General features: G+C 40.5%; 1 protein-coding gene across 2 annotated transcripts; it reads left to right on the top strand.

The window, feature by feature from the left end:
* Nucleotides 1–34,434: 34,434 nt before the first annotated feature.
* On the top strand, nt 34,435–123,905 carry BMP5 (bone morphogenetic protein 5). 2 transcript variants are annotated; one of them, XM_030555638.1, is made up of 8 exons: nt 34,435–34,693; nt 35,225–35,592; nt 73,396–73,588; nt 82,306–82,454; nt 99,514–99,711; nt 113,738–113,814; nt 117,613–117,723; nt 121,727–123,905. In XM_030555638.1, the coding sequence occupies exons 2-8, from the start codon at nt 35,343–35,345 to the stop codon at nt 121,874–121,876; spliced, it is 1,128 nt and encodes a 375-aa protein (XP_030411498.1). In that variant the 5' UTR covers nt 34,435–34,693; nt 35,225–35,342; the 3' UTR covers nt 121,877–123,905. The 2 variants fall into 2 exon arrangements, with proteins under 2 accessions (XP_030411498.1, XP_030411497.1); XM_030555637.1 differs by having other exon boundaries at nt 34,435–35,592.
* Nucleotides 123,906–144,179: the final 20,274 nt, after the last annotated feature.

Raw genomic sequence — 144,179 nt, 5'->3', positions numbered from 1 at the left:
CATGGCTAAAAGCTATGTTGTCTTCATTTCTGTTTCAACCTCTTTGCTAACTAGTTTTAATCCTCATGCTCTTTGCAACTCTTATGTAGTTCACTTTTGCAGCATGCTAGAAGGCAGTAATATAATAACTTAATGTTACAAATGGAGTAACTGAGGCAGAGAAATTAAGTGACTTGCCTGTGGTGTCATAGGTAACTTGTAGCAGAAATGGAAACAGAACCCAGATCCTTGTAAATATTATCTGAAGTAAACTTACTGCTTAATGCAGTTCAGCACTTTGAAAACAGAAGCACACAATTTTAGGAGCTAATGGAAAATGTCAAGAGGATAAGAAGTAGTGGGCTTAATCTGCAGCAAGTGAGATTTAAGTAAGATATTACACAAAACTTTCTAACTGTAAGGGTAGTTGAGCTCTGTAATAGGCTTCCAAAAGAGGTTGTGGTATCCCTATTGTTGGAAGTTTTTAAGAACAGGTTGGACACATCCCTGCAGGAATGATCTGTGTTTACTTGTTTCTGTCTCAGAGCAGGGGGCTGGACTTGACAACTTCCCAAGGTCCCTTCCCGCCCTACATTTCTATGCTTTTATACATTAGAAATGTATTGACAGCTTTCAAATTAGAAGCATGAATGTAAAAATGCTGTACAGAATTTTTCACTTATTAAAGAACATCCAGATCTCAAAATACTTGAATTTCATTATGTCAGTCTGAGGATACAGCACATGAAAAATGTACTTCTGCATGAGACCTAGTCAAGCATGAAATAATGAAAAAATATACTTAGTACATCTGTGTCCACCTATTTCTGAGAAATAACTTCTGAGATGCTAACATCTGGATGAGCAGCAGGGAGATATTGGCATGCAGGGCACTAGCTGCTAGAGATGGGGTATAAGGAGTTTGGTGGGAGAGAGCACAGGACATTAGCCACTGGGAGGACGGGAATACAGGGGACACCCATCCACCTCTGAGGCTAAGTAGCTCCCCTTATTATCCCCCCATCCTTTCAACTCCCCCCCCAGTTTAGCCACAGAAATATTTGGATTTCAGAAGAGAATCTCTTTTGTTACTGACTCTGGAGAAATTTAGGACTGCTTTCAAATATATACTGATCAGCCTGCGTCCTTTTTTATATTGTACCTATCAAAGCTTCAAAAAATACACATATTAAAAGACTGTCCACTAGGTGGCAGAAGACACTTTGGGCAAGAAGATAACTCATAATCAGGCTTGGCAGAATTAGGGTTGTTCTTTTTTAATAATTTTGACAGGTCTTAATGTTTTGTTTTGAAGTCTTTTTTTATTTTTATTGTTTCAGATTTTCACGGATGAACAATTATGATTTTAAGGTCTTTTAAATTTATAATCTATACTTGAATAGTTGTGAGTAACTATGCGAGGGTATGACAATTATTTAATGACAGACACGGAGATTTAAAAGTTAAAATTTGATAACCATTAAAACACAAACTGTCAATATCACATGTCAAAATATACAGAGTAAATATTCTTAAACTCAAATAAGTTCTCAAACAGGCAAATTAAGAAAAATGCTATCTATACAGTGTGATAATCATTGATGGAAATGTTTGTTTGTTGGTTTGTATTTCTACAGGGAAACTGACATTTACTGATGTAATCCTTCCAAGCCTAATTACAAAGAACTTTATGAAAATGCCAAATATTTTTGGATTTAGATGCTGTTTTCACTCCCACAATTCCAAAGAATTCATGTAGTAAAAGTATTTCAGCCATTAGTTAGTGTAGTGCTTTTGGGTAATTAGGCTTCCACTCCACCACCTAGCTATTGTATATATTGCATATTATGGGCAGGGCCCGTTACAAAGGTTGTCCAACACTTCCTATTCTTAGACCCTGCTTACAGTTGCTTATCACTTTTTGCCAAACTTTAACCATTTGAGCTGAAATTTGACATTGTGGATGTCTATGTCAGACTGAATTATTTTTCTGAAAGTTTTCAGCTGGAACGGTTCAGCCATTTCTGAGAACAAGCCTAAGGAAATATATTTTGCCCTGTGTGTGTGTGTGTGTGTGTGTGTGTGCGCGCGACCAGACAGCAAATGTGAAAAATCAGAATGGGAGTGGAGGGTAATAGGAGCCTATATAAGAAAAAGACCCCAAAATCGGGAGTGTCCCTATAAAATTGGGACATCTGGTCGCCCTAGTGTGTGTGTGTGTGTGTGTGTGTGTGTGTGTGTTAAAATAAACTTTTTTCTTTGAACAATTTTAGTGTCCTCATGTTTTGAAGCAGGGACATGAGATTTGGCATGTGGTAGCCTTTGTGTTAGGGATGTGCTTTTTTGATATCCCTGTGAGAATCCACTCAAATTTGGCCAAATTATAAGCATTTGAAAAATTCCAGTTTGCACATGCTCAGCAGAAACTTCTAGCAGCTAAAATATCTGAAGATTACATCCTGACTGAACATGCTCCAGCCTTTTGCAATGTCTAGTGCTTCCCAGACTGTATGCATCGTTCCCACAGGGCAACTGAGTGTGCTCCATCTGTTTACAGCTCCCACTGCTGACCAGAGCACATGTGCTCTCCCCACTGAGTGACTAAGCTTGCTGCATCCCCTAACAGCTCCATGAGACAAGGTTATGCATATGCTATCCCCACAGAGCACCTGTGCATGCTCCAGCCCAGGACTACAGGGGCACAGCTGGACTTTCCCTTCAGAGGCTACTTCCAGCTGCTCTGGGCTGAGGTGGATCTGAGCACTGGAACTGAAAGCAGGGGCCTATTTCCTCTACTCTCAGTGACCCCCTCCTAGCACCCAGGCAGCATGCAGGAGGAAGCCATTCAATTCAAATGCAGAGGGGACAAAAGTCAAACCAGGGTGGAGGGAAAGGAATTAGGGTGACCAGATGTCCTGATTTTATAGGGACAGTCCCGATATTTGGGGCTTTTTCTTATATAGAAACCTATTTCTCCCCGCCCCACACACACATACACCCCTGTCCCAATTTTTCACACTTGCTATCTGGTCATCCTAAAAGGAGTTGACTGTAACAAGGAATCTAGTGAGAGTGGGTCCATAGGTTCTGGAACTAGGTTTCGATCACATACAGGGTTTACAGTTTGGTTCAGTGGCTCTCAGCACCCCCACAATACAGATTGTTCCAGTGCCCCTGGAAGCAGGGAGGGAAACTGAGATTTTATCTGGTTGGGCAAGGCATCCTGTCCGTGATCCTGCAGGTGACGTATCCTGGTTTCATCATTACTCTATACAAAGATGTGAGTTGCTGTGTACATTTTTGGTCATGGCAGTACCAGACATTCTGAGATGAATTAGAAGATACTCAGATAAAGCAACAAAAATGTGAGTTGGGGGCTATAGGGAAAGATTAATCAAACTAAATATGATTTGTTGATCCATGAATATGCATCTAATTCTCCGATCAACAATAGATCTTTCATCCAAGTGGACAGACTGGGTTGAGAGATACTTGTTGATATTGAAGGTGTTGCATGTGGCTTCAGTAGAATTCCTTTCTGTGAAAGAGGTTACAGTATTGGACCTAAAGATTTTTTTTTTCACTAACAAATTAATTAAGAGTAATTATCTGGGTGAAATCGACTAATGATATTTCTTCCATCCCTGACCATCACAGGAAAGTTTTCAGGATGTTCATGGACCTCCTATGAGAGTTTCTTCTCATGAGATTTTTATTTCATTTGAGATCAGTTGGTGTTCCATGCATCGAGTGGCTACAGAACTGAGTCCTCTATGACTGAAGATAAGGGCACTGGAAGACTCTTCGACAGTGATTTAGTTGTAAGCAGATTTTGGTGCCTTTCACACCACATAAACAGCCTGAGAAGATTTGAGCTAGAAACCAGTGGGGAAAAAAAATTCAGCTTTATCAATTGGGGCTTTATTTGCCTATAGTCTTTTTGTCACTGTTCAGGATAATACAGCCCTCCCTTAAAAATGTTTCCTGCTCCCATAAAAGTGTTGACTCTCAATTTGCTCGTTTGTTAGCAGAAGACATTAGTTCCAACTGTCGTGAAGAATCAAAGAAGCTTAGCAAATATCATATCAAATAAATCAAATGCATACTGGTTGCTTTGGTCTTGATAGATAGAACAAAATAAAAACACCATCCCATCCATGTCTGCTCAAGTTTCAATATATTCCTTGGGTAGAGAACAGAACCCTATTCCATGTGAAAAGGAATCCTGTTACTGGGGTTAGTATCGACCACCTGGGAGAATATAAAACCAAAATGATAGGTGTCCACGGAGACTCAGCAATGCTGCCAATTTAAAGATTTAAATTCAAATAAAACATTACAGTAGTCTCAGGTGGTAGCATTTGTAGACATTTGGACCTCATTAGGGGAATTGGAAACAGCTCTAAGCATTACATTAACAACACTCAATTTAGCTGGCTAAATTAAAACCGAACTAATCTCTTTTCCATGATGTGTTTTATGCAAGTTGCATAAAACTCCTCCATTAGGACTCTTGTAGGAGAGAGAAGCTCAGGTATTATACTTTAGTCAGTCAAAACACAAATTCTGTGCATATAACTTTGAAATCTGGCCATTCCCAGTTAGTTTTGTAAGGGAATTTTCCTATATTTTAGAATGATGCAAGACATGACTGTTTCAAATCTGTATAAAAAAATCAATCATTTGAAGGGTATATGGCTTCAGGTATGTCATCTTTATTTTTGCTGAGGAAGATGAAAGATGTGCAGTGCCACTGAATTGTGTTCTAATCATTGCTACCGTGTAAAAGACGTGGTGTTAAATCTTTCATCCTCATTTCGTGGTGTCCTCCATTTATTCTTCAGCCACAGAAATGGTGTCCTCAACTGCTCAGAAAGATTGTACAGCATCTGACTGGCCAGTTACAATATGCCAGTAACAATGGAGAAAACTACCTCCTAGAATGGAGTCAGCAACCATAGATGTTCAACAAATAACAAGTGGATATAAAGTTTAAAAAAACAACCAAACTTTAAAAACAAAACAAACAAAAACTCCACCTGATTGAAAATGGTTAGGGTAGGGATTCTGGACAATGACCTTTGGAAGTACATGTGAGATTCCACATTCTACAAGCAATAGTCACACACACAAAAATCACTGTAATACTTTCAAATCATTAGTCTAAATATTTATTCATAATTAAGCTTGCTCAATCTTAACAACTATCTGCTTTTTTGGTTTTAAATTGGTGCTATATTTGGCTTTCTCCATTCTTTATATTATTTTGCAGTTTTCATAATTATTGAGAAGTAATTGTCAGTGACACATAAATTAGCCATGCTGATAAACATTTATTGTATGTTCAAATTTACGATGTATTTTCCTGTAGATTTCATTATAATGCTACAGCAAACATGGTGCCTTTTTGTAAAAAGCTGGGTGTTCTGGCCTATGTGCATTCACAATAACTTGCTTTGTGTTTGCAATTGTAGTAATTGCACATACCTAAGTTTAATTAAAACAACCAACCAACAACATCCCTCGACCAAAACAAACCACCCAAGTCCATAGTGCCCTTTTGGTTTTTTTGTGACTTACCGTGTTTCCCCAGCTGGGCCTGGAGTCACAGGACTTCAGGTGCTTGAGTACTTTGCTGATTAGGGACCTTATCTACTCCTTTTGGTTTTGTGTCTTGTCCTTCAATAGGTGTGTGATTTGTACATGGTTTCTATCACACTTTGTAACCCATTTCTTGTGCTTGTCACCTTTGTTCCTCACAGCTTCAAACGGTTTCTGATCTCTGAAAGTACTTTGCGTTGGGTGGGAAGTGTGGCACTGCAAGGAAAGAAGGTGGTTGTCCGTGAAAGCCATGTTACAGCAGAGCCAAGAAGTAAGATGTGCAGGGATTGACTGGAATGGCTGTGTGTGTGGAAGGACTGAAGTGATGGAGCTGCTTTTATGCAGAAGTAAAGAAGCTGTTTACTTCAGACTAGCTTTGCTTTCTCCAACATACTGTTAACTAGGCATCATGTCAGAAGCTCACTTCCTCCAATTTAACCTGTGTGCAGTGCACGGAATCGTATGGAGGGTGAGAGGTCTTTTAAAAAAACGAACGAACAAACCCGCAAAAGCTAAGGGATTGCCTTCCTTAATATTGTCATTAAGGACCCATCTTCATGCAGACTCCACCCCAAGGAGGGGAGGGATAAAGGCTGCATATGTCCAGCTCAGTTCCTCTCTGAGCACTGGCATGAGGATTTGGCACATATTGCACACAGCCTTGAGAAACTTTTGAATGTCTTTTAAATTTTGTTTTTTAAATATGGTTTCAGGGCATGGGAAGTTAAATAGAAGAAATACATTAAATACTGTTAGACATGATTTTTAAAAAATACCATAACCAGAAAGTTCAAAGTCCAAGTTGAAATTTCCTATCAGATCCATCCTGTTTTTCTTACTGTAACAACTGCTACCATTCAGATCCCTAAAATTACTCTCTGTTAAATTAATCTCTGCATTCATTATTAGATACAACAAGATGGATTCAGGACATAGGTGAATCACACCGTACTTAGCATTTTGGTAGATTTTGCCAGTAGACCTGGTGTCAATACAACTTGTATATAACTTAGTAGGAAATTGCTTTGGTTGTTGCTTAGTCCCTGCCTTTTTCTGCCCCCTTTCTGCCTACTAAATTATCTGGCTGTCTGACACAGAAGTTGACCTGTGCGGTTATTGAATAATTCAGTGGTTTTTTTTGTTTGTTTGTTTTTGTAAAGAAAAGCTGTTGCTCCAAGTCTGCTTTAAAGCTGACACTAATTATACTAAATAATAAATGTAACAATGCAATCTATCTTTCTTAAAGATAACCAACTGAAATCAAGGGCCTGAGCTAGCATTTCATGTTCAGGCAAAACTCTCATTGACTGAAGTGGGGGAGTCTTGCCTGATTAAAGGTATGCAGTACCGGGCCCCAAATTATCAAATATACTTTCATTGTAATGAGAGTTTGTAAGACTGTTAATCCAAAAATAAAATTTTATGAACACATCACTTACTGAATGGCTATGTTATATTTTCAAAACTTAATATCTTTTTTTTATGCTTCATTCATATCTTATTGAGGGGCAGGGTTTGTTTGTTTTTTTTTAATAACCATGCATGGTTCTCCTAAATGGCAAGAGTCTTTTTGGAATATATCTGTTTATTTTATTGTACTCTGTTTAGTTATTCTAGGGGAAAAAAAAGTTACAGATGCATAATTGTAGCCATCTGTTGTGTTTTAAGTCCATTCTAGCCCAAAAGTCCAAAAAGTCATGGCAACTACTTACAAAAACAATGGCAATAATATGAACTCACTATGGTTACTGGTGAAACTTTATTTTCTGCCGAAATGAAGTAAGTTTCCTTAGAGAATTATCTTAACACTTTATTTTTTTAATTAAATTTGCCCATAATATGATCAGCATCTCAAGATTGTCATACGGCTGTCTACCAGCATTTCTCTAAGCTGTTGGACTTTGTTGTCACTCAAAACCAAACATCAAGAAAAGCCTCTGTGTTTCAAAGTCCCTCTTTAAAACATATTTTTCTGGAATGAACTGAGAAAAACTTTGTTAAAAATAATCTGTTATGAGCTGGCTGAATAATAGTTTATTTAACCAATTTTATGACAGTTTTCAAATACATTATTTGAATATTTTCCCTATCATTCACCCAAAGTACACAGCTGGCTGAATAATTAATGAACATATTCAGCAAATTTATTAAATGAATTTCATGAATATATTTCAATGAAATATTTGACAGATTAATATTTTTACCCACTTTTAGACCCTCTCCCACATATATCAATTATTGTTATATATTACTCCTGGGGAGATTCTGCACCAAAAAATTAAAAATATTGCAAAATTTTGCACATTTTATTTGTCAGAATAATTCAATATAATCACACCAGTTTCAATTGTTTTAATAAGTTATTTAAACTACAATGCAGAAAAGTCACAATAACTATTCAGCATTTCCTAAACACATGAATGATAAGTTACAAATACTTGGTAACTAATGCCCTGCATTCAGTTATAATCCTGGATTTTCATTTAAATTACATTACAGAACACACACACACACACACACACATAGAGTAGACTGTCATTTTAAATTGCTCAGATTTTCACACATGAAAGTCATACAGTTGTGCTAATCATTATCTTGGACCTAGCTGGTTACTTTGAGAAGTGCTTGGTTCCGATTGTCCTGACATTTTATTTACTGCTTGATAAATGTTTTATTTGCCCTCAAAAGTCTTTTTGTTTGTTTGTTTGTTTTTTGTTAAATGGGTAAGTAAAAATTTAACCCTATTGTGCCACTTTCTCACTTTTTTCCCTGTGCCAAAGTGCATAGATCTTCCTAGCTGATTCCCCTTCTGTCATTTATAAGGCTTTCCATCACTCTGGCAATGTAGGGGCCTTAAAACTTCTACAGGTTTTTATGCTCCTGGAGGAATTGACTGAAAATGGGAACAGTTAACTAACAATAGAATAATTAACAATTGGCACAGAATTCTGTCAGGAATAATATATGGACACATGGCTCAGAAGAGAATTGTTGTTCTTTGAGTGCTTGCACATGTCCATGCCAATGTAGGTGTGTGTACGCATCAAGCACAGTTTGTTATTTTTCCTCTTAGCAGTATCTGTCAGGTCGGCTGTGGGCCATCTGGTTCCACATACTGATAGCGCCACTATAAAGCGCCCTGCCAACCCCACTCCCCTTCAGTTCCTTCTTACCACCAGTAATGGTTGCTGGAACCCCTCAGTGCTCAGGCAATCCTTGTCTTGATGTTTTTTTTTCTCCAATCTTTAGCATAAACCAGGGAACAAGAAGGACCAAGACACTTGCCTGAAGGTCCTCTCATAGAGGCAGCCTTAAAGACCTACCTCAGAGCCCAGGGCCGGCTCCGGGCACCAGCGGAGCAAGCTCCTGCTTGGGGGTGGCAGATTCTATGAGGCACCATTCCGCCCAAACCTAGGGTGGCACGGCTGCTTTTTTTTTGTTCGCTGCTCCTGCCACCCTTTAGAGGGCGGCGGCACAGAGGAGGGGAGCACCCTGCAGCAAACTCAGCAGGGCAACCTACGTCCTTCCCTCCCCACCGATCAGAGTGGAGTGGATCCCTCCCGGCAGGCGGTGCGGTGATCGGGGCTGCGGGGTGAGTGCCCCGCTGAAGCGCTGGCCGCCCCCCTTCTCTCTACCCCGCCGCTCCCTCCCGTTCCCCACCATTAGACCAGGTGCGCACTCTGCAGCACAAGGAGTCCCCTGGCTCTGGTCACCCTGTACGCTTTTTTGTTTTGTTTTTCCCCTGGTTTGCTGGCTGTACAGTTGTTTCTACCCCTGTCCCCCTACTTTGCTGCTCCAGCTGCACCGTGTGCCCCCCCCCGGCTTTGCCGCTTCAGCCGCGCCGTTTTTTCCCCCCTATTTTGCTGCTCCGGTGGCCCACCCCGTTTTTTTTCTTCTTGAGGTGGCAAAAAAGCCAGAGCCAGCCCTGTCAGAGCCACACTCGAACTTGGCACCAAGTACCTCAGCATTGGTGCAGAGTGCTTCTCCATTGACCCAGGACTGTCGGCACTGGGCATCTTCCCTGGTGCTCAGGAAGAAGCACTGCAAACATCAAGACAAGCGGTACCAGTACCAAGGACGAAAGAAGACTGGAAGAGAGCGAGATTTGTGTCAGGCAGCTCTTCCTCCCCGGCACCACATATCATCAGGTGCCTGCAACTCCAGTGCTGCAGCAAACCCCTCATACACCTACAAAAGGGAGAAGCCTCAGAGCAAATGCACCAGCTGTCAACTCCTGAAGCTTTTGCATCTGCCAGGGACCTTCTTATCCTATTGGTATCAGGGTCCTTGGAGGGTCAAGACTTGGTGCCACCGAGTAGCAGGGATCCAGCACCAGAACCACACCTGGTGCCATGCCCAATGTCCAGGGGAATACCTCCCATTATTACCTCGATGACCCTCTCCAGCACCCAGTGGCCCAGCACCACCCTGGTCTCTTCACCAAAGCTAATCATCTTCGTTGGACTCTGAGGTGGGCTTGTATTCCCCTTCTCAGCACAGCCTATCCTAGTGCTCTCTACACCATTCATATTCCACCATGACCCTGACTTACACGATGCCTCCAGGCATTTGGCCACCAGGTCCATGGGGACTGCCAGCTATCCAATGGCTGTTTTGGAACCTTTGATGGTTTATCCCAATATAGAGCGTTCCCTCCAGATGCTCACATTCTGTTGTCTTGGAGGTCCAGGCACCCTGGGACCGTGCAGAGAAGCTATGTATCTGGACTCCGGTACCAAATATGTCACCAAGACTTGAGAGGAAGCCTAGCAGACTCCTGCGGACTTTTAGGAACCAGCAGAGACTCCTCAACCTGTTTTTTAGCTTCCTCATTCTCGTCTCCGGACAAAGCACTAATAACACCAAGGATCTCCCCACCACAGAATGCCTACAAGGATTGCCAGAACTTGTAAAAACGGATAGCCTTGAACTTGGGAGTCCAAGCAGAGGTGGTCAGAGAGGCAGCACATGGTCTTCTGGATATTTTGTCACCAGTAGACCCCTTGAGACTGGCCCTACCACTAAGTGAAGCCATCATGGACCCAATGAAGGTCTTGTGGCAGACTCGTGCCTCCCTCCCTCTGACAGCAAAGTGCACAGAGTGCAAATATTTCATACTGACCAAGGTATACAAATTCCTCTTTTCTCACCCTCCCCCGGGAACCCTGGTTCTAGTGGCTGCCATTGAAAGAGATCACCAGGAACAGACAGCTCCTATGCCCAAGGCAAAGGAAACAAAGAAAGTGGATCTATTTGGATGGGAAGGCTTATTCTACAGGGCCCTTCAGCTCCACATAGTGAACCAGCAAGCCATGCTGGGTCATTAGGATTTTAATATGTGGGAGTTAAAATCCAAGGACCTACTCCCTGAAGACTCCAGACAGGAGTTTTCCTCCCTGATCATGGAGGTGAAAATCATAACTCCTGCCTCCTTTCAGGCTGCCCTAGAGGCAGCTAAGTCTGCAGCCAGATCAATGGCTACAGTGGTATCAGTGTGCCAGAGCTCTTGCTTGCAGTCCTCGGGGCTTCCTCACAAGGTGCAAAAGACTGTTCAACACATCCTATTTTGAGGGATCTTCACTCTTCTCAGAGCAAACAGACACTAATCTGCATGTTCTCAAAGACCTGAAAGCAATCTTGAAATCCCTGGGACTGTGTATATCAGCAGGGTCAAGGAATCAGTACAGTCCACAGCAGACCGGCTGCTACTTCTCTCAGCCACCTAGATAAGACCAAGACATGACAAAGAACAGGAGATTCAGGCACAGACCTCCTCCTCCATCCTCCTCATCAGGTCCCGCTTAACCTAGGCACAGATGCTTGGGATCATTGAAGCACTCGTTTTCATGAGACGCTTGAGGTTGGAATTGCAATCCCCCCTGTATCAGATCCAGAGGGACCCTTCTCATGATCATCTGTTGGAACAAGAAGTCCAGTCCCTCCTTTGGGTGGCAGCCCTGGCAAAAGTTCTGTTTCATGTGAGAGGAAAGGGGTTCTATTCCCATTACTTCCTAATTCTGAAAGCCAAAGGTGGTCTCAGACCCATTTTAGACCTGTGCCATTGTTACCCCAAAATTTGGACACAGCTCTATGGCTGGCAGACCCCTCTGGGAACACAGACTTCAGGGGAATCCTCCCAGCACAGCCCCTAATACCCCTCTCCCTGCACCCTGAGCTACCCCCTGCCCACACACAGCCTCAGCTACCCACCCCTACACTCACAATCACCCCGTGTGCACACAGCCTTAGCTACCCGTGCCTGCACCTTGAGCTACCCTCTGTCTCCACACAGCCTCTAGCTACCCTCTCCCTACACCCTAACCTGGCTTCAAACTTTTTGAGCTAAGCCCCCCACTTTTGAGTTATAAGTTTTGATTGCCCCCTGCCCCACCGCCAACAGGCTGGGTGGCCTACTGAGGTGAGTTGGGGGTGAGGGGGAGGTGGCACTCCCTCCCTGGACCCTGCCATGCAGAGGTGTCTCAAGCCCCACTGGCTCCTGCCCCCACAAATAGAAGTCAAACTATGCCTATTCCCAAGGCTCCACTGGGCCCTGGAGTTTTTACAGCATGTCGAGGAGGGCCTCAGAGAGAGAGAGGTTGAGAACCCCTGCCTTAAAGAACATTAAGCACTAACGTTCTATGAATGATGCTTAATTAGTCATAGAGTTGGTGGGGTACATTGGCTTCCAGCTTTACTTACAATCATACTCATGCATTCCTTATATTTAAAGAGGAATTATATACTTATTTTTCTTCTTTATAGTCTGTCTGTACCATCTTAAGAGTGCTTCTGTTCTGTCAGCAATTTCCGCACTGCAGCTGCCACCTCCCGCCTGCTCACACTTTCTCTTCTCCTGCTGTCTTCTCCCCTTGTTTCTGCTTGCTCTCCTCCATTCACACACCCATACCCAAGCCTGCCAGTTCTATCCCTTATATGTGATTGTTGGCCTTCTCTGATTGGTTGTTTTCTCAATTCCAGTTATTAGCATAGATCCCCAGTGGGGCTATACTGGCTTAGCCAATCAGCTGTACCTGTCATTTAAGCTGGACCTAGCTGAGAACCTCCTCCTCACCGCTTCCTTCAGGTGTTTTGTAGTAAGCTCAGCCCCACCCTGCTGAACTTTATTTCACCCTAATCTCCTATCTGATATTGGTCAGTTTAGTCTGAATCCTCCATTTTGATATCTCTAATATAAAATTGTTGTGGTCACCATTTTGGATTTCTAGCTATAAACTATCAATATTTATTACTTACCAAAAAGCTTTAAATCGCAAACTAACTACATTTCTATGCACGTTTAAGCATTATGGTACTGTCACCACCTTTTGTTATGTTAATTGGGGGAAGTGATTTCTATGATGTTTTCTGCCGCTCTTTGGCTGTTTACAGTTGCATGGCCTGATTGCTTTCCATGGTACTGCTGATTTCCTTATACAGCATAGAGCAGCTAAAAGCCTCTTGTATCACCATCTCAACTGGTATCTCAAGAACTTAAAGTTCTGCATGGTTTCCTTGGCTTCCATCATTCCCATGCTGGATCCCAGGGACTGGTATGCTGCCCTTGATCTAAAAGACGCTTATTCCACATCTTGAACTTTTGTGGCCACAGATGTTTCCTAAGGTTTATAGTGAACTGAAGTCTGCATCAGTTCACAGTGCTCCTGTTCGGCCTCTCAGCCACCCCGTGAGTTTTCACCAAGTGTATGGCAGTGGTGGCAGCATTTGTCAGAAAAAAGGGAGTCCCCATATTTCTGTAGCTTGATGACTGGCTAGTCAAAGGCCTCTCCAGAGTTCAAATGGTAGCCGACATCTGTCTCATCCAATTGGCCTTCAATGCACTGAGCCTCTTACTGAATGTAGAGAAATCCACCCTTATCCTGGTCTGAAGGATAGAGTTTATTGGGGCTGTAACACTATATGGAATCTGGGGGACACTTTAGGATATTATGAATACCAGTATTGTAAAATTGCAATGAGTTATACCATGTAAGGTATCTGCAAAACTGTTATAATTTGCCAGGTATGATAATCTTACTTATGTATTTGTATCACCTTTACACTGTACGTTTATATGTGCTGGATGGGCAGGAATATAGAAAATTTTATAGCGGAGAAGGTATTTTAGACAAGAAGGACTTAGAAATTTTGTGGGTGCGAGAAACAGTGCTGAGAATGAAACAATGTCAAATATTTTCTAAGGGAAACTTTGGTGTTTCTCTCAAAGAAAATTCCCTTTGGAAGGAACTGAACCTATGATTTGCTTATCTCCAGCGATCAACATCCTTTGAATGTGAGGAGGCAAGACATGTGGCACTTTTGCTTACACACAGTGCCTCCAAGTCCCGCCCCTTCCCTGGGATATCAGTTCAGATGCCATATGTTCCTTTCCCTTCCTGTTGCCAGGATCCAGGTTCAGCACTTGAAATGGGCATGAAGTCAGTGCCTGGGGTAAGGTGATCCATTAACAAGTAACCAAGGCAGAGGCGCTGGAATGAGTGGATCTGGGAGACCATTGCCCCATGACTTTTTACCTGCCTTAAGTGCGAACAATGGGGAGATGGCGGAGAGGAGCAAGCTCGGGTGGAGTCTTATAGGAAGAGGCAGAGCTGAGAAGGAGTGGAGCAGGAGGTCAGGCCTGGTGAAAGAGGTGGAGTGGGGGCTTCGTGGGGGATGAGGGCCACAGTTCAGGCATTGGTGGGCCCTCCCCACTTCTATGTAGCTTCCGGTGTCCCTAAACCAAGGTTAGCAAACAATGAGGTGCAATCTGTTTAGACTATTAAGTTTTGCAGTAGCTGCCAGCAGGAAATTGTACAAATGAAACAAAATCTGGTTTAGCTAAGAACAAAAATAATATTCAGATATTATCTCTAAATTATTTTGGCCACCTCAGGGCAAATTTATGTGTGACATAGGAAGAAATTTAAATAATGGCTTTGCCTTGTTTTGCTAGTGATAACATAATTAAAGTGCTAGCTATTTCAAGTTGCTACTAATGGGAAAGAAAATTATAAAAAAAAAGATATTGTATGTGGAAGCCTCACTCAGAGAGTAGCTGTCAGGTGAAAGCCAAACACTGCTTTTTCTACTATCATTTATTAGGTTTATTAAGTTTGTGTGCGGGACTTTAAACTTTGCATTCACCATTATTTTGTTTTGCTTTTGAAAACTGTCTATGGGCACATCTACACTGTCCTGCAGCTCAGACAAGGTGCTGGACTACAACTCCCCTGTATGGATTCTGTGCGTGTGAACTATAAGGTTCCTACTTGATATTAATGTAGTTCTGCTTGAAGAGGACTACATGAAAGCAAACTAGGAACCTGTTAGTTTGTGCCCACACAGCCCATAGAGCCCAGCACTTTGGTGTGCATTGTTCTTCACACGTCCCCATAGTCCGACATGTGGGCAGTGTAGACATGGCCTTAGTCCAGAGACCATGGGAGTGAAATTACTCCAATTCTTAACTGACCTTATACTACCAACAAAATGAACAATGGGATTTCCTTTTACAAGTGATTGCTGATAAGTTTAACTGGATGAAAAAATTGTCAAACAACCTGCAGCAGATGAGGTAATATCTTTTATTGGCCCAGCTTCTGTTAAGACAAGCTTTCAAGCTCTTTTCCTTCACCAAGAGAAGTTGATCCAATGAAAGACATTACCTCACCCACCTTCTCTTTCTAATAGCTCCTGGGACAACACTGCTGGGACAACACTGCAAACAACATAGCAGATGAGTCGTATTTACTAAATGGCAGAAAATTAGTAGAATTTAGACCGCAACATTCACTGAATAAGTTTTCTGTGAGTATTGCATTGAATAGTTCATTTCACCATGAAATTATCATGGACTATGTTCTGGTTCCAAGGTGGGCTTTTTCTTTTGACTTCTCTGTTTCCTCAGAGGGCACCCCTTCCACAGGCTTGAGCTTGTACTTTCCTTGGCGTAGAGTCTTGTGATTTCTCCCTCCTTTTCCCCCCAAACGCACACTCTTTGAGGATGTCACCAAGTTACAGTTCCTCTGTTTACCAACCATGGCCTCAGCAGGGCCCAAATCATTCCCCTTTGTCCCAGACATCCCCCAGCATTAAGCTGCATGAGACAGACTGCAGCTCTACAGCCTCTGCCTCTGACTGGCTGGCCCTCAGTCAGCATCTCCTGCCTCTTCAGATGCTCAGCTTTTGACCGCTTTCCATCTCCTTATGACTTGCTGCCTGAAACTCCCTGAGGTTTGAAACTGTGATCTGTCTTTCCTTGCAGCTGGGGCCACCTACAGCTGTTGTCTAATACAACAGCATAGATTTTGGCCCTGATGCAGCAAGATACTGAAACATATAAACAGTCCATTTAATTGATGTTAAGCATGTGCTGGATTGGGGTCAGAGTGCTGTTACAATGGGTTAGCTAGGAACGTGTTAGCTAAAACATTGTAACAACACACCTTGAAGTCCAAGTCAAATCAAACCCTTTGAAAGTCTCCAGTAGCTCACTACCCAAGACAGAAACAGTGCATTAAGGCAGAGTTATCTTACTAGCCAAGCGGAAAGTGTTTTAAGCACAACTCCAGAGCCATGCAATAAACGATAGGAGATCATTAATCTGTGACTGAATAATGAAACTATTCCAAATTCTACAGTTTATGTAGAGAAAAAACTCCCAACAACTTAATTAAAAGCATTACTTGAGTAAGAACTGCATGATTGGCTCTATTGTTTGTCACCATTCCACTGTATGACCGAAGTCACCAAGCTAATTCCAGCTGAACAGAAACTAAGTTGTCAAGTATCAGAGGGGTAGCCATGTTAGTATTAATCTGTAAAAGCAGCAAAGAGTCCTGTGGCACCTTATAGACTAACAGACGTTTTGGAGCATGAGCTTTTGTGGGTGAATACGAATACGGCATCCGATGAAGTGGGTATTCACCCACGAAAGCTCATGCTCCAAAACGTCTCTTAGTCTATAAGGTGCCACAGGACTCTGCTGCTTCTACAGAAACTATGTTCTGCACTTGCATACAGCTAGGCATGCTTGTGTATTTTTTAAATAAATAAATAAAAAGTTGTCCTTGGAAGTGGATGAGATTGAAGTTTGAAAATGAGAATTGCTGCAGGACCTGAACATAGATTTTATAATAACTAATGATACATAATCTGGCTCCTAACTTCCTGCTGAGTTCTCAGTCATCAACCCTCTTTATTTATGAAGAAATTTTTGGTTGGGCTTTTCAGAAATTCCACGTAATACTTTACAGACTGTGAAACTTTAGTCTAATTCAATCAAAAAAAGCCTTTGTCCTTACCTCCTGTGTATTCTATTGTCAGCGTTTCTGTTATAGACTATTTCATTTTCATTTCAATAGAGGCCTTTAGTCTGTCTTCTCCTGGTGATCTTTACATTTTCATCATCGCCTTCCTTATCTGTCTTCAATCTCTGGTGCATCTCGCTGTTAGCTTCTTGTCTGGACCTCACTCCTGTTAGGATAATAGTTAGTTCAGTATCAGAGGGGTAGCCGTGTTAGTCTGGATCTGTAAAAGCAGCAAAGAATCCTGTGGCACCTTACAGACTAACAGACGTTTTAGAGCATGAGCTTTCGTGGGTGAATACCCACTTCGTCGGATGCATGTAGTGGAAATTTCCAGGGGCAGGTGTGTGTGTATATATATATAATATGCAAGCAAGAGGTAAGCTAGAGATAACGAGATTAGTTCAGTCAGGGAGGATGAGGCCCTGTTCTAGCAGTTGAGGTGTGAAAACCAAGGGAGGAGAAACTGGATGTGCAGGTGAATGAACCGGTGATGGTGTGGCTGATCTGGTTAGGTCCTGTAATGGTGTCGCTGGTGTAGATATGTGGGCAGAGTTGGCATCGAGGTTCGTTGCATGGATTGGTTCCTGAGTTAGAGTTACTATGGTGCGGTGTGCAGTTACTGGCGAGAATATGCTTCAGGTTGTCTGTGGGCGAGGACTGGCCTGCCACCCAAGGCCTGCGAAAGTGTGGGATCATTGTCCAGGATGGGTTGTAGATCCCTGATGATGCATTGGAGGGGTTTTAGCTGGGGACTGTATGTGATGGCCAGTGGAGACCTGTTGGTTCCTTTCTTGGGTTTGTCTTGCAGTAGGAGGCTTCTGGGTACACGTCTGGCTCTGTTGATTTGTTTCCTTATTTCCTTGTGCAGGTATTGTAGTTTTGAAAATGCTTGGTGGAGATTTTGTAGGTGTTGGTCTCTGTCTGAGGGGTTAGAGCAGATGCGATTGTACCTCAGTGCTCGGCTGTAGACAATGGATCATGTGGTGTGCCCGGGATGGAAGCTGGAGGCATGAAGGTAGGCATAGCGGTCGGTAGGTTTTCGGTATAGGGTGGTGGTAATGTGACCATCACTTATTTGCACTGTGGTGTCTAGGAAGTGGACCTCCCGTGTAGATTGGTCTAGGCTGAGGTTGATGGTGGGGTGGAAGCTGTTGAAATCGTGGTGGAATTTTTCCAGAGTCTCCTTCCCACGGGCCCAGATGATGAAGATGTCATCATAGGTAAAGAAGGGATGTGAGGGGACGAGAGCTGAGGAAGGTTGTTCCAGGTCGGCCATAAAAATATTAGCATATTGTGGGGCCATACGGGTGCCCATAGCAGTGCCACTGATCTGGAGATATAGATTGTCATCAAATTTGAAATAGTTGTGTGTGAGGATAAAGGCACAGAGCTCAGCAGCCAGTTGTGCTGTGGCATCATCAGGGATACTGTTCCTGACAGCTTGTATTCCATCTGTGTGTGGGGATGTTTGTGTAGAGAGCCTCTACATCCATGGTGGCTAGGATGGTGTTTTCTGGAAGGTCACCAATGCATTGTAGTTTCCTCAGGAAATCAGTGGTGTCACGGAGATAGCTGGGAGTGCTGGTGGCATAGGATCTAAGTGGAGAGCATATTCTCACCAGTAACTGCACACCGCACCATAGTAACTCTAGCTCAGGAACCAATCCATGCAACGAACCTCGATGCCAACTCTGCCCACATATCTACACCAGCAACACCATTACAGGACCTAACCAGATCAGCCACACCATCACCGGTTCATTCACCTGCACATCCACCAATGTAATATACGCCATCGTATGCCAGCAATGTCCCTCTGCTATGTACATCGGCCAAACTGGACAGTTTCTACGGAAAAGGATAAATGGACACAAATCAGATATTAGGAATGTTAATATACAAAAACCTGTAGGAGAACACTTCAATCACGCTGGCCACACAACAGCAGATCTTAAGGTGGCCATTCTGCAGCAAAAAAACTTCAGGACCAGACTTCAAAGAGAAACTGCTGAGCTTCAGTTCATCTGCAAATTTGACACCATCAGCTCAGGATTAAACAAAGACTGTGAATGGCTTGCCAACTACAGAACCAGTTTCTCCTCCCTTGGTTTTCACACCTCAACTGCCAGAACAGAGCCTCATCCTCCCTGATGGAACTAACCTTGTTATCTCTAGCTTGCTTCTTGCTTGCATATATATATACCTGCCCCTGGAAATTTCCACTACATGCATCCGACGAAGTGGGTATTCACCCACGAAAGCTCATGCTCTAAAACGTCTGTTAGTCTATCAAGCGCCATAGGATTCTTTGCTGCTTTTAATAGTTAGTTCAGTTTCCCTCAATTTACAAATGGATCTTTTCGTTTTCACTCTTCTTTTCTTGTCTGCTAAATCCTGGTTACATTCTAACTTCATAACACTAAATGTTTCAAAGACTGAAGTTTTTGCTTTTGGGTACAAAATGTACTGCTTATTCAACATCTCTGAATCCACTATCATTCTCTCGAACTCAGATGTGAGTTTTTCTCCAAAGGCTAGAAGTTTTGGAATTATCCCGTCTCTTACTTTCTTTTACTTCTACATCTCCTTTTCTGCCAATCTGTCCATTAGCTCTGATTTCCTAAATTTGTCCTAGTGTATAACCAGTAAAGAATCTCAATGAAGGTGAACCTATGGTTGCAGTTATGTTGTCAAAATACTTCTTTATCAGTCTCCAAATCAACTGCATAACTATTCTCCTGGCTTTCAAAAATCTCCATGGACTTACTCCACCCTATTTGCTTGACCTCATATCACTCCATCCTCTGCCTGCTCCTTTCTCTCTCTTGCTCTCAGCCATGGAGTGCTCTTTTGCTTACATTGCATCATCTGTCTGGAACTCTCCAAATAAGTGAGTCACTTCCATACCTTAGATCTCGCCTTAAAACCCTCTCTTCTTCTCATGATTAAGGCCACTGGAAATCTGCATCTCAGGAAAAAAAACCTACAGAATCCTGTGGATTTGCTGCTCTCCACTGAAAAGGCCATAATCTCATACTGGGACTCTTGTGAGATGTTAATTCTCATACTTCTAGCTGAATGTTCCCTGGTATCCACGGCTTATTGCTTGACTTCCAATACTTAGGAGCTGAGCAGAACCCTGTCACCGAAATGAGCTTTCCAGCACTTTCCTCCCTTACTCATGGCAATTGAAATCCATTTTCTCATAGGAGGAACCAGTTGCTACAGATATTTTGCAGAAACCATTTGATAAAATTTCAGTGAGTTTTCTATGGAATTTAAAGCTCAACATATTTTATTGGTATCTGTGGAACTTCAGCTTGCTATTTATATTCTCTTTTCTGCAAATCTGCGCACTGAGGACATATTATAAAAGAGTTGTATTGTACTTCAATCTTCAGTCAGCTGTTTGCCCATAGTAATAACACTATTTTTTTCATAGTAATTTTAAGGACTGCTAAAGGTCTTTGATGGGTTTAAACAATTATAAGTATAAGCCCTGATTAGTATTTGCCTGCAGACATCTTCAGCTATTTTGTTTTTCAAAGATTATAGGGACACATTCTTGTCAGTATTCTGTTTCTTTTGCACCACTCAGAAGGCACAAAGAGTAGAGACTGGCAGTAACCCTCTTGCTGAAGGTTCTCTTGGTATGGGGAACCTCTCAGGTTGGCTCCTTTGCCATTCTCCCTGTACCCGGGAGAATGTTAGAGGGAGTGGCTGGATCATAATGTATCCTGGCTCTCTCCAGCTGGCGGGTGTCTCTTGGGAAACATAGCCAAGTACGTGCTGCATGTTAGAGCAGCCTCACTGTGAGGCCAGGTAGAGAGATCAGAAAGCCAACCAATCATGTCTGGAGTGGCTCACAACTGTGAGTGCCTACCTAAGAGCAGACATCCCAAACTGGTATGTTTTATAATTAGACTTAACGAACCCAGTCCCAAACATTAACTCCTGGGATCATTATAGCAATCTCACCACGGAGTCACAGTCCCCTGAGACTGCAACAGACCCTGGTCATCGGCAGGTGCGATCGAACCTGGCACCTCTGGAGCTAAATGCATGAGCCTCTCCTGAATGAGCTAAAAGTCACACGGCTGTAGAGCAGACTCATTAATCGCTCTAAGTGGTCTTGGTGTCACTATATGAGACAGAACACCACACCCGGGATGTGTGTGGGTTACACTCTCCAGTCTATCTTGCCACCCAGGCAAGTTGGACTTGGTGATAAATGGTCACTTACACCAAAAGTCACAAAATACTCAAGAGAATAGTCACTTACCCCAGATCAATTTGCATCTTAGATCTCACACCAAAGACAAAGCCTGTAGCCAGTTCTGTAATAAACGAACTAAAGATTTATTTATTAAGAAAAAGAGATAAGTTATTTACAGGTTAAAGCAAGCAAACATATACACACCCATGAGTTACCATATATGTTTCCTAAAGATGACAGAGATTTGGTAATATGTCAATTCAAAGTGTCTTTCATGGCAGAAGTAGTGGCAAACCCTGGGAATCTTTGCCTTAGTTTAATGTCTCTGGCCCTCTGAGGGTATGTCTACATCTACAATTTTGCAGCGCTGGTTGTTACAGCTGTATTAGTACAGCTGTATAGGGCCAGCGCTGCAGAGTGGCCACACTTACAGCAACCAGCGCTGCAAGTGGTGTTAGATGTGGCCACACTGCAGCGCTGTTGGGCGGCTTCAAGGGGGGTTCGGGGAACGCGAAAGCAAACCGGGGAAGGAGACCAGCTTCGCCGCGGTTTGCTCTCGCGTTCCCCGAACCCCCCTGCAAACCGCAGGGAAGGAGACCTGCTTGCTCGGGGGTTCGGGGAACGCGAGAGCAAACCGGGGAAGGAGACCAGCTTCGCCGCGGTTTGCTCTCGCGTTCCGCGAACCCCCCTGCAAACCGCAGGGAAGGAGACCTGCTTGCTCGGGGGTTCGGGGAACGCGAGAGCAAACCGGGGAAGGAGACCTGCTTGATTACCAGAGGCTTCCTCAGGTATGCTGGGATACCTGCTTATTCCACGGAGGTCAAGAAAAGCGCTGGTAAATGTCTACACTTGATTACCAGCGCTGGATCACCAGCGCTGGATCCTCTACATCCGAGACAAAACGGGAGTACGGCCAGCGCTGCAAACAGGGAGTTGCAGCGCTGGTGATGCCCTGCAGATGTGTACACCTCCTAAGTTGCAGCGCTGTAACCCCCTCACCAGCGCTGCAACTTTGTGATGTAGACAAGCCAGAGTTCAAACAGCAAAGTGATGAAAAATCTTCCTGTCAACTATTTTTATTTCCCTCTTCCAGTATTTAAACTGATGGGATGAGGCACATAGTTCTCCATGGGTGGATGGGTCAATTAATAGAGCTTTTGTCTTATAATGTGCCACTTAATTTTTGATAGTTCTCCTGGATGGGTGGGGTGGGGACAGGGAACAAGTCCCATGCCTAGGTTCACAAGTGCAGAGCAAACATCTTCAAAGTTTTATAAAGCAAAACTTGCATAGTTCCTTACAGCAGGGAATACAGATATTACAAGTGAGATTAATTCATGCAGCAGTTTACACTCTGAAATGCTTGTAAACACTAAATGCGTTCTTATAAAACATATCTGTTTTGAACAAAAATAATATAGGTGAGCTGTTTTGGTTTCCAGCTATGAGTTCATCAGTTCAGAGCTGGCACTTGATTTACCAGCATCACACCCCAATTCTCTGCTGCACCCAGTGAAAGGGGACCCAGCAGACATTCTGCCCCATAGTTTCTAGTCTGGGATTTTTTTTTAAATGTTAAAGGAACTCCCCCCTCTCTCCCCACCTCATATTCACTATCTGATAGTCTGGTAATGTTAGCAGTAATTACTTCCCCTGCTGTTTCAATCTCTGAAGTGTATTACCCATACACACACACTCTGCTTCTCCCTACAGCGCATTGTCCCCATCCTATGAACATACTCATGCACTTGATTTTAGTTGTCCCAAGCTCCATCTACGAATCTGCTTGTTTATGACAGATTTAAACAAAAAAATTGAGATCATTTGCATGAAAATGTGCTGGAAAAGGCTGGGGATGCGCACTAGTTAGTTGAAAATAAATTGAGGAGCAGGTTTTTAAGTCTGACAAATTACAGTATATAAACACACCAAAAATTACTATTAATGGAAACAAAACCATTGTTATTAAAGCTGAACACAGCCATTCAATTAGCTGTAAAATAATGTTAGTGTCATGCAACTAGTCTGTATAACCAAAAGATGGCAGCATTTCTTTCAACATTCACAGGGAACAGCTCTTTCAATTACTCGTTCTTTTTCAAGCTCATCCTAATAAAACAAATTTTACCCTATTTGAATTGCCATATGCAAAATGACATCAGGTATGAGAAGTAAATATCGTTTAGCACCAGGAACATAAAACATTCAGTGTATCTCAACAATGGACAATACATAGCAGGATGCATAAGGATGCATTTTCCAAAGCAGTGTATAAGAGTTTTATACACCAGTCATGTCATTAGTTAACAGAATTTCTCTAGCCCTTTTGCTCACTACCTCAAAGATGGCCCTCAAATAACAAAGTTAATAACAAAGTTATACATAGTAGTGTATAGTCAAAAATTTATTTTCCCCTTAAAAGATTTGTGTGGTACAAGACAAGGCAAGTAGTTGTGTATTGAAGGATTAAACTATTTAAAAATCTAAACTGCAAACTTTATCTAGTCACAGATGAGTGGAATGAAAATGTTCCCTACAGGAAATATTGGACAATTGAAGTTACCAAAAGACAGCTAATAAGGAGCTATAAAATATACGGAATAATCCAGTCAATAATACTAAATTCTGAAAAAAAATATATATATATAACCAGGAAAGACCACTTGAGGCAAGAGTCTCTTTTACAAGAGTATCCTGGCAAGAGGGGCAGCATTACAGTCAATTATTACAAACAAAATCCAGGTTTCTTAATTAAAGTACAAAATACTGGCTCTGCTGCGTAGCCTGTAATAAGTTATGTCCTGAGAAGACTATAATTATACTGGCGCCTGCTAGTGCCGCCATAGTTGAGTGTGTCACCGTTTCCATTATAAACCCCATTTTTAAGCAATTTATAACTCAGCCATAAAAAATCATTCTGGACTGAAACTTGGCATGGAAGGTTTCAGACCAAGAAGTTTTTAGATTTATTTTTTTTTAACAAAAACAATGCGGTTGGTCATCTTTATATTTTTTTAGGAGCGCACTTAACAAACCAGAAATTTTATGGTTTCAGAAGCTTTCTATCCATCCTATAACATAAACATAGTTGCTTTTTAAAACTGCATCTGTTCGTAAACTGGACTAGTATCCATCACTGCTTCTTACATAGGATTTTACCTCTTCAGAGATCCATCCATACTTGAAAACAGATACACAATACCCCGAGACTGGAGAAGTATGAATATCGCCATTTTACAGATGGTGAAACTAGGACAAAGAGAATATCATTAGTAACTCAAGTCATTGTATGAGCCAGGATTGGAATTCAAGAGTTCCTGTCCCTCAGTCATATGCTCAGTCAATTAAACAGCACTGCCTGACTTAAATTCCAAATTATTATTGATCAAGTGACCTATGACATTCCCCAGCCTGTGTAGAACAATATCCAGGGAAGATAAGATGATTGGTATAACCTCCTACCTCTGTACTCTCTGGGCTCCCACTGGAGACTGGTGTTGGTCAGATACTAGTGGCAGAAAGGTTGCAAACTGGTTGTGCTTCCATTACTGGAGAAGCACCTGTTATGGCTCTCATGGAAACAAAAAGGCTGAGGTTTCTTTGCAGATCACTGGCCTCTGTGTAGTCTCCATGCCCTAGCCCTTCTGCATTGCTGCTGAGCCCATAGAACAGGGAAGGAGAATACTTGCCCAAGGCCACACATTACACTGCTGTGGAATGGCTTCATTAATTTGTTCCTGTGCAGACTTTTACATAGAAAGGGAACGTAGGGCCCACTGAGAGAATATTCTAGTATGGTTGTACTCTGAAAAGAGACTCTGAAAAGATTAGACCTACTTCCTGAGTGTACTCATAATTTCTGCTCACTCTGCTAGCACTCCAAGCCAACATTGCTGTGGGACATGAGCTATACCTGCTTGAGCATTATCAATGGAATCGTTAATTAAGTTTCCATTGCATAACCTGCTCTTCTTGATGAGGCACGAACAGACAAAACCCAGTTTCATTTTCAGATCCAAGGCTCCCTTTGCAGGAAGGCAGTTAATTAACAGGCAAAGATACTTTTCTGGGTCAATTTGATCTGCAATCATTGAGGCAACAGGGAAACCCCTGAAGCCAGACACTTTTCAAAGTAGAAATGCTTTTTAAAATCTCAGTCTAAGATTTTTTTTATATGTACATAGTAGGGCTACAAGCGATTAAAAAATGTATAATTATTAATTTCACAATTAAAAAATTAATCATGAATAATTGCTTTGTTAAACAACAATAGAATATCATTTATTGTAAATATTTTTTGATGTTTACTACATTTTCAAATACATTAATTTCCTTTATAACACAGAATACAAAGTTTAGAGTGCTCACTTCATATTTATTTTTAATTACAAATATTTGCACTGTAAAAAACAACAAAAAATATTTTTCAGTTCACCTCATACAAGTACTGTACTGCAATCCCTTGATTATGAAAGTTGAACTTAAAAATGTAGATTTATGTACAAAAAAGGCTTCATTCAAAAACAAAACAATGTAAAACTTTAGAGCCTACAAAACCAGTCAGTCCTACTTCTTGGTCAGCCAATCACTCAAAGAAAGTTGGCTACAATTTTCAGGAGATAATGCTGCCTGCTTCTAATTTACAATGTCACCTGAAACAGAGAACAGGCATTTGCATGGCACTGTTGTAGATGGCACTGCAAGATATTTACGTGCCAGATGTGCTAAAGATTCATATGTCCCTTCATGCTTCAACCACCATTCCAGAGGACATGCTTCCATGCTGATGACAAGTTCTGCTCGATAATGATCTGATGCATGTAATGGACTGACACATGTTCATTTTCATCATCTGAGTCAGACACCACCAGCCGAAGGTTGTTGGTTTTGTTTTTTTTGTTTGGTTTTTTTTGGTGGCTTGGGTTCTGTAATTTCCACATCAAAGTGTTGCTCTTTTAATACTTCTGAAAGCATGCGCCACACCTTGTCCTTCTTAGATTTTGGATGGCACTTCAGATTCTTAAACCTTGGGTCGAGTGCTATAGCTATTTTTAGAAATCTCACATCAGTACCTTCCTTGCGTTTTGTCAAATCTGTTGTGAAAGTGTTCTTAAAATGAACATGTGCTGGGTCATCATCCGAGACTGCTATAACAGGAAAGATATGCAGAATGTAGGTAAAACAGAGCAGAAGAAATACAATTCTCCCCCAAGGGGTTCAGTCACTAAGTAATAAATGCATTATTTTTTTAAAGAGCATCATCAGCATGGAAGCTTGTCCTCTGGAAAAGTGGCCAAAGCATGAAGGCACATACAAATGTTTAACATATCTGACATGTAAATACCTTGCGATGCCGGCTACAAAAGTGCCATGCGAACACCTGTTCTCATTTTCAGGTGACATTGTAAATAAGAAATGGGCAGCAGTATCTCCCATCGATATAAACAAACTTGTTTGTCTTAGCGATTGTCTGAACAAGAAGTAGGACTGAGTGGACTTGTAGGCTCTAAAGTTTTACATTGTTTTGTTTTTTGACCATAGTTATGTAACCAAAAAAAATCTTCATTTGTAAGGTACACTTTCATGATAAAGAGATTACACTTCAGTACTTGTATGAGGGGAATTGAAAAATACTATTTCTTTTGTTTACAAATATATGCACTGTAAAAATGATAATCAGAAATAATACAAAGTGAGCACTGTGCACTTTGTATTCTGTGTTGTAATTGAAATCAATATTGACAATGTAGAAAAACATCCAAAAATATTCAGTACATTTCAATTGTTGTGTGTGATTAATCACGATTAATTTTTTTGAGTTAATCGTGTGAGTTAACTGCGATTAATTGACAGCCCTAGTACATGGACATGCTGCAGTTCCTCCATAATGCCCAGCTCATTCTCACTAAAATACCAGGTCAACAGCACTGAAGTTTGTGAGTCTACAGAGGTATAAATAAGGGCAGATCTGTGTGATTATGCAGTGTTTAGACTATGGTGTAGTTTCAGATATGGAAGTTGGGATCGTTCTTTGACCATGCAAGGACACAGCCTGTACGTGTAAATAATTAGCCTGTTGCCTAGAGTAACTTGTGCTTTTTTTGCTCTCCTGAGATGGGCCAGTTGTATTAATCTTTATCCTTCCTAAATCTTGTCTGGTACTGGTTTTTATTTTATTTTATTTTTTTTTGGAGGCGGGGAACAGATTACTTTACTGTAGGCCATGAGTTCTTTACCTGGGTGTCTCAGGTAGGTGAAGGATGTTAGATTCTGTGCCATACCCATGCAATGACTCTACAAATCCCAACGTCACAACACCAGCTATGTGAATGGAGGAGCAGCAGCTGCTAATAATTTTCATATTTTCATCTGCGAATATCAAGGCACTTTACAAAAGTGTGTGAATATTTTCTCTATTATTACAAAGGAAGTAAACTGAGGCAACGACAGATCACCCAATGACAGAATAGAGTAAACCCAGACCTTTTGACTTCCTATCCTGTACTTTTAGCAGCCAGACCAGTTAGCTGTGCTGACAAACTTCATCAACTCAAGTTTATTTTAGCAATACTTGCCTAACAATAGTGAAATAAGTTTGATCACATGTGGCAGATGATCCCCATCCTACTGCATGGGAGCACTATGCGCTGGAGAGAGAGTATGATTTAGTGGCTGGGGATTCAGGACCCTTCTGTTCTATTCTCAGCCCTGCCACCTGCTGTGAGACCTGGGCAAGCCACTTCGCCCCTCTGTGTGCCTTGTCAAACTAGACAGTTCCTCCATTGGACAGTTTCTAGTCTGTCCCTATGCGTTTATATAGCTTTTAGCATCATGGAGTCCTGATGTTGGTTGTGTTTTTTAGGTGCTATCATAGTACAAATAATTAATAATAATAATCCCTGGCCTCCTGTGTCAGTATCAGTGCTGTGCCTACAAAAATCCCTTTTCGTGCAGCTCATGGACATTTCACATGATTGCATACTTTTGTTGTGTCTTGGGTGATGCCACTTTTGTCTATTGTCCCAGAGCTGCTATACAGGTATTTTGTACCCTGGTCCCTTCATTGGACATGGTTTACTGTTGTTGATGCCCAGAGAAACCTGTGCACAAGGCTCACTCAGCATAATCCAAAGATTTTAGGGTGTATGTTGTGTCCTGTTAATATTATATACTTTTATGCACACCTTTTCTCTCATAATATTCTTTGCATCACATGGAGCAATCAAGCCTTTAATAATAATTAATAATAAAGCATTTTTCTTCAGTAGGTCTCAAAGTACGTCACAATTTTTAATATAATTATCCTCACAATACTCTTTGAGGTAGGCAAAGTATTATTATCTCCATTTTATGATAGGGAACCGAGGCATAGGGCAGCTGTGTTACTTATGGTAGTACAAACTAATTGAAAGTATTGCAGCTGCAGTTCCTTCTATGCCTCAAGGAATGCTGATCTATTACAAAAAGAGGAGGAAAGTGTTGCTAAACAAGGGAGAAGGGAAATTGTAAAAGAAGAAAAAACAGAAAATTACATCTGTCTCCAGAGATGTTGGAAAGAGTAGAAGAGATGAGGGGGCAGGAAGAGGGAGAAAGGAAACAGTTATGCTGGGAAAGGGTTTAAGTTAAGAAAGTAGAAAACAAATGGACATGTGCATATGGAATTAGAGAGAACATCTCAGTGCAACACTCTGTAAAGGAGAGAAACACACGGTGGGAAAGTGTAAGGCAGCAAAATAAGAGAGGGCACACAAGCAACCTGTAGAAGAAACAATAAGACCAAAAGTTTGTAGGGCAAAAAGAGAGTGGGAAACATATCAAAATTATTTCGAGGAAACGTGCTAAAGACATAGATAGAGTACTCGGGTAGAATACACAATAGGGAAAAAATCCTGGAATCTTAGAATAAAGAATTTCAAGAGAAGATTGATAGTGTGACACAGGCAGTCAAACTAACGAGCTATGATTTATTAAGGCAGTCATTTAATATATTGCACAGTAAAGAATGAAAAAGCAAAGGAAGATGCAGAGCACAATCTGGAGGATGTCCCTAACACAGAAATTAGGGCAGCATTGGTGTAACAGAAAGGATATGGCAGAGGACAATGAGTCTAACAGGTATCAGTTTGGAGCTGGGGCATAAGAATTTTTTTTTAAGGCTAAGCCAAGCATAAACTTTGTAAAAAGAGTTATGCACTGCTACTTACAAATGTTTTCCACATCCAAGTGTTTTGCATTTGCTATTGTGCAATTCTTTTTACTAGTTAGAGCCTTATTGTAAACCAAAGGGGGTTACTGGAAGCTCTTTTGGTTTCTAAAATATGCAAATGACAATGCTTGGATGATGGATCATTTTATTAATTGTATGTTCTGTGGTTCAAGTATTGCAAAGAATATTTGTGAAAGAAAGCTTGCAATTTTTTTTCAATCATCAAACAAAATATGATTAAAAAGGCTCATTTTATACATTGCAAAAAAAAAATTCCTGACTGTTTTGAAACTTTAAAAATATTGTGGTGTTTTTTTATAATAGAGACAATACCATGCTGATGGCTTCTGCATGGAACTCTACATGGAACGACTCTCACAGATGATTGTATTTTAAGCTAGATGTCCTTCTTTGCCTGCAGATTGAAACAAAGATGACTTATTCTGCTACATGCTTTCTATAAACTGCCTGAAGACATACCACCTAGGCAGGGCTGTGAACTTGTCTGAACTTTCTAAGAATTGGATGAGAAACCTATAGAGAAAACATAAGTTCCTCTAGGAAGTTGTGTTGGTGACAGAATTGGTAGCACTCAGCTATGAGTCAGTATTGCACCAATGCCTCTATGCAGTGGGCGCTGTGGTGCGATGTATTCATCTGAATAAAACAAAAAATAGAGGTCCTTTCTACTTGTGGTTCTTATTGATCCCATGATGGTACTCATAACAATACGCATATTAGCAGAAATATCTCCTGGTAAAATTTCAAGGCCAAAGCCTACTCTAAATTTCCCTTGTAGTTAAAATTTAATATGGTATCCTCCTCTTCCTGCTGTGATGTAGTGACAGATAAAATTATCCCTATCCACTATATATAACTCTTAAATGCTTTGGGATCCTCCAGAATGAAAGATGTTTATATGGGTATGCTGCATTTAATCGTATGTTGCTTCACTTGGCTCCAGCAGTTAATTTCAGCAATATCCGAGCAATTTATTCTGACTAATTAAATATAATTAAGAATTCCAACATAGATCATATTCTCTCCTCTGCCAGCAGAATTCCCTATGCATAGCTCAAGTGCAGTCCTATGCAGAGCAGTTGTTTCATTTGTACAGTATGTAAAAATACAACTTAACACACGCTACCTATTTCTGTTGAGTTCCAATTGAAAACAGTTATGTGGATTTTATTCCTGAGTTATCTAACATGTCCAACACAAGGACGTGCAATTCAAGCCTCCTTGCAATTGCAAGCAAGTCCAAGTTTAGCGGTGGTGGTGGTGTAACAAACATGCATTTTTCAGTTTGATGATACGCTATGCACTTTATGGAATGATGTTATTCCAGTAAGAGTGTAGCAGACATGCCATCTCTAAATACGCTTAATATATATGCCAGACTTCCTTCCATGCTGCCTCTTGTTCTTGGAAATCTCACTCTCCTTTCTTGTTCTTCAGATGATTTCCCCCTGGGTAGTGAAATCTTTCCATAAAAGTCTCTTCTTCCTTTTTAAACCCCAACTCATGAGAGAGAACAAGTATACCAACAAAAAGCAAACTTGCACTGTTTTAAGGTTGGACCTTCATTTTATGTATGATACAGATCTGGGTGCTGGATCTATCCCATTGGTCACGTGCATTGAATAAACAGGATGATTGGGTCCTGAGCTTTATTGTCTGTGTCTGTTATAAATTGTAAATATGTGGGAAAGGGACCATGATTTCCTCTATTTTATATCTGGCAAAACAGTTATTTAGAGAGAACCATTGCTATGATCTGTTCCTGTAAGCCAATGTGATATACAGAATCCAGCAGAGTGCTCCTCTTGGCAGCGACTTGCTGCGTATATTTCTGAGCACCAGACAGTGTCCTCACATAAAAACAATGATATATCTAATGACTGCAGTAACTCTCTGCAGAGTTAAGAATTTTCACTTGTTGAAATGCTATGGTCAAGTATCCTGAATCTGTGAATGGCTATTTCCTGAGCACAGGGATTCCCAGGATTTATTATTTTTTCTTAATTTCATCCAAGTTGTAGTGTAATCTAAACACACAGATGATGGTAATGTTGCCATTTGCAAGGAGATTGCTTACGTGCTTTCCTATGTAAATTCCAAGTTGAACCCCTGGGGATGAAAGATGATCAGACTGTGAATCTTTATATTTCAGAATGAGGATTGTTGATTTTAGAAAGAGTCGAAACTGGAACCTCAAATTCAAAGTAATCTGAATTTTGGATTCAAACACACTGCTGCAGTTTTGGTTCTGGATCAGATACAAAACCACCAGGGGCCTAGTTTCCTATTTTGATTTGAACGCAGCTAAAATCTTATGAAACTAGTTGGTTTCATACAGTTTCTATTACTTTTAAACTAAAATCTCATGCAAACAGCTCACAAGATTATGTTGTCATAAAATATGAATTCAAGCTCTAATTTGATGTTGAACCTGAATCCTCACCTCAACCTAATCCACGTCCAAACATTACTTCTTGTTTCATCAGTAGTCAAAACTTTTGGGGGCATGGATCAGCGTTCCCGTCACACTCCCTGTCAGTACCCAGCCTGGGCAAGCTAATAATCCAGCCAGCGGACCAAATTTGGTGACGAATCCTGGGCATGTGTCACTTGAGGCATGTTGTGCATACACTAAGAAGAAGACTTGCCAATAAAAGACATCAGTTACTAGATTTGTGTGCGATGTCTCCATTTGCTAGCCAATCCACCTACAGAAGATATAAGGAAAGGACCTTATCCACCTTAACTGCTACAGGAGATTTCCTTTAGCTCAACTAATAGAGCCTTTAATTTTTGGAGGTGAAGGGTTCTGGCACCCCTTGTGTGAAATATCTGTGGTAAATGTCTGTTGTCGTAGAACATGAACTTGTTATGGAAAGACGTTGTGTGTGTTCTGATAAAAATTAAAGGCTTTTCTTTAAAAGTTCTAGTCAAGTGGACTTGCTGGCTCAGAGTAGGTAACCTTTCATATGTAGGTCGTTTGCTTCTGACTTAGTTTGATGGTGACTGAAATTGTCACCATCAGCTGTATGATTAGTGGTTTATATGATTATTATGATTCCTATAAGACCGTTATTTATGTAATTAAAAAGCACCCTCACCACTGAGAACATTAGTTGGCACTCTCAGGAATGAAACCAAAGATTGACTGACTGACTGGGTTTGTGCTTGAGGCACTTTAGCCTTCAGCTCGTCTAAGGGGCAGCAGGCAACAGCACAAACTTCTTACATTGTCTCACTGAAGTGTCCATGGCAATCCATCCAAGACCTTTTATGAATGCTTAGAGGGGAAAAAATGATGTAGCAATGTTGGTCCCAGGATATTAGACAAGATGAATGAGGTAACATCTTATATTGAATCAACTTCTGTTGGGGAAAGTGGCAAGCTGTTGTGCTTACTCAGAAGAAGAGCTCTGTGTAAACTTGAAAACTTGTGTTTTTCACCAACAGAAGTTGGTCTTATAAAAGATAGTCTCTCTAGAGAAAAATGGGGATATTTTGGTGGAAAAGAGAAATAAGCACGTTTATGAGAGAGATATGATGGGGCTAGGTCTACAGTAACATCCTAGGCACCATTATGCCCCTGTGAATAGGACAAATGGGAGCTCAAACTTAAATGCAAACTGAGATTTACTTTATAGTGGACACAGCAAACGGTTGCTGAGGGAAAATAAACAGAAAAAGACCTCAGCAGGGTCCTGATCATTCTCCCATAAAGGAAAGTTTTGTCATCAACTTCAGTGTTAATTGTAGCAGTCCCATTATGGTATAAATTCTTCCATTGGCAATAAACCCTACTGAATTCAGTGGGGTTGCCGGGCTGTCATCAGTGTGCCTTGAATGGGTCCTTGATTTAATGGAAAGTATTCAATATACTTTAATGGGAGCTGGATTGGGCCCCAAGGGCAGAATATAGATCAGAATGTATGAGAAAAGCTTGTTTGTGCCTACCATACTAGATAAATTCTTCATGAGTGGCTCATTAGGGTGAGAATATCATTTCTGTAGTGCTCGTAAGTTCCCTGAGAACTATTGTTATCTGCTAAGTAGATGCTGGTCATGTGAGTGAAAGCTGCCTGAAGGCAATTGAAGAACCTGTTTTTTCTTTGATGCCTGGCATTTCAGTAACTTTTTTCATTTTTTTTGGTCCTATTTCTTCTTGCCCCCATCTCACTCTCCAGTTGTATCCTCACCAAGGGAAATTTTCCTAATGCTTAAACCAAATTTTAAGAAGCAGGCTACTGGCTGCAAGTAATTTTAAGCAATAGTGACACATAACACTATGATTTTGTGTAAATTATTTGAAAATCCAAGGTGCAGGCCTTAATAAAATCGAGGTGAGAGCCATAATTTCAAGTAAAGCATTTGTGAGTAACTGTTTAGCTATCTAGCCAGTTATACTAAATTGGAGAAATAATTTATTAGTAGCAGGCTGAGTTTAAATCTCAGTTTTGGACTTTTACTAGGAAATGCAGTACAGCAATTTATTACGCAAAATACACTTTAAACAAATGATTACATAGATTGTAATTTGTAATTAGCAATAACGTATAATCACACAATTAACTATGTGCATTTTGAACATATTGCTTGCTGACTTTAATTTAGATTGCCTTCTGCTAATTTTCAGCTAAACAGAGAAATAAATTGAGCTTTAATTGATTAATTATCCTACAGGGGTTTTTTTGTGTTTTTTTTTTAAAGGTAATCTTTATTTATGTAAACATCTTAAAATATAAACACTTCTCAGAATGAGATCCTAGTTTAATATGTTATGTGATTGTTTGTCATGTTCAAATCTACTACTTTGCAGACTCAAAGATCTATATTATAAGAATAAAAACAATTTTAGGACATATAGTTAAAGTAAAGCTAATTTTTAGAGCTGGGGTTTTCTAGAATCTGTTTGTAAATGTCAGAATAGGTATGTAGCCAATTTACATATATTACTGTACATTGGGGTCCTGGGGGAGTGAAGCTTTGTCTGGCAGCAGAAGGGTTAAGAACTTCTTTGCTTTGCCCGTTTCAAATTACAATGAGAAGCCTCTTCTTTCCCAGCAGGGTTGTGCTTACATTAGTCTTTAGATCTCTGTTGAAGAGAGCTGTTATATTTGTGCCTGCTAGAGTTGGAAATAACAGTTAAGAAGCTGACAGGGGTTGAATGGATTTACAGAAGTTTTTTTCAAGTAAATTCAGGGAAACATATGAATTAGATTAGTACATGCTTTAGAATTAGTTTATACTAAGGTGATTCAAAAGATGTTAAAGTTATCACCAGGCTGCTGGACAAATATAAATTATACTACTAAGGTACAGATCAAGACAAATCTGTGACTCAGGATTTTATCTTGGAAAGAGCGCAAGGTGTGAGAAGAATTCAGAATAACAAGAGAAGATAACTCTGGCAATTACAGTGTATCAGAAGATCAGCTCTTGCTAACACAACCCTGAACTAAAGACCTGGTTATCTAAGGTTTATAATAGGAATGCCTAGGTCAGCTGACAAAATACTGGTCTTCTGCTCCATAAATGCAGAAAAAACGATAACAACAGTGGAAAATTGGAAGTCTGAATTTCAGCTTTCTTAGAAATAACTGCAACCTGACACATTCCATAATATTTAAACGGCGGGTGGGGGAGAATCACCAAAGATGTTATGTTTAGAAATGACATTGACATGAAGAATAGGTAAATTTTGTTTTTCAGCCACTAGTAAAGCAGACCTCATAGGAGCTCAGAATAAGCAGAAGAAATATTTTTGTTCATTTTCTTTTCAACAATGAACCTAACGGCACTCAGAGCTTTCCTGGTCTTGCTCTGGAATTGCTGGGTTCTAGTGGGTCATTCACAGGGAGGCTTGGGAGACAATCATGTCCATTCAAGTTTTATTTACAGGAGGCTGCGGAACCATGAGAGAAGGGAGATTCAGAGAGAGATTCTCTCTATCTTGGGTTTACCTCACAGACCCAGACCATTTTCACCTGGAAAGCAGGCTTCTTCTGCACCTCTCTTCATGCTGGACCTGTACAATGCCATGACAAATGAAGAGGATACTGAGGAACTGGAGTATTCACTGAGGGAATCAATGGGAGGAGAGAGCAGAGGGGTAAGAAAAGGATACTCCGCATCTTCAAATGGATATTCACGGAGAATACAATTATCTCGCATGACCCCCCTCACCACACAGAGTCCTCCCTTAGCCAGCCTGCGTGATACCAACTTTCTGAATGACGCCGACATGGTCATGAGCTTTGTCAACTTAGGTATGTCTAAACGTTTTTTTCTGCTCTGTTTGACAAACTAGCACCCTGATCCTGTAGTTTGTACAGAGACAAATCTTCCAGTGGAAGCTTAGCGTGTATATACAAAACAGGATTGGGCCCTGGAAGTTGTACTACTAATAAAATAGAAGTTATACTAATGGTAAAGTAGCTACATTGTAGGTGGCCATGGAAAAAGGTTTTTCTCACTGTTTATATAAAGTCAGTTTCTATAACTCCCCTCTCCTGGCTTCTGTTTTCCTTCTTTCATTGATATAATGAAAGTACTAGCCTTAGGCCAGATCCATTTTTTTTAAACTAAAAAAAAAATCAAACACGTATGTGTATTGGTGGGTTATTTTCCCCTCCGTTTTATGTAGAGCTCAAACATAAACAAACATCAGATAATATTTTAAAGGCTAGAATGTTAAGAGGGTGGGGAATCAAACCATTTCTAATGAGAGAAGGTTTTTTGGTTTGTTTTTTTCTGTTGGTAAATGTCAAATTTTTGTTTTCTTTTCAGCTGGATGGCTGGATTTTGTGGCAACTGCTGATTTTTTGTTATTTTTATTTTATAACAAGGATTACATTTTTAGTGTTTTGTCAGGGTGCCTGGAACCTGGATTAGGTCTTTTGTATGTTTATTTATAATATAAGTAATGGATATAATATTTCATACCAGAAACAAGTAAAAAAGAACAGTTCCAGGACTTTTGAAAGTGTATGTTAATTAAGGTATATGGATGAAACCCAATTATATTTGATCTTGAGTAGCAATGTGTTTACCAGTTATGAAGCATTACATAATTCAATTAAAACATCAGTTGCACATTTCTTAACTAGAATAGGCAATTTAAATTTAATTAAGAATGTTGCAAACAATTCATTTAATTTACTCACTATTTTTACAATATTTAAAAATTAAAAAGGAATATGATGCAAGCCTGACAGCACTATTTATGCAACTTCTAATTTGACTTTAATAGCAAAAGAGTGTAAATGAAAACCTGAAGGTTTTCTACAAGTGCTGTAAAAGATGTGATAAACTCTCTTGCTTTCCAGAGTAATAGTTATTATGGTAACTTTTTAAATATTGGCCTATGTTCTGAAATACACTTTAAAATGTGTGATAGGCTTTTTTGTCTTCCAGGTTACCAAAACCTGCAGCAAGATTAAACATGTCTCTAATCACTAACCTTCTTAGCTACCAGAATTTGTAGGAAAATGACACCCTAGAGTTCAGTTGCCATAATAATAAAATCACATCTCACTAATCAGTTGGCAGGTTAGTGTGCTCAATGTTCAAACCTTTTTTTTTACAAAAACAGCAACATATATCTGCAACTCCAAATACAATTAATAAATTAATTTAATTACATTTTCTGTTCCCAGAAGTCAACAAGTTGAACAGAATAAAACTTATTTTTTTGCAAGGTCAGTTCCTTTCCAGGGTTTTTCTAAATATTTTACTTCTATATTATCTGCTTATTAGTTTAAAAACTATTGGCAATATGATACAACTCACAAAAAGTACTCTACAGCATTTGAAGCTAAATGCTAATATTTAAAAAAAAAAAAAAAAGGAAACTCCATGATCTCCTAAGCAATAGTCAAGTATCCAATCCTACAAAAGTTTACATATGTACTTAACTTAGTACATTGTGGTCACATCCTCAGTTAGTGTAAATTCGTACAGTTCCATTAAAGTCAATTGAGCTACATCCATCTACAGTGTCTGAGGATCTGACCCTTTGAGTAAGCCTGATGATTTTAACAGGACTTCTTACAGGATAAAATATAAGTAGGTGCATAAGTCTTTGCAGGATTGGGATCAAGACTGGACTGGCCAGATTCTGCAGTGCTTATACAGGCAAAACTCCCATTCAGGTAAATGCAAGTCTTGTCTACGTGTCTTAATATTTCTGCTTCTCATTCTGGCCCGAGGTCCATGTTCCTTTTAAAAAAAATACCTTTAAGATAACATTATATGCTTTGTCTTACATTTTCTAACTGAAAACTTGGAGTGAGAGTTTTCTAGTGGTTATAGTAATTAGACATGATTTAAAATCTCAAGAATACTATATAAATTCCAGGTTTTGTTTTGTATCTATAAGCCATTAAAAATGTTTTTTAAACCTAAATTAGGCTTAACCCTAAATCAGTTTGAATGCCCTTCCACCGTGTGCATTCTGTGTAATTGTGGTTTATAGCTTCACTATGTAACATTCATAATAAATATTGATGACTAACATAGATTAGCTCTAACATTTTTATTAAACGAGCCCATGTTTTAGCATAAAAACACATGACTAAATAAGTCACTGAAGCAAGTAACCATTTGGTATGATTTAAGATCCCGACAGATGAGAGCAAGCTATGTTAACATATAATGGGAAAAATATGCATTGATAAATTAATGCTAACACTATACCTTACAATCAATACAAATTGAGGTATTGTTAGTAAAAGAACACAAGTCATTTTAGATTTGAAGCATTGAGCAACATTTATCAAATTAGTAAATCTTTGTAATCTTAGATTGCACTGATAAAATGTATTTAATTAATTATATGCCAGTATTAATATACTGCTTCCAAAGCAGATTAATCATCCTGGCATTTTAAATTTAAACCATTGTATTGCCAATTTATAATTACTTAAAGCACATATGATAAAACAACAAATGTGTAAGTATCCTGCTGGAAAAGTCTTATTAGGTATGAGCTACAAAAATAAAATCATTCTTATGGGAAACACAATAAATTACAAAAGAAACTTGGGGGATATAAAATCAATGAAAGACAAATCACTTTCTACTGAAGAACAAAAACAGCACTTACATGCTAATTTCAATAAAAATCTACCTGTCAGAATGGAGTTCTAAACTTCTCGCCTTCTAAAATACATTTTAAAAATGCAACCAAGGGAACAGAAGTTATACGACGTTCCCGCAAGCAACCAGGAGAAAAAATGAACATATTTATCTTGTCTAAAATTAAAACTGTAAGCAAATGCTGCTTATTACTTATATTATGGCTCCTTCTTTCTCAAAAGATATAGACAGGGCAAGGATTATGTATTCTCCTATGTTTTATACAATGCTGAGCATATTGGCAACTCACCATAAATATTGATGATTGTAACAGAAGCATTAACAGGGTTGGTCCAGAAGACAAAGAATAAAACCTCACCAAAATAAACCATAGAGTTTTTTAATAATATGATCATATAACCTACAACTTCAAAGCTTCTTTGTTATGTTCATGGGTGGTTTTTTCCTGTTACATTTTGACCCAGACTGTTGCAAGTGAGTGACTGCAGCTTAGAGTTCTGGCATCTTCTTTTTGGCTGATCTCCAAAATGACATATATGACACCGTATTCACCAGGGAAGAGCTAAATCCTATAATAATTATACAGTCCTGGCTCACTGTGTCCAGTGGGAATTATGTCAAAGGAAGGACTTAGCTGAAAAAAAAGTATCAGGGTTTGCCCACCCCACACCTTTTAATAATAATATTAATAATTAATAATAATAATAAAGCAAGATTGAATTAAAGAAAAAATTGGGCCAAGTCTGGACCAAAGAAACAGAAAGGATTTCTACAGTTATATTCAAACATTTCCAGTAAAAGGATTAAGTTTTCCATATGCCATCACAATGAGCACTGCTAACACTGTGCTTAAGGGTTTCTCCACATTTCTATTAATATATAGATATATTTTCTGTTGTTTACAAGTCATCTGTAAAACTTGCTGTAAGCAGATATTTGCCTTTAATAAGTTTTTCCATTTTCTGTCTTCCTGTTTTTGGTTTGAAGAGATTTGGCCACTGTTATATTATGGAATACAAAAATAATCAACCTTTGGTTTTCAATTATTATTTTCCTATCTAACATGAAAGTGGTTTTAATTTTTAAAAATGCAGATGGGAAGGTCATTATTATATTTGTCAGCCAGAACTTTGCATGCTATTTTAAAGAAGGAACTGACTGTGATATTTAGCTTTACAAAGCAGCTAATGTCCGTAAACAGAAACTACTCTTTCATAAGGAGTTTTTGGGCTAGATTCTGCACACTTAATTAAGTGTCTCCACACTAGACCCTTTGGAGTCAGTTACTGAATCAAAGGTTGAAATCAAAGAGAGTTTGCTCGTTTAAGGCATATTTAAGCTCCTCTGTAAAATGTGATTCATGTATGGACTCATTACAGCCTATTGTTTATTCTGTATTACAAATATGATAGAAAACAACTTTTCTGAAGTCCTTTTAAGGCTGTACTATGTTTTTAGTCCATACTCAAAGTACTTACAAATCTATTTATTACTGTTTGAGTTATACAAAATAAAACAGGGACTCCCATCCATCTTTAGCCATTGTATCTGTACAGTAGCTAGTTTTTTAAACCAAAATAATTGACTTGCTATAAACTCCAATGCTAAAGTAACCAATCATTAGTGAAGGATATGGCAAACTAAGCAAGAAAATGTCAAGAGTAGCAAAAACTGAGCTAGTTTTGATATATGAATTCAAAGAGCATCAGAAACTATTAGCTTCTGTATTCATTTAGCACTTAGGAATAGCCAAACTTTTTGTATGGTTTAAAAAAAAAAAGGTCAGTTTCTGATCTTGTAGGCTTAATTTTAGCTATGACTGAATTTCTTTGGATGTAGTACAGTATTTTCCTCACAAAAATACAAGTTTCTAATGGAAACATTGAAACAACCTTAATGAAAGTGATGCAAGTGGTGCTCTTATTATCTTGTGTTAAACAGACAGATGCTATTATAGAAATGAATAAAGATTAAATAAAATAGGCCACAGAACTTAACTATTTGTATAGTTGGGCAAATACTGCAAAAAGCTTCATGACGATGTTGAATGGAAACTACAAAAATCACTGTTTTTTTGTTTTGTTTTCTGTGAATTTTCATACAAGTGAAAGTTTTGCAAGTGAGTCTTGCTAATACTATCCAAACAAGAGCCATGCTGGCAACTTGAAATCTCCTTTGATTTCCCTTCACAATAAAATTTTTAGTCATGCAGTTAACGAACAGAAACAATCTAATGTGACTTAGAAGTCCAAACAAACTCCACAAACAATGAGTAACAAGTGAATATGTGAACATATAAAATTAAAGTGGCCAAACAGTTTTGAATAATGAACAAATGAACACATTTGTTACAGGAATAAAAAGACAAATTCATTGAATAACTTATTCACTACCAACCGCTCACCAATCTCTAATCATGTGTTAGACAGGGCTAACCAATTTTTACATTATGACAGAGCAGGTTGTTAGGATTTCAAAACGGAAATATTTGTCCATCTTTGCGTTCTAAAACTATATTGCTTTATCACTTCATATTTATATATTTCCTTGGAAATTTCTCATGTTACATGAATGTTATGAGTTATATAGACATACCTCTAGATAGCTTTGTGTGTTTTGCATGAATATCATCTAACAAAATAATATTTGTATAACTGTCAGTTAATTCTTTGCCAAAGTTAACACTTTAAATTCAAGTAAATTGTTGTAGCAATTCAGCCAAAAATATGTCAAACTCTCCATTAACTGGGGCATAAAACTGTCTGACTTCTCTTGCTGACAGATTTGAAAGAAATTGCAGATAACTGAAGAGTAACTGATTTAGCAGATGTTCAGAAGTGCGTGGTGAAGGGATATCTAATCTGTCTCTCTCTCTCTTTCTCTAAAATTGTACATAAATATATATTTAAAATATTAATAAGTTACCATTGGAAGGATGGCTGACCTGTTCTGCTTCTTTTTCTTTAATATATGTTGCTTTTCCAAACTAAACACAGCTTGGGGTGGGGACATAGGGATTGTGTGTTTTGTACAGTACATATTTTCCTCGGAAAACACCAATTCCTAGTGACTAGCTACAAAAGAGGAGGAGAGAGGCTGGTGAGGACTCACTCTCTGAGAAGGATCTTCAGGGAGTAACAAGTCTCCAGTGGGGATGTGGAGATGCCTTCTTGACTTTCATGCTGTGGCTCCCCTCCTAACTCCCAGCCTTGCTAGAAATTCTGAGATAACAGGCCAACCTTGGTACATATGTGGTCTTTTACATTTACTGCTGCTATTATTACCTTCTCTGAATGTGATATTGTGAGTTTTATCATTGCCACCCACCTACTTCCTGAATAACTGGGATATCTGACATGAGCAGCCCCTTTCTAGCCATGACACTTCCTTTTGTGCTGCTTTTTTTGGGCCTACAGGCTGAGTTTAGCAGAAAATTGATAATCACGCAGTCTTGTATTCTCACATAGCTGAGGCTCTGTCAAGCATTCTTAAAACTACAATACCCACCTGATGAAGTGAAAAAACAGATTGACAGAGCCAGAAGAGTACCCAGAAGTCTACTACTACCGGACAGGCCCAACAAAGAAAATAACAGAACGCCACTAGCCATCACCTACAGCCCCCAACTAAAACCTCTCCAGTGCATCATCAAAGATCTACAACCTATCCTTAAAGATGATCCCTCACTCTCACAGATCTTGGGAGACAGGCTAGTCCTCTCTTATAGACAGCCTCCCAACCTGAAGCAAATACTCACCAGCAACCGCACACCATACAACATAAACACTAACCCAGGAACCTATCCCTGCAACAAAGCCCGATGCCAGCTCTGTCCCCATATGTATTCAAGTGACACTATCATAGGATCTAACCACATCAGCCATGCCATCAGGGGCTCATTCACCTGCACATCTACCAACGTGATATATGCCATCATGTGCCAGCAATGCCCCTCTGCCATGTACATTGGCCAAACAGGACAGTCTCTACGCAAAAGAATAAATGGACATAAATCTGACATCAGGAATCATAACATTCAAAAACCAGTGGGAGAACACTCAGTGACAGACTTGAAGGTGACAATTTGGCAACAAAAAACCTTCAAAAACAGACTCCAAAGAGAGACTGCTGAACTCGAATTAATATGCAAATTAGATACAATTAACTCAGGCCTAAACAGAGACTGGGAATAGTTGGGTCATTACACTAATTGAATCTATTTCTCTATGTTAAGTTCTCCTCACACCTTCTATGGATCATCTCAATTATCACTTCAAAAGTTTTTTTTCTCCTGCTGATGATAGCTCATCTCAATTGATTAGACTCTTCCTGTTGGTATGCATACTTCCACTTTTTCATGTTCTCTGTATGTATAAATATCTCCTGTCTGTGTGTTCCATTCTATGCATCCAAAGAAGTGAGCTGTAGCTCACGAAAGCTCATGCTGAAATAAATTTGTTAGTCTCTAAGGTGCCACAAGTACTCCTGTTCTTTTTCTAGTTTTAGAAGTGTCAATTGCAGCCTCCTGCTAAAGAAAGGCTGCCCCGGGGCTTCAGGAGAACTCTGACTGCTACGAGACTGGTGATTATTTCCCACGCTCTTCTCATTGTCTCCTCCTTGTCCTCCTCCCTTTCAGTGAAGGTGGGTCACAACTTTAATTTGATGGCAGTTTCATTTTGCTGTTGAGACAGTGAATTAGAATAATGCTTTAAGAAAGCATTAAGAAAAATGAATGAGATAAAGATGACAAAGGAGAGAATGAATGAGGACAGTTCAACAGAGTGACCCCATTAGAATCACTGATATGAAATGTGATGTATTCCCTTTGGCGACACTTGTATACCTTGTTATGCCAATAAAATTCTTGCAATTGTAGGTGGTGTTAAAAGAGAGACAGCAGAATGAAAGGTCACAAGATGAAGATGGATAAGGTGTAAATGAGAGGGAGTGAGGAGGTGCTCTTCAAGCCATGCAGGTGGAAGTAGGGAATTGAATACCTCATCCTCCAATTCCTTCCTTATAGCAAAGTAACTTCTTCAATGTCCCCAAATCATTCAGTTCCAGATGCAAATCCTTTCATCCTAGCAAAAGAAAATAAGCCCCTTCTCCCCCAGTATGTGTGTGTAGGGAGCACACAGACTGGCTATGGACACTATAGTCATAAATAACATAGTAGCAAGCTTTTAAAAACCACAGGTTAAAGGATGAGGGCTGCCATGACGCATACAGAGAGGCTGAGATCAGAGGATCAGCTAAAAGGGATCAGGAGGAACAATGAATCCTCTTGTTCTGAGTTATATTTATGAGTACTTCATTGCACCTAAAGTTCATATTTTATTGGCTAGGCCATGGGGTTTCCCCATTTGCTCTTCTCTTAAAATAACACCCCTGGCTAAAATTTCCTGTAAAACACACAAGTCCTACAGCAGGCAGAACTTGTCAACCCTGACAACAGCTCATTTAGTTTGTGGATGGGGTTCATGGGGGCAGGAATTGGTTTGTATTTTGTATTGTATTTTGAGACTCGATTTCTGTGCAAAAATTACTGTAAAATGAGTACAACGGTATTGGTTTTATGGTCCTGTAATTTGGCCAGAGTATTACAGAGAGATCCTTCGGTAGTCAAACCAAGCCAGTTGTTTCCAACCATTTTGAGCAATTGTGCCAGTATACTAGACTATGCTTATGGTGTTATCTAATATCTGTCTTCTCCTATTTAATGATGTGTGTTGTACCCACAATGATAAGAGTAGAACTTGGAGCGACCCATCTTCTTTTGCAGACAGGGGCACGCACAGCTGATAGACAGCAATGACACAGTGGGAGCCAGCACAAAGGCACATTACTAAAGTAATGAGTGGCAGTCTAGAAAGCTAGTCAGGAAAACCTGAACTATCAATGCTAGTACGTGGTACGCATCCATTGTTGGCAACCAACAAACTAGAAAAAAAAAGTTCCTCCAGTGATCCCTTGTACAACATTGAAGGCGGAATCAAACCTTAGCAGGATGACCAATAGTATTTTATGCATATAAATACCTAATATTTAGGGCTGAATTCTCTGCTGGTGTACCTGATGTCACCTATAATGTCTAATATTTTACCCATTCATGTCTGCAGAGAATTTGGCCCATGAAGACCCTTTACACGTAGTTTTTTTTTTTAATGAATTAGATTTCTTCCCCACTGTTGTTGTTTTTAACACTCATGTATTTAAACTGCAGTAAAAAGAATAAAATTAAATGAATACCTATTGCAAAGTCCCAATGGCCTACTTGGTTCCTGCGCATAAAAACATAAGAATGTCCATACTGGGCCAGAGCAATGGACCATCTAGTCTGGTATTCTTTCCTCCAACAGTGGCCAGTGCCAGATGCTTCAGAGGAAATGAATGGAAAAGACAATTATTGAGTGATTCATCTCCTGTTGTCCAGTTCCATCACCTGGCACTCAGAGGCATAGGAATATCTGGAGCATGGGATTGCATCCCTGGCCATCTTGGCTAATAGACATTGATGAACCTATCCTCCATGAATATATCTAATTCTTTTTGACCCAGTCAGACTTTGGCCTTCACAACATCCTCTGACAATAAATTCCACAGGTTGACTGTGCATTGAATGAAGAAGCACTTCTTTTTGTTTGTTTTAAACCTGCTGCTATTAATGTAATTGAGTGACCCCTGGTACTTGTACTATGTGAAAGGGTAAATAACGCTTGTTTAATCATTTTCTCCACACCAGTCATGATTTTATAGACCTCTGTCATATCCCTCCATTATTCCTCACTTTTCCAAGCCTAACAGTCCCAGTCTCTTTAATCTCTCCTCATACGGAAGCTATTCCATACCCTTAATCTTTTTTTGTTGCCCTTCTCTGTACCTTTTCTAGTGCTAATCTTTTTTTTAGAACCAGAACTGCATGCAGCATTTAAGGTGTGGGCATAGTATTATTTTATGATATTTACTGTCTTGATAGTGATAACAGCTCTTAACCATTTTTTTATTTGTGAAGGAAATGGTCTTTCATCTGTGAAGTTTTAAAAGGATGGATGTGCATCTATCTATCTAACCTATTAATCTATCGATCATACAGTACGGCTGTAACATGTAGGAGCCCTAGTCATGGACCTGGAGCCCATTCTGCTAGGTGCTATACAAACACAGAACAAAAATGTATGTATTCAGTTGTAAAATACATTTTCTTAAAATTATTTTATATACAATTTTATATGTGTCAAAAACACATCTGTTAGCCTTCTTGATGTGGAGAGAATGGCTAATTAGTAATTTACTAACAGTATAATTTGCCTGGGGAGAAGGTTGAGCTGACTATTTTGTGCTGTGGTGATATTAATTTCTGTGCTAATAATTTGATAAGGGAAGTCAAGGGACACAATGAGAAATCTTTGGCCTGCAGGTTAAGGACAATAAGAAAGAGTTTTTAAAATGTATTAGGAATAAAAAGAATACTGACAAGGGTATTGGTCCATTACTAGATGGAAATGGTAGAATTATCAATAATAATGCAGAAGAGGCAGAGGTAGTTCAGTACATATTTCTGTTCTATATTTGGGGAAAAAACAAATGATGCAATCTCATGACAGTCTTTCATTCCACTAGTTTCTCTGGAGGATGTTAAACAGAAGCATACAAAAGTTAGACATTTTTAAATCAGCAGTTCCGGATAACTTGCATACAAGAGTTTTAAAAGAACTAGCTGAGGAGCTGGCTGGACCATTAATACTGATTTTCAATAAGTCTTGGAGAACTATGGAAGTTCCAGAAGACTGGAACGAAGCTAATGTGTCAAATTTAAAAAAAGGATAAATGGTATGATCTGGTAATTATAGTCCTGTCAGGCTGACATTGATCCTGGGCAAGAAAATGGCACAGCTGACACAGGATTTGATTAATAATGAAATAAAGGAAGGTAGCGTAATAAATGCAGCTCAACATGAGTTTATGGAAAATAGTTTGACCCTAACTTGATATCTTTTTTTGATGAGATTACAGGTTTGGTTGATAAAGGTAATAGTGTTGATGTAATATACTTTGCCTTCTGTAAGGCATTTGATTTGGTGCCACATGACATTTTGATTAAAAAAACCCAAATTATATAAAATTAACTAGGCATACATTAAATGGATTAAAAACTGGCTTACTCATTGGTCTGAAAAGGTAACTGTAAACAGGAAATTTTCATTGAAGCGGTCTGTTTCCAGTTGGGTCCTGCAGTTGGGTTCTTGTACCTATGCTATTTGGCATCTTTATCAATGACCTGGAAGAAAATATAAAATCATCAGTGACACACAAATTGGTGGAGTAGTAAATAATGATTCAGAGCAATCTAAGTTACTTGGTAAACTTGGTAAGCAAACAGTATGCATTTAATATGGCTAAATGTAAATGTATGCATCTAGAAACAAAGAATATAGGCCATACTTACAGGATGAGGGACTTCGTCCTTTAAAACAGAAACTCTGAAAAAGATTTGGCTGTTATGGTGGATAATCAGCTGAACGTGACCTCCCAGTATGACTTTCTGGCCAAAAGAGCTAATGCATAGACAAGGGAATCTCGAATAGGAGGAGAGAGATTATTTTACCTCTGTGTGTGGCACTGGTGTGAACACTGCTGGAGTACTGTGTCCAGTTCTGGTGCCCACAATTCAAGGAGGATTTTGATAAGTTGGAGAGGGTTCAGAGAAAAGTCCTGAGAATGATTAAAGGATTAGAAAACATGCCTTATAGAGATTCACTGATCTCCTTGTGTCTATTTAGCTTACCAAAGAGAAGGTTAAAGGGTGTCTTGATTAGTGTATAAGAACCTTGATGGGCAAAAATATTTAATGGGCTCATCCGTCTAGCAGAGAAAGGTATAACACAAACCAATGGCGGAATGTTGATGCCAAACAAATTCAGACGGGAAGTAAGGTGTAATTTTTTAGCAGTGAGAGTAACTTATTGTTGGAACAATTTACCAATGGTTGTGGTGGATTCTCCATCACTGACAATTTTTAAATCAAGACTGGATGTTTTTCTAAAAATGTTGGGGAAGTTCTGTGGTGTCTGCTATATAGGAGGTCAGATTCAATGATCACAGCAGTCCCTTCTTACCTTAGCATCTGTCATAACTCTAGTCCCAGATTTGGACCTTAGCGTCCAATATATGGGGGTTAGCATGAAAACCTCCAAGCTTAGTTACCAGCTTGGACCTGGTACTTGCTGCCACCACCCAAAAAATTAGAGTGTTTTGGGGCACTCTGGTCCCCCTGAAAAACCTTCCCTGGGGACCCCAAGACCCAAATTCCTTGAGTCTCTCAACAAAGGGAAATAATCCTTTTTCCCTTCCCCCCTCCAGGTGCTCCTGGAGAGATACACAGACACAAGCTCTGTGAATCCAAACAGAGTGACTCCCCCTCTCCGTTTCCAGTCTTGGAAACAAAAGCACTTTCCTCTTCACCCAGAGGGAATGCAAAATCAGGCTAGCAAATCCAACACACACAGATCTCCCCCTGATTTCTTCCTCCCACCAATTCCCTGGTGAGTACAGACTCAATTTCCCTGAAATTTCCCAGAAAAGAAAACTCCAACAGGTCTCAAAAAGAAAGCTTTATATAAAAAGAAAGAAAATACATACAAATGATCTCTCTGTATTAAGGTGACAAAATACAGGGTCAATCGCTTAAAAGAATATTGAATAAACAGCCTTATTAAAAAAGAATACAAATCAAAGCACTCCAGCACTTATATTCATGCAAATACCAAAGAAAAGAAACCATATAACTTACTATCTGATCTCTTTGTTCTTACACTTAGAAACAGAAGAGTAGAAAGCAGAAACTACTTCTCCAAAGCTCAGAGAAAAGCAGGCAGACAGAAAACAAAGACCTCAGACACAAAATTCCCTCCACTCAAAGTTGAAAAAATCCGGTTTCCTGATTGGTCCTCTGGTCAGGTGCTTCAGGTGAAAGAGACATTAACCCTTAGCTATCTGTTTATGACACGCCCCCCAAATTGCAGACAGTGGGGAAGCTCACTAGCGACGATTTCCTCCTAGAACTTTAAAATAAACAGATTACTACAACACATGTACCTTTACATATACCACTAAGTATATAACTAACAGACTTAGTCCACTTAACGGCATTTGGCTGGGTCTTTTTGGTCAGGTCGGTTAATGGGGCAGCGATTTGGCTGTAGTGTGGAACAAATTGCCTATAGTATCCGGCCAAGCCTAAGAAGGATTGGACCTGTTTCTTTGACCTTGGGACAGGCCACTTTTGGATAGCATCCACCTTGGCCTGTAGGGGGTTTATGGTTCCTCGACCCACCTGGTGCCCCAGGTAAGTCACTTTGTTTTGGCCTATTTGACACTTTTTTGGCCTTAACAGTTAGTCCAGCCTGCCTGATGCGCTCAAAGACCTTTTCCAGGTGTAGTAGGTGTTTGGGCCAGGAGTCTGAAAATATGGCCAATTATCAAGGTAGGCAACTGCAAATTTTCCCATTTCAGCTAGTAGACCATTTACCAGCCTCTGGAAGGTGGCGGGTGCATTTCGAAGGCCGAAAGGAAGGACATTGAATTCATACACCCCCACATGCGTGACGAATGCTGACCTTTTCTTGGCAGGCTTATTTAGCGGTACTTGCCAGTACCCCTTGGTTAAGTTTATTATAGAGATGAACTGGGCACGTCCCAACTTTTTTAATAGCTTATTAGTGCGTGGCATTGGATAGTTGTTCGGACGAGTTACCGCATTTAGCTTACGGTAGTTCACGCAAAAGCTTATTTCCCCATATGGTTTGGGTACCAGAACCACTGGAGATGCCCATGCACTGGTAGATGAGCGGATTATACCCATTTGTAGCATGTGCTGGATTTTTCGTTTTATAGCAGCTTGGGCATGAGGAGACACCCGGTAGGGTGGGGTTCTGATTGGGTGAGCATTACCTGTATCAATGGAGTGGTATGCCCGTTCAGTCCGTCCTGGGGTGGCTGAGAACAATGGGGTGAAGCTAGTGCACAGCTCCTTGATTTGTCGCCGCTGCAGACGTTCCAGGGTGGTTGAGAGGTTCACCTCTTCCACGCCACCGTCTTTTTTCCCGTCGTAGTAGACACCGTCAGGCCACTTAGCCTCATCTTCCTGGACTGTAAACTGACAAACCTGTAAGTCTCTGGAATAGAAAGGCTTGAGAGAATTAACATGGTACACTTTAGGCTTTAGTGAGGAATTGGGAAATGCTATGAGGTAGTTTACAGTTCCCAGGTGCTTTTGGACCGTGCATGGCCCTTCCTATGATGCTTTTATCTTATGGGCCTGTTGCGCCTTCAAGACCATAACCTGGTTTTCTACCTTGAAGGAACGTTCTCTGGCATGTCTGTTATACCAGGCCTTTTGCTCTTTTTGAGTATTTTTGAGGTTCTCTCTAGCAAGGGCTAAAGAATGTCGGAGGGTGCTTTGTAGGTTGCTTACAAAGTCCAGAATGTTAGTTCCTGGAGAAGGCGTAAACCCCTCCCCTTGCTGCTTTACCAACTGTAATGGTTCCTTAACCTCGTGACCATACACAAGTTCAAATGGTGAAAACCCTAAACTGGGATGTGGTACAGCCCTGTAGGCAAACAGCAACTGCTGCAACACTAGGTCCCAATTATTGGAGAATTTGTTGATGAATTTTTGTATCATGGCCCCCAAAGTTTTATTGAACCTTTCCACCAGGCCATTGGTTTGATGGTGGTACGGGGTGGCAACCAAGTGATTCACCCCATGAGTTTCCCACAGTTTTTCCATGGTCCCTGCCAGGAAATTAGACTCTGAATCTGTAAGGATGTCGGAGGGCCAACCTACCCTGGCAAAGATGTCTGTTAGGGCCAGGCACACAGTGTTAGCCCTGGTGTTGCCTAGAGCTACTGCTTCCGGCCATCGGGTAGCAAAGTCCACTAAAGTCAGTACGTACTGCTTTTTTCTGGGCGTCTTTTTTGGGAAAGGACCCAGAATATTTACAGCTACTTGCTGAAATGGGACCTTAATTATGGGGAGTGGCTGGAGAGGGGCCTTGACCTGGTCTTGAGGCTTACCCACTCTTTGGCATACCTCACAAGACCGGACATACTTGGCAACATCCTTGCCCATCCCCTCCCAGTGGAAGGACTTCCCCAACCGGTCCTTGGTTATGTTCACCCCAGCATGGCCACTGCGATGATCATGGGCTAAGCTTAAGAGCTTTCCCCGGTACTTAGTTGGAACCACCAACTGTTTTTGCGGCTGCCATTTTTCCCGGTGTTTACCAGAAAGAATCTCCTTGTATAAAAGTCCTTGGTCTATAACAAACCGGGATCGATTAGAAGAGCTGAGAGGCGGTGGGGTGCTCCGTGCTGCCGCCCAAGCTTTCTGAAGACTGTCATCTGCTTCCTGCTCAGTCTGGAACTGTTCCCTTGAGGCTGGGGTCACCAGTTCTTCCTCAGACTGTGGACTTGGGCTTGGTCCCTCTGGAAGCGATGTAGATGATGGGGTTGTTTCCATTGCTGGTGAACCGCTCTCCGCTGGTGCACCTGAGGGTATTTCAGGCTCTGGCTGAGCCTTTTGGGTATGGCTGTCTTTTGCTTCTGCCAGTTCTGGCTCGCTGGCGCCCTCTGGCATTGAGTTTGAAGATGTGGTTGCACTTGCTGGTGCTGGTTGCTGTTCCAGTTCCGGGCCTGGGACTGGAGGTGCTGTGGCTGTTTCAGTGGTAGGCATGGAATCCAGATCCACTACCTCTGTCTGGGTCTCTGGTAACACAGACGGGACCTCTGTGGACGGCTCAGGAACAGGAATGGGTCTGGAAGCTTGCCTAGTTTGGCTACGGGTAACCATTCCCACTCTCTTGGCCCGCTTCACCTGGTTGGCCAAGTCTTCCCCCAGCAGCATGGGGATAGGATAATTGTCATAGACTGCAAAAGTCCACATTCCTGACCAGCCTTTGTGCTGGACAGGCAGTTCAGCTGTAGGCAAGTCTACAGCTTGTGACATGAAGGGGTAAATTGTAACTTTGGCCTTTGGGTTGATGAATTTGGGGTCAACGAAGGATTGGTGGATAGCTGACACTTGTGCCCCCGTGTCTCTCCATGCAGTAACCTTCTTTCCGCCCACTCTCAAATTTTCCCTTCGCTCCAAGGGTATTTGAGAGGCATCCGGGCCTGGGGATCTTTGGTGTGATGGTGGTGTAATGAATTGCACTCACATGGTGTTCTTTGGACAGTTGGCCTTGATATGTCCCAGTTCATTACACTTAAAGCATCTTCCATCGGATGGGTCACTGGGCAGAGGTGAGTTACTGGAGACTGGTGAGGTGGAAGAGTAGGGCGTCTGTGGCTTTACTTGGGTTGTATGTGGGGTCTTTGGCTGTCCTCGGTTGTAGGGTTTATGGTCGGTGTGCCCCCTGGGGTATTCGTTCCCCTTGACAGTAGCTTTCTTGCTTTCTGCCAGTTCCATCCATTTGGCTCCAATTTCCCCCGCCTCAGCGAAATCTTTGGGTTTTCCATCTTGCATGTACCGTGTGATGTTTTCAGGAACACCATCCAAGAACTGCTCCATTTGTATGAGGAGGTGCAGTTCTTCCAAGGTTTGAACGTTGTGTCCTGATATCCAGGCCTCATAATTTTTCCCAACGTAGTAGGCGTGTTTGGGAAATGACACATCTGGTTTCCACTTTTGGGTTCTGAAGCACCGACGGGCATGATCTGGGGTTATCCCCATTCTGTATCTGGCCTTGGTTTGAAAAAGTTTATAGTTATTCATTTGCTGCTTAGGCATTTTAGCTGCCACCTCTGCTAAAGGTCCACTGAGCTGTGACCTCAATTCTACCATGTACTGGTCTTCGGGGATGCTGTACCCAAGACAGGCTCTTTCAAAATTTTCCAAGAAGGCCTCGGTGTCATCCCCTGCCTTGTAGGTGGGAAAATTTCCTGTGCTGTGGAGCAATAATTGGCGCCGGGTTGTTAGGGTTGGCTGGCACATGCAGCCCAGCTTTTGCCAAGTCCAGTTCATGTTTTCTCTGTTTTTCCTTCTTTTTATTCTCTTTTTGTTGTTTTTCCATTTGTTTTTGTTGTTTTTCCATGTTTTTTTGGTGTTTTTTCATGTCTCGGCGGTGGGCCGCCTCTTTGGCTGCCTGTTCTCTTTGGTAGGCTGCCTGTTCTCTTTGGTAGGCTGCCTCTCTGATCTGTTCTTCTCTTTCTTTCATCTCCATCTCTTTTTGTTTTATTTCCAGTTGTCGCCTGTGTTCAGCTTCTCTGAATTGTTCTTCGGCCTCAATTTTTGCCTTAGAAGTCATGGTTCCTGTTTTCTTGTGTTGGGGTGCCCTCCGGTGTTTATCTTCAGAACTGCAGGTTCTCTGTTGCCTCCTGAAGTCTGCCTAGCAACAGTGCCTTTAGCTAATCTTCAATGTTAAGTAAACCTGAAAAACCACTTTATTCGCATGTATATAGTGCTGGTAATGACTCTCAATGGGAGTGCTATTGTGTGACAAAAGACTCTTAATAGCACCTTAATGGTTTCTTGCTTAAGATGCAAGCCACAAACTGCCAGAGAGAGCAGAAAAAAAATTTCTCTCTGGTTCCCTTTTAAAACCAAAATTTTTCTCTCTGCTAAAAAGCCCTTAGCAGAGAAAAGAAAAATATAATATTCCTACTGGCTTCTGGATTTTGTCTATCCCGTAACCGCTGCCACCATGTCATAACTCTAGTCCCAGATTTGGACCTTAGCGTCCAAAATATGGGGGTTAGCATGAAAACCTCCAAGCTTAGTTACCAGCTTGGACCTGGTACTTGCTGCCACCACCCAAAAAATTAGAGTGTTTTGGGGCACTCTGGTCCCCCTGAAAAACCTTCCCTGGGGACCCCAAGACCCAAATCCCTTGAGTCTCTCAACAAAGGGAAATAATCCTTTTTCCCTTCCCCCCTCCACGTGCTCCTGGAGAGATACACAGACACAAGCTCTGTGAATCCAAACAGAGTGACTCCCCCTCTCCGTTTCCAGTCTTGGAAACAAAAGCACTTTCCTCTTCACCCAGAGGGAATGCAAAATCAGGCTAGCAAATCCAACACACACAGATCTCCCCCTGATTTCTTCCTCCCACCAATTCCCTGGTGAGTACAGACTCAATTTCCCTGAAATTTCCCAGAAAAGAAAACTCCAACAGGTCTCAAAAAGAAAGCTTTATATAAAAAGAAAGAAAATACATACAAATGATCTCTCTGTATTAAGGTGACAAAATACAGGGTCAATTGCTTAAAAGAATATTGAATAAACAGCCTTATTAAAAAAGAATACAAATCAAAGCACTCCAGCACTTATATTCATGCAAATACCAAAGAAAAGAAACCATATAACTTACTATCTGATCTCTTTGTCCTTACACTTAGAAACAGAAGAGTAGAAAGCAGAAACTACTTCTCCAAAGCTCAGAGAAAAGCAGGCAGACAGAAAACAAAGACCTCAGACACAAAATTCCCTCCACCCAAAGTTGAAAAAATCCGGTTTCCTGATTGGTCCTCTGGTCAGGTGCTTCAGGTGAAAGAGACATTAACCCTTAGCTATCTGTTTATGACAGCATCTATGAATAAAACCAAACCACAGGAAGGGAGGTAGTGGTGACTTTACACAGGGCTTTGCTTTAGATCAGGTGGAGAATGGCACCTGGTCATACATTCTTTGAACCCACTCTGCAAAAGAGGTATGGAAGAGGGAAAATGGTAGAGAGCCTGAGGGTGGATGATGGAAGAGCAAGGCCAGCATGCAGCCCACCAACAGCAAATGGTTTTGCTGTGATTTATGATGGAAAGTAGCAGGCTTTGGCAATGGCCCTATGGTAAGACAGTTTTGGAGCAGATGCTCTAGAGGTTCTTTAACCCAGGGCATCTCCCAGGTTGCCAGTGAGTATTAGTCCTTCTCTATCCTAGATTAAATAGATTAATTAAATTCTGAGAACTAATCACTCACCCTCAAGTGAGTGGTACTTGCTGTGTTGAACATGGAAAGCTACATGGAGGCTCAGAGGCTGGAGAGTCTACCACAGCCACAGTTGCAGCTCAGACCTAAAGGACAGTCCATGGGCTGTCCAAGGAACAATCAGGGAAAAAAATCAAAGAGATTCAGTTTCCAAACAAAGATGCCCTGCCTCAGTTTCTCCATCTGTAAAATAAGGATGCTTGTATGGAGCTCACGTGCCTTGTGAGCTCTAATACCCTAGGACAAACCTTGACTTCTCTCCATAAGCACAGAGAGCCGAAGATGTTTCAGAATTGGTCTAAGACTGGTTTCCCCCAGTGGTGGAGGCAGAATTTGGGGGATCAAAAGAGGTCTGAGTCCCGTTTGTCCAGTAGAGGTAGACATGGTGGATATGCAACCTCATAAATCCCGTTGCTCCTGTCCCCCACAAACCCATTTTTTTGCTCTGACTGTGCACTTTGTATAGGATTTAACTCTTGAGAGCTTTGTAGCCCCTTGCTCTTGTACTGTGCATTCTTCCTGGGGATTTCAGAGTGTCCTTGTTCTAAAAGGAGATGTCAGTGGATTGGTGTGAATCATAATCTTCAAGACATATTTATTAAGACAGACAGTCATGTAAATGAAACAACGAATTATTAAGACTAAAGCAGTAAAACTCAGATTTAAATTCTAGGGAAGCTGCCTAACTCATTCGGGTATTGTGAGACTTGCCAGTTATTGACTGTAAGGTATAAAATAGTGCAAACTTACTATGAAATGTCTCTACATAATAAAGATAACACACAGAAAGCACATGTCTCTCTAGTTTAATATACTTGGATTATTATTTTTCCTTTTAAAAAAATTCCTTAAATTATACTAGTTTTTCCCTCACCAATACTGTGCAGCCTAAGCAGCACTGACCTTTCCAGGCTGCCTGTTTGGAACAGGGTTTATCAGATGACCATTTGACCTCTTTGTTAATTGTGCTTAATTGCATCCTGTTGTAACATTTTGAAATAAGGATGAGAGAGTTCATGGATCTGCTCCCCGGAGTTGAGGACTAATAAGAGCATTTGAGCCTGGTGCTGTGAGAAGCTGAGTAACCTCCAATTTAGTTCAGCAGGAGTTGAGGGTTGCTTAGTAGCTTGCAAGATAACTCCTTTAAACTTCTATATTTCACAAGTAGGGTCCCAGTTACTTGTAAGTGTCCGTTACAGCTATTCCCCTATTCCATTTTGTTTCCCCAGACTCCATTTTGTTTTCTGTTCTCCTGTGGCCGCCCTTCCCTGGCTGTTAAGTTGTTTACCAGGGCCACTGCCCTTCTCAAAGGGATGGCCACTTGTGCTGCATGCTAAGTGGGACCACTGCCCTTTTCAAAGGGTTAGTCCTGTTATCACCTCGTTGAACCTGGGCTTGGTGTAGGGTAGGCAATATCCAGAGCTGCAAGGCCTATTGTGGTTTTAAGATCCTGGCCATGAGTCATAGTCTCATGTGCTCTTGAGTCACCTATTGCACAGGACTATGTCCAGGCATGTCTCTGGGCTTACCTTCAGTTTTTCCCCTGTGCCCCCTCCCCTGTGACAGAGGGAGCCTATCAGGATTACTGGTGGGAAACTGCCCAAGTTTGCCTTTAAAACCAGACATTTTTGAAACACACCTCAGAAAGGTTCCTGCATTGCTGCCTGGTCTGATCAGCCAGGGGTTCTGGGGGGTCCTTTCTCCGCTCTCGTTTTATTTTTGAGCGTACCCCCGTTTTTGAAACCCCCCCCACGAAAAACGAATTGCTACCTGAGAGATCTCCTGATTATTGAGACTGTACCGAACCCTCCTTGCCTCTTCTGATGTTGCTGCTGCTTCTGCCTTTGCTGCTGCCTTGGGGACTGGTAAGAATCCCTCTGTAAAACTTTCTATACTTTTATTTTATTATTTTAGCTGCTGGCTCTGTTTCCCCAGCACACAGACTCAAGCTAAACCTTGGTCTGTGTCTTAAAACCTCTCTTAAACTACAGGGCTCTTTGCCACTGCTAAGCTCTGCTCCTGTGGGCTTTGCCTTGGGGCTCTCTGCTTTCAGCTGTATCCACCGCTGTAGCCACCATCCCTTGGCTTCCTTGGGAGCTGGGTCCTGGATACATACCACTCTGCCCTCTGTAACCTCCCCATAGCATAAGGTGCCACCATAGGTCTTGGTTTTTTTTAATTTAATAAGTCATAGTTTGTTAAGATTGTAGAGCTTGTAAGTTTCTGTGATATTTGTTGTGTTGCCTAATTGTTGGTTAAGATAAGTTTAGAAAATCATTGCCTGGTTGTATTCTGTAGCTGCTTGTCATTTTATATAAGTTTGATTAAGTTAGGGGATAGATAAGGTTTTTACTATTTGAATTTGTCTTCCCACTGACCCAATCCCCTCCCCCGAGCTCCCCAGTCACTCATTGCAGTCTCTCTGCTGTTTAAACTTGCAGCCTGTCTGCTCTCTGTGTCTCCCTGAGTTTAAATCTCCCTCTGTAGCGCCTCTATCTTTGGTTTCTGCTCCACCACGTGCTCCTCTTCCCCCATCCCCTAACCTCATTCCTCTACCACTGCCTTTCTCTCTCTCTCTCTCTCTCTCTTTTAATCCCTTCCCCCACGTGTTCACCCCGCTCCTACTGCTGCCAAACCTCAATTGTATTACTGAAGTCTAGCATAAAACCCCATTGGTTACCCTTTTTCTCTCTCACACACCTCACATTTTATATTTACACCACTGTGACACATTTTTACCTAAAGTTGTTGGTTATTTAACACATTTTACCCATAACTGTTAGTTGGTTATATGCTGCTGTGACACACCCTTTACCTAGAAATTGTTAGCTACCTGTTACATTTATACTTCAGTGTTAATTGGTTACCAACTGTATTGTACCCCATTGTATTGTACCCCACTATTGAAACCCCTATACTATACTAAAAGAACTCCCTCCCCAATTGCCTACCTTAACAAACCCCATACCCCTCACTATTAAATTTTCCCTGTTTTTGCATTTTCTTAATAAAGTTTATTTTGCACCCCACCTGTGTGGTAATTGCTCCCCAAGATCCCATATACCTGCAGGCAGGGACAGTAAGAAGAGCAGGATCAGGCAGTACCAATAAGGATCTGGAGCTTTCCCAAAGGCCCCACTGCTGCATTGAGGAGCGTAGGTCCCTTGTATCAGCAGCAATGAGTGGAGTTTGAAGTGAGTGGGATCTGTGCCTCTTCTCCCATGAGAGGGCTTACTCTGTCTTTCCAGAATGTCTCCCTTTCACTTCTCTAATGCTGCCATCTCTCCTGAGCTGATTGTGAGTCTCATGATGTTTGGTGGTCTTCTTGGAGTCCCGACACTTATGTGAGAATCTCAGCTTTCGTGTTTTGTTTTTTTTAATGAAGTTTCTAGTGCTGTGGTTGCAAAGAAATATGTGACCCTTAAATGTTCAAAAAGCACAAGGCAAATAAAAAGAACCCACATTTTAGTTTTTAAAATGCACGATTTTTAAGCCAGTCCCATGATTTGTGTGTGTGAGGGTGTCTGTCTAAGGAATTTGGAACAGTAGGGTTGAAGATACTGCTTCTCCACCCTCTGGGTGACTGATTTCCATGTGCCCTTTCACTGTGTAGCAAAGATGGGAGAGGTTCCCAACGAATAGCATTGCTGTTGTTTTGTTGTTCAGCTCTCATAAGAAAGTTCTCAGAATGCTTCATATCTGAAAATAGATGAAGAAAAGAAGCAATAAAACGAAAAACAAGATCCTCAAGTGGTGTAAAATAATTTATCTCTACTAACTTCAGTTGAGCAATGCTGATTAACACCAACTGCCCCAAAGATTTTAAAAAATATGAAAGAATATGTTTTCAAATTAAAAACAGAGATAGTTAACCTCCTAAGTGTTTTGTGATGAACTAACTGGTTGTGGAGGATTGTAGAAGAAATCCAGTTACACTGTGTTTGCCATGTAGTAGTTGGAATTTACAAATTGTTTGACTCTGGATTGTAAGAACCTATGTGGATCTGGCACCTACTCATGAACCTGGCTCTGAAAAGAAAAGTGTTCTTGAAAGATCTTGAAATAAATACTAAGTTTTAGTGGTAGCACAGGCAAAATCTGCAGTTAGGTTCCTATGTTCACATTAACTTATGGAAGATGCTATCCTTCTTTCAAGTTGCTTAGTCATGATCCTGTTTGGTTTAAAAAAACAACCCCAACAAGCTGAATATTGCAGTAGTCTAATCAAAAGGAGATAAAGATATGAATGAGCTTCATGGTATCAGCCAAAAATAAATATAGTAGAAACATAAGAATATGATGTGATGACTTAAAGGAAGCACTGCCTGTATTCTGGTGAACTTTGTGATGGATGTTTGTTGTAAGACAAGATAGTAATATTTATCAGCCCAATTCAGTTTTAGGTGGCACATCAGAATATAGCCATTTCCTCTTTTTAATGCCTAAAGTGAGCCCCTTTAGATATTTCCTACCATAGCTCATTATGTGTGCTTTGTTCCTGTATAATCAGCAGTCTTCTGGCAATACATTTTCGATTCCCCTTTTACATTCTGGAATCGTGTTTAGTGAGGCTGTATAGCATACACTATTATGTGGCTAGAGACTACTTTTTCTTATTTTATCATAGAAAATCCAGAGTGTAGCCCCTAGTACAGAGTGAACAGATGATAAGGATTTTGTGGTGTTTTTTAATGTTACAATTAAGGCACTGACTTAAATATATGAGAATAATATTTCCCTCCCGCCTCCAACTTAAATTCTGAAACTAAAGACCAGATTTTTCAAATGGGTATATACCAAAGGGCATGCCCACTCTTGCAAGCTTGATACAGATGTGCAGATTCCCTAAAGTGCACATACAATGAGGCGTTGTGCACCTATGCTAGACCAGACTAGTGTGCAAGCATCAAATGATTTGAATACTAGACTCTATAGTACAATTTCCTAAAAGAGGATTTCAAGCTCTATGTGTTTACATCACTACTTGCTGCAGTATGTGAAAGAATCCTGCTAGTTAGCATGGCATGAACATCCCTTTGGACTAGAGGGACATATTATGGCCAGCTCCAACCAAATTGTTCCAGCTTGCCTTCAGGAGAGGAACTCGTATTATCAAGAACAGGGAAGCAAGGTAGCCCCCAAAGTAGGGTGCAATCATGGGCTGGGCAACAAGTGGTTCCAAATTACATTTAATAGAAAAATAGGCCTATCATCAGAGATTAGGCCAGTAGTCATTTTTAGTCCTAGGAGAAACAAGAGCATAGTATAAACAGCAGCCAAGAAAAAGGTAGATCCTGCACTGTATTGTAAATGTCAAATTTTCCTCATTGTCCTGGCTCTAAAAACATATCAGTTGAAATAAAAATACAAAGTACCACATTAGTGCTCAATCTACCAAACACAATTATCCATCTCTTTAAATTTAAGCTCAGCTAAAAGCCAGGCAGCTGGAGTTGTAGCACATAAAATACATTTTGAGATTATGTTAATTATTCCAGAGATTAATTATATCTGTGTATGACTTTACAATCAACATGAGTGTTCTGATTATCTCGCGCTCCTAGTAATCCAAACAATCAACAGCTACATGCTAGGTTGGGGAAGGCATCCATTTTGGTGCTGCCCATGGATAAACTTTGCATGAGTTCTTCGCAGGCAGACAAACTGGCATCAGTCTGATGCTCCTACTACCACAGAGGTAGGGAAGAAAATTGGGGGGCTTTCAACATACTGCTTGACTTGCAGCACTTGGAGCACTTTGGTAGTGGGTAGCAAGATGGATCCAGAGTCATGCAACCTTCCCCAAATCCAGTGCATCTCTTTTGTAACCTGTTGATAAATGTAAGGTACTGTACATTGGGAAAGAATTGTTCAGTGTTCATGCAGATTGGTGAGTTCTGAATTCACTTTAATTGTTCAGAAAAGAGTTCTGGGTTTCATTGTGGACAGTTCAGCAAAGGTGCCCAATGTGGGAAATGTTAGGATTCATAAGAAATGTTTTCATTGTTCCCATCCTATCATTTGGCCAGGAATAAATCATGATCCAAACACTTCAAATACTTCATCTCTGATTACTATTACGAGCAGGTCCATTATAAGGATGTTATCAGTAAGTATGAATGTCCTTTGCACTTTGCAGATTTTTGGTATGCTTCAATTAAACTAATTCCTTGTAGTTTTACAACAATCAATAAAATGACACTGTTGCAAACATTGCAGGACTAGAATATGGAAGGCATAAAATATATAGGGTGGTTTAAATCCACTGGTGTAAATCTGTGTAGCTTCACTGATTTCAGGGGAGGTACACATATTTATAATAGGTCAGCATCTGGCCCAAAATATGTTAAATGATATTGTTTTTGCAAACTTCAGTGTATTTACAAAGTCTCTAAGAAAATATTTGATGTGTCAAAATAATTCTAAAGTGATCATCTGTAATATGCTTTGTTCTGTTTTCTCTAAATTGTATGTTCTGGATATTTTCATTTCCATTTATTTATTCATTCATTTATGATCATAGTTACAGCTGGCTTGATTTTGTTTAATGTTTAGTCAAAGTTAAAATGCAGCATTCTAAAATGAAATCGTTGGAAGTTCATCATTCAGCACAGTTATTAGTAACTGTAGCATATAGTTGCCTATTCAGTGAATGAGTATTTGAAGGGTTAACTTTAATTCTTGGTTTTCTTAACCAGAAATTGTTTCCCTGTTTTATTTCGCATTTCATGTAAAATGTGATTCACTGATCATTCTAGGTCAAATTGGCTGTGTGGGTAATGTTAAAACCTCAGTAACCCACTAAAAGTAGGTACATTTTAAAGAGCAATACTAAACTGATTCATACCTTAGTAGGCAAGTTGACCCTGAAGTAAGAAGGTAGAGCTCACATGGAAGCGTCTCAGCTGAATTCAGCAGTGGTCTAATAACTTGATGTGATTCAGTGGAAGGAGGTATATAGTAAGAGAAGTAACTAAAAGGAGGCGAGAAGATAAAATGTGCTTTAGCTTATACACTCCTGACAGTTGCCTTATGGTCCTACATTCCCCTTCAGCCTTCTCACAAGTTACACTCCAGCTTCAAATTATTTGAATGCTAAATCAGTTATAACGTACACCCATTTTTGGACCAACTTCTGACCAACCTTTCCCCGATGTATAAATTGAGTTACTGTTCAGACTTTGCTGAATCAAAAAGCAAGCGACTTGGATGAGATTGCACTAGGTATAGGTTAGGGCAGAATTTGGTGCTGAAAGTTTCAAGAATTTGGAAAAAGAAATGTGTGTGTATTACTTCGATTCCTGCATGTACTGTAGACTCAGCTCAGGAATCTGGATTTGAAATATAACCTGACACATTCAATAGCAATAAAAGTTTCAGAGCTTTCATTGTATACAGCTAGTTCTCAAGCAGTTTTTTTCCCCCCTGTGGTTCACTAATCTGCAGGCTGTGTTGGCCTGACATCCTGACCTTTTAGGTTTGGAAAGAAACCTGGCTATAATTGTTACCTTTCATTGCAACCATTTGGTATGGGAGAAAACTAGAGCTAAATATTAGGAAAAATAATAGATTATTGACAGATCATATCAATATGTACTTGACCTTTTCTAAACCATAGCTGTCCGAATAGTTGACTTAACTGAAAAAGCAGAGAAAATAAATATCCTTGCTCACATGGTGTTCAGATGAATTATCTTAGATGCCTTCATTAATAAAGGTCTGTATAGTAAAAACTAGTCTCCTAACAGGACATGAAATAAATGTGGAAAATTTGATTTCCTGATTGAAATGGAAGCTCTAATGTATTCTGTTCTAGACCTACATGATACTTTATTCATTTTTGAAAAACGTATTTTCCTTAGTGCAATGGTAATGCCAATCCAATATCTAATGGGCATACTATTTTGAGTGTGGTTATTGGTGTCTAGAATGCTTATGTAATACATTTTGTCATATCATTTAAAGTAATGGAATGAAATAAAGGTTCTTTATTTGTTTTTCACAAGAAAAACTATTTGATCCAGCTTCTTTCCTCAGTCTTGTCACCTTATGACACATCAGCAGCACAGAGCAGTCCTGAAACTGTCTCAGCTGCCTATGGGAGGATTAATTATCCCAGCAAAGCTAGAACTGCCATTGGTGGCATAGAACTGCAGTGACAGATCCCGTGCTAGTCTTACCTCCACCAGCTATAAGTGACATGGCTGGGAGAAAGAGAGCATAGCCTCAAAGTGCTCTAATTTATACCAGGGGACTGGACTGATACACAGCTGGCTCAGGATTAGTGAAGTGCAGAGATAGTCTTGCTGTGTGTTGCAGCTAAACATCAGGGCTACAGGATTCAGTGGAAGTTTGTCTCCAAAGGTTCAAGCCTTAAACACAATGGAAATGAGAAATAATGGAAATTCCTTCAGTTCTTTCTCATTTTTGTAGTGGTGGTGGTGATAATGATAATACTTAGCTTTTCACAATGTGTTTCACTTCCCAAACCCTGTTCCAGTAGAAACTAGACTCCATAGTTTTTGCTGTTACTTAGAATAGAATATTAGGGTTGGAAGGGACCTCAGGAGGTCATCTAGTCCAACCCCCTGCTCAAAGCAGAACCAATCCCCAGATTTTTACCCCAGTTCCCCAAATGGCCCCCTCAAGGGTGGGGCTCAGAACCCTGGGTTTAGCAGGCCCATGCTCAAACCACTGAGCTATCCCTCCCCCAGGATTGTTGCACTGGCAAGTTCAAATTAGCATGGGGAAGATGAAGAGCTGTTTTTCCACTTACAATATCAATAATCAAAACCTTCCAGGTTTTAATCATTTTTGGGTCAGCTGTAGTGTAATACTTGTTTTGACTTGTAAAGCAGGTGCATGTGACTTGGAAGGCATAAATGCAATGAGTACCATATGTTTACAAACTAGCTTTTCACCAAAACAGTTAATGAAGTGAGACTGGTTGTTTCTTCAAAATGTATATTTACTTCAGAGATATTTTAGCCTAAATAAAGTGAATGGAAAATGCTGCTGGTAGATAAGATCCAGTTATGCCTCTTTGCACAGATGCACGTTGGAGTCCATGCAGGAGAGGGGCACTGGTAGACACTGTGGTGGTGTCCCTTGGAGCTCTTGGAAGTATTGTAGACAGAGGGAACTCTGGGGAAGGCAAGTCTGGGAGAATATTCTGATGACTTTAACTGCTCAAGCTTTGCATTTTAAAGGAAATAAAAGGACGAGGAAATAGATTTTACCACAAACCCTTCTATACTTCACTTTTCTTTCATACAAAATTTTCTTTTTCTCCTGGTTGCAGAATTGGTGTCTGCCATTTATTAAAGTTGATTATGTCACATGGATGTTTTGAGAGGAATGTCACAAAGACGCAGCTAACCAATAGCTAGGACTTTTGCAAATTCATATTTGGCTAACCCATAAAAACCCTTTTGTTTTCAAAAGTAAAAAACCCTGTGGTGTTACAGCAGTTCTTGGCAAAGATTTAAGAGCAAAGTGCTTGGGAGAGATCCTTTAATACTAAGAATTCATGACTTTCACAAGATACTGAATATTGCGGCAAATTATTTCAACAATTCTATGAATGATAAATAATTAAAACTAATCTATCCTTGTAAGAGATGAACAAAGTGCAGTCTTGTTGCAGTACGCTTGATTGATTTAACCACAGTGGTTCCCTTCCTTTCTAAGGTTCTGATCCAGTCTACTGCAGTGAATTAAAGTCTTTCCATAAACTCCACCACTGCTTTGGATCGGGCTCTAATTCATATATTTCAATAATGCTGATTAATTATCAAAGAGATATTATCAAATGACTGGACTCAATAAACATTAGTCAGCTAATTTTTTTTTTTAAATTGAAACTGGAATGATCTGCACAGCATTTTGTCAAACAGTTTGTAGAAAGTATCTTTTAGTTCAGTTAAGGACAACTGGGCAAATTCTGCTCAGCTGAGCTGGTAAACATATAACCTCCTTGGCTTCAGTGCAGTGACTCTGGACTTACATAAATTAGTGTAACTTGCAGCAGAATTTGACCCATCAGATTTCATGCTTTGTAATTTAATAAAAAAGACTATTATAAGTAAAATCTATTTAATTACCCTTTCAAAACCACATCTGGAGACCTATAATTAGCTTAAATAAAACCAGGGCAGTAATAACAAATGCAGCATCATTTAAATATATATATATATATATATAAAAATATATATATATATATATATATTAGTACTTCAATAAAAGTACTCTTCAAGGACCGAAAGTGCTGCAATGAAAATTTAACTTACTGCAGACTTGCACTCCTTGCTCAAGTAAAATTCTCATTGATTTCAGTAGTGGTTTCATCTGAGTAGGGAGTGCAGAATTTGGCGACTAATGTTCTGTCAAACAGAGTAAAGCTTATAGTATTTAAACTGTAACTTTATGCTGTCGTTTAAGTTCTCTGTTGAAAGATGTTTTTATCACTTTAACAAATAAAGTATTTTTCACTGCAGTTTAATTTGAAGATTCTGTTCAACCAAAAAAAAAAAAATCCCTGAATCTTCTAGAAGACCGTGAGCTTTATCTAAAGGCCACTGAGATTAGTGAAAAGACTTTGGATTGAGTCCTTCATTTTTAGGGCTTCCAGAGTACAGCAAAGAAACATATTTTTTTGAATTAAGCCTATTTCTGGCTTGTAAAATTTAGACTCCTTGCTTTCTACACTGTACAAACCTGTACAAAGATACAAACTGTATTTTAAAGCTGTGTAGGTGTTAGCTTGGTCTCCTCATGTGCTTGAAGTATAGAACATGAATGGTGGTCTGAATATGGCTCTTAATTTTTCTTCAATGCATTAAATTAAAATATTTGCATACGGGAAAACAATGGTTTGGTCTTTCACTCTGCTCTAGATCAGACCACTTCTGCTATCTGCACACCTTCACTAAGTTTCTTTGGTTTGTTGTTATTTTGTTTGTTGTATATAATGTTATGTAAAGTGTAGCCATAGGAAGTAAGAATAGATTTCTAGTCATTTAAATTTTTGGAGAGAAGAGCAAGACTGCTGTAAATAGCTGTTTGATGTCTGTCTTTTCACAGTAGCACAATAGCTAATTCCTGGGGCCTCTGACCTTTTAGTGTCCTGTAACAGAGTATTTGCATTAATCTGTTGCTTATCTGTCACCTACCACATTTGATATTTCCAGCCTCTGCTTTCAATTATCAGTCATTAGAGGCAGGACTGGGTAACTTCAGGAGAAAACTCCTGGAACCTTTGGCCTGTTTTGTCAGATAACCACAAGTATTTACTGTAGATAAACTATCATTTCATTGTATTCAAGATGTAAACTAATGTAGTTTGTTGTATATCAGCTTACTGTAACCTCTCTCACCTTGAGGTAGTTAAAACTGGCTAGTTTACTTTAGTGCTTGTGCAAAGAATTCAAACAGTGAAATTTACTGAGATTAGGATAAGTGACCTGTTACAGTCAGATGATCTATAAGCCCCACAAGTTTTGCCTGTGCAAGTATATTTAACAGTGAAACAGTGACAATAAGCTAAGTAGTAAAATATCACAGCTTTAAGATGGGTTGATCACATTTATAACATGGAACCAGAGTAAAGTCCAGACTAGTAACATATCCACGTGGTGCTTTAATTAGGCCAATTTCACAAAGCTAAAAGCAATTATGAGGCAGATCAACTGGGAGGAAGAATTTAATCAGAAAGTTGTGAATTATAATTAGGAATCATTTTAAGACCACCTTATTAAATGACAAAAACACAATCCCCCATTCTTAAGCTGCACTGCTTAAGAAACAGATCTGAATTACAGGGGAACTGAAGGCAGCTATTAAAAGTAATGTATTATATAAAATAAATGGAAGAAAGGGGAAGCTGATAGTAATGAATATAAAACAGAAGTTATCAGTTTTCTACAATTCCTAACAGATGCAAAGGAACATAAGAAATCTATTGCCAGCACAGTTAAGGACTATAAAAAGTAGGAGTTTTTTAAAAGAGGATTGGGAACAAAAAGAATCCTGACAATGGGTATTGGTCCATTATTAGATAGAAATGGTAGAATTGTCAATAATAATGCAGAAAAGACACAAGTGTTCAGTAAATATTGATGCTTCTTATTTGTGGAAGAAACAGATGATATCATCTAATCATATGGTGATAAGTCTTTCCATTCCACTAGTATCTCTGGAGGATGTTAAACAGAAGCTACGAAAGTTAGACATTGTTAAATCAGCAAGTCCAGACAACTTGCACACAAGAATTTTAAAGAGCTAACTGAGGAACTAACTGGACTTTTAATGTGGATTTTCAATAAGTCTTGGAGCACTGTGGAAATTCCAGAAGAGTGGAACAAACCTAATTTTGTGTTAGTTTTTAAAATAATAAACATTATAACCTGGGTAGTTATAGGCCTGCCAGCTTGACATAGAACCTGGGCAAGATAATGAAGTAGCTGATATGGGACTTGATTAATAAAAAAACAAGGAGGGTAATGTAATGAATGCAAATCAACATAGGTTTCTGGAAAATAGATCCTATCAAACTAAGTTGATATAAAAGTAACATGGCACATATCAAATGGATTAAAATCTGGCTAATGGTTTGATCTCAAAATGTAATATGTAAATGGGAAATTGTCATTGAGCAGGTTTGTTTCCAGTGAGGTCCTGTAGGGATTGTTTTTTGACTCCAAGCTGTTCAACATTTTCATCAATGACCTACAAGAAAACATAATATCATGACTGTTTGCAGATGACACAAAATTTGGGTGGGAGTGGTAAATAATGAAGAGGACAGATCACTGATTCAGAGCAATCTGGATCACTTGGTAAACTGGGCTCAAGCAAATTGTTTTAATATGGCTAAATATAAAGGTATACATCTAATTACATCTAAATATAAATAATTTAGACAATGCTTATAGGATGGGGGACTCTATCCTGGGAAGCAGTCACAAACAGTGACTCTGAAAAATATTTGGGGAGGGAATTGGCAGATAATCATCTATACATGAGCTCCCATTTGATCCTGGGATGTATAAACTTGAGTAGAGAGCTTATTTTATCTCAATATTTGTGCTAGTGGGACAGCTGCAGGAATATTATGTCCTGTTCTGGTGCCCACAATTCAAGAAGGCTGTTGATAAATTGGAGAGGGTTGAGAGAAGAGCCATGAGAATGATTAAAAATTTAGAAAACTAGTGATGGATTGAGTTCTTTCGTCTATTTTGTTAACCAAGAGTAGCTTAAGGGGTGACTTGATTACAGTCTTTAAGTATCCATAAGGGGAACAAATATTTAATAATGGGTCCATCAGTCTGGCAGAGAAAGGTATAACATGAGGCAGTGGCTGGAAGTTCAAACTAGACAAATTCAGATGCAAATAAGGCATACATTTTTAACAGTGATAGTAATTCACCATTGGAACATCTTACCAAGGTTTTTAGTGGATTCTCCATCACTGATAATGTTTAAATGAAGATTGGATGTCTTTCTAAAAGATCTGCTCAAGGAATTATTTTGGAGAAGTGTGGCCTGTGTTATACAGGATGTCAGACTAGATTGTTATAAAAACAGGGACCTGAGCAGAAATAAAAATGTGACCACTTTTGATGGGGCATTTTCTATGCTCCTGCCACAGCCCATGGGAGGCAGGAAAAGCTGTCAGCTCCCCAGGGCCAGAAAAGTTCTGTGCCCCTGCTCATTACTGTGAGGGGCATGCCCCTATTTGCCCCCACTTCTGCACAACCTTGGTCATAATGGTCCCTTCTGGCCTTGGAATCTATGAAGACAAATTGGGATCTTGACCACAATATTGCTTGTAAAAATCATCATTTAACAATGTCTTTAATTTTTATTCAGTAGTTTAAGAAGGCTTGGGTTTTACACACGTCTCAATTTACCAGCGTGAATGCAAAATGTTTTTAAAGCTTGAAAGACACAAACTCTTATGTGAAATTAGTTATCCAATTAAATAGCATGCGTAATATCCCATATTATACTGTACAAGAAATTGGAAGACGATTAAGAATGGCTTGCTTACCCATGGCCTCCCTCATGAAAGTTTGAAAAAACTCTGGCATCTTGAAGCGTATCAAGAAGAAAATTGAAGCCTGTGAGATATAGTGCTGACAAAGACTCTCAGGTATCTCCTGGCTGGAAGAGAAGATGAATGCATGTGTTAAGCACAGTTTTGGAGAGAAGCAGACCCAGTTGTCAGAAATCAGCAAGTGCAAATTTATGTACTTTGCACATCATGCGTAACAATGGAAATAACCTTAAGAAAGTTACTGTGGAAGGGATGGTAGGAGGTCATCCTACTAGGGGATGACCAGTGAAGAGATGGATAGATGGTATGAGGTATATCACTAGGAGGTCAGCTTCTGAGTGTGCAGAGCTAGCAACTGATCAAGAAGGCTTATGAAAATTCTGCTATGATGTCACCAATAGTCAGACATGAAGAAATGAATTTTACTTACTGTATGTTGTCCCTTTGTGATAAAGTTGTTGTTAATGGTGCTTGGTATATTATATTTACCCAGACTTATTCTATTTAGAGAGATATAGTTCAATTATAAATTATCAGGATAGCATACTATATATTTTTTCCCAGTGGATCAAATTCTCTGCTAGTGAAAATTGGTGCAGTTCCATCGATTTCAATGGAACTGTGTCAGTTTACTCCATCAGAAAAATTAACCCAATTTTTTTCTTTAGATCAATGATGATCCATTTTATAAAGCAACTGCTAGATGTGGCTTTGTTCTTTTTTTTTTCTTTTTGTAATTTACTTTAGTATGAATGCATTATGACACTGAATGTTTCATTGGCCATATTGATGCTGACAAAAAAACGTTCTTTGCCATCTACTCAATCATTTCTTCTTAATAACCCCGTGAGCTGGTGGTGAACCAGTGCCCCAATGTAATGTTAAACATGTAAGTTGGAGGTTCTCTTTTTAAGTTAAGACTTGAAACCTAGGTCCTGGCCAAGTGTAACAACTTAAGACCTCTTCTGACCTTTTATAATAGCATTTGCTCTGATGTTCTAGTCAAATTCCAGTTTGAGTAATTATATACCATTTATTTAAGTTCCCCTTCCAATTCAAATGGTTAAGATATATTTCCTCACTTCCTGTTATTAACTGCTGCATAGTATTTCTGTACTTCTTCATTAAACAGTGGTTGTGATCCATCCCTGTGATGGCTGCATTTCAGCTAGTGAATTGGTGAGTATGTGTGTGATAGAAAATTGGAGGAGTAAATATTTAAGGTTGCTTAAGTGTTTCCTTTGTAAGAACCTGTTTTTCAGAGTCTTATAACTTTCAGAAACTTCCACCTCTGAAGCTAAAATCTTTTGGTCATGGAACCAGATCCTGGACGACATTGTGGCCTCCTTTGTCTTCTTTAGCATGCAAAAGGACCTGAAAACTGCCCTGAATGGACAGAAAAGGATTTCCTTGGCAGAAGGGAATCCCTTACTAATATAGAGTTAATGTAGGGATGTGTGGTTTGTCTCTATACAGATTCTATTGTATTACCTTCTCTACTAAGAAGTTTTACTTCAATGGATTATATGGACTCCCTTAGGAAAAATATTACTTCTCCACTTCTATGACCTAATCTTCCTTCCTTCATGGTTCAAAGATAGCTTTTAGGATATCACATTGTTTGTTTTTTAAAATTCCATTGTGTCAGTAATGCCTATTTCAAAATCTTTGATTGCCAGGCATTCTAGTTCACCTATGTTTGCTTTTAAGTTTCTCATCTTGATATATTGAAATGTACAGTGTGAAATCCCAACCCCACCTAAATCAGTGGGAGTTTATCCATCAACTTTAGTAGAGCCAGGATTTCATGGCTTTTATTTTTATTCAATTCTTTATTTGGACAATCAGTTATTTTTCTGGAATTTACCTCTGTTTTTTCAGCTTATCTGACTGTAATTTCTGTCTTGTCCAATTGAAGAGCAGAGCTAAAGGAATGCACTGGAACAACAGAGGGGCATGTGTGTGTTCCATATTGCAGCAGTGACTTTTCTTTGAAATAATATAAATAGATAAGTAAAATACATGTTAGCCCCATTTAATACATTTAATTTTATTTAACTCAACAGCAAATAAGTATTCTTTCAGCAGTTGTATACACTTCTAGGAGAGTACTATCAACACTGTAATATGGTGTGTTGTAAATACTGATCTAATTTGTGTCTAGTTATAACATGGAGGATACTTACTATTTCCATACAAATGTTATGAATTTGAATTTACTGCAAAGTAGATAGACATGAAAATCAGACCAGTAATCTTGGGATTCAAAATCCCTATTTGGGACCTAATTCTGCAACCCTTATTCACAATGACTAGCACTTATGCACATGAGAACACCCACTGAATTCCTTCAATAAGTACTAATGAAAGGGTTGCATAATTGGGCCCTGAATTAATTCTACTTTTAAAATATTTTTAAAATGAAAATTCTTGGCACATTCTGCTCCCAAGTACTCTTCAAATTCTCAGTTATGACATTAATAATTTATAGCAAGATCTTGACTCTATTAAAAAACAGAACACAAACAAACAAACAAAAAAGCATCCCTGAACAATTTGTTGTGATTGCATGTGTTAACTCATGCTGTTCTCTGTCTCAGTAATGAAAGCTTTAATGTGTATTTTTAAAAAATTTTTGTTGAGGCACAGTTACAAATAAAATGTTAACATTCTACATCATACATTACTTATTACTTATTCAGGATCAGGTTAATATTCCAAGTACCTGGCTAAAGATTCTAGCTTGTTGGCTGGGGCGTCCTCCTCCTCCTCTGAGTGTGCTAAAGAAGTTGACAACATTTCTAAATTCTGATCCTCTTTTTAACACTTCTCTTGTGTAGGTACTCGATGTGAATGCTTTTCCATTACAAGGATAGGCCATATTTTTCTATACTGTAATTCCACTGAAAGAGTCTACTTTTCCAAGAATGTGCAGTACAAAGTCTAGCTGTGAACAATAAAACAGAAATTGATTTGTCGCTGTGTTTAAAATATAGATCCTTTATTGACGCATTAAGTAAGCCGGCCAGGAGATCTCATTTCTTTAAAAACTGGTCTGATATCAATATATATATCTTGCTGTTTAGTAGCAGTGATGGAGGTAATAAATAGACTGTATCCTGTTTCTCTTCAGTGGCAGCCCATTTATCTTTGGCTGCAGAGTGGCTAGTTTACATGCTTCTGCCTCTTTTCTGTCTTGACTTTCTGTCTTACATGGAACAAAATCTCAGATCCTTACAGTCAAAATGTGCATTTGGGCTAACTAACTCCCTGAGTTTGTTTAGAGAGGAGTTTTATTGGTTCTTTGTCAGTCAGGAGAAATTTCTGCTTCACTGAAATAAAGATAATACTTTCTTATAGATAATATAGCCTGTGCAGTATGTTATACAAAGCAAAGCAAAACTTGTCAACAGATCTGCACATTTAAAGAATTATATATTAATGAAATCAATTTCCAATGTTTTAAAAGGCTAAATAATAGGGACTGGCATTGATAGTTGACAGAGGTGCTTTAAATACAGTTCTGAAAATAATTTCAAAGTTTTTGAAAGGACAACTTATATACGTCTGTGTCCTTAACTATGCACTGTGAAAATCTAGCCCTATTTTCCTTTCCTTTCCTTTTTTAATGTAGAGTGCTCCAGGGCCAAAATTGTTACTATCTTGGATCAGTGGAATGAAAATAGATCTGAAAGTAGGAGAAGGGGTTGTGTGGGAAAAGAATGTAGTGGGGCTGAGTGAGACTCAGTTTGTCGGCTCATCCCAGCTGAACTCAAGCTCTGAACCCTTTGGACTTCTCTCATCACAAGTAGACATGCACTAACTCTTAATGAGACAGATGAATGGATCTGAACTCTTGATTCTGGACTTCCCAAATCTAGTAAGGTACAGAACCCTAATGCAGTTGGGGATCTACCACTGATTACCCCATAGGCTTAAAAATGACAGGTGATCTTGTTTTTCATACATGTAAAATCACATTGAGTAATTGTGTGCCCTTCTTCAATGCATCAAAACAAATATTCTGCAAATATGTCCTCTCATACTACTGGGCCAGAACCTCAGCTAGTGTAAATTAGCATAGTTCTGGTGACATTAATGGAGTTGTGCTGATTTACTTCAGCTGAAGATCTGGCCCTCTGTTCTTAAAATACTGTGGAATCCTGATTAACTAATTTTGTGGTTAGAGTTTAGCTCCTGATTGAGCTTTGCTGCAAATAAAGATGCATCGGAAACTAGACATAAACAAAAACGTGGCAGAGAATTAATATATATGTGTGGAACGGACTTCTTGTACTAGGAGCGTTGCTTCATTTTGCAGCGTGGGTGCCAGAACCACTTAGCTCTGAGTTGTGGTTCTCTTGCTCATACCACCAACAAGAGGACACTTTTATGCCATAAGATGACAGCATGTGTTAATTTATATGATGTAGTTTCTTCTTAAATATGTAGCAATTATGGTGCACTTAACACTGTTCCAAAATTTATTGCCTCAAAAAGTAGTAGTCAGCTTTCCCTTTTTCTTTCCCGATTATTACCTACAGTCATGTACGCCAAGATCATTTGTGTCTCTCAAATAATTTCTGCTGTACATATAACTAAACCCAAGTATCAAATCCTTCTGCAACATTCATTTTGTCCCTATTTCTAATTGCTTTACACCATGACTTCTTTCAGTTTTCTTGATATTCTTTCCACTCTGACTTCAGGAATTTGTATAAAACCACGGAGGGTTTTTTCTCTTGAACTGAAGACCATTTGGCTTGTGGAGTTTCCTTTAACTGGAAGTTTGTCTGGATTTGTGGCTTTATTATTTGCACAGTTTTATATCATCCAGTTTGTTGGGATTGTTTTTAAACATAGTGAATGCAAAGTTAATGATTGGATTAGGATATGCATTTCACTCCTTTAATTTAATTTAATATTTTTTCATAGTTGAAAGAGACAAGGACTTTTCTCATCAAAGAAGGCACTACAAAGAGTTTCGATTTGACTTGACTCAAATCCCACATGGAGAAGCAGTGACAGCTGCTGAATTCCGGATTTACAAGGACCGAAGCTACAATCGGTTTGAGAATGAAACAATTAAGATTAGCATATATCAGATCATCAAGGAATACCCAAACAGGTACTATTATTTTTTTTAAATCCTTGTGTTAGTAATTCTCTCAAATGGAGAAGTGATAACGGGACATTTTTCACAAATTCATCTGCATCTGGACATCTGCAAGATATTGTCATCATCGGTTAACTTAACAGGCTGCTAATTCCTGGGAAACAACAGAAATTCAGCTAAAAAAAAAATCTTGTACAAAATGTCTTCATTGTTGGCAGAGTTTTTCCAGCCTGATTTCCTAATCTGTGCACACATACATATACACACTCTCCATATTTCTGTGTGCAGATGGGTTAAGTTAACTGTTCTGGATGATTAAATGTCAGAATCGCATGCCCAATTTAAGTGGCCAATGTTAAAAAATTTAACCTTCATTGAAATATGGATACCACAAGCATTTAACTGCTATATACTATGCAGTTCAGCTTTATTTATTTTTGTCACAGCAAGAGCTGTATTGATTTTTTTAAAAATGTTATTTATTTTTTAAATACAGCCAAGGAGTGATATGTGTGTCTGTGAGTGAGTTAGTCAGTGTAGTTGTGGCTGTGTCAGTCCCAGGATATTAGAGAGACAAAGTGGGTGTGGTAATATCTTTTACTGGACCAGCTTCTGTTGCTGAGAGAGACACACACATTTGCTCCACTGGGCTTACTATATATTAAAGTTTAATGCAAATATAGCATTACAAGTGGATAAAGCAATAATCTCTGAGTGGAAGTTTACGGAAAGCTCAGTAGGACAGATTGTCAAGTGTGACCAGCACCTAAATAAATAATCAGATTTTCAAAGGAGCTCAGCACCCGGGAGTGCTCATTAAAACCTAGCAGCAAGCCCAGTCCTGGGTTCTCCCTTTCCTACTACTAACCCAGAAAATAGTCCTTCAAAATGATTTAGAGAATCTCCTGCTTAAATATATAGGTTCAAATAATCAAAAGATCTAAGAACTTGGCTTCCATGGAAATTCTTACTTTTGAGAATCTTCTTTAGGTGCCTACATGGGAACAGCTGGATCTTAAACTGTTACGAAAATCTGGTCCTACATGTTTTAGCACATGGGTGGGCAAACTTTTTGGCCTGAGGGCCACATTGGGTTTCGGAAATTGTATGGAGGGCTGGTTAGGGGAGGCTGTGCCTCCCCAAACAGCCAGGTGTGGCCCGGCCCTGCCCCCTATCCAATCCCTCCTGCTTCTCGCCCCCTAATGGCTCCCCCCCCGGGACTCCTACCCCATCCACCCCCACCTGCTCCCTGTCCCCTGACAGCCCCCAGAACCCCTGCCCCCAACTGCCCCCACCACCCCATCCAACCCCTCCTCTCATTCCTGATTGACCCTCCGAGACCCTTTCCCCATTGACTCACCCCTTCTCCCTGTTCCCTGATCACCCACAGAATACCTGCCCTGACTGCACCCCGACCCCCATCCAACCCTTCTTCTCCTTTCTGACTGCCCCTCCAGTACCCCTATCCCCGTCCAACCCCTGTTCCCCACCTTTTGACTGCCCTGATCCCTATCCACACCCCTGCCCCCTGTCCACCACCCCAAACTCCCCTGCCCTCTATCCAACTCCCCGCCCCCTCCACTCAGCTCCCTGCCCCCGTACTGCACTGCCTGGAGCACTGGTGGCTGGCAGCACTACAGCCACGCTGCCCGGTGGGAGACAGCCAGGCCACTGAGCAGCACAGAGCACCTGGCCAGGCCGGGCTCTGTGGCTGCGCTGCCTCAGGAGCTCACAGCCCAACCATCCAGAGCATTGCGCTGGTTGTGGGGTGAGCTGAGGCTGTGGGGGAGGAGGAACAATGGGGGAAGGGCTGGGGGCTAGCCTCTCTGGGCCAGGAGCTCAGGGGCTGGGCAGGAGGGTCCCGTGGGCTGGATGTGGCCTGTGGGCTGTAGTTTGTCCACCTCTGTTTTAGCAGGAAACTTCATACATCATCCAGAAGGGACTTATTCAGGGTTAGTAGCAGGGAAAGGGAAATTTAAACCCAAAGTTGGGTTTCATTTTACAAAACAAAAGAATATTGTTAAAGTGAGACTCTTATTCAGAATATTACTCACCACAGAAAATGGTCACCAGTAACCAGAATATTTCTCTATAGATCTGCAGAGCAGGAGCTGATTTCCTGGGCATGCATGTTGCAAAACAATTCCAAAGAGCTGTGATAACAGGTTCTAAAAAGGTACTGTGAGGAGGAGGATGGGAATCTGAGGTGACACAGATCTTTAAACAGATATAAATTAAGGTGTAAATGAAACAGGGTCTTCATTATGAATTCAAACGACTGATAAAGAAGTCCAAGTCCAAAGGCAGCTCCACTGCCATTTGCTTGTGGTGAGGTCTGAAACCTGCACTGCTTGTTGGATTCCCAGCTGCCAAATAGCAGTGGTTGCCAAGAATGTGTTTATTATTTGTGCTTGGCAAGGAAGTTCTTTGCTTTGGTTTGCAGACCTGATTACAGTTATTCATGGGTCTGTCACCTCTGGGTTGTACTCGGCAAGTGGGCTACATGGGAACCATTCAGAAGCTGCAACTGCTTAGAAAGCAATAGATACTTTGGGAGAAAGTTAGCTCCTGAGTGAAACCAAATATTAGTTTTGACATTAAAAACCCTAAATGGCTTAGGTCCTGGCCACCTCAGAGGCGTCCTTCCTCCCAATATGATACCACAGTAACTGCTGTCAGCAGATGCCGTCACTAGGACAGTCCCTTGGTTTAAGCAGGGAAGATGCTGGGGCATCTGGGGTGTTTGATAAGTGGTCCTGGGAGACACCTCTTTCCACAGTTTGGACCACCGGAGCCCAGTTCTGTTGACTTTCGGGTCACAAGCAAAGACTGTGTAGTCTTAGACTTTTTCTGTCTCTGTGGCTGTTTGCCCACACATGTATGTGAACTACATTTGAGGTTTGCATATGGCAGCCTGTGATGAGATGTATAGGCCGCACACAGATGAGGAAGAGGCCAGGGAAGCCCTTGTGGAAGGGGTAGTCCCACCCCTCTGGCCCTGTCAATCATGCATGATAGGGAGAAGGCCATTAAAAGGAAGGAAACTGCAGCTAGCAGGGAGGGAAGGAGTAGGATTGCCCTAAGGAGTAGTAATGCAGACTGCAGGAGTGACTCCTGAAGCTGTGAAGGGAATTCCTAGGCAGGAAGTCTTCACCCTGACGCTGAGGAGAGTACAGTGAACTCCCAGGGTAAGGGAGATAGGCTGAGCTGATCTCAGAGACCTGGCCAGAGTGATTTCACCAAACTCTTTGCATGGATCTGGATCATTGGCAGCACTATCGATGCGCCAGTCCCGCCACCCCCGTTTGTGGGGAATGCAGGAAGGGAGTATCACTGAATGTGTGGGGTTTGTGGCTTTCATTTTGATCCCCCAGCCAGACTTAAGGAGGCCCACAAAGGGCAGAACCCCCAGGCACATAGTGGGTAAATGGGACCTTAGTAGTGACCACCCAGTATAACTCATTGGGCTTGATCAGGTTCCCCCACCCACCCGAGGGAAGAACGCCTAAGGACTCTGTTACATGGCCTCTCAACTCATCCCAAGAATACATAAAGTATGGATAATAGTGCAAGATTTTCTGCATAACTTTGCCAATGTGCTCCCACCCTGCTCTGAACTGACCATTCCCAGTGACGAAAGTAATGCAATCCACAGGCCAAATTCTTGGCTCTGGTCTGGTGGCAGAGTCATGAGCTTAACTAGTCTTGAGCTTTTCAGAATTATCAGATGGCATAAATATGCCATAGCCGACCCCTCAATTCAAGGAGTGAAGGTAGGAGAAAAGGGGCACTAGAAGGATATCTCTAGCTAGCTCCCATAGTGGTCCTGAGGTAGCCTGGGGCAGATCTGCCCCAGGATTCAGGGGCTTACAAAGGTGACTTTGTGCACCTTTATCCTGCCCAACTCTTGCATGCAGAGATCAGCTCAGCTGGCCATTGGGGAACATCCATTCTGTCCAGGGCTGCCTCTGCAGAGACTCTCAACCATGGTGAATTTTCTGTTGTGAATAGCTGACCACTAGGGACTGGACTGAAGCCACCAAACACATTATGCTTAAACACACAATAGCCTTTCTCATGGTAAAATCTTTGTTACTACCAGAGCATGTTGTGGTGGAGGCAATTTTTTCCCTGAATTTTGTAACCAAATGTTCACTGTTTTGTTCAATCTTTTCTTTCAGGCTACTTCATCCTCCTTCCCATTTTCACTACATGTGATAGGCTACCTTTTGTATAGAAGATAGAAATTTTTCATTTTGAATCTGAATTTTGAAGCTGCCTGTCATTCAGAATGTCCCCATGTATGCTTTTCATTGGATAAAAGTAGAAAATCCACAAAATTTGGTCTATTTTTGGGTGAAATGGGCCCAAATTAAGGGTCACATCCTGGCCCCAGTTAAATTAATGCCAAAACTCTTACAGATTTCACAGGGGGCAGTACTTCACCTTGAGTTTGTAACAAAATGTGAATAAAATCAAATTTTTGTTGCAAATGTTTTGAAGTTCTGTAGTAAGTTACTATTCACCTGGACTAGATTCTTTGCAGTGATCTGGAAGTGAAACTCTATATTTTATCACATTCCCTTGAGCTATTATTTCTTGTTTTCTGTAGTTCTCTAAAATGAATAACTTGTCCATATGTAAAGCCAAGAAGGAAGAATAATCCCTATGTTACAGCCAGTTACACTACCTGATCCTGCTGCATGAAAAAGGAAGAACCAAAAGATCAAAGTACCAATGCCAAAGAGTAGCCAAGTTCATGTCAGCTCCAGCAGTGCAAGTAGACTAAGTTATATAGGCCACCTCTGAGATCCTTAGTTGGACAAAACTCCCTTTGGGGATTTTGTCTCTAATAAGGGGTTGAGGATTAGACTCATTATTAGGGGCTTTTTGTATAAGAATGTTCAGCTCCAATTGGCATTTTCATGGATATATCTGAGGGCATATTTGGAATCTTTCTCGTACAAGTCAAAAACATAGCAGTCAGCAGCTTTGTGAATCAATAAGGGAAAATAACTAAGAGAGGGAGTGCAACTCCTTAGGCATGTCCACACTACAGCCCTAAGTCAACCTATGTTAGGTCAACTTACGGCCACCACAGTAATTACTGATGTCCACGCTACCCACCTTCCGTGGGTGGTGCACATCCTCACCAGGATTGCTTCTACCAGCTGAAGAGGGGTAGTGGGTGGGGCTTGAGCTCTGGGCAGCTCCACAGTGGGAACTCAGCTCCCCTCCCTCCCACTGCAGCTTTCACGTCCCCACTCCTGCTTGGGCTTCACAACTCCCTGCTCCCAGCCCAGAGTGGAGGTGGGGGCAGCTGCTTGAGGTGATACAGTAGGGCACTTACGTAAGCAGGACAGGGCTGTATTGTGTACATTGACATAACTGTGTAGTGTAGACCAGGTCCCTTGAAAAAGGGTCTCCTGAAAAAAAGGACTAAAGGGTAATTTGAGTCTTAGGCCTGGTCTACGCTACAACTTTAGGTCAAATTTAGCAGCGATGCCTCGATTTAAACCTGCACCTGTCCACGCAACGAAGCCCTTTTTTTTTTACTTAAAGGGCTCTTTAAATTGATTTCTTTACTCCACCTCTGACAAGGGGATTAGCACTGAAATCGGCCTTGCTGGGTTGAATTTGGGATAATGTGGACGCAATTCAATGGTATTGGCCTCCGGGAGTTATCTCAGAGTGCTCCATTTTGACCACTCTGGACAGTGCTCTCAACTCAGATGCACTGGCCAGGTAGACAGGAAAAGGCCTGTGAACTTTTGAATTTTATTTTATTTCCTGTTTGGCCAGCGTATTTGCAGAGCTCATGCAGAGCTCATCAGCATGATGTGCACATTGCCGGAGCACATTGCTCGGCCTGTACTTTGTGAGAAGTCTGTGACCATGTCCCTCTCATTACCGTGCTGCCATAGTCTCCTCACCTGGTATTGCACGAAACAATTATCTGCCATTGCTTTGACGGAGGGAGGGGCGCCTGACGACATGGCTTACAGGGAATTAAGATCAACAAAAGGAGTGGCTTTGCATCAAGGAGAAGCACAAACAACTGTCACACAGAATGACCCCTTCAAGGATTGAACTCAAAACCCTGGGTTTAGCAGGCCGTTGATTTCACAAAACAAATCGGGTCAATTTCTTCTTTGATCCATCTATCTTTTACATCGTAGGCTGGCAGCAGACAGTGCATTATAATTGCTAGCCATCATCATCTCCTGGCTGCTCGCCAGAAGATGGTGCAGTAGGACTGCTAGCCATTGTCATCTCCTAGGTGCTTGGCAGAAGATGGGAATGACCTGGCTGAGTCACTCCCATGTCTGCCCAGGCGCTCCTGACCAATCTCACCGAGGTCAGCTAAAAGAGCATCCAGGAATATGATGATGATGGCTACCAATCATAATGCACCATCTGCTGTCAAAAGGCAATGAGCTGCTGCTGTGCAACAATGCAGTCCCACGTCTGCCAGCACCCAGGAGATGTACAGTGATGGTGAGCTGAGTGGGCGCCATGCTTGCCATGGTATGTCGTCTGCTCAGGTAACCCAGGAAAAAAGGTGCAAAATGATTGTCTGCCATTGCTTTCACGGAGAGAGGAGGGAGAGGGGAGCCTGACGACATGTACCCAGAACCACCCACAACAATGTTTTTGCCCCATCAGGCATTGGGATCTCAACCCAGAATTCCAATGGGTGGCGGAGACTGCAGGAACTGTGGGATAGTTACTCACTGCTACCCACAGTGCAACGCTCCAGAAGTCGACACTAGCCTTGGTACTGTGGGCTCAGTCTGCTGATCTAATGCACTTAGAGCATTTTGTTTGGGAACACACACAATCGACCGCATAAAAATGATTTCTAAAAAAAAGACTTCTATAAATTTGACCTAATTTTGTAGTGTACACATACCCTTAAAGAAAATGATGTTTAACAGACATGGACTCCTTGGTGGGGAGTGTGCATGAAACTACCAGTTCTGTTATCATTGTAAAGTTGTTTCAGATGTCTTTTAAATATTTATTACAAAATCCTGAGTTTTGTAAACATTTTTCATGTTTATGTTTAATATTTCAAGTAAATTGTTCTTGAAGAGAATAGTAAACATTAAAACAGTCAATTTTTAAAAATCTCATATTTTTGCTCCAAAATAGAATTACAGAATTGTTGTCATTGTGTACATTTGTTACTAAGTGATATAAAAATATTTATAAATAACCATCTTAAAAGGTCATCTCGTTTACAACTGGATGTTTAACTTTTAAAGTTCTGACTAAAACTACTTATTAGAGGAAAATTAGGCATTTAAGACCCCAGAGAATACCTTTTATGAGCTTGTGGTACACTGTTAATGTGTTCAGTACTTGAGTAGCAGATCAGGGTCTTGTGAATTGTAGAATTGTTTTAATGTTAGTTATACCCAGAGGAAGCAGTACGTTTTCTTCTTGTGTGGTCATTAACACATTTCTGCTATAATCAAATAGATCGGAGAGCAGCAGGAGAATGTCATTACAAGCATTATAATTTAACAGAGAAAAGGGGGAGCACTGGCAAAAGGTGATTGATCTTGTTTTAATAAAAAGCCAGTCTCCTCTCCATAGGTCCTTTTATTAGCCCTGATCCTGCAAATACTTATGCACTTGTGTATTCTGTAGTCCCTTGTGGGTCAGTCAGCCTGATTGTTAGAGAATCCAAACCTTTGCAGCTCCCATTGACTATTGTGAGACCTGTAGGTGTGCAATAGCTCTCAAAATCTTGTGTGTGAAATTATTCTCATCTGTATAAATTTTCAGAATCAGAGCCTATGTCTGCATTTAAAACTGACAGTTTAGACATGCCAGTTCCACTCATCATGTCACTCTGATGCCCATCTGCACAGCTGCTGGTTGAAGTATCATTTACCCAAGACCATCATAATTTTTAACCTGTTCGTTTAGTATTTTATAAGCTTGTTGTCACTTTGTATTTCTTTAACATATAACCTTGGTATGTGCAATTAGTGTAATTTTTAGGAAAGGATGGATTAAGTCTGACTTGAATCTTTTACCATTAATTAGGACAGAAATAATTTTGAATCAGATACTTTACTTACTAAAAGATTTCTGAGGTTACAAATGCTTGCTCACCATGGCAAATAGTGGTAAGAATGTTTGACCTTGAACTTGCATGCTGCTTTATGAAAAGTAAATGGATACAGATATTATTATTTTATTTATTTATCTGTAGTACAGTTGTGCCCAGGAAGCCCCAATCATGGATCAGGCCTTATTGTGCTAGGTACTGTCCAAACACAAAGAGATGATCCACACCAAACACTTAGGGTATGTCACCACTACAATCCAGACTGAGTCCCAGCTTATGTGGACACACTTCTGCTAGCTTTCATATGAGCTACCATGCTAAAAATAGTAGTGTAGCCATGGTAGCACAGGCAGCAGCAGCAATGGCACATGTCTCAGATATGACTGCCTTGTAGAGATAACTGGATGTGGTTAGGTTTTCCCCACTCCCTGAGAAAGAAACCACCAAGGTCTCTGTTGTAGGCAGTCTCTTTCCAGTGGAAACAGGTAAGATATGCAAATCCCCTGTGTCATAGCAAAGGAAGACCAAAAACCTGTGCCTCATTATTCATATAGGCTCTGGCAGATCACTTTCAGGAGAGTAGATAAACAGAAGAACCAATGACTTTGCTATTGCCCTGACTTTCTGCTGTTTGTTTTTAAAATAGGGATGCAGAACTTTTCCTGCTGGACACAAGGAAGACTCAAGCTTTTCATGTGGGCTGGCTTGTATTTGATATCACTGTGACCAGCAATCACTGGGTGATTAATCCTCAGAACAATTTAGGCTTGCAACTCTGTGTTGAAACCGGGGATGGTAAGTTAGTTTATACCTCATTTTATATGCCTGGGATCTGGCCTGCAAGCCCTCTGTGTGCAGGACTGATCTGAACTGCAATGGGTAAAAGTTGTATTCGCTGTTGGTTGGCAGGATGAGACTGCTAACTTACCTTGTCACCTCGACAACGTGTTCTCAGTGTAATAGAATATGGTGACTTTACAAACTGGAGTGAACCTGATTACACCTAATGAACACTTAGGTTAGGTAAGATTTATTGTATGGGACTGCCACTGATGATTACCTGTAAGATGACAGGGTCCAGATGGGTGAGGTAATATCTTTCATTGGAACAGTTTCTGCTGGTGAAAGAGAGAAACTTTTTGAGCTATACAGAGCTCTTCTTCAGGTCTGCTACACTGAGAATACCCATAAGATGAACATTCATAGAGTTTAGACAGGCCCTTCTTAAAAAATAAAAAAAGAAAGAAGAAGAAGAAAAAAAGAAAAAGAAAAAAGTCTTGCCCTAGGTATCACATGGCTTCATTTTTCATCCAAGAGAAATTATTGCAACAGTCCTCTATTGAAAATGATGACTTTTCAGGGCCCATAGCTCCTGCCCATTCTACCAGCAGAGCCCCGACCTTGGCTGAACTGCCCAGAGTCCTCTCCACTAGAGCCACCATTGAGCTGCCTCCTCTAGAGAATCAAGTGGAGGAAGAAAGAACTGGGTTTGACAATTTTTTTCCTGTGAGAATTTTTGAGATTTAAAAAAAAATGTCCATCCTAAAAAGTTTCACAAACTGTTAAGTCAAAAAAAATTTCAGATTGGGTCAATTGATACACTGCACCCTTTTAAAAACATTACCTTTCTAAAAATATAGATAACTAAGATGTCAAAACATCTGGTTTTCAAACCAAAATATGAAACTTTTATTTTGAAAATATATATTTTGAATGGGGAGATTAGTTGAAACCTACCTTGTCCTGCAAAATTCCTGATCAGTTATAAAGTGAATACTTGGACCCTATGCAGTAACCTGGGATAAAATTCATACCATTAGCTTTAGGGCAAGGAATGGAGAAGGGAATAACCCCAGTACCCTGCTGAATAAAAAATCTGCCAGCTGACTAATGTAGTGACTTGTCTCTGCTCAACCAGACATTCACACCCCTGGCTATACTGGTCATTTAAAAGTATATCTTCTAAACACTGCTGCATACAGTTTATGCGTAAATGAAAGTTTAGTTACAAAGAATATTCTATAGAATTTAGCCACTACATACACATCATTAAAAACCAATTAAAAGTGAATATACTAGTAAACAGAGTTATTATATTATCTCTGAAATGGTTTAACTAGCCCATACACCACAAAAAGTCTTCCAAATTAAACTCTTGTCCTGTCAGTTTAGTATTTGTGTCGGAGGTCAGGTGATCTATGGTGTCAGTTAATCTGAACATTAGCTGACATGACGTTAATAAGGACCAGAAGAAATTCTGGGGTCAGGATTGATATTTTTCTTTTTTTCCTATGTCTAGGCAGCACTTTCTCACTGTTAATGATCTGGGTTCAGAAATTGCATTTCTCATTCATCAGTCTGTGAACATTCCCAGCTTTAGAAAGGCTCCTCAGCTCCTTTTCTGATAAGTCCCCACCCAGGCCCTTGCCTTACAAAGATATTGCCCATTTTTATTCGCAGAGGTAAGAGCTCCTATTTGCTGAAGTTACTGTGGGGACAGATGTTTTCAATAAGTGAGACAATAATAAATAAATGAGGCTTCAACAGTTTTTCTGTCATTTTTTTAATCTGGCGCTGCATTTTAGTATATGGTTCTTGGGAGACTGTGAATCTTTGACAAATAGCTTGCTTGCAGGATCATAAGCTAGCAAATGTTTGCTACTGAACACAGACACATTGGATGGAATATCCTTGGTAATAAGTATGAACCCATTAGTAAGTGTTAGTAGATCAGGCTGTTAGGTAACTAACACATATAGGTACTTCAAATGGGGTAAATCATGATCTTAATTTTTCAAGAAAGCTATTAGTTTAAAATTAATTTCTTGCTGTTATGGAAAATGCCTGTGAACTCTTAACTGAAAAATTACTTTTGTTTTCTTTTCACCAGAATGAGTTCTTTTTCAAAAACCATACTGCAGTGTTCGGATAAAGTATCCTTCCACTGTCATATTCTCTACTGAGAACTAGTGATTCTCAGTCAAATTCAGCTGTTGGTTACAGAAATGGACTAAATCCAGAGTAGCTGCATCATCTTCTGACATGCAGCAGAGACAGATGTCAACTCATTCAAGAAATTATATAAAATTAATAGGGATGTCAAGAGATTAAAAAAATTAATTGCACAATTAATCAGACTGTTAAACAATAATAGAATACCATTTATTTAAATATTTTTGGATGTTTTCTACATTTTCAACATAGAATACAAAATGTACAGTGCTCACTTTATATTTATTTTTGGTTACAAATATTTGCACTGTAAAAAACAAAAGAAATAGTATTTTCAGTTCACCTAATACAAATACTGTAATGCAATCTCTTCATCATGAAAGTTGAACTTACAAATGTAGAATTATGAACCAAACCCCTGAATCTTAAAATAAAACAATGTAAAATTTTAGATTCTGCAAGTCCACTCAGTCCTATTTCTTGTTCAGCCAATCGCTCAGGCAAACAAGTTTGTTTACATTTGCAGGAGATAATACTGCCTGGTTCTTGTTTGCCTGACAGTGAGAACTGGTGTTCTCATGACGTTGTAGACAGAATTGCAAGATATTTACATGACAGATGCACTAAAGATTCATATGTCCCTTCATGCTGCAACCACCATTCCAGGGGACATGCGTCCATGCTGATGATGGGTTCTGCTCAATAACCATCCAAAGCAGTGCAGACCAACGCATGCTCATTTTCATTATCTGAGCCAGACACCACCAGCAGAAGGTTGGCTTTCTTTTTTTGTGGTTTGGGTTCTGTAGTTTCCACATCGGAAACTTTTAAGACTTCTGAAAGCATGTTCCAAACCTCATCCCTCTCAGATTTTGGAAGGCACTTCAGATGCTTAAACCTTGGGTAGAGTGCTGTTGCTATCTTTAGAATTCTCACATTGGTACCTTCTTTGCATTTTGTGAAATCTGCAGTGAAAGTGTCCTTAAAATGAACAACATGTGCTGGGTCATCATCCGAGACTGCTGTAACATGAAATATATGACAGAACGTGGGTAAAACAGAGCAGGGGACATACAATTCTCCCCCAAGGAGTTCAGTCTCAAATTTAATTAATACATTAATTTTTTAATGAGTGCTATCAGCATAGAAGCATGTCCTTCTGGAATGGTGGCCGAAGTATAAAGGGGCATATGAATGTTTAGCATATGTAGCATGTAAATACCTTGCAATGCTAGCTACAAAAGTGCCATCCAAATGCCTATTCTCACTTTCTGGTAATATTGTATATAAGAAGAAGGCAGCATTATCTCCTGTAAATGCAAACAAGCTAGTTTCTCTTAGTGATTGACTGAACAAGAAGTAGGGCTGAGTGGACATGTAGGCTCTGAAGTTTTACATTGTTTTGTTTTTGAGTGCAGTTATGTAACAAAAAAAATCTACATTTGTAAATTGCACTTTCACAACAAAGAGATTGCACTACAGTACTTTCGTGAGGTGAATTGAAAAATACTATTTCTTTTATCATTTTTACAGTGCAAATATTTGTGATAAACTAATATACAGTTTGATTTCAATTACAACATAATACAATATATGTGAAAATGTAGAAAAACATCCAAAATATTTAATAAATTTCAATTGGTATTCTATTGTTTAACAGTGTGATTAAGACTGTGACTAATCGCAATTAATTTTTTTAATCGTGATTAATTTTTTTAGTTAATTCCATGAGTTAACTGCAATTAATTGACAGCCCTAGAAATTAACAAATACATGATCATTCTGTTTGCAAAAATAATATGAAAAATAAAAATAGGTGATTTCCTGCCTGCCTCCCAAAAATTTATATTGCATTATTTCACCATTTCATTTAATTATATTGCATATATTTTTAATCCATAAATTACTATCCCTATTTATCAGCAATTGTTGTAAATCAATATAATCTCAGGATGTCCACCTACAAGTGGTATAGCACAGAACACTGAAAAGCAGTATGTGTCCGAATTGTGGCACTGCCTAAAGTTATTGGTTGCTTGACACTTCCCATTATGAGACTCTGTTTTAGGTCGCTTATAACTTGCCAAACTTGAACCATTTGGGCTGAAGTTTTCCATATGAAGTGTATGCTTGAGGCTGCATTTTTTTTTTTGAAAATTTCAGCAAAATTGGTTCAGCCCTTTGTTAGAAAAAGAAGTGGGGGAACCCACTTTATTTTGCCCATGTTAAAACAATGCTTACAGCCGTTTAATTGAGAAACTCCACGGTTTGGAGCTAGTGCTTGAAATTAGACAGAGCAGTTGTCCTCATGTCAGGGATGTGCCTTTTTCTGTTCCATGGAATACCATCCAGATTTGGCTATGTAATGAATCTCTTAAAAAAAAATCTCAGTTCATTCATTCTCTGCAGAGACTAGTTGGAGTTTGGCAGCCGAATTATCCAAAGATTCCATCTGCATTAAACATGCTTCAGCCTGGGGCAGCAAGGGCTGAGTAGGATTTTCCCTGCAATTGCAGCTCCTGGCTGCTGTGGAAAAAAAATAGTATGTGATCATGTAATTAAAGAAGCTATCATAACTAGGCTTGGAAGGATTAGATTTGTATTGGTAAATGTCAGGGCTGGTCGACGCAATAAGTCTACCTAAGTTACGCTGCTTCAGTTACATAAGTTGTCTGACTGAAGTCGACGTAACTTTGGTCAACTTATTGTGCTGTCTACATCACGCTGTGTTGGCAGGAGATGCTTTCCTGCTGACTTACCTTATTCTTCTCGGGAAGCTGGAGTACAGAAGTTGACAGGAGAGTGCTCTGCCACCAATTTAGCTGGTCTTCATCAAACCTGCTAAATCGAAACCACTCCATCAATTGAAGCAGTGCCAATCTAGCCATAAGTAAAGACGTGGCCTCGGTCAATGTTGATTTCACGGCACACACAGAAACTGACCAAAAATATTTCCATTGGTAATAATCAATATTTACAGATAGGCAAAGTAAGAAAAATTCTGCTTGAGAACTTATTACAGTTTGATTTAAGGATATTTCCTTTGTATATGTTGACAATTTGTATTTTAATGGTTATAAATTTTTAGCTATTTCAATTGCCACATCGACTGCATTAAATAATTATGGTTTTAACTCCTTTCCACCACCCCGTAATTTCCCACAACTGTGAAAATGTTAATTGGAAAAAATAGGAAAAATGTTTAAAAGTAAACATCGATCTTATGTATCAAAATTATTTAAAACATAAATTCTTCCTAGCTTAATTATAATACTATCCAGGGGGTTAAATTAGGGTTGCACAGGAAACCTTAATACTGGCATTTCTTAACTTTTGAGCGGTTGGCTTTGCATTCTTAGAATATGTCTACACTGCAGTGTAAGAACAGGGTTCAAACTCAGGCCCAAGCCTAACTCTCCATCCATCTACACACAAATCATGCTTGAGTGTAGACTTAGTCTCAAGATCCCATGGGGTGGAGGGTCTGAGACTGAGTGAAGCTGGGATCCAGGATTCAAGCTTTATTGCTTTGTGGTGTAGACTTAGGCCCACTAGAATCATACTTTGGGAGTCCACCAAAAGTCTTCACAATACCATGGTCTGACTTTTTTTGTCTTCTGGACAGTCAAGTATTCCCACACTACACCATGAATGAAGGGCTAGAGTGACCACATTTTGGGAGGGTGGTAGGAAGTCTGGGATATGAGTGGTAGGTCTCAGATAATAATGCTGGAGACCTAGGGTTCAACAATTCCTAACCTGGGGTTATGAAAGAGTGTAAATGCTCAAGCTCTAGGTTAACAAACCCAGAGTCTACTAACCCTGTGCTTACATTGCAGTGCAGACATACATTTAATGTTCTTTAAACATAGTTTTTTGGGTGTAATCATGGATATAAAACACAGTATTGGATATAAAACAGTATTCCTACTGCAGAATAAATTTTACCTGCTTTTTTCAGGGGCTTCACATAATTCATCTTCTTTTAAAGAGTTAAATACTTAAAAGTTAAATGTTCTTGAATACTCTATGGCAGGCATTCAGTAAGAAAATTTAGAAAGAAAGAGGTGAACCAATTTTTTGGTACTAGCATCAAAATTCAGTAAATAATGAGAGATTGTATAGGTAGAAAGTAATCATTTAACTTACACATGGAAGAAATTGTATAAGTAGAGCTCATCTTTATATAGATATTACTCCTGTCTTGCTCCCAAAATCAGATAACAGATAGATAATTTTCTGGTTAAGTGCAAGTGCCACAGGCAGTTTTAAATTCTATGCCTGACTTGTCTAATTTTTGTGATTTTTAGCTAAATGAAGATCTTCATTTTGAAAGGTAGTTCCCCTCTTTCCCCACTTTTTAAACTTTTGAGTTTATTCATGCGAGAAGAGCGCCCATCCATGGTTAGTAAAGATTCTGGTAAAGTTCTAGGAGAAAGTTATGCTGTGCTCCTTCTTTAGTTTAGTAATTGGAAAATCATCCTTAGATACTCAGAATTTTGGGCTTAAGGTTTTCATTATTTTTGTTGAATTGCTTTTATTTCTGGAACCTATTATACTGTAAACATAGACCGCTGAATGATGTGTTTGTGCACAGATGGAATATATATTTTTATACGACTCAGCATGTAACAGATTCTGTTCATCAGCCATAGAACCCCCTCTCTCCGCCTCCCATCTATTTTAGATGTGCATATGGTGCTTGATCCAGGGACCATTCAACTCCATGGAAAGCCTTCCATTGACTTCAGTGGGCATTAGAACAGATCCCCTGATCCTGCAATCCTCAAGGAAAATTACCTGTGACTTCAACTGGAGCTCTAAGTGAGTGAGGAATGCAGGACTGGGCTGTACATTGGCAAAAACAGAGATTTTAGGTCTTGCTTCTCAGTTAAGATCCTTTGGTACAGAACATTGCATCCATGTAGACTCCGAGTGACGTAAATGGGATTTTGCTTGGGTGCTAGGGTCCATGCCAGGAGATCCAGATGCAAGATTGGGACCCAAAGTGATAAACTCTTTGAGGAGAAGACTGTATTTACTTGTATGTGTTTCTATGGCACTTGCTCAATAAGGCACCAGTCATGATCAAGCCTTCCAGATGCTACTGGAATACAATATTGATTAGTAATTATTTTCTCAATGTCATTTGTAGAAGAATTTTCAGGGAATTAGAAAAATGGATATTTTCCTTGAGCCATCCCACTTGGTGAAGTCTGAAAAATAATGTTGAAATTAAAAATCTAATTGATTACTATTTTAAAACAATAATGCATTAAGAATAAGAAATGTCTGGTTATTGTAGTTCATACTTTTTTCCCTTGAAAATGCTGAAAACGTACAAATGTTCATATGGCATTGTAATGTGTTGTTTTCTCTGAGATGTATTTAGTATCACAGCCATCCTTTGGTATGAAATGTAGCCATTTTTCTGTTAATGGGACATATATTGAATAGTAAAAATGAAGAGCTGCATAACACATATGGAAGCTGTCAACATATAATTTACCATTTCCCTGGAGCTGTGGTAAATTAAGGATCATGTTTTTTTTTAAATGTCTGCATATATCTCCTTAGTATTCTTCTTGCTAATTCCATACTTTTGATGCTGAAAGCCTCTGTGGTGTTTAAAATAAGGTGATCTCTTTCACACTGATACAAGTGGAGTACTAGATGAATTCCAACATATAATTTATACAGATGCAGACGCAATTTGAAAAGCTTCATTTTATGCTTTTCCTGTATATCGAACATGCACCCCATAGGCCTTTAAAAATGGTGTGAGTGACTCAGCACCTTTTGTTTTCATGCCTAACATTTGTATAACTGGAAATTAGTGACAGTTTGCGCATCATTTTTACTATCGGAACATAAGGACACATGGTAGAGGAAAAAGTATCAGTATTTCTTTTGCTGTCATGTTGTTCACTTTAGAGAGAACTCAACAAGTTCTCTCCTATATACAAAGGAGAAAGAAGATGTAGCTCTGTAACATTAGTGACAGAAAATCCACGGAGAGAGCAGACTGCAGACACACAGGTCTCAGCTCAGCTTCAAGGAGAGCTTTCAGACCCTGCACTTCCATGCAGCTTTCTATGCCCATGCTGCTTTTGGCTCTTTCTTCTGTTGCTGAGCATTATGAGGTTAGAATTTCAGAGCAACTTTGAAAGAATTAAAGCTGCTTCTAGCAGCATTTATTATTGTGAAGATTCCCCTTGGAATTATCAGTGTTTGAAATGTGCATGTGGTGTGAAGCAGCTACCTCAAGTCTGCCTCCGTTACCTAGACTGGGGATATGGATTACTGGGTCCAGGGAAGCCCAACTTGGAGTGATGTGCTCTCTCTCCTCTTCCCCCAGATTTGAGGTATCCCCTACCCCATATGCTGCCCACAGAGGGGGAGATTGGCCATTTGTGTCATGTGCTGGGTTTGGGAGATCATTATGGGGAACCTGGCCTGCCTCTTTCTCTTTCACCCCCCTCCACCCCATCAGCCTCCATTTCTTACCACCTGGGAATTGAAGGAGATCCTGCCTCCTATAGTGCCCCAAGGGTGGGAGAATAACTGGGCCACTGGGACCACATGCTGCGTTGGGGCTGGCCAACTTCTGTGCAGCATTTGGTGGAGGTGGAGGTGGAGGTGATGCTTTCATGGTGGCATGAACCCAGCCTTTGAATGTTCAGTGATTTTGGCAGGCTGCCAAAGTTTTCGTCAGGCATGCAAGTCAGAGAGAGCATTACTTGTACTTTTGTTTGTATTTTTAATTTATATCTCAGCTAAATTTGAGTGGAATTTCATGGGACAAAGAAAAGGCATTTTATAGAGCAAATGGATCCTCTTGATGGAGAATTCCAAAGGTCTGCTGCAAACAATTTAGGTGTGAGAGCTTGTCAGAGAAAAACGGTTGCAAGAATGCTTTCTAATGGAAAGTCTTAGGCAACCTAAATATATGGATCCCTACTGCCCCTATAATTATTATTCTGGTAATGCATGAAGGCTAGTGAGGATCAGGGCCACATTGTACTGGCAGCAAAGAATCCTGTGATACCTTATAGACTAACAGATGTTTTGGAGCATGAGCTTTCGTGTATGAATACCCACTTCATCGGATGCATGCGACGAAGTGGGTATTCACCCACGAAAGCTCATGCTCCAAAACGTCTGTTAGTCTATAAGGTGCCACAGGATTCTTTGCTGCTTTTACAGATCCAGACTAACACAGCTACCCCTCTGATACTTGATATTTTACTGGGTGTCCCTTACACTTAGAATTCCCCCGTCTCCTTGTGTGTCAGTGAGCAACCTTTCCTTTTAAATCCTTTCTTAATTTTTTTCCTCCATGAGGCCCATCAATATTAATCCACCAAGTATGGAGCATTTGTATTATATGTTTCCCATCTATTAGCTATATCTGTATTTGTACGTAAATTGAGCCACATGAGTCTGCACATTCCATGATGCCTCTGCTTGTAGATAAAACTAGATTATGAGCTCCTTAAAAGAGGGCCTGTATGTTACAGAACTGAGTACACATTTGGTACTTAAATAGTAGGAAACACTAGGTCTAAGTCTGTAGTCACTTATACTAGAAAGCAAAGTGGGTGAGGTAATTTCTTTCACTGGGCCAACTTCTTTTTCATGAAAGAGACAGTCTTTTGAGCTTAAGCAGATAGAGAACATCAGAAGTTATTTCACAGTGATCAGTTGACTTTCACTGGGATAAATCTGAGTTCAGAATCAGGCCCACTGCATCACTTAGTAGTTGCCAGCATTCCAGATGCAAACAACAGGAGTTTGGTTAGTTTTATTTGGAAGACTATTGGCTCTTTTTAACTATTCCAATAGATAACTGAAGAATCCAATCTCTCCCTATTTTATCCTCTTGCTGAAAATATAGTAAACATGCCAAGAAAGCAGAAAGACTCCCTCATACCATTCACAGTTTAAGTGCATTAAATGTAAAGAATAGGTCAAATATTTAAAGGGCCATATTTTTATTTGATTGCAACATTTTTCTTTTAAATAATATATCATTCTATAGTAGAATATACTGTTCCATGGCTCCTCAGATGTTCATAAATTATCCAGGGAGCTTGCCTTAAAGTGCTTTTTAAATACCACTTTCAACAAGTACAGATAAACCACAAAAAATATGTAAAATTAATTTTGCTGGTTATACTTAAGGCAACAACAGGAAGATTGCCAGAAATTAAAGCTAAAACTTCAGCTTTGACTTTGGCCTACGCGTGGTGGGACTTGAGTGGCCTGACTTTGTTGGGCCTAGGCAGTGCAACACATAGACTCTACTTGATCACACATTATTCTTGAGCAGGGTTTTGTGTGCATGTAGTTAATTGAAACAAAGGGGAAAATATTAAGAGAGAGTTTTATTCCATCCAATTCAAATCCTTTCTGCCAGGTAGCCCCCCACTGTTCTCCTTTTTATGAGAGATTAAGAACAGAAGTACAAGCTGTACTGCATGCAGGGGCCTTAGAATAAGTACCTTTAATTTACAGAAAGAAGAGGCTCTACTTTCTGTAAGGAAAAATTGAGGTTTCAGACCAATTATGGATCTCAGGGCTCTAAACAGATATGTCAGGAAGTTTTAATTCAGAATGCTATCTCTGGCTCTGATTATTTCCCTCCCTGTCAACTCTGGATTGGTTTGCTGCTCTTGACTTCAAAGATGCATATTTCCACATTCCTGTAAGACCATCTCACCACAACTATCTACATTTTGTCTTGGTTTGGATCATTTCCAATACAGAGTCTTACCCTTTGGCCTCTCCACCGTGCACAGGGATTTTATCAAATGAATGACTCCAGTAGCAGCACATTTAAAGAGACCAGGGATCTTTGTTTTCCCTTGCTTAGATGATTGGGTGCTCAAGGTCCTGTATGAAAAGAATTTAAACAAAGCCATTCAAGTCACTTTTTCTATTTGAAACCATAGGTCTTCTCATAAACAAAGAGAAGTCCCTTCTGATTACATCACAAAAGATTCCCTTCATTGGGGGGGATCCTCGATTCCATAAGGGAGACAATTTTGGAACTAAAAACCACTATACAGAGACTGCTGCTGCAAGCCTCTCAGAGGATAATGTATTTCCTGGAGTTAACGGGCTTCATGGTATCCGCAACGTATATGTCCTCATATACCAGACTCAGAATGAGGCCACTTCAACACTGGCTATTAAAGAACTTCAAACCTAGTATGGACAATATGCTCAAAATACTCACCATTCTGCGAAAGGTTCTTCTTTCTAATATGGTGACTGAAACCACAAGATGTCCTCAAGGGAGTATTGTTCAATCCACTTCCTCCTTTGCAAATGGTCACCACAGATGAGTCCAGGCAGGGGCACACACCTCCTCAACCTTTACATTTGAGGTCTTTGGAATGATAAGGAACCCTTACTACACATAAAGTGTGTTAGAGCTGAAGGCCATTCAGCTGGTTCTCAAGAAATTTCTTCTAGAGATTCAGGATGTGGTAATCCAGGTGGCCAGGGATGACATGTCTGCAGTTTATTATGTGAACAAACAAGGAGAAACTTAATCATCTCACCTATGCCATGAGGTGACAAAACTTTGGGACTGGCATATCCTAGTCAAAATTTCCCCAATTACCTTATGTGTTGCAGGATGACATAGGGAGCTTGGAGATCATTTGAGCAGAGATTCCTCGCAGATGCATACATGATATCTAAAGGACTCAATGATTCAGAACATTTTCAACCTTTGGGGAATTCATGACCTAGAGCTATTCACTGAAAGATTCATTACAAAATGTGCTTGTTTTTGCTTGAGACCAGGCTCAGATGAACAGTCATTGAAGGACACATTCCTCCTACATTGGGTAATGTGTCTGATGTAAATGCATTTCTCCTAACCCTCAAAGAAAATAAAACAAGATTCACCAGGGTGATTCTAGTTCCCCCAGCATGATCAAGACAACAGTGGTATAAGGAGTACTCCATCTGTTCAATAGAAACTACAAGATTTGGAAAAATCATGCTCCATTGAAGTGCAGTGAATTCTTATTAATGCTCAAAAACCATCTACCAAAACAGCTACAATTTCAAATGGAAAAGATATGTTATCTGGGCAAGTAGTAGGAGTATTGATCCAGTTTCTATCCCTATGCAACTGCTTCTGGAATACATGTTACACTTAAGGACAATGGGCTTGTCTCTCTCCTCCATTAAAGTGCAATTAGCAGCAACAGCAGCATTCCATACTTACACTGATGGTAAATCCATAATGCACAAACAATCTGGCAAAAAGCTTTTTAAAAGGTTTATTGAATCTATATCCCCCAATTTGGGATCCTGTCCCTCCACGGAATTGAACTTAGCTTTAACGTGAGCTGTTCTTTGTTTCATCTCTCTTTGAACGCAGCCTTTATAACAGCAATCATTTCTACCAGCAGTGTTTGTGTGCTCCATGCATTGATACTGGACCCCCCGATACTGCCTTTCATAAAAAATAAGATGGTTCTTAGATAAAACACTAAATTCCTTCCAAAGGTGGTTTCAGAATTTCATATAAATCAAAGTATAATTTTTCTATTTTTCCCCCAAATTATTACAAGTAAAGGGAAATCTAAATTATGTCCCTTAGATGTGAAGAGAGGGCTCTCATTCCACTGGAACAGAACTAAAGAGCTTTAGGTCTTCTCCCAAATTATTTATTTCATATGCTGGTTCCTCAAGGGTTCAGGCCATTTCAGCACACTCCCTTTGTAGTTGGATCAGGGTGTGTATTGAAGAGTATTACTGAGCAGCTTCACTCTCTCCTCCTGCTCCTCTTAGAGCACATTCCACTAGAGCAGTTGTGATATCTGTAGCATTCACTAAGCATATTCCCCTTATTGATATATGGAGGGCTGCTACATGGATCTCCATGCATACTTTTACAAGACATTTATGCACTGGTTAGGACATCCAGGTCTGACGCACAGTTCAGTGGGGCAGTACTTCAGTTGTTGTTTAGATAGGGCTGTGCCCCCTCCTTCCAGTTTACAGTACTGCTCGCTAAACCAACCCAAGAATAGGAATATGCAGAGGATTCTTGAAGAAGAAATGAACGTTATTTACTTGTAACAGGAGTTCTTTGAGCTGGACTCTGCATATTCACTTTCCCCATCTACCTTCCCTCCTCTTGCAGAGTCCTATTTTAGGGTTAGTTCATATTCCACTTTAGTGACTGGAAGAAACTGAGGTGGCAATGGGTGCCAGGCCTCTTGTATGACCAAGCAAAGGGAAGGGAAAGGAAGGGCGGCACTACAACTAGAAGATTCCACCATTCAGGATGCACTTGGTCATTGCATCCCCAAGAGTGTGAATGTTCAAAGTCCATCCTGAAGATCTCTGGTTACAAGTAAATAACCATCATTTATCTTCATTGGTTTGTGAAGTGCATGCTGGCATATTAGGATAGAGAAGGTTATGGGGGCTCTCTGGATCCTCATCTTGAACAGTAATTCCTGACTGCTCTGCATATTTTTTTCAAGAGTAGGAATTGATCCTTGTTCTGGCTCAGTGATCTGGGTGCCAGTTGATCACCATGTTGCTGCCCTCCACTTCAATGTCGATGGTATTTTTGTGATTCTGTATGTACATACAGTACTGGAGATATGAGCTTTGAAATCTTTCAGAATTAAAGGTGTGAGATAAATGTAACTGTGGTCTAAGTATTAATAGAAGAGTTAATTGACACCTGTGAAGGGTCAGAGATGCACTTTGCCATTTGATATAACTCTGAAAGGAACGGTGCAGCCTGAGTGATGCAACAGCTTTTGAACTATATCACATTAATACCATATCATGGAGAATTGTGTCTCAAGAGGACCTGAACCTGTGGTTCACCTAGTGAAGTCAAAAGAGGGTTTGCTGGCATGTGGAGTAAGAACTACAGGTTTTGGCTGCAAAGAATTGGCACAATAGAACAGTTTTCAAAATTTTGTAAAGTAAATCTCTGTCTCCCTCTCTAGCTAATCTGTTTAGATATATTCAGTTTTGAGTAATAACTGTTCCTGTCACTAGCCATTCAAGACTGTTTGATAAACTAATGTTGACAGACCTTGTTAAGCATTAACTTATCCACTTCCCTTGCCACAGTATAGAACACCTCTTGAAATCTGCACTACAGATGAAGGTTTAGTCTGGGAGCAGTGGCTAAAAAGCAAGCTGTTGGCACATTGGATGAGGTAGAGTAGGGACAGGGAGCTTGAGGCAATTCAGAGGCAAGGGATCCCCAGGTTTAGGGAAGGGCAAACTTCTATATTCTTTGATCTGAGTTGGATTCCTGTTCTTCCCAGGGAGCAGTCTTACTGACGCTCTGCAAACACAAATTCTTAGATTCTTTCCTTAGTCTGCACAGAAGTAACCTACAGGAGACAATACATAGTTTGATATGTATTTAGCTAAATTAGGGTAATTACCAAATGTAAAATGTAGCTAGTACTACTTGTGAAAAGTGTATATTTATATGGAATCATTCTGAAAGATGCAATTAAATCTAAAGCATATAGTAAACCAAGGTAGGTAATGGGACTCAAAGTGCTTAGAAGTAAAAAGTCAGTTGGACTTTTACCATTGACTTGAGTTCTGGTAGAGTGTCCTTATCCACAGTAGAGTTGGGGGGAAAAAACTTCTTTTCCTAAAAAAAAAAAATTAGTTTGGCTGCTCAAAGATCGAATAAACAGAAGGTATAGAGCCACACAAACTGCGTCTGTGTCTGGGTTATGGACTTCGATTTTTTTTTATGGTTTATATCTTCTACCTTGAGTAAGTAAGTAAGTAAACCTTAACTTGTGGAATCTTAATAGTCATCTCACTGCTGAAGTCTAAAGGAAACCAAGAGGAAACTTAATAATATTAAAAGTTGTTTTAAAGGGCGTTCACATGGGTTTGAAGGGGATTTTGCTTCTCACACAATATCCACCTTTGTAAATTCAGTCAACCTAGATTTAAATTTAGAGAACCTACACACATCTTTTACAGTCCTCAGTACATAAATCTAATAGGATTCCTAAAACATCTGCCAGTAAGGTATTAATCTTTTACAGATAAAATTAAAATTCTGAAAGTCACTGGAACAAAAAGAATTCCCTCTAGAAAAGTAAAGGAAACTTGGAACTTCGTGGTAAGTGGCTGGTCAGTCCATGTTGCAATGAATAGAGAATAGTCTGTACAGTGTTTCATATGTGACCTGCTACAAGACTTGAACATTCAGAAATTAATTTTAATGTGTTATTTCATAGTCATTTAAATAGATGAAGAGAAGAATTAGATAAACACAAAACTAAAAAGCCATTTAAAATGAATCAGAAGCTTCAACAAATAATTTTCCCTTAGTCAAAAAAGCAATTATCAAATTGTTCAGAATATGTTGCCAGTACTCTGCCTCCAAAACTGCTAACTTTCTCAGTTCTTCTTTTGCCTTTTGCTGGGTTCTCTAACACTGGAAACATCTTAAACCAATTTAAAGTGCTACACCTGAATAAACATGTTGTAAAAGTGTTTATGTATTGAAGTGGGTCAGTTCAAGGTATGGTATTTGGCTGGAACTTCTAATTTCTCTTTTTACAGCAAAAGGGCTGCCAGAAGGAGGAAGTCTGAGCTGAATTAATACATTTGTTACAGTGGAAGTAGAATGGAAACTGCTTTAACCACAAATCAAAGTGCCTCTTTCATTTACGCCAGTGATAGAGTTTTTCTAAGAAATATAGACTCTGGCACAGAGCCACTGTAAGTTTGCGTTTAAAAGGAAACCTATAGGCTTATTTGTTTAAGGTTTACTCCTATGATTATTTGTAAGGTCTTTTTCCGGTAAAATTAAGTTTAATGGCATTATACTGTACATTTGTGAGGCAGATGCTCCTTCATTGTCCTTGTAGCTATTTAACAAACCTTTCCAATCTATTAGGACAATAGTTGAATGCCCTGATGCTGCCTACATCGGTGCATTTCTTTACCAAAACTTTCACATTACAGGACCTCTGTGTCCCCCACCCTTGCACAGCTGCACAGCTTCATGCGACACTGTCTCATTTTCTGACGGTTGAAGGGCTCTGCATAATACACGTACACACAAAAGTGTTTATGCCGCCAAAATAAATTCTGTTAAGAGCAAGGGTTTATTTGTTAAAATGTCACTGATGCAGTTTCAATGACTTTTTTTGCTTACTTTTCTTCTAGGGAGGCTCAGTTCCTCCAAGACAGTGAGGTTACCACACAGTCCCGACTGAACAAATATTTTAAAGAAGTATGTACATCCCTTAGGAGCAGAACCGGAGTCAATCATGTACATATTTCAAACTCTTTTATATTTCTCCTGAAAGATTGAGTGCCCCCGTATATGTAGTAATAACTTCACATGAACTTGGAGTAATGCTTTACATTGTTTAAAGCATAAATATATTTATTGCCTCAGTCCTACTGATTTGAGTTAGGGAAATAGAATTCCAGATTTAACATACTTATGATGTAAAATAAGATGACTGCATCATATTATCCTTTTCCAAGAGGACAGAAGTTAATGGAGTTGATTTATTTTTTTGCAATAGATCAGTACATAGACCACTGAATTAATATGTCAGAGTTTTGTGTAGAATGTGTAGACAATGTTTTCATGCAATGGTAGACTGTGAAGTTGTTGCAACTTTTGTAAATAAATCTGAGTTCTCTGCCTTTTAGATTACATTCAACAAAATAAGGTTAAGGTTTCTAATATTGTAACTTCAGGATCATGGGTAAAATCCTTGCCTCAGTGAAGATAATTGCAAAAATTGTGTCATTTGGGCCAGGATTTCACCAATATATTTATCTGGCAACCAGAAAGAGCAAAATTTGACAGTATATATGGTATTAATTGAATGTCTGCATTATTTTATAGGTCGCAGTATTAATGTTAAATCAGCTGGCCTTATAGGAAGACATGGGCCTCAATCAAAGCAGCCATTTATGGTTGCGTTCTTCAAGGCAAGTGAAGTGCTTTTTCGATCTGTCCGAGCAGTCAACAATAAAAGGAAAAATCAGAACCGCAACAAATCCAGTAGCCATCAGGATTCTTCCAGGATGCCCAGTGTTGCAGGTAAGATGAAGCCATAGTACCATCTAGCAGGCATCTGTGAGTACAACTGCAAGTTGGCACATTTCAAAAGTTAAGTGCTGTGAAATAAATGTGTGCATTCTCAGATTATTTGGTCCAATTGAATAATGCAATGGTGATTCAACAGCCTCAGTCGTCTTGTCTGATGAATTATTCATTGAGAACTTTGGCTGGGAAAAGGTGAAAGATCCAACTCAAATTAAAGAAACAGTCAGTAATAAGATTGAAAATGTGTAAATCAGCCACAGCTATCAGTACATGTCTTGCTGGGTTAAATGTGTACTGTGCTGCGTGAACTTTTAATATACTAGTTCACGCAGCACAGATACTAGATTGAGTAACTCTGTATACTTTTTCAATGTTTTACCAGTGCAGATGAGCCATCCAACTAAAATTCTTTCTTGCAAATAGCAGTGCACATGCTATACAGATAATTAAAGGACTTATTCCAAATGTGGTGAATTTGAACCTTTTTGATAAATCACTTAAATGGTTCTTATATGAAAACTATTTTCCATGTCTCATCTTTCAGAGAAGAAAAAGCTATCTAGTGGGATGAGTGCAATCCATTTGTTGTTTTAGACAACTCAGATTTCTCTTGATCTTATAAATCCACATGGTATCCCTAAATGCTAGTATGCCATGTGCAATTTGATCTTTCTTACTTGAAAGGTGTTGAAAAACTCACACAGTCAGACACTAATACTTACGAGGATGCTCAAGGTGGTTGCTTGTTCCATCAGGTGTCTGGAATTAATTATGGTCAATAAATTATTTCCTGACCTATTTCCAGTTAAAGGAATATGAAGAACTTGTTTGAAATTCAAGATCTCCCCCTTTTGAAGAAACCTTATTTTCCTTTTTGGGGACAGGACCTGCACATCCAAATACACCTCTACCCTGATATAACGTGACCCGATATAACATGAATTCAGATATAACATGGTAAAGCAGTGCTCGGGGGAGGGGGGGCGCGGCTGTGCACTCTGGTGGCTCAAAGAAAGTTCAATATAACGCAGTTTCACCTATAACATGGTAAGATTTTTTGGCTCCTGAGGAAAGTGTTATATCGAGGTAGAGGTGTATATCTCTTTTAGGGGATACTATAGTAGAGTATAGTACTACTGGATCAAGAATTTTTCTTGAAAGCTGCTGCCAGCAGCACAAACATGTCCATTATGTATGTAAATTAGTGTCCTGGAATGCAGTTTTGTGGCTAGAATTCAACCATAGGGTGGCATTTGTATATTTGCAGAGATTAGTACAGGTCCTGTGCACTATGTATGTCCCATTCAGACCCTCAGAATAGCAGGTTAAGTGGATCTTAAGCAGTGTATAAGCCTTGTGCTGCTGAGTTGACAAAGAAAGTGATGATCATTTGAGATTGGCTGTCGAAGTGTTTCTGTCAGAGGCTATGGAGGTTTACCAGGTGATCTACTGGATCTAAAACTTGCTTTTAAGGTATAAATAAATGTCAACATGCCTAAAATGCCACACACAAAAAAAAGGAAAAAAACTCAATCAGTAGCAGCTATTAGTAATACCTGTCATGGTGGTGGTGGGTTTTATTTGTATGTAAAATATAAATAAAATGCTGTGCTGTCCAATAAGGCAGGGCTTCTTCCTTTTTGCCCCACTCTACATTGAGGAATTGGAGCAGAAATTATCCTGTGAGGCAGGCAGCAGAAATAGAGCACGCATCTTTTCATTGTGCTCAGGGACTGAGAACCTGACAGCCCAGCCTTTGAAAAGCCTCCTCTCCATATATTCAGAAGCACCTGCAAGTTGTTAAGACTTAGTGGTGCTTTACATATAATTGCTCTCTTGCCTGTCTCTTTTGGGTATAGTAAAGTTCTCTCATTTACAGTTTGAATGATCTTGCAGGTGAGTTGTTCCTGAGAGCACCTTATAACCCAAGAAAGAATCAGGCTGGGGAACAATTATAAATAAATAAAACAGACTGGACAGTTTTAAATTATTACTGGTGGAAGAAAAAACACTACTTATTGTTGCTTTACATCAGAAAACCCCATTTGATTGTTTTAAAGCACATTTACTAAGAAATGGAGAGTAATTATGGGTCTAAAATGCTCTTAGAATTTCAAAAAGGGGTAATCCATTGAGGTTTAAAAATCTATTAAGGATGTTCTAAACCAGCTGAGACATTCAGATCTGGTATTAGCTGGTGTAACTCCATTGTGTCAAGTCAATGGAGTTTTGCCTGCTTGCACTAGGTCTGAATCTGTCAAATCCATTGACTTTAATAGAAGGAGTTGCACCTGTTTATACTTACACCAGGTCTGTGTTTGTATCAGTGTGTGTAATTGCAAGATGGTCAGGAATGACTCTAAGAAACTGTTCTTTCCCAGTAAATAATATTTGCCATACAAAGATGCATTTTCCTCTTAGCATAAAATGGCTTTGAGTTAGGTGACATAAATAGAAGTTTTGAAAAGAAACCTACTCAGATACATTGAACCAGAATGACTCCAAAGAAGTAATCACTGATTTCCAGGGTGAATAGCACTTCATACAAAAATTTATATTTAAAAATATTGTTGCATATTTTCACAACATTTTTACTGATTCTGATAGTCATAATTCAGTCAAGTAGGCCTGTGTGGTAGTGCTATTCTCCAGTAATTATGTATTTTATTCCCATGCTTCTCTCTCGAGAAACTGATTTTAAAATAAGAGGTAGGTAAAGAACTGTTCAGAATTGTAGTGGCAAAAAATCAAAAAGTCAAAAAAATTCAAATTATTTTGGGAGGTTTGTCAATGATTTTTTATCAACATCACCAAATTATATGAATGTGCCATCATTTTGTTATCGTTTTACTAACTTTGTGAAAGCTCCTCTAAAAGCTGGATAGAGTACATTTTGTAATGATTCATCAAAGCCATTCATCTGTAGACAGCAGTATTCCCTTTAAATCAACCAGGCTTCAGTGCTGGAGATGTCACTGTGATGTGTTAGAGGCTGTGTCATAAACAGATAGCTAAGGGTTAATGTCTCTTTCACCTGAAGCACCTGACCAGAGGACCAATCAGGAAACCGGATTTTTTCAACTTTGGGTGGAGGGAATTTTGTGTCCGAGGTCTTTGTTTCCTGTCTGCCTGCTTTCTCTGAGCTTTGGAGAAGTAGTTCTGTTTTCTAATCTTCTGTTTCTAAGTGTGAGGACAAAGAGATCAGATAGTAAGTTATATGGTTTCTTTTCTTTGATATTTGCATGAATATAAGTGCTGGAGTGCTTTAATTTGTATTCTTTTTGAATAAGGCTGTTTATTCAATATTCTTTTAAGCAATTGCCCTGTGTTGTGTCATCTTAATACAGAGAGAACATTTGTATGTATTTTTTCTTTCTTTTTTTATATAAAGCTTTCTTTTAAGACCTGTTGGAGTTTTTCTTTACTTCAGGGAAATTGAGTCTGTACTCACCAGGGAATTGGTGGGAGGAAGGAATCAGGGGAAAGTTGTGTGTGTGTTGAATTGGCTAGCCTGATTTTGCATTCCCTCTGGGGGAATAGGAAAGTTCTTTTGTTTCCAGGATTGGGAACAGAGAGGGGGAGTCACTCTGTGTAGTTTCACAGAGCTTGTGTCTGGGTATCTCTCCAGGAGCACCTGGAGGGGGGAAGGGAAAAAGGATTATTTCCCTTTGTTGTGAGACTCAAGGGATTTGGGTCTTGGGGTCCCCAGGAAAGGTTTTTCAGGGGGACCAGAGTGCCCCAAAACACTCTAATTTTTTGGGTGGTGGCAGCAAGTACCAGGTCCAAGCTGGTAGCTAAGCTTGGAGGTTTTCATGCTAACCCCCATATTTTGGACGCTAAGGTCCAAAACTGGGACTAAAGTTATGACATGAGTCGCAGTGGGTGGGATATAGACAGAATCCAGAAGCCAGTAGGAATATTATATTTTTCTTTTCTCTGCTAAGGGCTTTTTAGCAGAGAGAAACAGTTGGTTTTAAAAGGGAACCAGAGAGAATTTTTTTTTTCTGCTCTCTCTGGCAGTTTGTGGCTTGCATGTTAAGCAAGAAGCCATTAGCAGACTGTTAAGGGTCTTTTTTCACACAATAGCACTCCCATTGAGAGTCATACCAGCACTATATAAATGCAAATAAAGTGGTTTTTCAGGTATACTTGACATTGAAGATTAGCTAAAGGCACTGTTGCTAGGCAGACTTCAGGAGGCAACAGAGCCTGCAGTTCAGAAGAGAAACACCGGAGGGCACCCCTACACAAGAAAACAGGAATCATGACTTCTAAGGCAAAAATTGAGGCCGAAGAGCAATTCAAAGAAGCTGAACACAGGTGACAACTGGAGCTGAAAGAAAAGGAAGAAAGCATCAAACTGGCAGCCTTCCAAAGAGAACAGGCAGCCCAAGAGGCAGCACACAAAAGAAAACTAGAAGAAGAAGAGGTGGTCTACCGAAGGAAACAAGCAGAAGAAGAGGCGGCCCACCGCCAAGACATGGAAAAACACCAAAAAGAAATGGAAAAACAACAAAAAGAAATGGAAAAACAACAAAAAGAGAATGAAGAGAAGGAAAAACAGAGAAAACATGAACTGGACTTGGCAAAAGCTGGGCTGCATGTGCCAGCCAACCCTAACAACCCGGCGCCAATTATTGCTCCACAGCACAGGAAATTTCCCACCTACAAGGCAGGTGATGACACCGAGGCCTTCTTGGAAAATTTTGAAAGAGCCTGTCTTGGATACAGCATCCCCGAAGACCAGTACATGGTAGAATTAAGGCCACAACTCAGTGGACCTTTAGCAGAGGTGGCAGCTGAAATGCCTAAGCAGCAAATGAATGACTATAAACTTTTTCAAACCAAGGCCAGATACAGGATGGGGATAACCCCAGATCATGCCCGTCGGCGCTTCAGAACCCAAAAGTGGAAACCAGAGGTGTCATTTCCCAAACACGCCTACTACATTGCAAAAAACTATGAGGCCTGGATAATAGGAAACAACATTCAAACCTTGGAAGAACTGAACCTCCTCATACAAATGGAGCAGTTCTTGGATGGTGTTCCTGAAGACATGACACGGTACATACAAGATGGAAATCCCAAAGATATCGCTGAGGCGGGGGAGATTGGAGCCAAATGGATGGAACTGGCAGAAAGCAAGAAAGCTACTGTCAAGGGGAACGATTACCCCAGGGGGCACACAGACCATAAACCCTACAACCGAGGACAGCCAAAGACCCCACATACCACCCAAGTAAAGCCACAGATACCCTACCCTTCAACCTCACCAGTCTCCAGTAACTCACCTCGGCCCAGTGACCCATCAGATGGAAGATGCTTTAAGTGTAATGAACTGGGACATATCAAGGCCAACTGTCCCAAGAACACCATGCGAGTGCAATTCATTACACCACCATCACACCAAAGATCCCCAGGCCCGGATGCCTCTCAAATACCCTTGGAGCGAAGGGAAAATTTGAGAGTGGGCGGAAAGAAGGTTACTGCGTGGAGAGACACGGGGGCACAAGTGTCAGCTATCCACCAATCCTTCGTTGACCCCAAATTCATCAACCCAAAGGCCAAAGTTACAATTTACCCCTTCATGTCACAAGCTGTAGACTTGCCTACAGCTCAACTGCCTGTCCAGTACAAAGGCTGGTCAGGAATGTGGACTTTTGCAGTCTATGACAATTATCCTATCCCCATGCTACTGGGGGAAGACTTGGCCAACCAGGTGAGGCGGGCCAAGAGAGTGGGAATGGTTACACGTAGCCAAACCAGGCAAGCTTCCAGACCCATTCCTGTTCCTGAGCCGTCCACAGAGGCCCCGTCTGTGTTACCAGAGACCCAGACAGAGATAGTGGACCCGGATTCCATGCCTACCACTGAAACAGCCACAGCATCTCCAGTCCCAGGACTGGAACTGGAACAGCAACCAGCACCAGCAAGTGCAACCACATCTTCAACCTCAACGCCAGAGGGCGCCAGCGAGCCAGAACTGGCAGAAGCAAAAGACAGCCATACCGAAAAGGCTCAGCCAGAGCCTGAAATACCCTCAGGTGCACCAGCGGAGAGCGGTTCACCAGCAACGGAAACAACCCCATCACCTACATCGCTTCCAGAGGGACCAAGCCCAAGTCCACAGTCTGAGGAAGAACTGGTGACCCCAGCCTCAAGGGAACAGTTCCAGGCTGAGCAGGAAGCGGATGACAGCCTTCAGACAGCTTGGGCGGCGGCATGAAGCACCCCACCGCCTCTCAGCTCTTCTAATCGATCCCGGTTTGTTATAGACCAAGGACTTTTATACAAGGAAATTCTTTCTGGTGGACACCGGGAAGAATGGCAGCTGCAAAAACAGTTGGTGGTTCCAACTAAGTACCGGGGGAAGCTCTTAAGCTTAGCCCATGATCATCGCAGTGGCCATGCTGGGGTGAACAGAACCAAGGACCGGTTGGGGAAGTCCTTCCACTGGGAGGGGATGGGCAAGGATGTTGCCAAGTATGTCCGGTCTTGTGAGGTATGCCAAAGAGTGGGTAAGCCTCAAGACCAGGTCAAGGCCCCTCTCCAGCCACTCCCCATAATTGAGGTCCCATTTCAGCGAGTAGCTGTGGATATTCTGGGCCCTTTCCCAAAAAAGACGCCCAGAGGAAAGCAGTATGTACTGACTTTAGTGGACTTTGCTACCCGATGGCCAGAAGCAGTAGCTCTAGGCAACACCAGGGCTAACACTGTGTGCCTGGCCCTAACAGACATCTTTGCCAGGGTAGGTTGGCCCTCCGACATCCTTACAGATTCAGGGTCTAATTTCCTGGCAGGAACCATGGAAAAACTGTGGGAAACTCATGGGGTGAATCACTTGGTTGCCACCCCGTACCACCATCAAACCAATGGCCTGGTGGAAAGGTTCAATGGAACTTTGGGGGCCATGATACGAAAATTCATCAACGAATTCTCCAATAATTGGGACCTAGTGTTGCAGCAGTTGCTGTTTGCCTACAGGGCTGTACCACATCCCAGTTTAGGGTTTTCACCATTTGAACTTGTGTATGGTCACGAGGTTAAGGGGCCATTACAGTTGGTGAAGCAGCAATGGGAGGGGTTTACGCCTTCTCCAGGAACTAACATTCTGGACTTTGTAAGCAACCTACAAAGCACCCTCCAACACTCTTTAGCCCTTGCTAGAGAGAACCTAAAGGATGCTCAGGAAGAGCAAAAGGCCTGGTATGACAGACATGCCAGAGAACGTTCTTTCAGGGTAGGAGACCAGGTTATGGTCTTGAAGGCGCAACAGGCCCATAAGATGGAAGCATCATGGGAAGGGCCATTCACGGTCCAAGAGCGCCTGGGAACTGTAAACTACCTCATAGCATTTCCCAATTCCTCACTAAAGCCTAAAGTGTACCATGTTAATTCTCTCAAGCCTTTCTATTCCAGAGATTTACAGGTTTGTCAGTTTACAGTCCAGGGAGATGATGCTGAGTGGCCTGACGGTGTCTACTACGACGGGAAAAAAGACGGTGGCGTGGAAGAGGTGAACCTCTCAACCACCCTGGAACGTCTGCAGCGGCAACAAATTAAGGAGCTGTGCACTAGATTCGCCCCATTGTTCTCAGCCACCCCAGGACGGACTGAACGGGCATACCACTCCATTGATACAGGTAATGCTCACCCAATCAGAACCCCACCCTACTGGGTGTCTCCTCATGCCCAAGCTGCTATAGAACGGGAGATCCAGAACATGCTACAGATGGGTATAATCCGCTCATCTACCAGTGCATGGGCATCTCCAGTGGTTCTGGTACCCAAACCAGATGGGGAAATACGCTTTTGCGTGGACTACCGTAAGCTAAATGCTGTAACTCGTCCGGACAACTATCCAATGCCACGCACCGATGAGCTATTGGAAAAGTTGGGACGTGCCCAGTTCATCTCTACAATAGACTTAACCAAGGGGTACTGGCAAGTACCGCTAGATGAACCTGCCAAGGAGAGGTCAGCATTCGTCACCCATGCGGGGGTGTATGAATTCAATGTCCTTCCTTTTGGCCTTCGAAATGCACCCGCCACCTTCCAGAGGCTGGTAGATGGTCTACTAGCTGGACTGGGAGAATTTGCAGTTGCCTACCTCGATGATGTGGCCATTTTTTCAGACTCCTGGCCTGAACACCTACTACACCTGGAAAAGGTCTTTGAGCGCATCAGGCAGGCAGGACTAACTGTTAAGGCCAAAAAGTGTCAAATAGGCCAAAACAGAGTGACTTACCTGGGGCACCAGGTGGGTCGAGGAACCATAAACCCCCTACAGGCCAAGGTGGATGCTATCCAAAAGTGGCCTGTCCCAAGGTCCAAGAAGCAGGTCCAATCCTTCTTAGGCTTGGCCGGATACTACAGGCGATTTGTACCACACTACAGCCAAATCGCTGCCCCACTGACCGACCTGACCAAAAAGACCCAGCCAAATGCAGTTAAGTGGACTGATGAGTGTCAAAAGGCCTTTACCCAGCTTAAGGCGATGCTCATGTCTGACCCTGTGCTCAGGGCCCCGGACTTTGACAAGCCATTCCTAGTAACAACAGATGCATCTGAGCGTGGTATAGGAGCAGTGCTCATGCAGGAAGCAACAGATCACAACTTCCATCCTGTCGTGTTTCTCAGCAAGAAACTGTCTGAGAGGGAAAGTCACTGGTCAGTCAGTGAAAAGGAATCCTATGCCATTGTGTACGCCCTGGAAAAGCTACGCCCATATGTTTGGGGACGGCGGTTCAAACTACAAACTGACCATGCTGCACTAAAGTGGCTTCATACTGCCAAGGGGAACAACAAGAAACTTCTTCGTTGGAGTTTAGCTCTCCAAGATTTTGATTTTAAAATTCAACACATCACAGGAGCTTCTAACAAAGTTGCTGATGCACTCTCCCGTGAGAGTTTCCCAGAATCCAGTAGTTAAAAAGTGTTCTTAAAATGTAAAAGTCTGTTAGTTATATACTTAGTAGTATATGTAAAGGTGCATGTGTTGTATTAATCTGTTTATTTTCAAGTTCTAGAAGGAAATCGCCGCCAGTGAGCTTCCCCACTGTCTGCAATTTGGGGGGCGTGTCATAAACAGATAGCTAAGGGTTAATGTCTCTTTCACCTGAAGCACCTGACCAGAGGACCAATCAGGAAACCGGATTTTTTCAACTTTGGGTGGAGGGAATTTTGTGTCCGAGGTCTTTGTTTCCTGTCTGCCTGCTTTCTCTGAGCTTTGGAGAAGTAGTTCTGTTTTCTAATCTTCTGTTTCTAAGTGTGAGGACAAAGAGATCAGATAGTAAGTTATATGGTTTCTTTTCTTTGGTATTTGCATGAATATAAGTGCTGGAGTGCTTTAATTTGTATTCTTTTTGAATAAGGCTGTTTATTCAATATTCTTTTAAGCAATTGCCCTGTGTTGTGTCATCTTAATACAGAGAGAACATTTGTATGTGTTTTTTCTTTCTTTTTTTATATAAAGCTTTCTTTTAAGACCTGTTGGAGTTTTTCTTTACTTCAGGGAAATTGAGTCTGTACTCACCAGGGAATTGGTGGGAGGAAGGAATCAGGGGAAAGTTGTGTGTGTGTTGAATTGGCTAGCCTGATTTTGCATTCCCTCTGGGGGAATAGGAAAGTTCTTTTGTTTCCAGGATTGGGAACAGAGAGGGGGAGTCACTCTGTGTAGTTTCACAGAGCTTGTGTCTGGGTATCTCTCCAGGAGCACCTGGAGGGGGGAAGGGAAAAAGGATTATTTCCCTTTGTTGTGAGACTCAAGGGATTTGGGTCTTGGGGTCCCCAGGGAAGGTTTTTCAGGGGGACCAGAGTGCCCCAAAACACTCTAATTTTTTGGGTGGTGGCAGCAAGTACCAGGTCCAAGCTGGTAGCTAAGCTTGGAGGTTTTCATGCTAACCCCCATACTTTGGACGCTAAGGTCCAAAACTGGGACTAAAGTTATGACAGGCTGTTTAGGAATTTGTTTTTACATATTATTCAAACGTCCTAAAATCCAAAATCTTATAATTAAGGATCTCCTGGCAGTTTTAGAAAGAGCAGTGGTGTTTTCCCAGTGTCCTGATCAAATTACATTTTCCTGCCACCTAAATTAGAATGTACTACTTCTTCATTTTAAGTCATGTACTACACTGTCAAAAAAAATGTCATGTTCCACCCTAGAGATGCTTTCATTTCAGTGGTTAGTGAAATGATTCCTATATATTAACAGTGACTGCATTTATTTGACCTTTGGTTAACTGATGGCCAGTCATATCCCCTAGCCGTATATGCTGTGAGTTGCTCCAGTGCTTATCCCATAACCGTTATTTCCTGAATTTCAGGTCTGTTCAAGCTTAGTGATAGATTCTATTCAGCTGCTCTAGGGTGTAAGAAGGGGGAGAGGAGAGCAAAATAAACCACTAGCCTTCTTGTGTCCTTGCACAGTGTCAGAATGTAGTCACAATCCCTGGGCTCCTCTGCCCGTTCACCAGCCACTAGAGCTGGCAGATTCACAAGGGGAAGTATGCTGCATCCCCTGCAGGGGTACAGAAGAAGGTACACATTCCCAGTGTGCAGGGGTGCACCAGTTCAACACAGCCCCTACCAATGGCCAGTATCTAAAAGGTACAGGGACCCCTTCTGTAAACTGAATAGAAAACCTAATAGTTCTGCCCACTGTGCTTATTCTTGCTCATTCGTAGGCAATGGAGTTTGCAGATTATAGTAGCCTAACTATTGATGTTTATTAGAGAGACACGGCAGGTGAGGTAATACCTTTTCTTGGGCCAACTTCTGTTGGTGAGCGGGACAAGCATTTGAGCTACACAGAGCTCTTCTTCAGGCTAGAGAAGGACCTTGAGGAAGAGCTCTGGGTAGCTTGAAATCTTGCCTCTTCACCAATAGAATTGGCCCAAGAAAAGATGTTGCCTCATCCCTTGTGTCTCTAATATCCTGGGATGAATGTGGCTACAGCAACACTGCAAATACCTAAGCTTATGTCAGTAGGTCAAATTTTACTCCAATTTATACCCATGCAACTCCATCAAAGTGAATGGAATTGTAAGTGGTGTAATTACAGAATTTGGTTCCTTATTTCTTTACCTGTTGTGTAACCCCTGGCCAAATGTTTCAGAGTCAGGTAGGTTTGGTGGGAAATGCTGTTCTGCATAAGCCACATTCATGCTCCTGTTATGGTTGCTGCCATTTGTATAGCACAGGATTTAGTCTTATTTCTTCATCATTTTGCAGAAGACACTAATTTGGGAACTTCCTTTCTTGACTTTAACCCAATCATTCTTATCTTTTGTTTTTGTTCTCACGAGAATTAGGTTCATTTCACTCTCTCACCAAGTCAAGAAAGACATTCCTACTTGCCATATTTCACTTTCTTCTTTTCTCCCTTACAGCTAATTAAAACTGGGAAACTCCTTTTTGGAATGCTCCTGCACGTGCATGCAAACAAACAAAATGTGAATAAGAACAAAACATATATATATATATATATATATATATATATATATATATAATGTTACTGATTGTAACGATCGGCAAAAGTTTTCTTCTTGATGTTGACAGGGCTGTGCTTAACCTCCCTCTGTTGAGTGAAAACTTTAGGGCACGTGGCTTAAATGCAATGCAAGAACACACTGCAGAAAGCAGAATGTATCTTCCAGGCCCCTCCTTCTGTTCCACACAGAGGGGTGAACTTTGCAGTATTTCTTCAGTTCTTACTCAGGTGCTACTTCCATTTTGATCACAATGGAGTTGTCTAGCTGAGTAAGGGATTAGAGGAAAAGTGTTTTTTCTTTCTTTAACTTGTCCTGAAATGAAAAAAAAAAAACCAACCAGCCTTTTCCTCAAGAAGTGGTTCTGAAAAGGGGGGGAAATAGTAATTTGGCACAAAATGAAATCTATGTTTTAATAATGTAAAGGCCATGATACAAACTAACATCTACCCGGAAATTCAAAAGCAAGGCTATGGTACTTTTTGTTCCTGATGCTGTGAGATAAGAATGAAAAAACATGCTAAACAGTGTATTTCCTGGATTTTATTGGTTGCTGTCACACTAATTAATTAAGCATATGGTACTTTGTGATAGTAAATACAGGCAGGTTCATATGTCTCAACTTCCATCTCTTCTTTAGAAACCAAAATACTCTCTGACTGCCAGTGAATATGCATAGGAATAACAAATCTGATTCCCTTGCCCTACCCCCACAGCTCCTTCTGCCACATACATATTTGGAACACAACTGCAGTCCCTGGATGGCTTAGGTACGAAGTTTACTCAGTCATAATATCCCATGGTTTTGATGCCTGACAGAATAAGCATATGGACCTTGAAGCTACAGAATGTGAAACTGGATCCTTGGCACCAGATCCTGTTGTAAATGTCACCGTGGCTACTTTTATGTAATGTTACATTACACACAACATTTGTCTTATATAAAAGGCAGAATTTAGGGAAGGAATATGAATTTGCTTTAGTAGTTTAGCATTCTAAATAGGTATGTGGTTAGGTAGGTTTCAGAAAGCTATGTGTCGAATGCATGTCTGCATATCAAGTATCCTGGGACTTTCACATCCACACAACATTAATCTATTTTCTTAAAAGTAGGTTTTTGGGGGGATTTTCAAGATTGTGAAGATATCTGAAGTGATGCCATACATATTTATTATGGAGCCTTCTTTCCACAGTTCTAGGACCCCCTCCACATTCTTTTTGGTGCTGAAGGTTGTGTGTTAAACATGAAAAGTTGAAAAAATTAGAAACTGATTCCAGAGTTCAATCTGATGGAAAACTTGATAAAAAATAATTTATTCACCAGCTTCCACCTGTTTTTCTGTTTGTGGACCATCTACAAATGAATTGTGACTTTATCCTGTGTGTTTCTTTCTGAAATTATTCAGTCATATTTTTCACACATTTCATTTATACTATGGCTTTCTATTCTAAAGTTAGTGCCTGAAATTTGAAATGACACATGGAATTGTCTTTGTTTCCTTGTTGAATGAGTATAACTCATAATCCAGTTTCTTGTGTGGTTTTTCATGGAACATGAATTTAAAATTCATTTTGAGAGTTTGAGCATGCGAGCTCAAAATTCATCTTCAAGGAGCATTAAAACTAGTAAAATATTCATAGAAAGTTATCAAAGAGAACTTGTTAAAGATATTGAACTAATATTACTCCTCAGTGTATTTGCATTATTAACCAAGGACACAATCCTAGTGGTGAGCACACCAGGCCAATCTAGAAAAAAATTATTTACAGTTAAGCTGATGTTAATGAGACTATTAACATGTTTAAAGCTAAGCACATACTTCAGCATTTTGGTGATCTGAGCTGGAGAGCACTGTGCAGAATCAAGCCCAAGTTCTAACCAGAACCTATCTAATGTACTTGCAGGACATGCCAGAGCTATTCCAGGCAAGAAAGCCTAACCATGGCATTCCACAGTACATTAAATAGAGCAGGCTGGAAAATGAAATTATTTGTCATTAGAAATTTTTCAAAAGGGCCCCTGCATTTCCAAAGAAAATGTGTTAAAAAAGACAGACACACAAACCTCTGCCCTGAAACCTCCGCATCTTTTGTTTTTTGAAAACCATTCTCAGTTTTAAAAAAGTCAGTTTCTGAACATTGACATTTTTATTCAAAACCCCAAATTTACCAAAGTATTTTGGGTTTTCAGACCTTGGAAGGACCTTCATGTTCTTTTTCCAGCTTGCAAAATTATATCTGCCAATATCATCAGACCTGCTACTTTGACAGCTAGCAGTTAGGCAGCATAAAAACTTATTTCCCCTAATCCTGAATGCATTATTTCCACTCTGCACACAAACTATGCCAGCCTGAGATTGGGGATTCTGAACTTCAAAAAATTATATTGACTTTATGGATCAGCCCTAGCTGTAGAAATCGGAGTATTTCTGTTCCTTTGCTTTGTGCAAGTTTGCCAAGGAATTTAAAACAGCCGAATCTTGTCTTCCATGGCAATATGTCTGAACAGTGTCTTTTTCTTTCTGTAGATTACAACACAAGTGAACAAAAGCAAGCCTGTAAAAAACATGAACTTTATGTGAGTTTCCGTGACTTGGGATGGCAGGTATGGATACCAACACTCTTTCCTATCAGTGCTAATTTCTATAATCTCATTTACAATCTACCATCTGTTGTAGAGGGATTTTCCCTGGTGGAAACTGGTGTTGCATTGAAGAGGCAAGAATTCTCAAAGTGCACTTTGTAATGATGTGTGATCCTGTATGCAATCCTTTGGTAGCAGTTATAGAGCTATTTGTGTTTACAACCCACCGAGTCCTGTGGGAAAATAGCTGATGAGTCTGTGTGAGAAATACCCCAGACATAAATAGGTTTATAGCCCTGATAAATTAATAGCTTTTACTAGAGATAGGCCCTAACCATTACTCCAGATCTGACCACCCTGTGTATATTGGTGGTGTTGGGGTTGGAATCTGCATCAAAATCCTGCCACTCAACCCTCTTTCAGTATTAGATCAAACCTAAATCTCGGCTCTGAACACCCCTAAACTTCATAGGTGCTGGAACTAGAGGTGCTGTTGTATCCCTTGGCTTGAGGTGGTTTCCATAATATACAGTTTGGTTGAATGGCTCTCAGAACCCCCACTATACAAATTGTTCCAGCACCCTTGCTTAAATTGTGGAATATTTGAAATCCAGATCCAGATTTGGCTTGAGTCTCTTTCTAGTTCCTGCACTTGCTGTGTAATGACAGATGAGAATTATACCATCTGGGTTTGGAGCCCTGTGGAAGCAGAGCTTTCAGCCCCTACAAGGTGTCCTGAATCATCAATAGCAACCCTTTTATGCAGTCGTAGTTTAACAGAAAACACGGTGCCTGTGGGGCCATGAAAGCAGAGGTAAGGCAAAAAAAGACAGGAAAAATAGAGGCTCTGCTGGGTTCTTCCAGAGAAGCAAAAGCTGTTTGCAAAGAAAATATTTTATGAAGGAAATAATGGGAAGGCCATCCTCAACTGATTTAGATAACATATTTCAGGTTTCCATGTATACTTAAATTCCCTCTGCAATATCAATTTAAGACAGAATTCATTTTTGCTTCCTAGATTTGTAGAACTGCTGTGCGCTCTTAAACAGTTGCAACATTATACCCCAGAGGTAGTTTCATTTCAGTGATGGTTGATGTGATTCCTATAAATAATATAAAACACTCGTGTTAAAACTAAAGTGTTCATTGTTAGGTGTAGTCAGGATGTAATCCCTAAATATGAGCTGTGGCATATACTTAATTGTTTCTAATACTGTACTTGGTTTTAGCTATAAGGCCAAAAAGAATCAACTGGCTAAGAATTTCAAATTGGATGGCTTAAGTTAGGGTTCTAAATCCATATTTAAGCACATAAACAGAAGTTGAGTGGGTGATATGGATATAGATGTTTAACTTTAGGCACCCAAGTTTTACATTTTTGGCCACTGTTCTTAGAGTTATGTCATCTGCCTCCAATGTTAGCTATAAAGGGGCTTAAAGTACTGGAAACCCCACTATAAAGGCAAAAAAACTGACAGAGGATTGAACTTGAGCAGCCTTAGCTTCTTTTGACTCAGCAGAAGTTCCTTTATGTGGTTAAAGGAGAATCACTCTGTGGCATCATTCCCACCAAAGCCATTAACGTTAATTCCTTTGTTTTCCTGCTCAGTCTGGCCGTCCCCTTGGAGAGTGGAGAGGCCAGCCTAGGGCAAGGAAGAACTGGACTCCTGACTCATGTAGTGGGATTGTGATGAGGATCTGAGTAGTAATCTGAGTAGGAGCTCTTGCACAAATGCCTCTGCCCTCTATGGTGTCCCTGTGCTATTTGTATGTGACTCATGGGATATCTATAGGATTAGCATGTCAAGCACCCTGCCAGATCCATAGGCAACAGGTCCTGACACCCTCAATGTTCTTTGGAAACACTCTAGCTTCTAGATATCTATCTGAGATATTTATAGGGCTCCTATTACTGTAGTATCTGAGAGTTTTATCCTGACAAAACCCCAGTCAGGTATGGTAGTATTGTTATTCCCATTTTACAGAGGGGGAACTGAGGCACAGAGTAAGTGACTTGCCCGAGGTCACGCAGTAAGTCTGTGGCAAAGCAGGGACTTGAATGCAAGTTTCCCAATTCCTAAGCGAGTGCCTGACTTCTGGACCATCCTTCCTCACTACATGCATGTTCAGAGTTTTCCAAGTACCCGGTACTTGTTCTCCCATAGATTTTTCCACAACCGAGCTCATCGTTTGTAAGGCACTTTGAGATCATGGGCAAAGCAAAGTATCACAGAAAATGTAAAATATTATTATTTCATGAAAATGTTGCAGCTTGTGTAGCTCAGATTTCTCTAAATACATACTTATAAAAAGAATAGATATTTTCATAATGCGAGCACCTAACCAAGTATAACAATTCAAAAATGGATCAGTGAAACTAACAGTGAACAGGACTATAGTGAAAATTGAATAACCTCCAAAATATGTGCTTAATGCTTCCCTCCCCACCTCAGCCAGGCCATGGGGGAATTCAGCAAAGAAAAATTCTCTAAGTAAACTTTTAAAAATACCTTTTTCTCTTTGTGAAAAATTATCTGTTTTATAGCTTTCTGAAAACACCCAAAACTGATCATTCTGTGACATCACTAATGCCACCATCTCCCATGGAACTCCTGAGACCATAAATACTCTCAGGGACTGCTCCAGGCCCCAGCACGCCAAGCGCATGCTTGGGGCGGCATGCCGCGGGGGGCGCTCTGCTGGTAGCCAAGAGGGCGGCAGGCAGGTTGCCTTTGGCAGCATGCCTGCGGAGGGTCTGCTGGTCTCGCGGCTCCAGTGGACCCTCTGCAGGCATGCCTGCGGGTGGTCCACCGGAGCCGCTGGACCGGCGACCAGCAGAGAGCCCCCCGTGGCATGCCGCCATGCAGGACCGGTGCTAGGGGTTTGAGCGCCCTAGGCGGATGGCAATTTCGCCGCCCCGCGCTCTGGTCCCGCAGCTCCGCTGGAGCTGCCGCAGTGGTGCCTGCGGAGGTCCAGTGCTCCATGGCTCTGGTGGAGCTGCCGCAATCGTGCCTGCGGGAGGTCAACCAGAGCTGCGCGAGCAGCCGACCGTCCGCCCGCCCGCCCGCAGGCACCACTGCAGCAGCTGCACCGGAGCCGCAGAGCACCGGACACTCTGCAGGCACCACTGCTGCAGCTCCACCGGGCAAAACGGCGCCCACCATTTATTCTGGCGCCCTAGACGATTGCCTAGGCTGCCTAAATGGTAGCACCGGCCCTGCCGCCATGCTTGGGGCGGCGAAATGTCTAGAGCCGTCCCTGAATACTCTTAGTCTCAAGCAAATCATAGGGATTAATGGCATTGGATATGCCAGAGAATGATGCATTTGAGATGTTTTTAGTGAACCGGAAACAGCCTGAGAATTCATAGGTGCTGGAACTAAGAGTGTGGGGGATACTATAGCACTCCCTTGTTTGAAGTGGTTTCCATTATACAAGGTTTACAGTTTGGTTCAATGGCTTTCAGCACCCCCACTATACAAATTGTTCCAGCACCCTTGCGAGAATTTCAAAGTGGTAGGAAAAGTATTTTAAAGGCTAATTCTAGTGTATTTCTTTGCTAAATTCCCTCACCAGTTGGTTAGTTGGGGGTATTCAGTATATATTTCTAGATTTAACTCAATTTTCATCTTGGTTTTGTAGGAATTAGGACTATTCTTTTCCAAATATGTTATTTCTATATACGCCTTATTCAGTCATCCTGGATCCAAATTAAAATGATAGTGATACAGTTTTCAATTGGTTGAACTGGGAAGGATTGAGATTGTCTGTCTGTCTGTTTTTGTTATTATTTAGTTTGTTTATGGTTTTATTTTTCAGGATTGGATAATAGCACCAGAAGGCTATGCTGCGTTCTACTGTGATGGAGAATGCTCCTTTCCGCTCAATGCCCACATGAATGCTACAAACCATGCTATAGTTCAGACTCTGGTATGTCTGTTAGATCATTTTTGTAATATGCAAGCAGCTTGGGACAGGCAGCTACGTCTTCCTCTCGGATTATTACCATTGGATTTGGATTAATTTTATTGGATTTGGATTAATTTTGTTTAAATTATACCCTCGTACAAAAATTTGTACAAAAGCATTCGTGATTGCAATGGCTAGTGGATGAAATGCCCAGAAAGTCCTGTTTGATATATTTATATTCTGTTTCTGACCCAATAATGCATGAAAAAGACTGTGTCACAGCACTCAGGGGTTCTGCTGATGCAAAGGCAGATTAAGGTTTTGTATAGCCCTGGGACAGAGCAAGTGAGGCCCCCTCACCATCCCTTCCACCTGTACTCCCTTCCCCAATTCCGCTCCTTCTGCATGCGGCCCCACCCACGGCCCAACCCTATTCTGCCCCTTCCTATGGCCTCACCCTATTTCATCCCCTCCCCACTGCGGCCCCACGATTGGAGAAGCTCTGTTCTCTCCCTTCCCCAGTCACAGGCCTGGGGCAGCAGCAGCACTTGAGAGGTCCCCCAGCCCCGAGGCTGTGGCAGGGAGTTAGAGCTCCTCCAGTCCTGGGGCTGCAGCCAGGATTAGGGCACAGGGGCTTCCCCCACCCCACCTGGCATTCCTGTTGGGGCGCAGGGGTGCCCATTTTTGGGGTGTCCCCCATTTACCAGGGCCCTTGGGCATGGGCCCCATTGGCCCAGTGGCTAATCTACCACTGTGCTGATGTAAAGCAAAGAGGGGCTTCCTCCCTGCTTCCAAGGGGTTTATGCACTTTTGAAGTTTCTCATCAAGATTCACACTATGGATTCACACAAGATGGAGCGCCATGGGATGTTCTGACTTACATTTGCTGGAACAGTCCCCTAGGAAAGCTTTGGTGGGAGCTACTGGGTGCTCAGCAGTTCAAAAAATCAGAGAACTTATTTATGTGCCTAAATATGGACATAGGAGTCTAATGTCAGGCTCTCATTTTTCATTTACACTGGCTGAGGATATGACCCACTGCCCGCGCTTTGCACAGCATATATAATTAAAAGACAGACCGATGAAGGACTGGGGAAAAGGCTACAATGGACAAGCAGGGTGACTGGGATCATGGCAGGCACATTTCTTGTTAGTTCCATTTTTAACATACACTAAATGTGCCTCTTCTCCTCCCACCCTTCAATCCCCTCACGCCCGGCAGTCGCCAGCTGCAAAGTTAATGACCTTATATTCTTCCATCCCAACATTCAAGCCAGCAAGATCCTGCACAGAGAGGCAGAAGGGGACACGAGGAGGGGAGGGAGTCAAAGGTGGAAGTAAGCAGTGGGCTGTGGGAAAGGGATTCATTTGGAGAGGGAAAGTAATGCTCTTTGGCAAGAACTATGGCAATGTGCATATGTGGTGATGATGAAGAAAAACACATTTACAATAAACTCTTATTTCTCTACAGCTATTATGGCAAAGATTGCCTAGAAAAGTTGCCAAGCTTCAGTGAGACCTTAGATTACAGTTTTTGTCATGCAATTACATGTCATAGCAGGGCAACTTTCATGCGTGCGCCTAGTTTTTGCTGAACTCCGCCATAGTTTCTTAAGGGCAAGGGGGGTCAAATTGTACTGCACATGCATTCTATTGGGCAGCCAAATATCCATGGGTCTAATTGAATTTTAAGTGCACATAAATTAGCTGGGTCAGCAGTAGCCAAACACTTTGTTTGAATTTATACAGATTATTTAGATTTACTCAAGGTGTAAAAAGGGAGAGTTCGGGAAACATTTATTCATACACTCTCCCCCAATCCAAATGTAATCATCTCCTGTCCATGGTGATTGCACCATTCTGAAAAAGCAGCTTTGTTTTGGGATAAGATTGTTCCTTGAAACGCTTCCAAATATAACTGACTTTTTGGTTTGTTTTGTAACAATCTTTGGTCCAGCATGTCTTCATTTCTGCATGGGGCTAAGCTGCTTTTTCTTAGGTGTATCCATAGGAGTCAAAAAAGCGCTGAAGTAGAGCTAACTCTGCTCCCACTGACATCCATGGGTAAACTCCCATTGACTTCAGTGGAAGAAGAATTAGGCCAACGCTGAATGCTTTTGACAATTCCACCTTAATAATGCTTTTTAAACATTTGATAAGTGAATCCTCACTACAGTACAAATACTAGTATCAGTATTATTAGAGATTGTAAAATTTGAATCAGGATGCTGCACATTGAAAGGATGTGTGTGTTCAGATCCAGGAGTTGGCTTTTGTTCCATATCTAATTATTATTTCCATTTTGGAGATGGGGAAAGTAAGGCAGAATGATTAAGAGATTTGACTAGGGCCATATATACAGTCAGTATCAGAGCCAAAATTCATGAGCAAGAGTTCCTTGCTTCCAATTCTGCACTTAATACTCCAGGTCAAACTGCCACCCTTGTTGCTGAACTGTCAAACCTGCTCCCTTCTCTGAGCTATAGTGGTGGGAGGCCAAATTAGCTGCTTGAAAAAGGAGCTGGCTCACTGGCAGGCAGCCAGTGTGTAGCTTGTGGAGACACTAGCTTCTTCAGCAGCAAGACTGGCATCCCTAAAATATTACAGAACTCAAAGCTAAGGGGTTCAAAGGCTCAGGAGGCTGACCCTCCATGGCTCTGAGTAGAGATTGCCCAGGCAGAGGAGATAAAATCACTGCGACAAATTCTCATGACTAACTTACATTTTCAAAACTATCTACAATGGAATAGGTGAGAAATGTATTTACTGAAAGCTAAATTTAGCCCCAATACCCACGTGGGGTTCCCAGAATTGGGATGCTGGTGGCTGTGGGCTTGATAGAATCCAGAGGCTGGCTCTGGGCAAATGTCTGCTTAGAATGAGGACAATACTTTTTTCTCTAATATTTTGCTTGTCTTTAGTTAATCAGTTTTGAGGTAGGAGTGTGTGTGTGTATGTATCTACATCCTTACTAAACTAATACTTTGGGATTTATTATTGCTCATTTTGAAAGATTTTCTCATAGTAACAGTTACATAAAAATCACTTCCTGATTGACTGTTCTTGGTCTGGCAAAGACCATCGGCTTATATTTCTGCTAGAAAGATGGCTAAAACAGATTTTAACATACAAATGAAACCCATTACCGCTGAAGTCTTAATCCATATTGTAATAGTCTCTTGCCCTCTCTATCACAACTCCCTTCTCTCTGGCCTCCCCAGTCTCCAGCTAGCCAGTTGTGTAGAAAATTACTTTTTTGAAGGATAGAGAAAGTATGTTTAGTTGCCCCTATTTTCAGTTATTTTCACTATATCTCCATTCATTTTGAGATGCTGCTCAAAATTGCCCTTCTTTTATTTAACATTCCATTGGAGTACTGCAGCCTACCTCAGAGAATACCCTCTCTTTACCCTTCCCTGCATCTGACACCCATCTTTTGGCTTGATTCTGCTTCCCGTGACAAAATTGTCATTGACTTCAGTGGGATCACAGATGCCAAGGCAATAGAGCACCTTAAAAATATATAGCTGCTGACAGAGAACCATGTTTTTAGAATCATCGTAGAATCCAGACATACTGTGTGAGAGCCTTTACCTCTAATTTGCTGTATGGAACAAACTTCCTTTCTCCCTCCTCATTGAGGCTCTGATTCAGGAAGACAGTTTAGTTAAATCAGGGACTTAAGCATATGCTCAAATTCTGTCCTGAATAGTGATGGTATTAACCACATGTTTAAGTGCTTTCCTGAATCAGGACCTATCTCCATTTCTTTTTCAAATCCCATCTGAAAACCATTTTTTTCTCTTGGCTATTTCTCCTAATTTATCTCTCCATCTGCTATTATTGTATAACTCTATTATGTAAATCAGTAGAGCATTCTGGAGGTGAGCTTTTTATGAAAGTTGCTAAATGAAAAAAAGCTGTAACTAGAGAACTCTGCAAATTGAATAGTTGTGTTTTCCATAGATCTGCCATTACACCTTTCTAATTTAGTTTATAAGCAATTTCGCTCTCTCTCTTTCAGGTTCATTTGATGTTCCCTGATCACGTACCTAAGCCATGCTGTGCACCTACAAAACTGAATGCAATCTCAGTGCTCTACTTTGATGACAGTTCCAATGTTATTTTGAAAAAATACAGAAATATGGTGGTGCGTTCGTGTGGCTGCCACTAGAATAAAAAACAAGAAAAAAAATCAAACCCAGTGTTTGTTCAGAATTGTAATCAAGTCAAAATACAATTCTTGCTAGTGAAAAGGCATCTCTAAACTTATTCCATTTCATGTCATCTCTCATTTAATGTACAGTAATGTATATAGTAGCTTTTATTTATTTAAAGGTATATAGTTTCTTTTCTATGGGTGAAATTTCAAAACAGTTTATTTTATGGGTCACCTTACTATGTTGGAGAACCTCCAAAGCTGTTTTTCAATTGATCTCACTGAGACCTTTTTCTGTCCATTTCAACATTTTAAAGTAAGACCTTTTGTATAGTTTTTTTTTTAAGTTAGAAAGCCCAGAACTCCTGTGACTGTTATATTGTTAAAGGAAATTGAATACATTTGGTTATGTTGTGCAAATGAAATACAAACTTGGATATTTATTTAGAAAAGGCACTAAAAAAGGAAACTGAAGAAAAAATGCTTGGCTAAACATGATTTTTCTTTTAGAAGCTCTACTCCATTAGACAAATTGAAATGCTGAACAGTGTTTAAATAAACAAACAGTAGGTAGAACATAGAAGCTGAAAGACTGCACAGAATTGTTACAGCTATTTTCTTTAACAGAATTGGTGTAACTGGAGGAACATGTTAAGTTTTGGCTTGTGGAATTTTGCAAAAGGCTCAAAACTTCAGGAATTCTATGGAGATCGGCTTGAGTCTGTGCCTATAACTTTCCAAGTTAGCACTAAACACTTGTAGTACAACCTTCTTTCCTCAAATACATTGGGAGTTTATTATCTGCTGCAGGTTTTGTGTGTGTGTGTACTAACAAAAAAACAAAAACAATAAAAACTCCACACTCACCTGAGTCATCTTACCATATGGGCAAGAATTAATATATGTGTGCAATGTGTAAAAGATTAAAATCTGTAAGGAATTTGTTTTCCTTAGCTTCCTTTTCTTGCTGGGTAAGGCATTTAGGAACATTGGAATTGCCATACGTAGTCAGATTTGTGGTTAGTCTAGTGCAGTATCCTGTCTCTGACAGTGGCTAACAGCAGGTGCTTTAGATGAAGGTGAAAGAAACCTTATATGGCAGTTTTTAGGATAATCTCTGTGCACAATAGGTCGTCTCCTAATTTCTAATCTTACTATCGCTTCCAAAACTTGTTTGCATTAACTATTATACTCTGGATATTCCTGTTACCATATAAATGTCCAATCTCTTTTATTGTCTTGCTAAGTATTTGGTCTCAATTACATTTTCTGGCAGTGAATTCTACAGTCTAATTGCACATTGTGTGCAAAAGTATTTCCATTTATTGGTTTTGAATTTGCTGTCTTTTAATTCAGTGGTTATCCCCATGTTGTTGTTGGAGAATAGAAGGTCCTGATTTCCCGTCTGTACAACGAGTCATTATTTTATATAGTTTTGTTGGGAATTGCCTCAGTAGAAATATTGCTATATTAGAGTGTTATTTAAAATGAATAGAACACACCCATTTCTCATGCCTTAGAGACTCTTTTCATTTAAATCCCGATTTCTATGGTTATTTAATGCACATTCCACAAAACACAACTATTGCAGAATAATATAATCAGGTGTGCGTGTGTGTTTTGCAGAAACTAATTTATTTTATCTCACTGTTGGAGTATTGTCTTAAATTGTTAAACATACACTTAACTTTTTGAAGAATTAAACTGGGTGTTTTATTTTTCAGTCACAGCATTTTCTCCAAACATTCATTTCAATTACTATTTTATACTTTATGCACCTCCATAACTGTCTAATTGCAGTTCATGTACAATAAGGTATATTAATAACATTTCTTCAATGAATTGCTGTTTGAGGACCACTTAGATAGTGAACGTTAAACTGCATGGGGGATACTTTGAGAAAAGTTATGGGTTTGTTTATGAATCAGGTAAATGGTTATGATGTTTTTTAATTCAATTTATTCTAAATAAAATTTAATGGAAACTGAATTTGGTGTACATTAAGTAATATATATTTTTGAATAATGATGTACTATTTTGAGAATAAGAAACTGAAAATTATATTATTCTTTAAAATGTGCTGTTGGAATATGTTTCTATATTTTAAGATCTAATAAACCTGTAATACTAATTTACTCTGCTATGCTTTTTGATTCTGAGCCATGTTATACTGGAAAGTCAAATTCATGTTCTTTAAAAGCTGGAACAAAAGAGAATGGCCATTACTGTGGATAATGTTTGCTGAATTCTGTGTCTTAATACTGACGTGTTGCAGAATGGCTTTCATTTTGTTACTTTAAAGACATAATTATTATTTGAACCATGTAGAGTATTAATAACAGTTTTACAACTCTCTAAGCTACTAAAACAGCAACTGAAGTCAAAATATAGCACAAATAAGGAAGGATGAAAAAAAATGCTCTGGAAATTCCTTACTAGTCCTTCCTCTGTTTGAGAGGAAAGACCATTGGCATCACTATTTTCACATACTCCAAAGAAATGCATACATATACCTTTGGGTTTTAACACACACATGTTCAGTCACACCTTTCTCCCACAGTAGCTGATGTAACACTTTCCACATTTCTGTCCTCTGAAAAATACTAAGTAAATGATTTAAGGTCATTCCATTTCCATTCAGGATTCATAAGAGAGTAGTTCCCATTTTAATCAGTTTAAACTTTCTTTATCATCCTCAGAGGCTGGAAAAAAACAGTGGATACCTAATAAACCTACTGAGCTAAAAACAAAGGGAGAGAAAACATATATTTTATCTCTTCAAATTAATTGCACTTTATGGGCCAGATCCTCAGCTGGTGTCAATCAATGTATTTCTAATGACTACAACAGAGCCAATTGCCACTTATACTCTTAGGGCAGGTCTACACTTAAAAAGCTGCAACAGCGCAGCTATACCAGGTACACCCCTGTAGCTCTTCAGTGAAGACACTCCTATGCCAACGGGAGAGCTTCTCCAGTTGGCATAGTTATTTCTCTTCCATCAGTGGCAGTAGCTATGTCAAAAGGAAAAGCCGTCCTGTCAACATAGCACTGTCTACACCTGGGGGTAGGTTGGTATAATTGTGTCACTTGGGAGTGTGGATTTTTCACACCCCCGAGTGACGCAGGTATTCTGATATAAGTTTGTAGTGTAGACTTGGCCTCAATCCTTATCTTATTTGTAATGTTAATACTATGGCCAGCTGGGGGAGGGTAGCCTCCAGCCCTGCTCCTTCCACTTGAATCTCTGCCAGGGCCTGCGCTACCATTTAGGTGACCTAGGCAATGGCCTAGGGCGCCAGAATTTTTGGGAGGTGCTATTTTGCCGGGGGGGGGGGGGCGGCACGTGGGTCCGGTAGACCTACCGCAGTCATGCCGGCGGATGGTCCACTGCTAGAAAGGCTCCGGTGGAGCTGCCGCAGTCATTTCGGCGGACGGTGCGCTGGTCTAAAGGCTCCAGCGGACCTACCGCAGTCATGCCTGCTGCAGGTCCACCGGAGCCTTTAGACCAGCGGACCGCCCGCCGGCATCGCTGAGGCAGCTCCACTGGAACCTTTCCAGCAGTGGACCGTCCGCCAGCATGACTGTGGTAGGTCCACCGGAGCCGCAGGGGGCGGCGAAATGGCCATCCGCCTAGGGCGTCAGTAACCCTGGTGCTGCTCCTGGTCTCTGTCCCTTCCATCCCCACTGCTGGAGCCCAGAGCCCCTCTTCACCATGGCCGCTGGCCCCCACTCTAGGCTAGTCCCCCCAGCCCCAGACCACCAGGAGGGCAGGCAGTGGGCAGCTGCTGCCCCCACCCTGAAACCTTGGAGTGCCGAAAGGGTGGGTGGTGCAGGCCACTGCACAGAAGGACTGGAGCCACATGCAGGGCTGGTGCAACCCATTAGGTGACCTAGGCAGTCGCCTAGGGGACTAGCATTTCGGGGGGCAGCATTTCAGGTCATTTGTGGTAGCTGGATCTTCAGCTGCCCTGGTTGTCATCAGCATTTAGGCAGAGGGACCTGGGGCAGGGGGGCGCGGGGAGGGCCACCTGCAGCAAGTAAGTGGAGGCACGGCACTCAGGGGAACCGCTCCATGCCCCAGCTCACCTCTGCTCTGCCTCCTCCCCTGAGTAGGCTGCCCCGCTCTGCTTCTCTTCCTCCCAGGATTGCAGTGCCAAACAGCTGATTGGTGCTGCAAGCCTGGGAGGCGGGAGAAATGGAGTGGTGACGGCGTGCTCGGGGAGGAGGAGCAGCAGAGGTGAGCTGGAGTGGGGAGCTGCTGCGGAGGGGGATGCCTTAGGGCGGGGGAGGGGGATGAGAGCTGCCACAGGGCTCGTGGGGGGGGGGTGTTCAAGGTGGGAATTTTGCCTAGGGTGCGAAACATCCTTGCACCCGCCCTGGCCACATGCAGAGTTGTTTGGGGAGGCCTGGGGGTGGTGCATGGGCAGGGCCATGCCCTGCTTTTTGGGGAGGCACAGCCTCCCCCAGCCTAAGGTATCTGCCTCCCATGGTTAATATCACTGTTATAAAATCTCAGTCAGAATCAAGCTACTACCAAACATTACTTACTTAGCTGGGAGCCCTTAGCTGATTTAAAGGCTCTGGGTCTCCCGGCCACAGCTGGTTCCCCAGGGCCTTTAAATCTTGAGAGGCCATGCCTCTTCCGGATGAGGCCACGCCTCTTCTCGATGAGGCCATGCCCCCCTCAGGACTTCGGCAGTACCGGTAAGTCCTGTAAGTTGCTTTCACCCCTGGCTGCCTTTCATGCAAGTAGGGCATCCCCGTAATGGATAGGCATTCCTGTTGCAATGGGGAAAACCACATTTCCTAAAAGTATGGTCTCTGCCAGCAACTCAACTTCAGATCTCCGACGGGCAGAGAACTGAGACTAAAACTCCTCTTCATGGCGGCAGCTCTTCAGCCTTCCCCGGACCTGCACCAGGAGTCACCTGATGGCACAAATCTGCCCCACAATCCTCGACATCTAAGGACCATGGGTCGAATTAAACAGCCCCTTACGTAAGGCTTCAAAAAGAGACCTGTGACTCCCCAGAGTGAGTGCTGAGTTTGCCAAAAAAGATCACTGGCACATGTGGTATCATCAGTACTAAGATACTCTAAACATGGTACCCATATCTCATGACTTGTGTAAGGACCTGATAGGCATAGGCACTGAAGCAATGGTGCTGACAGATAAAGGCAAGGACAGAGACAGCGCCTTCTCTAAGAAGACACTGTCAATACAAGTCTTACCATCAGTACCATCAACGGTGAGCCATCCGGCCTTGGAGCGCTCAGTATGGCCAAGATCGCCAATCCTTCTAAACTGCCGGCCCACTGGTAATCACCATGGGCACCGGTTAGGACACTCTAGAGCAGGGGTTCTCAAACTTCATTTCACCGTGACCCCCTTCTGATAACAAAAATTATTACATGACACTAAGAGGTGGGACTGAAGTCTGAGCCAGCCACCCTGGGCAGGGAGACTAAAGCCAGAGCTCTTGGGCCTCGGCCACAGGCAGTAGGTTTCAGACTTCAGCCCTGGACCCCAGCAAGTCTAAGCGATCCCTGGAGACCCCATTAAAACAGGGTCACGAACCTCTTTGAGGTCCCTACTTACAGTTTTAGAATTGCTGCTCTAGAGACACTCTATAGCCCTCATGCTATCTGACATACCAGAATCTCCCTTGCTTGTACTGGAACTCCAGTAACAAGTTTACTTCAGGTGCAGGAATCTCCACTGGTGCACCATGTCATGCCTCCCCATTCTCCAGTGGTGAATCAGATAGCGAACAGGAGGAGGCCCATCTTTCACCACTCCTGATTCCTTATAATGCTCTCTATCAACCTGGGCCCCTCAGTAATACTCTCCATCTGCTCCTCAACCACTGTGGTACAGCCAACCATGGGCACCACCACCGGGAGCTCTTCCACCGCCCCAGTTCCTGTACTGCAATCCCAGGGTGGCATACAGACTCCATGCCTCCAGAGAATCCAGTGTGACCCACCATAAACCCTTGACCACAGCATCCAGAACCTGTAAACCTCCAGAAGAGATCATGGAGGAACAGGAAGGCAGATTTGAGGAGGAAGGCACAGCGCAAACCAACATCTCTTCCTCCTCTCCAGATGAGGCATTTATGCCCCCCCCCATCCCTCACCTTAACAATGGTTCTTTAAGATGTATGTCCCTATGGGTGTTCCACTGCCCACCCTACTCTCCTCTACTTCAGAGTTCTTGTCAAGGATTCTGCATTAGAGAAGGAACTAAGGGAGGTTCGCCCATGTGCACTCATTAGCCTTGTGGCAGAGCAAAAGGAGGAGACAGCACATGTGTGGGCCAAAAGAACACTGCTACAGCGCAGGGAAGCAAACGCATCTGAAGTGGAACAACCATGTGGACATACATTTTTAAGAACCATTGTTACTGCACAAGGTGAGTAACTTCCTCTTCTGCAACAATTCCATTTAATAAAAAATAATCCTGAGTATTTTCTATTTTAATTCAAGTAGCTCTTTGCTGACCATGGACCAAGGCTGACCAGGAATCACATGTTGAATTAGTGGTCTTATGCGTTGGTTCCTGTATTTATTGTAGATTCCACAGTTGGATACTTTTAATCACAGCCTAGATTTCTGGCCAGAAGAGGGCATTCGGGGTCTGGTCTTGCACTGCTCAATATTCAGATGGGCACAATGGATTAATAGCAGTACTTGTAGAAAGCTTTTCATCAGTAGATCTCAAAGCACTTTACAAAGGAGGTAAGTATCATTATTCTTCTTTTACAGATGGGGAAAGAAGCACAGAGCAGTGACTTGCCTGTGGCAGTATAGGGAATACAACCTAGGTCTCCAGAGCTCTTCAGTTTGGTTCTCTGTCTTTTAGGCTACACTATATGAGCCATATATACATTTTGAACACGTCTCCTACAGCTCCTTATGTTTATTAATTATGGACATTCTTGAAAACATATCCGGGCCTGTGTTATACAGTTAATGAGTATTTTTCAGTTTCATGATCGTTTTCTGAAGTCTGGGCAGTAGTGCTGTTAAAGCCAGTAGCAGCAACATTAAAGGGCTCCTCTGTGCAGACTACACCGTGTGTGTGTGTGTGTGTGTGTTAGTCACCCCTCCACAGAATCAATTGTTCCCTGCCCCAGATCTTGCTGAGTCTTCTCAGAAGGATTTTGAATCTTCTGCAGGGTGACAGGGTTAAAAGCAGTGGTAGCACGAGATGTGTAATTTATTTCCCCACATGCATTTTTACCATGCTCAATGGAAAGCCCAGCAGTGAGTCAATGAAACCTGGGACCGTGTTAATATTTCTGTATGGAGGAATCCCATGCAGCATGGAGGGGCAAATGCTCTAGGAAGAAAACTGTGAGGAGATTCTTGTGAAGCATTCTGCACCTCTGGCCTCCTTCTATGACAGTGGGAAATCTGGGCTGAAAAATCTTGAGTATTTCTATCTAGTGAATTTCATAAAGATTGAAGCTGGAACAAGATAGGGTGTAGAAACATGGCGTTCCCGTCAAGATAGTCCACGTTGCTCTTCTTTAAAAATACTGCCTAACAAATCATCGCGGCTGTGGTGTTTTTTGTTTTATTTTGTTTTAATTTTTAAATGATAGAGCCTCTTGTACCATTTTACCACAGAAAACTACATTCTTTTCTAGTGGGCCAACTGCACTTCTATCATTTTGATTCATTTTAAAAATCAGCATCTCTCCCTTAACCATGGAAATAGCTTTTTTCTACCCTTCTCTGCATTGTATCTGTTTTATTATTCAGGACTAACAACTTCCACCAGGAATGATTTTGTCCGCATTGTGTTGCCGGGCTAGAAGAGAGATAGGACCTGTCAAATTGGTTACTTGTTTAACTGGGATGTGCAGCTTAAATAAGTGTGTTTTGTTAATTTTCCCTTTCCCTTTAAACATATTGGGATATTTTCTTGGTGTACCCGTAGGGGAAAAAATATATACATAACTAAGTCAAGGGCACTCCATGCTATATTGTTTTGAATTATACGAAAGCATTTAGCAATCAAGAAATATGTGTAGCAGAAAATAAAAACAGTAAATGGAAGGCAGCTTGATCCAAACAAGCTGGAGGTAAAGGAATCATGGGCAGTCATCTAGATCCCATTCAGCCTCCTCTCAAAAATAAAAATATAAATAAAAAAAGATGATTATGTCCAGTGAAAAGTTTGTATTTCCATTCAGGAAGCAATTTTACCTTGTCATTGAGATCATTTGAATTTTATTTACTGTAGCTGGACAGAGCAATCACTAATAGTTTAAGTTACAAAATGAAAAGGAGTTTTAAGAAAAGGGAGCATGAATAACTTGCATCACTTAGAATGGAAAGGGCCAGATTTTTGGTCTGTTATGCTGGTGTAAATCCTGGAAAAACTCCATTAAAGTCTATGATGTTACTTCATATTTACTCTGGCATAAGTGGGCTCAGAATCTGGCCCAAACTCTTCCTAGAGCATGGGGATCCATTTTGCTTACTTCTGTTTAACACTGAAGTAGTAACATCCGCAGGCACTCCTTATAATTGGAAATGAAATAACTCTTTCATCTTCAAAGTTCTTGTCCTTTCTGCAAGGCCCTTCACAGCTCTGTTCCTCACGAGTTATCCACTGCTGGGCCAAAGTCTCTGCTGCTGTAAGTGGGTGCAGCTTCACTGACTTCAGGGGTTTTGTCCATTTGCATCAGTAAACAAGTTGGCTCCATGTCTTTAATCACATCATGCCCAACTTCTTTCACTTTCTGCCAATGATGCCAACCTCGTTCACCCATTTGTCAGCCTTTCACATAGTCAAGTCCATGCTTTTCCCCATGCTGCCCCTTACACATGATGGAATGTCCTCCTTGTGCTTATCTGTAAGGCCCTTCCCTCCTCCAAAGCTCTCCTCCTCACCTACCTCTGCTACTGAGACACCTACAAGAAAGCACCCAGTTAATGATGGCTCATTGAAAGGCAGAGAGGAATAGCTGGCACTTTATTTGTAATCTTAAAAATTGAAAGTGTGCGTGTGTGTGTGTGTGTGTGTCGTTGGCACTCATCTTTGGGGTAGAGACTGTCTTTGCATGTGTTTGTACTGTGCCTGTCATAATCGGAAACCTGCAATGGAAATGTATCCCATACAAAAAAGCAGGCAACTGATTTTGTTTGTGTAGGGTACTTCATGATGTTTAAATAAAGACACAAGAGCTTTCCTAGTAGGAGAGAGTACCCTGTCCAGTGGTAAAACCCATTTTATCTTGTCCAACTGTGTCTACAAACTTGCTGATCTGCAGCATGGTTCCTTCATCTCCTAAAATAGCATATTTCCTTGTTAAGTAGCTGTGGTTCTATTGAGCATACCCAGAAGATTCTTGATAATTATTTAAAAGAAAATTCTACTACAATGATGATGAGGGTTGTACAACAGGTAAATCAATGATGGAGAAAAATTGAATGTCTTTTTTCCTTGTCCCCCTCAAATAAAAAGGGGACTTTGAATAGCCCTTGGATCACTTTTACTGTGAATATAGGAACTGACAGCCTGGGTCAGACCCAAGGTCCATCTAGTACAGTATCCAGTAGCCAACACCAGATGTTTTAGAAGAAGGTATAAGAACCCTGCTGTAGGCAGATGGTCTCATTCTAATCTCTAATAGAAATTGTTCTAAAACCTGGTGTAGGAGGTTAATATCCTTTTCAAAATTTGTTATCACTAATTATGAAAACTCTGGATATTCTTATTGTTCACAGAAATGTCGAATCCCTTTTTAGATCTTGTTAAATTCTTGTCCTCAGTGACTTCCTATGCCAATGAGTTCCACAGTTTAATCACATGTGGAAAAAGGATTTCCTTTGATATGGTTATGACTTTCCCATCTTTTAATTTAATTGAATGCCTCCTTCTTCATGCATTATGAATCAGGAAGAATAGAAGTTCCAATTTACCTTCTCTAGATCATTCACTAGTTTATACACTGTTATTGTATTTTCTTAGTTGTCTCCTTTCTAAAGTCAACAGTCCCAATCTTGTGACATTCTCCCATAAGAAACTTTTCCTAGGAAAACTATCACAAATATTTATAATTCTTTTCACCAACATAGAATAATATAATCCCTCTATAATATGAAGCTTGCATATTTTGACACATCAATCATATTACAGTATTAAAAATATATAGTACAAAAGCAGTGAATTAACATGTGTAACTCACAAGGAATTCACATTTTACCTAGACATAGATAATTGGAAATTCTAGCTTGAGCCTACTGTAATTTACCAGTTATCTATAAAATAGAAACATAACTTCACATTTACCATTTGTTAGTGTTTTTTTTTCTTTTATGAACAACACTTGTTTAAAAAAATGCTTTGGTCTTTGCACAATGAAGTTTAAGATAAATTTCTGCCCAATACAGACTGTTGCAAGCCTCATACAGTTTCTCAGCCACTATTGTTTGTAGAGGGCTATTTTTCAGAAACACCACAACACGAAAGGCGTCTTTCAGTTCAGTGAGTTTACTCTCACTTACATCTAGTTTTCTCCTCTACATTTTTGTCTCTACTCTAGTTCAGAGATTGCTCAACAGTTTGCAGAAGTAATTTCACACATCTTTAAACATTTCTTTAGTCACAACTTAATCTTCCAATCCTGTGGCTAATGCATTTCTAGTCATGCATTTGCTTTCTGGCCTGGTGCCACACTCATTTACTGTCACCCAGAACTTTTGTTAATTACTTTCCCCCTCTTCTTACCAATTACTGGCATATCCCAAAACCATGTCACTATACAAATCCATGGTATGCCCACATCTTGAATACTGCATGCAGTTCTGGTCACCCCAGCTCAAAAAAGGCTATATTAAAATTGGAAAAGGTACAGAGAAGGGCAACAAAAATGATGAGGGGGCATGGAAAAGCTTCCATATGAGGACAGATTAAAAAGACTGGGACTGTTCAGTTTGGAAAAGAACGACTAAGGGGGGATATGATAGAGTCTATAAGATCATGAATGGTGTGGAGAAAGTAAATAAAAAAAGTGTTACTTACCTCTTCACATAACACAAGAACCAGAGTCACCAATGAAATTAATAAGAAGCAGGTTTAAAACAAAAGGACATATTTCTTCACTAAAAATACAGTTAACCTGTGGAACTCATTGACAAGGGATGTTGTGAAGGCCAAGACTATAACGGAATTAAAAAAAGAATTAGATACATTCATGGAGGACAGGTCCACCAATGGTTATTAACCAAGATGGTCATGGATGCAACCCCATGCTCCAGGTATTCCTAAGCCTCTGACTGCCAGATGCTGGGACTGAACAACAGGAATGGATCACTTGATAATTGCCCTATTCTGTTCATTCCCTCTGAAGCACCTGGCATTGGTCAATGTCAGAAGACAGGATACTGGGCTAAATGAACCATTGCCCTGACCCTGACAGTATGGCCATTCTTATGTTCTTGACAATTTTCCTTTTCACATTTACTCATTATTATTTAAAACCAAGTTCTGTACCTAAAATATCAGTGACTGCTCTCCTGACTATGTGATATGTGGGAGCCCTCAACTCCCATTGAAATGAAATTTGATTCTTGAGGGGGGAAAAGAGCATGCACTAGACTCTGCCTGATGATCTGCTAAATAGCCTGTAGCTCTCTCTATATTCTCTGCTGCCTTTGGAGTCCTGTTGTAACAGTGCAATCTTCTGACTGACTGACTTCTTATGAATGCTCTAACCTGCTTCTAGCTCTGCTTCACTTGGTACCTCTATATGTCCCTAGTTTGTAGAAAGATATGTCTTTCTTGCTTCTCTTTTGCTGCAAATACCTGATGAAATGGTTAACTGAGTGAGATACTTAGTGGTACAATCATCTGTGCATAGCTGAGAATTCCTTGACTTTGGCAAACTCTTAAAATTTTCATCTACATGAAAGGAAAAATCAAGCACTAGAGAGTGAAATTAAAATAAAATATCTTCCACTGATATACTTTTGAAGCTCTCTTGTTACATCCTGTAAGATTATAGCACTGTCCTCTCAACCTCTGTCAAGGTCCAGATCAGGTGGTAATGTGTCTTCTGGTGATGTAGAACTTATTACATTAAGGCCCTGTCTACAATGGCAAATTTCTGTGCAGTAAAGCAGCTTTCTGTGCTGTAACTCCCAAGGTGTACACACTGCCAAGCCACTTAGTGTGCAGAAACTGCGCCGTTGTAGTGCTATAAAAAAACCCACCTCGATGAGAGGTGTAGAGCTTTCTGCGTCAGGGGTACAGTGCTGTGGTGCCACTGTAAACACCGTGATCGATTACAATGCTGTGATTGGCCTCCGGGAGGTGTCTCACAATGCCTGTTCTCACCTCTCTGGTCATCGGTTTGAACTGTACTGCCCTGCCTTCAGGTGACCAACCAACATCCCCACCCTGTAAATTCCTTTGGAATTTTGAAAATCCCCTTCCTGTTTGCTCTCAGCACATCTTTCCAGGGGGCCATGCCTGCTCCGTGCACCAGGTGATCTGCCCCCCCACTTGGAGCAATGCCGAACTGCTGGACCTCATCAGCATTTGGGGAGAGGAGGCTGTCCAGTCCCAGCTGCGTGCCAGCCATAGGAATTATGATACCTACAGACAGATTTCACAATGCATGACCGAGACACATTGCAATGCAGGGTCAAAACGAAGGAGCTGTGGAACGCCTACCATAATGAGCGGGAGGCAAACTGCCTCTCCGGTGCTGCACCTACGAGCTTCTGGGAGCTTCACAGAGATGACCTTGGGAGCCCAGCCTCCCTCTTTGTTATCAGCGGCTGAATGAATGGCTGCGCAGAATTAGAAAGTAGCCAAGAAGAACTAAGGAGGACTTTCTGTGTGATGTCATGATGCACCCCACCACTGAGAAATAGGAATTGAAGGAGTGGCAGGATGACGAGAAGATGGACCAAAAGGAGAACACGGCATGCCAGAATGAAACCATGGGGCAGCTCTTAAAGGTTATGCCGCACCAAGCAGACACTCTCGGTGATACTAGCTCTTCAAACTGAGCAGCGCCGTGCTCGCCCTCCCCCTACAGCCACTGTCACAAAACTCTTTCCCATGATCCTCCCAGACACTGCCAACACACTCTTATCAACCTCCTGGCTGCAGTCTATACTCGTGACATTCCACTCCTGCCCCGTCATAGTCCAGCACTGCGGACTCCCACTACCCACTGCACTCAACACCCGTCCCTCTACAGTTTGGCCCTGAAGAAGTACAGTACCCGCTGCATTGTACTCCAAAGGAGAAAGTTGGATATGATTCCTGGACATACACAAACCTTCAGCCATTCCAGGATCCCTCCTCCTCCTGGGACCTTCCCTTCCCCATATTCCCCTCACTGCTGGGTTTTGTTTTTTTTTTACTCTCTCCTCCAGCTGTTGTTTTTAAATAAAAGAATTGTGTTGGTTTGAAAGCAATCTTTATTTTATTAATGATACGTGCTGTACGGTCCATAATATTTGTAAAGGGATGCATGAAAGATTCACTCAGGGGTTGACCACAGAGGCTCAGTGGCTGGAGGCTGAGTTTGAACAGTCAGAGACCACAGCTATTAGAGGGGGGCAGCATGGGGCCATAAGGATCAGGGATGCCTCGAGGCAACAATTGGAAGCTGAAAGCCACTAATATTTGTTGCTGTGGTCAGGAGTGCAATGGATGTAATGCTAGGAGGTGATTGGTGCAGACAATGCAATATGTGGGTTTAGCATAATTGTATGTTGCCTTGCAGGACTTTTTTTTTTTTGCTTTCAGTTAATAAAACAAAGATTTCTTTCAAAGCAGCCCGGGTGAGGGATGTGCTGGCTGTGGCTTCTTGCCACCCCCATTGGCCTAGGACGGTGAACCGTGGCCAGTGGGAGCCGCAGTCTGCCAGACCTGCTGAGACGACAGGTAAGCAAACTGGTCTGGCCTGCCAGGGTGCTTACCCTGGTGAGCCACGTGCCAGAGATTGCCGACCCCTGCCTTACTGGTAACTCAGAAGTTCAAACAAAACAGTTCCCTTAAAGTGATCCAGCCTCAGGCCTTCTGGGGCTCATGCTAGCGCTCTAAAAATAGTGGGGTAGGTGTTACCTTGATGTTGTTTCTGAAGCTCTCAAGCCACCCGCTCTCCCAAGGCTTTAGGGTTAGAGCTCCAGCCCATGCTGCAACATCTACACAGCTGTTTTTAGAAACCTAGCATGATCCCAGCTAGCATAAATTGTGGACCTGGGACAGGAGGCCTGTCCTGCTGAAGTGTAGACATGCCTCCAGGAGCCAATCCACCTGATTTCCAAAAATTTTAACAATATGGTTGTGACAGAGTGCAGAGGCTCTACATGATCGACAGCAAATAGGGGGTTAAAAGCCTATTTGGCTGAAAGAAATTAGATAGAATGGCAGCCTCATCAGGCTCACAAAATGAAGATGGGAAACTATCTGAGAATGGCTTTCCTGGAGTAAGAAGCCCGGGTCTACATGACAGACCTATATCGGTATAACTGTATCATTCAAAGATGTGAAAAATCCACACTCCCTGAGTGACATCAGTATACTTACCTAACCTCCCATGTAGATAGTGCTATGTAAATGGGAGGGCTTCTCCTGTCAACATAGCGACTGCTCTCAAGGAGATGGGTTAACTATGCTGATGGGAGAAGCTCCTCTGTCAGAATAGGAGCGCCTTCACTAAAGTGTTTCAGTGGCACAGCTGAACTGCTGTAGCTCTATATGTGAAGACAAGCCCTTAGTACCTTTTCCAGACCTGAAGGAAGAGCCTGTGTACCGTGAAAGCTTGCCTCTCTCACCAACAGAAGTTGGTCCCATAAAAGATATTATCTCACCTGCCTTACCTGCGCTTGTCTTTTGTTGCTTTTCTATCCATGGTTCCTCTTCTCCATCACCACTAGCCTTGTCTGTCTGTTCCTCAGCAGCTCGTACAAATGTCTCTATATCTTCTTCAGTGCTGCCGTCATACAGGTCCCTGTGCCCTTCTCCTTCAAATCGCTCTCAAAGATCCACCTCATATGAGATGTGAGAAATAAGCATTGTTCAGTTGGAAGTGTAGAGTTCAATATGTAGAACCAAAAAAGACAACATGGATATTTATCCTTCTTACTCACATCCTTTTTATAACTGCTACAGTCAAAACTTAGTTATCACTCCAGTACCATTTATTATTCAGGACCAGTATGCCACAAAATGCTGCAAAACTTCTACTGAATTATTTGGATTAAATGAAAAATATTGCACATGTAATATGTAACTGGTTATTAATTTTGATTATTTTTCTCTCTTGAATAGTTTCCTACCCTCCACAATCTCAGAATCATCTCTTCAGTTTTTTTCCCCCTTTCCACACAATATACCGAGAAGGGCAATAATACAAAAGGCTCTGACAAGTTGAATATGTTAGGAAGTATCTTTTACCTGCATTATTTGTGAACACCTCCTGTAGAGGTGGAGATATGCTGTCTTTGGAATTGTTGAAGTTGTTTATCCATTTATAAGTAGAAAAGTATGTCTAACAATCAAATAAACTACAGATGAGTGTAATTAATTGGTTTATGTGCTCTAAATCCCTCAGGTAGGGTCAGAGATCAATATGCTATTTTCAAGGTCTGGATTTTGTAAAATGGATCTCCAAATTAGCTGGAAGGTATGTAAAAATCACATGTATGCAGATAGGTCCCACTAGGCTTTGAATTTGAGCCCAGGTGAAGCATGTGCTTATTCCAATTAGTGTATAGTATGCTTATGAGTAGACTTTCTTCCTATAGGATTAGGCAGATAGCTGTACAGTGGGTAGGGCTATCACCTTCTCATTTGGACTAGCCATGGCTCTCTTCTGGGACACTTGAGTACAGGTGTGATGGCCCCACGTCTGTCCCAATCCGCATAGACAAAAGACAGCAATATCCTGGCATGGCTACTCCTTAGTGCTTAGGCTGTTGTTTGTCACCATCCTGCTTTACTTTTGGATGATACACAGACAGACAAGGAATGAGACTCAAGCATTCAGTTCATTGACCAGATCCTCAACTGATGTAATTTGGAGTATCTCCATTCGCTTCAGGTGACATCAGCTGTGAATCTGGCCTTACGTTTTGTGACCATGATTTCCACTCTTGCTATATCAATATCATACACAATGACATTGTTGTGCATGCAGAGATGGAACCTAGTTATGGAATTTATCCAACAACCTACATAAATATAACTGACAAATAATGGAAAAAATAACAGGCCTACTATTGAATCTTATGGGATTCCACTAGCAATGGAAAACAACTTTAGATGACAATAATTTACAAGTTACTCCCCATGCCCCATTTGATAAATTGCCTTTACAAGAATGTTGTTACATGATGGAAGACCTAACCAGTGTCCCTTCATCACCCCCTTCTCTTGCCCTGACCTCCACATGCTTTTCTAGATTGGCTGCTGTTGGGAATCTTATGGAAATCGTACAAAGGAAAAAATATTTTCTTTCCATTTTTCATCTGCTAAGTCAAGTCTCCATGTCCTTTCCTAGACTTCATACCTAGCTTGCTGATGGTACTGCAGGGCTATATCATCACACCTAAATGAACAGGAGAATGCTGTTTGCAGTGTTGAAGAAATGTTGACATGCTGACCTGAAGAAGAGCTCTGTGTAGCTCAAAAGCTTCTCTCTTTCACCAACAGAAATTGGTCCAATAAAAGATATTATCTCACCCACCTTGTCTCTAGGAGAATGCTCGCAGCAAGGATGAAAATGAGCCTCCTTCCCCCTCCTCCTTTATGTTGCTAGAGCTTTGGCTGTTGTTCTAAAGGGAGTTGAAGGCTTGTGTTCTTGCCCTCTTCCATAAAAGCTTGAAGAGATATGTAGGAAGTAGAGAATGACTTCCTCTCTTTGTACAGCTTAAGAGACCTTGGGGACTGAGAGCCATAAAGTCTTTGCCTGTGCGTGGAATCTTCCTGAAGTGTTGACGCAAGAGTTCTGCAGGAAGCAAAACATTGCATCAGACCACTTTTTATATTGTCTGCTGTTTAACAATAGAATGAATAGGGTTGTGTGCCTATAACTCAAGCTGATTAAGTGGAAACAGGTCCTGGTCCGTAGCTACTGCAAGCAGTACAGAAGCAATTTGTGAAGAAAAGCAGCTATGGCAGTCAGTGTTTCATGCAACCTCTCACTGAAATAGTAACAGCATCTTGTACCACAATTATAATTGCTATTGCAAGAATGGGTGGAGGATTATTCAATATAGGTAATTGTTTAATATCTGTAGCCACATGTTAAAGCATAGCTTCCCAAATCCAAAATCTGGCTCCTCAAAACACCCACTGAGCTGCCACTTAACTCTGTCTTAACAGAGTCTTAACTCCATGCTGGAAGATTTCAGCTGATTGGCATACACAAAGCCACCTTGGTCCTGACAGCTAGTGCCTACCTCTCATTTAAGCTTCAAGGGGAGCCTCAAGCTAAGTGTTCACCTGTCTATCATCATGCTCACTCAGCAATAGGCCATACTCTTATTTGTCTTCAGTGTTTCTGCCCATGTGAGTTCCCCTAACTCTCTAAATGCAGACAGGAGAGAGACACCATTTTGAAGTGCTATAGTGAAGAAAGGAGCAGGAAGCAATCAGAGGAGGGGGAGCTAGAATCTGAATGCACCCAGTACCATCCTTAATTTCAACAGACTCAATAAATAAATAAATAAATAAATAAATGAAATAAAATAAAAAAGGAGGAGGAGGAAGACAAACTAAACTGCTGTAAAAGGTAGGAAAAAGACAGCTTAATTACAGAGCTGTCCCCAGTTTATTTAATGACTGATATTTTGTGATAAGCTGTAGAGCTTACTGATTTTAAAGAAGAAACTCTGTTATAGAGATTAATTATTCATGCTGCTTCTACCTATATTTTTTTTCTGACCCTTGTAGGCCTATAAGGGATGACGTATTGGATCAGAGCAACGAGATAATTTAAAGAAATATACCCTGTCTACAACCAAACTTTTTTCTAGCTCGTTAATTAGAGGTTGGCTTAGTCCTTAAAGCTTGATGTTTTATATCCTTTCTAAAACTCTTCGTTATTTTTAAAATCATTACTATTAACTCTGGATGTTGTTATTATCCATGCAAATGTCCAATTCTTATTTGAATTATAAGTAGCTCTTAGCCTCAAAGATCTCTTGTGGCAATGAGTTTCACAGGCTAACTGTGCAATGTGTAAAAATGTATTTCCTTCTATCACTTTTAAGTTTGCTACCTCCTGATTTCATTGACTGTCCTTTTTTTTTCTTGTATCATAAGAAGATGAACAGATATTCCGGATCTACCTTATTTATACCATTGATTAATTTGTATACCTTTATCATGATCCCACTTATTTGTCTCCTCTCCAGGGTAAACAGATCCAACTACTCCAGTCTCTTTTCATACGATTAAGAATCAAAAGGGACTCTAGCGATGAGAATTTCATATCACCTGTATTCTGTTCTCAAGGAAGGGAGCAAATTGGTTTATCCAAACCAATGACAACCAGAGCAAAACAAAGCAAGTAAAATATAATTTTCACAAAAAGTATTTCTGGAAAAAATATAAGCAAACACTAAAATTGGCTCTTAAGGGAAAAGCATTTGTTTCCTTAAAAGAAAGCAAGGCTACTCCATAGTGTACTTTGTCAATTAAAAATTGCATGAGAAAACTGGTATTTTTCTAGATGTCTGCATTGTGGTCCATCATTATTTTCTGTAGATGAAAATGTTAATAGCATTAACTTTTGGAGTTCATTGTCTGCTAATACAACAACTAATTCAGTTTGCACAGCTGGGAGACTTCTATTTTTTCAGCCTTTTTTCCACCTCTGATTTGTTATTGTTTGAAATTCTGAGAATGCTTTACACGCATTTACAGTGTACAACATTTGGACACTGATAAACGAATGACAAGTATGATATAAAGACTAGGAGAAGAGCCTTCAGGGTCTAACCAGGGAGAAGTGCACATCTGTCTCCAGCTGTGCAGCTATTTAGAAGTGAAATGACTAGTTCTGGATGGGGGGGAGATGGTAATTATTTTTGTTGATGATGTGAAGATCAAAGGTTATTCTCAGGAAGTAAGGACAGGGACTTTGGTATTTAGCAGGAAAGATTTATACTGGGCATAATTTAGTCCATGGTTTGCACATTAACCTGGTGCTAATGCATGTAGATGACAGGAGAAATGTAAACAGTCCTGATATAAGATTAATTATAATTGGTGAAAAGCAAATTAATCTACTGTTCTTGAGTCTCCCACAAATTAGCTGAATCTCCCACAGCTGTTACATTCTAGTATCACACTTGAAGAAAGGCTGCTTAATTTAAGGATTTCTGGATGCAATGCAAACAGCTTATCCTCTTGCCCTGATGCAGTCTTTTAATAATGAAACCACTACTTTTAAAAACAGTATCCAGTGATGGGGTAGCATTACTAACAAGCTTCTTCCTATAAAAGTGGAATCCTAAGATTTGTAATATTTATAGATGCAAACTAAAGGAACAGCAGTAATAGTTTATAAATGACTTTTCATAATTGAGTGTACTATGACCTCATGGTCAGTAGATGAGATGTAATGTTTACTTCTCCACAGTTTCCTGATACTAGGCCAGAATTCCATGAAGTGGCTTTCTCATATTTCCAGTTCCTTAACTGACTTACATATGCAAATAATATTTCTCTGTTAAAGGTGTTTCAGTGTAACATACAAATATACAAATTGTTTAAGGAAAGAGGAACAAACTAAATAAACCATAGAAGAAGAAAGGTTGGGCCATCTATGAGCATACCAACTTCAGCTGAGATATTTATCTAAAGCATTGTGATGTGCAAGTCCTATATTTTTACAGTAATGTTGACTAATGCACAAAAGCCCCTCTGTTTAAAAAAGCCTGCTTGTGTATATCTCTCTATGTGTTGAATTAAATAGGACTTTGGTTCTCCTCAGTGGTCCCAGTTCTGCTTTCACTACCCTGGTTTAAATTAGGATCAACTCTGTTGAACTCGACAAGGTTACATCAGAGTGAGAGTAATATAAATTACTCCAGAATAAGCTTCTAAATAGTTAACAGATAACCATTGCAGGTACCTATAACATGACTGTCACAAATCTAGTGCTTTCTCTGGACAATGTTGTATATTTCACATAACTTTATTTTTATGGGAGGGGGAGGCTTTCAAAAAAGTGTGTGTGGAAATATCATTTTATAATCAGAGCTCATTTATTTTAAAAGCATATAATATGGTTACTTCTTTCCAGAGTACAAATGAGTGCATTAAAGTTCCAGTGATTGCCAAATGAAGATATCTGTTTAAGAGTGGTGACTTATATACTATGGACAAGTGTCTAAATGGTAAGGAAGGGTAAAGCATATGCAGTTAGTTGTAGTTTTTAGGTAGTATGCAGAGATATTATGGATTAGAATGGCTGAAAGACAAATAACAGGGAGAGTACTTATACTACCACTGGGGAAAAATTGGTGTACTTGCTTTTTGTATCTGCTTGCCATGGTTATATCTCCATGATTCAAGATGCCTTATCAAATCTATTTTAGAAATGTAATAAAATACTAGAAGGTGAATATAGTCATATTTCCATATAGTCATATTCCAATAATTAGTAGACGGAGACAAACTTTTGACTATATGAGTGTCACAGTTCACTAAATAAACATGGCTGTAAAACCATCAGTAATTTGTGACCCTGATTCTCTCTGTGAAAAGTTCAAAATGAAGTGCAAAAACTTAAAATATTTTTTTCATTCCATTTTGAATTTTTGAAAAGGTTCCAACCTATGAATTTTTAAAAATTTAACTTGTTTACATCATTTTACAATTTTTGTTCACTTTTATTCAAATGTGCTCTTGTTTTCAAACACAAAATCCTAAGGTCTTCAAACAAAAATCAGCTTGGTATCAAAAACATGGGAAAGGTCACATTTTTATTGTGGCAATGGCTATTTCACAGAGGTTTCATGGTAGGGGGGAAAAAAAAACATTTCTGGCTTACCAAATAGTCCATCATTATACTACTATAAACTTTTCATACAAAATATTTTGGGGAAAAGTTTGTCACTTGTGTGAAGTTTTAATCTCTAGCTTTCACAAAGGTCACACAGGAAGTAATGTATAAGCATATTGAACAAATCATTCTGTGTGTGGTTTACCTCCCAAGAGCAAGATGGGTAATTCCCACATATGTCATGTTTTCCAGACTGAATCTGTGCTGTATGATTTTTCCTATGTTACACATCTTGTGGTAGTAGCTTGTAGCTTGTGGTAGTAGTCTACAACAATGTTAGTCATTTAATAAAGACTCCTAACATTAGTTGGCAAGTGCTGGGGAAAATGCAGTCTATACCATCAGCAAGCTAACCTGCAACAGAACTTCTTTTTGCACATCTTTAGGGTGTTAATAAACTGCTTCTTGAACAGCCTCTGACAGTAAAAACACAATAGTGACAATATTAGAAGATAGCAGACTTTGAAAACAGGTTTTATTTTTTAATGTTCAAAGTCAGAACTAATTTCTCACAAACTCAGCACCATAGACACACATTTGTTCCATGATAACCCATTGGGTAAAACAGCATCTGCTGCAATTCATTTAAATAATAATAGCTTTTTACAAATTAAAGTGTAGCAACAAGTGCATCATCAAATTCAACTCATAAAAATGTCTTTTTTGATCCCAAGCCATGGTGAGCACTGGAAATGCAGCTCTCACAGAATGTATCTATTTATTTATTTTTAAGACAACTGTTAGAGGTCTGTTAATGAAGACTGCCATTAGACAGGAATGTTTATGGTCATCAGCCTTCAGGCTAGGCTCATCAAAGGGATAATTCACAGTTACTTTTAAAAATGCTTTACAACTAAATGACATTCCTGTACTTAACTGATCTACATTCAAAATGTCAGCTAGTATACTGGTTATTGCATAATTTCTATATTTAAAGAAAGCAATCACAGATGTAGCAGTCCCACACCTATGTGTCAGTCTTCTAAAGCTATAGGGGCCTGATTCTGTACAAGATTCTATAGAATATTTGTTTGTTTGGCATTTCTAGCCATGCCCAAACTACAGAACACACAGGTACCAACGTTCAGGTCACCCTAGTCATTGGAAAGATCAGCTAGCTGAGACATCCCAGGAAAAAAAAAGTGGTCCCATGGCAGCAAATGTAATATTATTGATATAAGGATTTTTTTTCATGCAATGCATGATTCTCCTGTGGAACTTAATTTCTACATGGGCTTATTGAGGGTAGGAACTTAGCA

The sequence above is a fragment of the Gopherus evgoodei genome, chromosome 3 (genome assembly GCF_007399415.2).
Source record: "Gopherus evgoodei ecotype Sinaloan lineage chromosome 3, rGopEvg1_v1.p, whole genome shotgun sequence".
Lineage (NCBI taxonomy): Eukaryota > Metazoa > Chordata > Testudines > Testudinidae > Gopherus > Gopherus evgoodei.
The sequence above is the reverse complement of the archived record's forward strand: the minus strand, read 5'-3'. Positions and strand labels throughout refer to the sequence as shown.

What these genes read in the sequence shown, in the direction of transcription:
- BMP5 (XM_030555637.1), top strand. Translation starts at nt 35,109, where the DNA reads ATGAACCTAACGGCACTCAGAGCTTTCCTGGTCTTGCTCTGGAATTGC. An exon ending in CATGAGCTTTGTCAACTTAG is followed by an intron (nt 35,593 to 73,395) that starts GTATGTCTAAAC and finishes ATTTTTTCATAG; the next exon opens with TTGAAAGAGACAAGGACTTT. An exon ending in ATCAAGGAATACCCAAACAG is followed by an intron (nt 73,589 to 82,305) that starts GTACTATTATTT and finishes TTTTTAAAATAG; the next exon opens with GGATGCAGAACTTTTCCTGC.